The sequence below is a fragment of the Chiloscyllium plagiosum genome, unplaced genomic scaffold, assembly GCF_037043375.1.
Source record: "Chiloscyllium plagiosum isolate Xiang-an unplaced genomic scaffold, Cpla_swu_hap1 HiC_scaffold_48, whole genome shotgun sequence".
Lineage (NCBI taxonomy): Eukaryota > Metazoa > Chordata > Chondrichthyes > Orectolobiformes > Hemiscylliidae > Chiloscyllium > Chiloscyllium plagiosum.
The window spans coordinates 10,256,210-10,371,218 of record NW_028270186.1 but is presented as its reverse complement, the minus strand read 5'-3'; the positions used below and the strand labels follow the sequence as shown (position 1 = coordinate 10,371,218).

The 115,009-nt window shown below is 42.2% G+C and overlaps 5 protein-coding genes and 1 non-coding gene across 8 annotated transcripts; 2 read left to right on the top strand and 4 right to left on the bottom strand.

Moving 5' to 3' along the window:
• The first annotated feature begins 12,137 nt into the window (after window positions 1-12,137).
• Window positions 12,138-18,080, top strand: tti2 (TELO2 interacting protein 2). The gene is made up of 8 exons (XM_043681347.2): window positions 12,138-12,152; window positions 13,583-14,317; window positions 14,691-14,877; window positions 15,638-15,730; window positions 16,362-16,543; window positions 17,145-17,288; window positions 17,387-17,549; window positions 17,940-18,080. The coding sequence occupies exons 2-8, from the start codon at window positions 13,632-13,634 to the stop codon at window positions 18,018-18,020; spliced, it is 1,536 nt and encodes a 511-aa protein (XP_043537282.1). The 5' UTR covers window positions 12,138-12,152; window positions 13,583-13,631; the 3' UTR covers window positions 18,021-18,080.
• Window positions 18,081-18,949: 869 nt separating this feature from the next.
• mak16 (MAK16 homolog (S. cerevisiae)) lies at window positions 18,950-38,115 on the bottom strand. The gene is made up of 10 exons (XM_043681348.2): window positions 37,995-38,115; window positions 35,194-35,243; window positions 31,748-31,857; window positions 29,292-29,356; window positions 25,560-25,711; window positions 24,966-25,020; window positions 23,512-23,586; window positions 22,870-22,971; window positions 21,589-21,654; window positions 18,950-19,418 (listed from the first exon to the last, which is right to left on the bottom strand). Exons 1-10 carry the CDS (start codon window positions 38,007-38,009, stop codon window positions 19,227-19,229), a joined length of 882 nt encoding a protein of 293 aa, XP_043537283.2. The 5' UTR covers window positions 38,010-38,115; the 3' UTR covers window positions 18,950-19,226.
• A 5,240-nt stretch (window positions 38,116-43,355) lies between these two features.
• LOC122543247 (small nucleolar RNA U13) lies at window positions 43,356-43,457 on the bottom strand. The gene has a single exon (XR_006309972.1). It is a non-coding gene; the product is annotated as a small nucleolar RNA U13 (small nucleolar RNA).
• A 3,372-nt stretch (window positions 43,458-46,829) lies between these two features.
• Window positions 46,830-73,294, bottom strand: rnf122 (ring finger protein 122). 3 transcript variants are annotated; one of them, XM_043681343.2, is made up of 6 exons: window positions 73,150-73,294; window positions 65,202-65,358; window positions 50,966-51,011; window positions 49,362-49,403; window positions 49,136-49,218; window positions 46,830-48,382 (listed from the first exon to the last, which is right to left on the bottom strand). In XM_043681343.2, the coding sequence occupies exons 2-6, from the start codon at window positions 65,309-65,311 to the stop codon at window positions 48,268-48,270; spliced, it is 396 nt and encodes a 131-aa protein (XP_043537278.1). In that variant the 5' UTR covers window positions 65,312-65,358; window positions 73,150-73,294; the 3' UTR covers window positions 46,830-48,267. The 3 variants fall into 3 exon arrangements, with proteins under 3 accessions (XP_043537278.1, XP_043537277.1, XP_043537276.1); XM_043681342.2 differs by lacking the exon at window positions 73,150-73,294 and adding an exon at window positions 67,816-69,426 and having other exon boundaries at window positions 49,136-49,215; XM_043681341.2 differs by lacking the exon at window positions 73,150-73,294 and adding an exon at window positions 67,816-68,517.
• A 280-nt stretch (window positions 73,295-73,574) lies between these two features.
• On the bottom strand, window positions 73,575-95,739 carry LOC122543091 (gamma-glutamyl hydrolase-like). Its single transcript, XM_043681339.2, has 9 exons — window positions 95,487-95,739; window positions 89,912-90,026; window positions 88,864-88,914; window positions 87,622-87,706; window positions 83,675-83,813; window positions 82,652-82,758; window positions 82,357-82,450; window positions 75,646-75,783; window positions 73,575-74,152 (listed from the first exon to the last, which is right to left on the bottom strand). The coding sequence occupies exons 1-9, from the start codon at window positions 95,575-95,577 to the stop codon at window positions 74,037-74,039; spliced, it is 936 nt and encodes a 311-aa protein (XP_043537274.1). The 5' UTR covers window positions 95,578-95,739; the 3' UTR covers window positions 73,575-74,036.
• Window positions 95,740-95,746: 7 nt separating this feature from the next.
• LOC122543090 (inositol 1,4,5-trisphosphate receptor-interacting protein-like) lies at window positions 95,747-106,979 on the top strand. Its single transcript, XM_043681338.2, has 2 exons — window positions 95,747-95,915; window positions 103,901-106,979. The coding sequence occupies exon 2, from the start codon at window positions 103,902-103,904 to the stop codon at window positions 105,516-105,518; it is 1,617 nt and encodes a 538-aa protein (XP_043537273.1). The 5' UTR covers window positions 95,747-95,915; window position 103,901; the 3' UTR covers window positions 105,519-106,979.
• The last annotated feature ends 8,030 nt before the right edge of the window (window positions 106,980-115,009 follow it).

Here is a 115,009-nt window from a genome sequence, read left to right as displayed (position 1 = left end):
TCCTTTCAGTGTCAGATTGTTAACCAGTCAAAACTTCATGTAACCTGCTATCTTAAGTTACTTTGTAATAAATGCTTCTTGTTACTCAAACATGTGCTACTTCTGGTGAAAACTTATTGTGGTTGTTGTTCCTTCAGCACTCCATTGGAGTCAGCCCAACAGGTAAATATTTTGAGGATCGGGGCAGCATATTATTCCAAAACAGATCCAAGCAGAGCCAATTGTGGCGATATAACAGTGAAAACAATTTCTTAAATTTACTTCTATTCTTACAAACCCTTTCAGAATCTGAAAGATTTTGATCCAGTCACCTTCACCCTTCTCTTTTCTAATCTGTTCAGCCATTTGTGATATTCTCAAAATTCTGGAATCATCATTGTGGATCTTTCCTTGGCACTTTCTGCACTGCATCTCCATCCTTCGTATTGGCTTGGACCAGAAATAAGTGCATGGCTCCACAGTGTGGTTCAACCAAAGTTTGATATAAGTTTACCATCACTTCTGGACTGCCTTTCAATTCAACTATGACTCAGTGGTTGTATGTAAACCGTGTTGCTACTTGCAGTGATTTCTTTATTTGTACCATCGATCATTTGGACCTTTACAATACAAACGATTTGTGGCTTCTCCTTATTCTCACGACCAAACTGCAACATCCCAAACTTACGTGCAGTAAAATTGATTTGCCAAGTACATGTCCATTCATTTCGTCTCTTGATAGCTTCTTTTTTGAAACTTTTCCTTGATTGCAGACCGAACACTGTGGACGACCATTTCCTGTCTTTTGATTGGCTGAGTCACTCCCCTTAACCTTTGACAGTTTGTATTGTAGTCAACTTTCTACCCATTTTGTCACATTAACTGTGATGTCATCTCCAATGCCCTTGGTCAATGGTCAATCAAACAAATGAAAACTGTGCTGACTCTTCTGTACTTGAATTTTAAGATTTTATATATTTTTCTGTTCCATGAAAAGTTCCGTTATCTTTTCAACCATGAAATAAGCTCATTGGTTTCAAGATCAGGTGTCCCAGTACACCAGCTCTTGAACAAAGGTGTACCAGTATAATGTGTTTGAATGTGGGTGTACAGTACAGCAGTCCTTGAACGTAGGTGTACCATTACATGAGTGTAGGTGTAACAGTACAGGAGTATTCTCACATAGATGTATCTTACAGCAGCACTTGAATGTAGGTGTGTAGCAGGATTGGCTGATTAAAAGCAGAACTAAATACATTTTTGATACACAAAGGAATCATAAAGTTGATTTGATACCACAACCGAATCGGCCATAATCTGATTGAATGCTGGAGCCAGGAAGAAGTGCCAAATGGCTTCTTACTGCGCCCAAGATCTTTGTTCCCATGTTACTCATCCAGAGTTTACACCATTCTATTGCTTTTGCTGTCAGGAATTGAGCTTGCCAAGTCTGTGTGCAATGACTTCGTGTGTGACAGTGCACAGCGGTTCCCCTGGCATGGGATTAAAAATACTCAGCAGGAGAGACACGGGAGTAAGTGCTGACCAGAAGATGCCAAGTACATCCATGAGTTGCCATTTGTGTGAAGCGCTGAGGCTGAGCTGAGGTCAGTTCAATTGTGAGATCAATGTGGCTGCAGGAGACACTATGTGATGTTGTTTGCAAAGAAGCGGAACAGAGCCCAGTGCAATAAATATTAGAATTTCCACAAAGGTAACCAAAGAGAAGGGCATATTCTGCACCTGTTCCCCTTCCCATGGCCAAACAATTAAGAACAAGCCAGATTAAAATCGCTGGAATTAATGATGTCAAACAAAGGACCGGCTCACAAAGACAACATTTGATTAAAATTCGACTCCACTTCCTTTCACGAACAGCTTGTCGGCGCATTCACCGCATGGCGTTGCTGACATGTTTTATACTGTTTCATTCAGTCACAAATAGCTGCTTCAAATTGCAGGGGTGAACAAATGTCTTTGGAGCTGCAGAAAGAACAGACCCCAGGGCACCGTGCCTGTGCAATCTCATTTCCCTCTGATTTGTCTCGCAGGAGAATTGAAGTCTAGAATGAGAGCATGTCAAAATAAGGTCTTAATTCCAAGATGAGGAGAAATAATTTTACTCAGAGGGTGGTCAGGCTGAAATTCTTTACCCCAGATGGCAACAGGAGCTCAACCTTTGAGCACTTTTTAAGTAGACATCAAATGATTCCTGATTAGACCATAAGACCATGACACAAAGTGGCATACAGGGTTATGAGCCAAGAGTGTGGTGCTGGAAAAGCACAGCAGGTCAGGCAGCATCCGAGGAGCAGGAGAACTGACGTTTCGGGCATAAGCCCTTCATCAGGACTGAAATGTTGATTCTCCTGCTCCTCAGATGCTGCCTGACCTGCTGTGCTTTTCCAGCACCACACTCTCGACTCTGATTTCAGCATCTGCAGTCCTCACTTTCTCCTACAGGGTTATGAGGATGGGATGAATAAAAAGTATTGAAGTGTTTGCTAAATCATAACAATATTGAATAGGCGGGCAAGTTTGACTGACTGACTGGCCAACTCCTTTTCTGATGTTCCAATAAATAGACTACTTTGAGTTAACAAGGTAAAGTCACCATTGTGACGAGGCTGCTCCATGAACAAGATTGTGTTGTCCTTCGTTTTTTTTCAAAAGTGTTGTACGAGGCAAAGTTGCCGAGATGTCTGGTTTGGAGCAAGCAGAGTTGTGAAGCTGCTGGATCCAAAGAAGCAGGTCCATACTGATCTTCCCTCTTTCTGACATCTCTCCTGTTAGAACCTTTTTTGCCAAGGGGTGTTTGTGCAGGAATTTGAAACAGCATCATCAAGTTGGGATAGAGTTGGTTGGGTTTTCAGATCGGTTAAGTTATTCTGCATTCTGTTCTCTTTTGTTTGTGTTTCATTCGGTAATCTTGCAAATAAATTCCCGGTTTGTTTAAAACTAAGTGGTTGGGCCGGCTGCATCCCTCCTGGAATATCAAGTCTACATCTGCTTAAAACAACTAGCAAAGTTAGGGTCTGAGCTACTTTCTTGAAATGTTTTAAGGGGGTCTGGCCTGGTCCATAACACCATATTCTGACTTGACTATAGGGTGGTGGGGTTGAGCTATGCCAAACCCTGCCTAATTTAGTGCTCTTCCTGCCTCCAACTTCACCACTAGAAGATTCCATCCAATATGTCCAAATCTGGGCAGTGCACTTTAAGAAGGGTGCCCAGACCTGGGAGAAGGTGCAGAATCGATTTATCAGAATGGCAAAATGAATGAGGGGCCTCGGCTTAATGTTGAGGCACAAAGGTCATAAAGATATTGCAACAGAAATTGAGGTGCTGTTCCTCCAACTAGTGTTGGGCTTCACTGGAATAATGCTGCAGGCCATAGATGAATATGTTTGCATGTGACCAATGGAGTACATGCAGAAATCAGTCCTGTGGTTTCAACTACTTGCAATGACTTGGATGAATAATTTTGTCATGACAGAAAGAAAGATAGGAAAGCTTGTGAGGAGGACAAGCAAAACTACAAAGGGTCATGAGTAAGTAGAGTGGACAAAAAATTGGCAGATGGAGAAAATGTGGAAATTTTGATTTTGTGCACTTTTGCAGGGAGAATGGGAAAGCAGAATTAGGAATACAAATGGAGCATTGTTTTTAATCACAAGGGAGATGCAACACGAAAGCTGCTACAACCCGTGCTGGACATTGGTGAAACTGTACTGAGTACACTGTGTACTGCTTCATTCACAATACTTCAGGAGAGACATATGTGCATTGCAAACAGTTCTGACAAGGTTTATTAGGCTAGGTCCTGGGGTGAAGGATGATTGATTTGTGGACTTGGGACCAGTTATCAAAGGTCCTCTGCCTCTAAGCATCTTGCAATTGGTTGGCAGTCGGCTGAACAATATGGGCAGTAAACAAGACACAAAGTGTTTTTTTTTCAGACCATAAGAAAACCAGCAGAACTGCAGCAGCCAAAAAACTCTCTCTCAGTTCTCTTCAGTTGACCACTTGAAACCTGAAGCAAACCTGCTTCTTCTCTCAGCAATTAATGCAAGCTGTGGCTTTGAATTGGATAAATCCGTGACCTTTTACAAGTGAACCAGTCACATTGTGCCTCTTGCAAGCCAGTGGAAGTATTCAGGAAAAGAAAGGTCAAGGAGAAACCTTCTCATCAACAAGGTCCAACCCAACAGATCTTATGAATTAAGATTTGAATAGTCAAGGTAGTTTCCTCAGGATAGAGGAGTCCAAAACTAGAGGGCATAGGTTTAAGTTGAGAGGAGAAAGATTTAAAAGGGACAACCTTTGCATGCAGAGAGTGGTGCACAGAGAGTGTATGAAATGAGCTGCCAGAGGAAGTGGTGGAGGCTGGTACAATTCAATAGTTATCAGGCACGTGGATGGGGATATGAATAGGATGGGTTTGGAGGGATATGGGCTGGGTGTTGGCAAGTGGGACAAGATTAGGTGAGGCTATCTGGTCGGCATGGACAAGTCGGCAAGGATCTGTTTTCTTGACTCTATTACTATGGAATTATTTTCCCAGTTTTCCTTGCGCCCACACGTGTTTTTTTTCCCCTGTTTACATCTGTCTATCTGGTGTGTTTATAATGGACTTCAGGGATTTAATTTGTTGTATTGTATGTCAATGGTTTATAATTGTTTACTTGTGGGCAAGAATCTAATGACCTGTAATAAACAGTGATTTCTTGTTATGGAAGTCAGGACTGTGTGTTCTATCAATCTGATAATCAAGTTGCTTGTGGATTTTTAAAAAAGCTTGAACTTTGCAATGATTCCAGGAATCATTAGGCTTAATTTGAAGCACACTATTACAGTGAGTTGTGATGTGAGCAGGCAGTTTAAAAATATGGGGTCCCTGACTTAAGATCGGGATGAGTTGGAATTTCTTCTCCAAAAGAGTTGTGAGCCTTTGGCAATCTCTTCCAAAGAGAACAGTGGAAGCTGAGTATATATATTCTGCATACACATTCTTGATCTGAATGGAAGTCAAGGATTATGGAGGGGGCTCACAAGGAAAATGGAGTTGAAGCCAAATCAGATCAGGCGTGATCTTACTGAATGGCACAGCAGGGTAGGTCAGTGACATACCCAGCTTCTATTTCCTGTGATCAGAGGTTCATGAGGAGCTTCAAATGTTACAAATTCATATGTCACAAATTAAGAAGTTCAGATACTCAGGGAATCAACTGGAATCCGATAACCCAAAGGGTCATAGATTAACTGACAGGATAAGATTGAGATGGATGGCATAGTTATGATCCCAACTGATGGTCAAACTGAACCAGGCAGATGCCAAAATGAAACCTGCCTCAGAAGACTGCATATTTCATATTTGCAGAGAGTTAATGGTGCTTAGATGCTGAGTATTTTGTATTGCACGATGAATAAGACAGTCTTTTTTTTTATCAATTCCTGTCAGAGCTGGTATCCCCAAGCTGAGGGACTGGAGTTTACTGATTACAGTTTACTGACGCACACTTCCCATAAATAAGAGGAAATATGAAACCCTTTATCTTTCATTGAATGAACAGTCAGCTGCCAGGTTTGCAGGTGAGCAAATATCATACTGAGTGAACAAATCAAATCCACTTTGTTTGATTAATCAATTACGGGACTGACCTTTTCTCTTACGGGCTTTAAAATCTGCCTCCGTCAGAATAATTTGATAGAGGCCATGTTTCAGGATTTGTTTGAGAAGGAGCACTTTTCTGTCCCTGGTTACAACGTGTTGAGTGCTGTCTGAGTGAGCTTGGTGAATAATCCCAGCTTATTACATTTCCAAGTATTTCATCAGCTGGGCTGTGATAATTATAGACTTCCTGACAGATTGACAAGTTGACGGCAAGAGATTTCAGCAGTTTCATTTGCAGGCAGTACAACAAGAACATGCACATTTACAGTGTCTTTCATGGCCTCAATACAGAATAAGTGTTTTACTGCTAAGCATTTTTGTAGTGTGGTTGCTGTTGTAATACTGGGGAAAAATACAGCATCCAGTTTCCACACAGCCAGGTCTCACTAATAGAAATGGGGTAATAACTGTATAATCGATTTATTTAGTGACCTTAGTTCAAGGATAAACAGGACAGATGAGAAAATGCTCCTGCTCATTTTCAAAGGGTACTGTGGAACCTGAGAGGCCGAGGTTTCACATCTCGTTCAAAGGATTCCCTCAGTATTACAATGAAGTGTCAAGCTAGATTTTGTATTCAAGAGTCTGGAGTGGGCCTTAAACGTAGAAGCTGAAAAGTGAGAATACTGTTCCCTAAACAATTGCCAACATCAGAATTGAATCACAGGCCATAAGACAGAGGATCAGAAACAGACAGTCCTTCTTAGATCAGCCCCTCCATTCAATGATCTAATCTGAAAATTGTCAACGCCATGTTCCTGCCTTCTCCCTAATACCCCAATTCACGGGCTGATTAAAAATCTGTCTGTCTCAGCCTTGAATATAATTGATGATCCTGCCTTTACAGCTCTCTGTGGTAAAGAATTCAAGATTCACTGCCCTCTGAAAGAAGATATTCCTCCACATCTCTGCTTTAAGTGGGTCATCCCTTCCACTGAGATCGTAAACTGTGGTCCTATACAGTTCCCCAAGGGGAAACAACCTCTCCACATCAACACTGTGTACAGTGATTGTGACAAGGTCAGCCAGATGGATCTCATGGAATCTGAGATCCCTGATTGGAGCTGTTAACCTGGTCTAATCAGGGAACCCTGGCTGACAGACAGAAATAGTAGTGTCAAGGGTTCTCCTTGGTCTGAGAGCTGGCTCTGCAGGACCTGGATCAGTGTCAAGGACGCTCCTTATGTAAATAAAGGATGACTAGACCTTGGGACATCAGCCTCTGTGGAATTATTTGATGCTCTTGAAGAATCTTGTATATTTCAATAATTGCCCCTCAGTCTTAACAAGGTGCAAAGATTTTGCAAGATCCCTGAGGTTATACACATTCTCTTAATTCAGGGATGTGGAGTTGCTTGCTGGCCAGCATTTATTGCCTGTTCCTAGTTGCTCTTGAGAAGGTGGTGGTGAGCTGCCTTCAGGAATCACTGTAGTCCACGTGCTATCAGTAGACCCACAAGTCCCTTAGGGAGGGAATTCCAGGATTTTGACCCAGCGACAGTGAAGGAATGGCAGTATATTTTCAAATCAGGACGGAGGGTGGCTTGGAGGTGAACTTGCAGGGGGTAATGTATCTGCTGCCTTTGTCCTTCTAGATGGAAGTGGTTATGGGTTTGGAAGGTGCTGTTTTAACAAGCTTTGATGAATTTTTACAATGCATCTTGTAGATAGTACACACTGCTGTTACTGAACGTCAGTGGTGGAGGGAGTGGATGCTTGTGAATACAATGCCAATAAAATGGACTGTTTTATCCTGGATGGTGTCAAGCTTCTTGAGTGTTGTTGGAGCTGCACTGCAACAGGAAAATGGTGAACATTGCATCACACTCCTGACTTGTGTCTTCCTTTCTATGTTGCAGAAGAACATGAGAAATAGGAGCAGGAGTAGGCATTTGGTCCCTCAAGCCTGTTTCACCATTCAATAAACTGATGGTTTTGCTGATTGTGCTGTCAACTCCAATTCCCTCCCCCCCACCTACAGTCTTGAATATTTCCAATGGTCCAGCCTTCACTGCTCTCTGTAAAAGAGAATTCCAATGATTAACAACAGCTAGGAGAGTAAAATTCACTTTACTTCACCTTTTGGACCCTTTATTTTAAATTCTGTCTGCTCGTTTGTGATTCTGCCACAAGAGGAAATATCCTCGCAACATCTACTCATTTCCAAAATTTTTCTGTTTCAACAAGATCACCTCTTATTTTTCACAATGTCAATGAGTACCAGACAACCTGTTTGACAGGAGAAAGTGAGGACTGCAGATGCTGGAGATCAGAGCTGAAAATGTGTTGCTGGAAAAGCGCAGCAGGTCAGGCAGCATCCAAGGAACAGGAGAATCGACGTTTCGGGCATAAGCCCTTCTTCAGGAAGAAGGGCTTATGCCCGAAACGTCGATTCTCCTGTTCCTTGGATGCTGCCTGACCTGCTGCGCTTTTCCAGCAACACATTTTCAACCTGTTTGACGGTTCCACATAAGATAATCCTTCCATCCCAGGAATCAGCCTCTGAAATTCTTGCAAAGCAAGTCAAGCTCCACTTAAGGGTGTTTTTGTGGTGCAGTGGTAGAGTACCCATCTCTGAAGCAGATAACCAAAATTCAAGCCCAACCTACCCTTGACTGCGTCAGAGTCAAGTGATTAACATCGCTTTTCGGTGTTGAGTAAGGAAATGAAAACTACACAGTACTCCATGTATGTAGTCACCAAAGCCCTGTAGGAGTAGCAAAACTTCCTACTTTTAGATTTGATTCCATAACAATAAAGGCCAACAATCTATTTGCTTGTCTAATTACTTGCTGGACAGTGTGTTGATGTTAACTTTCTATTATTCAGATTCAGAGATAAACAGATCCCTCTGTACTGCAGCATTCTGCGCCCTCCTGTGGCCATTTGTCTATGTTTGTTTTCATCTGGGAACAAACAAGATCATGTTGGGAATTTGACTTGTCTGCAAAAACATCACAATCTTGCACTGTCCTCAATGGCAAAACAGCATCAGAGATTGGGTTTGCCGTGGGACACAACAGCCTGTAAACTCCTTGAATCAATTTTTTAAATCACTGCAATTATTAGAAATTGGTGCACTATCTCATTCACAGTTTGACAACACTGCGACATTTGAGCCTTTCATCATCAATGGAGGGGCAAGAGGATATAGAGTTTTACACGACAGGAGATGTCCATTCAAAGCATCATGCCTGTATTAGCTAGTCAGATTCTCCAGACTTCTCTCTGTAATCCTCTAATTTGACAGTTTTAAATGTATATCCAGCTCTCTTTTAATAGCTTCTGTGGAAATCACCTCCATCGTTCTGCCAGGCTGCACATTCCAAACCCTAACAACTCTGTGAGTAAAGAAGTACCTTCTCATTTGGGTCATAGCTTTCTTGCTGACAATCTTGAAATTATGACTCTTACTTCTTGACACAGTGAAACAGAATATCCTTCCTTCCCCTTTCAAAAATGTTCATAATTTTGAACACCTCAATAAAGTCACCTCTTAATCTTCCCTGCTCCAAAGAGAAGAAGCCCAATTTCTCTAATCTTTCCTTGTATCTGAACTCCTACGTTCCTGGTATAATTCCAGTAAATTTCCTTTGTACTCTCTTCAAAGTTTTAATGTCCTTCCCTAAATAATTAGCCAAGAACTTAACATAAAACTCCTAATGTGGTTTGACCAATGACTTATGAAGGTGCAGCATTATCTCATTGCTTTTATACTCTTCCTTGCTTTTTTCTCTGTGCCTCTATGTTTCAACCTCAGGGTCTTCTCAGCCTTCTTAACAACTGCTTTAACTTGCCTAGCCACCTTCAGAGAATTATGCACTTGAACCTTGACGTTCCTCTGCTCTGTACTCTCCTTATACCATTTTGTACCATTGAATCTGTACTTTGTCTCCATGTTTCTGCCAAAATGCACTACCGCTTATTTCTCTGTCTTAAAAAGGAATCTGTCAGGTGTTCTGCCTATTTGGCCAACTTGCCAATGTCCCTCTGAAATCACTCAGCATCATCCTCACAATCCATTGTTCTCCCTCGCTTAATATCATCTGCAAGTTTAGACATCTTGCCCTCAACATCCAAATCCCAATTGTTTATATAAATCAGAAAAACCAAGGGCCCCTGGGGAACACCAGTCTGAGAAATACCCATCTATACCTAGCATTTAGCCAACTTCTAGTCCATGCTGCCAAGGACCCATCAATCCCAAATTTGAGAACCAACCTGCCATGGAGCACAGCATCAAATGCTTTCTGAAAGTTGAAATGTGCAACATTGACACCAGCATCCTCAGCCAGTGCTTGTGTCACCCTGTCAAAGAATTCAATTCAATTTGTCAGACATGACTTGCCATTGACAAACCAAGTTGATTAGGTAGGTAAAAACAATGAGTGCAGATGCTGGAAACCAGATTCTGGATTAGTGGTGCTGGAAGAGCACATCAGTTCAGGCAGCATCCAAGGAGCAGCGATATCGACGTTTCGGGCAAAAGCCCTTCATCATCAACTGCTGTGCTCTTCCAGCACCACTAATCCAGAAACCAAGTTGATTGCCTGGTATGATGTTATTTTTCTCTCAGTGTGTATTCATCTTATCCTGCATTATGGCCTCCATCAATTTTATTACGATTAAAGTCAAGTTGACAGATCTGCAGTTTCCAAGTTGACAGATGTGCAGTTTCTTAGGTTATCCATTGCACTTTTCTCAACCAATAGTGTCACAATTACAATCGTCCACTCCCCCGGAACTTTTTCTGTGTTCAGAGAAGGTTGGAAAATTTCTGTTAACAGTTTTACAATGTGCTCCCTTTTTGTTCAGCAATCTCAGATACATCCCATCTAATGGACCAGGCCAGACCCCCTCAAAACATTTCAAGAAAGTAGCCCAGACCATAACTTTGCTAGTTGTTTAAGGAGGAGTAAAGTGGATATTCCAGGAAAAAATCAGCTAGTCAAACCACTTAGTTGTAAACAAAACAGAAGTTATTTACAAGATTATTGAATGGAACACAAGCAAATAGAAAACAGAATACCGAATAACAACCTATCCAAAAAACCAACAGATCATCCCAACTTAATGATGCTGTTCCAAATACTTGAAACAATCCCCATGAACACCCCTTGGCACAAAAGGTAAAATCAAACACAAGGTAAAATCAAACAGAAAGAGAGCGTACCAGCCTGGACCTGCTTCTTTGGATCTGGCCGCTTTTTCATATTACTGCTGAAAACCAAACCAGAGAAAAGCTGAGCTGGGAGAACTGACCTATTCCCTTTCATTGCACAATGAAAACTTGAAAGCCTTCTTCCTGAGGCTGTATCCGTTAGCTTTTATCAAATTGGCCCTCAAACCCTCCAACCCCAGACTTTTTGGAGTCTGTGTCCTTTACGACTGCCGTGAATAAAAAGCCAAGGACAGCATAACCTTGTTAAGGAGCAGTTTTGTCACACCCATCAGGACCTGGCAACTTTGCTACCTGGAGTGTTGTTCATCTTTTTAGTATCTCTTCTTTGTCTATCACTCTGTTGCTCAACACCCACTTTTTCAGCTGGGCCATTGTCACCACTTTCTAATTTATTAAAGACAGAATAAAATAAATTAATTTAGTTACCTATGCTGTACTCTTTGTTTCATTGAACAGGTTACCCTGCTTGTTCCTTCTGACATTACTCCATCCTTCACAAATCTTTTACTAAATTTGAAGAATATTTCACCGTTTGGTTTCGCACAGTCTGCCATCCTTTCCTTGTGCTTCCACTTGGCCTTCCTCATTCCAGCCTTAGCTTCTCTCCTGCATTTGAGATCCTCTTCCTGAATTTTTCTGCAATTATTATTTCACTATTGAAACAATACAAATCATATTATAATTCATTTTATGTAGAATTTTGACTGACCACAAGTGTGTGTGTGTGTGTGCGCATTGGGGAGAAAGAGTTCAACTCAAATTATTTTGACTCTGAGCAATCAGAAGAGGTCAGTCCCAGACTGCAGGCTGTGGAAGTAGTCATTGCACTGGACTGCTGGTTTCTCTTACACGGTTACAAATGCACCAGTTTGTCAACTTGCTTTGCCACCTGCCAGCAGTGAGCATCTTCAGGAGTGAGGATGCAGCTTTGCCCCAAAGCCCTTCCCTGACAAAGAACATATCAATTTAAACTTGTAAGTTTCCTTTGTAATTCTAACCCATTCCTTTTGTTGCCTTTCGCAGGTGGGGTCGCAAGGCCCGGTTTGTGTTTGGATTTTAAAGGAGGGCTGGGTCCACTGAGCTGGGGCTGGGAGTGGAGGCGGAACTAAAGTGCGGGGCTCGCGTTTCCCAGGGGGGTGGGAGAGTCGGTGACGACCAGTGCTGTGACGCGGTCCGCGGCCTATCCACTCCGTGTGGAAAGAGCGGTGGGTGATGTTTTTTTTCCCTCTCCGTCGGTTGCACACGGCAAGAAACTCCCCTTTTGGATGGAGGGAGGCGGGGAGTTTCTGACCGGAAACGGGCTGGGCCGACAGGAAGGTCAGCGCCAGTAGCGAGGAGGAGGAGGAGGAGGGGGAGGAGGAGGAGGAGGGGGAGGAGGAGGAGGAGGGGGAGGAGGAGGAGGAGGGGGGCGGCCTTCGGGAGCTGGGCCCCAGGGCCTTCACTCTCTGTCTCTGTGTCTGGGCCTTGGCTCCTTCCCTTTGATCCAGACTCTCTGCCCTTTGGCCCGACCAGGAGGAGCTGGTGAAAAAAAAACCAGAGCTTTCTCCAACCCTCGCTGAAGATGGACAACAGGAAAAGGGATTTGATTGTAGAGAATGTGATTTAACCGTCAACCCCCCCCCCCCCCCCCCCAATGCTGGGGCTGGGGCCGGGGCCATCCAAACTGCTCCAATGTACAACAGCCCTGCACTGATCCCACAGAGACAGAGAGCCTTCCCCTCCTCACGGATTGCTGGCTGAGGCTGCTGCCCCACTCCGTTCCCTGCATTTCATTTATTTTTGCCTGAGTGGATCATTTCCCACACAAGCAACTCTCCATCTTCGTTCCCTTCCCCCCCCCCACCCCAAATAAAATTAGTTTTCGGCCCACTGTGTGGGCGAACTAGAGGTGTTTATTGGAACGTGAGCTGAGGGGTGGCTGGGAAGTAAAACTTCCCGCGGTGATCCTGTTATTCGAGGAGGGTGGTGGATCAGTCGGGGGTTGTGTAAAAAAAAAGCAACTTCTGGGAAATCACTGAATTTGGGATGCACCCCCAGGACAGGCCATTGGATTGGTGAACTGTGATGGTCTCATGCGTAATGATCTTGATGTGGAGGTGCCAGTGTTGGACTGGATGGACAAAGTTAAAAGTCACACAATGCCAGGTTATCGTCCCAACAGGTTTATCTGGTAGCTCCTGAAGAGGGAGCAGCACTCTGAAAGCTTGTACTTTCAAATAAACCTGTTGGTCTATAACCTGGTGCTGTGTGATTGTTAATGTAATGTTCTTGGTATCCCTTCGCAGAACATGGTCATGCAAAGGAATCGGATCAGATACGCAGATTACTGCACTCTGATAAGCGTGTTCTTCAAATTTTAAAACATCTCACTCATACTTTATTACATGAGGGTTTCAGTTACAAATCTAGGTTGCTGTCACTGTCATGCATCATTACCTGGTATGGCTCCAGTGTGGTTGACTTTTAACCGCCTTCTGGTAATTGAGGTTGGGCAATAAGTGCTGGCTGAGCTAGCTTGTGAACGAATTTTAAAAATTATGCAAAATCAATAGCAAAATAAATCAGGTGGTTTCTGTTTGAAGATTCTCAAAGCAGATTGAGAACCCGCTCAGTCATTGATAATGAGTAATAATCTGCAAACAGAAATGTTTAGCAGCTCAGTTTGCTTGGGTATTTCTTGCCTGGTACATGTGCTCTTGGATGACTAATGTTGCCTTTGGTCAAAAAGAATGCCTTCTTTTTCCCAGATTAAAGTATGAATTTCTGATAGTGGACCAAGCCAAAGAAAAAAATACCATGGAAGATCCTTCAGAAATTATTCAGAAATTGCGCCTCGCAGGCAAAAGCAGGACTGTGGAAGAGGATTCTCATCAAAGAATACAAGTCCCAGCAGTCGAGCATGTTCTCAGGAAAATTTTAGGGGACTTGTCAAATGAGAAACTGATAAGACACAAAGGATCAGTTTTGGATGATGCAAGAGAATTGTTTCTACAGGCTGACCCTGCCTGGCTTCTTGACTGCTTCCAGAATGACATGTCAGACATTGTTCAAATCTATGTCAATTTCACAGCTGCCCTGATAGAGTACTCAGGATTGCCCAGATGTGAGACCGATAGTGGCGAATTACCTGACGATGCATATAACCTGACACCTGAGAGAGCCTGCAACGTGGCCCAAACCTTGAAAGCTCTCCTCTGGAAACTGCAGGCAAGGCCAGAGCAAATGACGCCTCACGTCACAACAGTTTTGCCAGACTCTGTTCTGAGAGCCATTTTGCCACATCTGGTTATTTTTTGTGCTACACACTGCGAAGAGAAGCCGTGGACCAATGCAGCATCTCGGCTGGCTGCAGACGAGCTGTTGGCAGCTGCAGTGCACGCTGTGGGGTGCAAGACTGTCATAGAACTCCTGTGTGGTGCAGAGGAGGAAGGCAGGGGAGCTCTGGGAGCTGTGCTGCACCTGATGAAACCACATATGAACAAGTGAGTCTGTTTGTTGGCACTGCTGCCTGTTTCGCCAGATGGTCTCTACTCTTTGATGGACCATGTAATTCACTTTGTTTGTCAGAGGGGTGGGGAAAGGTCAATGAATGGGCAATTCATCCCACTGCAGGTGACTTCTACACTGTGTGATTGTGCTGAGCTTTGTTGAGTATCTGTGCTGGTGCTCCAGCTGGAACTTACTGAGCATCCATCTCCTGCTCCAGGAAGAAAAAATGCAGTCTGTGTCCCTATCCTCCAGTAAGCATGCTTTCTCAAAACTGGATGTGACGAGTCACTACACAACTTGTAATTTTTTTTTGCTCCCAATTTTGAACAGAATACCACTAACTGATTTGTGTGTAAATTTCTACAGAAACACCTGGAAGTCAAATCCAGCCACAAAACATGTATTTCGGTGGCTCCTGCAGAAGGTGAGGAGGCCATGGCTGGCTGAGCACCTGGATGTAGTGCTGCCCCCATCCCTCCTCTTCTCTGATGACTACAGGACAGAAAATAAGATACTGGGCGTGAGGTGCCTCCAGCACATCATTGACAATGTGGTACGTGGAGGCTGGAGATTGGGAAGTGTGGAGTGGGATGGATCTAGTGGAGGCCTGTGCATGACAAATTGCAGAGAAGAAATTCTGCTGGAGGTGTTTCTGACCAAATGCAAAACAAGGCTGACTTAGCGCAGGACCGAGAGCCCCACACTGTCGGAGCTGCTGACTATAAGATCAGATGTTAAACACAGTTTCATGTTTGCCCATTCCAAAGCTTTCCATGGAGGTGGAAGATTTAAAGGTACAGGACAAAGAATAGGGATTGTCCCATATCCCAGCTATCGTTTGTCGAGTTTAGTATTTATGGGAGCTTGCTGTTTGAAAATAATCTGTTGCATTCAGTGCAGAACAGCAACAACACATCAGAAATAATTAAGTGAATGTAAAACACCTTCATATGTTTAAGATGCTGTATACATTAGTTCTTTCCTTTCTCAACTGAAGGGATGTTCTTTCCACTCCTGCAGTGCAGCACAAACAACCTATTACAACAGTAGTGCGTTGTGTGCACATGTCATGTTAGGGTTTGGGACAGGGAATTGTTCCAATGGATTCTAACAGTGAGCTCAGGAGACCATTGTCTTTCCTGTGGGAGAGTGAAGGTGTGGAGGACAATCATGGGGCGGTTGGTGTTCGTAACAAGTACTTTTTTTGACTCAGTCATCCTCCTGTTCCTGAACCCTGACTGTTCTGTTGGTCTCGTGGACAGGAAGAGATTGCAAGTATCCCTGTGTTGACAGCTTTCTGCTTTGCGTTTCAGCCTGCTGCAGAGCTCCTGCAGTATAACCGGGCGCAGGTGGTATACCACGCTCTCTACAATCACTTGTATACTCCTGAGGCTTCGCTCATCCAGGTAAGTGTGTATCCTCACCTTATCTCCATTTATCTGAACATGCCACCTTAATCCCTGGGCCAGTAGTTACAGGCACCCAGCCTTCAAATCTTATCAAGTGTCTGTTTATTTGTACAGAACAGAAACGGAAGAGTGATAGATTAGTTGTGCAGCTAATGAACTGTATGTGACCACACAGATTGTGGAAAGACTGAAATGTTTTATCACTCCATATTAATGGTTCTGTTCTTGGTACACACTTAATCCAATTTCCATTAGACCATGAGTTTGGGAAGGCTGACATTGCTTCCTTCACCTTTGACTGGAATTACCAAGCCACGACTGGTCATCTCTTCACCTGTCAGTTCAAGGCCTGCTTCAGCAATTAACTTCTAAACTGTACTTTAATCTGAGTGGCAGTGTTTACTTTTCTATTTCAGTAGACATAATTCCAGTGGACATAATTCCAGTATCACACATGGGACCAGTTCTGACTGAAGGTCATCAGTCTGAGTTATGCCTTAGGTCTTTGTGGATGCTGCCTGATCTGCCAAAAAGTTCTTAGTTTTGGTTTTAGACATCTGTACAATTTTGGACCTGCACGACAAATGGCAGTGTGACTGACCCATAACTGGTTCCTTGTCTGTTTCAGAATGTGCTGTCCTGCTTACTTGACCTCCTTCCACTTCTTGAGAAATCACATGTCATTCGTGGGCAGCAGAGAGCCAATCGCTATGACAAAGTGTTCTGCCTCATTCTTACCCACATGGAGGTTGAAGACAAGATCCCTCTACGTCGAGTGTATGCCCAACATCTGCCCATTTTCACGGAGAGGTGAGAACTACTGTATTTTATTGACAAGATCACTGTTCGATCATGCTGGTTCGTGTGGTGCCCGTTGAGGGAAGCAGTACATTCCTGCCACATTCCCCATGTGTCTCACACAGTCTCTCTCTATTCCTCAGTGGTTCTGAGCACAGCCCAGTCATGAAATGGAATCAGAGAGAGCCAGGGGCCGACCATTTGATTGTTCAAGGTCAGGTGAATAGCTCACTGCAATTAGTCTCTGGGTGTCCTCAAGATAAGGCTAGGGTGGGTGGAAATTGGACAGGGTTCCTGCGTATCACCAAGTAATCTGGTTGCAAAAATGTGTTCCAACATGTTAGATGAGGACAGAATAGGAACAGAATAATAACAGCTGACTGTGCTGATCTTTCACCACTTATTATACATTCTTATGCTGACTGAACTGTGGCCGAACCGACAAGTTAGTCATTCTGAAGGAGGGCAGGAAAACAAGGACAGCAGACACGAAAAATGCTGACCTCTCTTCCTCAATCTCTCTGAACAGTGAAGTTAAGGTTGTGTCTTTCACGTCCACTTGTCCTCCAACATCCAGAATACTGGTCACTCAGCACTCTGTCTATGTTGCCAGGTTGGGCATTATGGTCGTTCGCCACTTGAAGCGTTTGCAGAGAGTGATTCTGGGATACCTGGAGGTGTATGATGGACCAGAAGAAGCGGCCAGGCTCTGTGTTCTCCAAGCATTCCAGAGTATGATTCAACAGGCCTGGCCCAGGTACCAGCAAAACCAAAATGAACATTTGAGATTTTCATGCCTTATTCAGCCAGTTAAACCTCAACCGTAAACATTCTTTTTTTTTGTTTTTGAAACAGAATGTCCATGAGGCTGGAGGTTTTGCTCAAGTCTTTACTGAAATTCATATATGATATGGCTACTGACCAAGGTCCAACACCACCACGTGTGAAGGAAGAGCTGTTACAAGATGCCACCCACTGCCTGATCCTACTTAATCGCTGCTGCGAACGCAAAGTAACAGTAAGTTAATTTCTGGTGATCTCTTGTGGTGGGGGTAGGGTAGGCGTGGGGGAAAATTGCAAACGTTAGGGAAGAGAAACAAGCTCATTTTCAGAGAAGCTCCCTCAGTTAAAGCCAAAACACAGATTAACCATTATCTCATCCAACATGGCCTACAGACTGACAAATTGAACTTGAACTAACTCCTGTTCATCCATCAATGAAATTCAAAATGTACACATTTTATTTGAACAGAATGTCCACTATTTATTGTGGTTTGTTTAGCAAAGAATTTTGAATATTGAAACATTGTACCACTTGTGGGAACATTGCTTTGGAAATGCACTGACCTAAATCAGCCAACACACTCACTGCAGCAGGGGGTGGTTTAATCTGTTTTTGCTCTTTTAGGTTCTCCTGGAAGGAGTGCGCCAGAGCTGTGAGAATGCAACAGTACTGGACTGCCTGCAAAGGGTGCAGCAAGATGTGTAATAAGTCACCACCAGAACAGTAAATGTATAAAACCTTAATAAACAAAAGCAGAAAACATCACCAGTCTTTGTGTCTACCCTCATTGCAAATGCAGCTATTCAGGATAAACAATGCAAACTGGATCCGGGCATGGGGAATAATCTACCAAGTCACTACAGCCACATTAACATGTTTATTCATTACTGCTCAAGCTCAAATGTGTTGGTGCCAGATTGGGGCCAGACTTGGTTCGATGCCAGCACATTGTGAATCGTGCCATTTAAGAGAACAGCACAAAGCTGGCAACAATGTACTCCAGTGGCCTGTCACTTGAAGTCTCAACCTTGCTCTCCACACTGACTAATGAACAACTGCAACCTTACAGTGATGTGTTCAATGGCAATCCCCTTCCGTACTCTGAAGCTGATGTAAGCTCAGAGAAGGCACAACATGTGTGCTTGATGTCAATGCACAGGAAAAAGCCTTGAACTCTGAATCTAACTGTACCTAATCTGACCTAGGAGAGCTTGGTCACTACAATGAAAAACAGCCAAGTTTCCAAAACTTATCACGGCACCTCCCAAGCGTGGCAATTCCTTAGTCTCTGTTAAAATTATAATTCCATTTCCAGTGAGAGTTAGGAAATGTCAGAACCTGATGCTGCCCTGTGCAATTAATCACCCCCCCAATAGTAATGCATCGACCAGGAAGATTCAGATTTACGTGTGTTACCATTTACTCTCCAATCCAATGAGAACGCCACTCCAAAAGGATTTCAAAGAATCCAAGAATTCTCTGAACCTTTTGCATATCCTTTTAACTGCACGCAAGAGACCGAAATCTGATGAAAATACAACGTAGTTAGTTGAATCACAATTTCAAGGAGCTTTTGTCAAGCAGTTCAGGTTGGACAGATTTCCGCTGGCATCTAAGTAGATAATTGTCCAAACGACATTTTTTGGAACTATACAAAGATCAGTCCCATCTTTTATTCATAGTTTTATAGAAATGAGAACAATTAAAACAAATGGAGAAAATATAAATGAACAGATGACACAAAGAATCTTGAAGAATAGTTCTTGCTTTGTGCAATCAAGGCCATGATAACTGGAAGCAGCAATGAAACCCGTCCACAGTGGAGACCAGGAAGCTGCTTTGCTTTACAACGTCTTTACAATGGAGTTAACACAATTCCTCACCTTCAGTACAAGCAGCACGACAAAGTGGTCACGAGCTCGTCACTTTGGCTGCTGGTTCTGTTTCCTGTTCATATTCAATTTCCACATATGGTCGCTTCTTATGGGCTGGGCCCTTGACCGGTGTTTTGCCTTTGGATGTGGAGGGTTCTTTCTCCAGTTCCTCTGCATCACTGGATTGCTCCTGCTCCTCCTCTTCCTCCTCCTCTCCTTCCAGGTTGTCCTGTGTATGTGTCAAAAATCAATTTCAGTCAGCCAGTTGCCGCTTCTCAACAACGGATTGCATGACAATAGTACATCCACCATTGCACAAAGCAAAGAAAGGGCCAAGCTGCTCAAAAACTGCCTGGATTTTCCTGTTTGTTTCTGTCACACACACATTCCTTCAATCGGGAAAGCTCCAAGTGGGACAGTTCCAAGGACAGTTTGTTTCCTCAGCCACATGGTTAGCTGTGACTTGTCAGCTGGAATCAGGAATTGCAAGTAGGCTGCTGAAGCAGCAATGTATCACAGCTGACTTCATCCATGCCCACACAAACATGCCACCGATGGTGAGCAGAAGCAGGAATGCAGGCAAACTTTAATCAAATTAATTTCAAAGCACGGCAAAATTTTTACAGCACCACTGAAGGAGGTTAATCATCACAGTGTGTCTATGTTGGGTAAAGACGAGGTCTTTGTGTTTTTTCTAAAATGCCAAAGAACCATGTTAAAACCTGAGGATTCACAAGGATGCCTGAATGTTTTGAAAGCAAAGAATGTGATATCTACTGCGAACCCTGTTTGTGTAGCTGTGGGTTCTAGCAATGTGCAGGTGAATTGGAGTCAAGGTTTGTGGACAAGGGACTGATTATGAATGACAAAGATACCCTGTCTGCCAACAACTGGATGACTGCTCATCAGTTAGTTAAAAAGTTTGGGCTGTGAACAGGACAGAGTGAAGCTCAGACTAGATGAGAAACCTGCAGGTCTGAAGCAGTCAGAAATTTTCAACTCTCCGCAGTAAATCACTTGAAACCTCAAGAAAACAAGCTTATCTTTCCTCTGGCGGTTAATACAAGCTGTGACTTTGAATTGGTTAAGTCAGAGACTCTTTTACAAGTGAACCAGCCACACTGTGCCTCTTGCAAAGCAGTAGAAACATTCAGAAAAAGGTTTCAGAGAAATGTTCTCATCAGCAAGATCCAACCCAAAAGATCACGTGGACAAAGGCGATGGAACTGCTTTTCCCATTTTCCCACAATACCTGTACTTATTCTTATCTCTGTTTATGTCTGTAAGGGGGAATTTATAGGGTGTTGCAAGTTTTAATTTGTAGTCTTCACTTCATTTAGCTTAATTGTTACCTATGGCTGGAATCTAATGACCTGTAATAAAGTGATATCTTGTCAAGTTCCTTGTATTTTATCAATCTGGATCTGAACATTGTAGGGATTTTGGATATTTCTTTTAAAAACCTCAACTTCTGTGACAACTCCAGGAATCATGGGGTTTAACTTGCATTGCAAGACCCCAGTGAGTCATGGCTTTGTAAAGTAGCAATTTACCATATGCCATTTCTCCAGGACTTAGTCATGACTTTGCATGTTTTCACATTTAAAATAATCATCTAATTCTCTTTTAAATAACTCAATTGAACCCGCATCCACTACATACTCAGGCAATGCATTCAGATCATAACCACTCACTGTGTCATGAGGATGTTCCTCCCGTCTTAAATGCATCTTCCACCAATTACTTCTAATCTATGTGTTCTTGTTCTTGCTTTCCAAACTTCATAAATCTTAGTACATTACCTCAGTTCCTCATCCTGAAACAATTCATCTCAATCTTTTCTGCACTATCTCGAGTGTCTTCACATTAATCCATTAGTATGGCACCCAGGACTGGATGCAATATTCCAACCGAGCCCAATTAAGTATTTTAACGTAACTTCCTTAATCCTATAGATTGTCCCTAAAATTAAAACCAGACAGTTAATAGAGTATCAAGGCAGACCCAAAATCTACAACTGACAGGGCAGTGTGTTACACATATCATGAACATGTTTCTTTCTGAAGAGATTTTTCATTATAGAAAAGACCTGACTCATGAATAGGGTGGGTTTGCTGCAGAGATTAGCCTTAAATTGGTACCTGGAACAAATTCTCATGCAGACAATTGTATTAAAACTCTCTGCAGTTAAACAGTTCAAAGGGATGTCGTACCTCAGCTGAGATGGCTGACAATTTCCAACAGAAGACAGCATTTTTCATTCAATTACTCAGGAATCAACTAAAAATGGGTGCATGCTCTATTCCACTCTCACCACTGACACCCCATCCTTTGTAATACAACAATCATATGCCCCTCCCCCAAAATGAGAAGAATTCAGGCACAACTGAGCCAAATACCTCCAAGTCACTCAGGTCACTCTCGTCTATTTCATCACCCTCCACATATTCCACTTGACCAACATCCTGTTGAGAGAAAGAAAGACACGTTACAAGGAGCTTGCTGATTTTGAGACTGACAGTAACTCCAACATGTCACCTACCTGTCCAATCTCAAATTTCTGGACAGTATATGGCACTGGAGAAGTAAAATCATTGGCCCATTGTGGTGCAAGCAACAGTAACATGGTTTCAGCTACAAACATGGATTTTTGTGGAAATGGCTTGGGAACAATTGAGGTGAATGCAATTCACGTAATCAGTGACTCAAGAGTGTCATTAAGTATGAAACTCAATCTTTCCCCAAATTTTGCTCAGAGTTATATCAAAGTCAATCCATCTAACTGCAGCTCTGACTTCAGCAGAGAAAATGCGGTCAATATTTTCAATATGAAAGACACCCAAACCATCGCTGCCCAAAGTCTCCTTCGCACCCTCTCTTCTGACCCACAACCTTTCCCTTTCTCTTTCTCTTTCAAGAGACATAAGGTCACTCTACAGCCAAATGCACTCACTCTCCCTCTAGACCCTTCCCTGTCTCTAGACCCACAACAGTCCAAATCTTCCCCTGCCTTTCTTACAGTCTTGTTTTCCAACCACATCCCCCAGCAAATACCACTCCTCCTCTATGACCTAGACTCTCAAATTCCCTTCAGAAATTCATCTACCCTGACTCCAAGACAGGTACATTCTGAATTAAGACATGGAATACAGATAGTGCCACCATACTCCCTGTTGGAAATGTTCATTAATGCTTCAGGTTTGTGTTGTTGACTCAGACTGGTGAACCTGACAACGAGGCGAGCTTCTTAATCCGGACAATCAAGGCTGCTGTTTCCATGGTGCCAAGTCTGGAATTTCACCCTTGTTTTCCACACGTCTAATATATAAATACTAACCCGGGAGCTAAAACCACAAATGAAAATCAAAAATCCTCATCCATCCTGCTCACATGCAAAATAGTACAAATCATGCCGATATGAACACCGGAGACCACTGCCTAGGACGGTGCCTATTTCAGAGTTTTCATTTTCTGATGAGCAAAAATGATCAACAACAGATTTCCCAATTTGCCCATAAGTTTGACAACAATGCACCAAACCAGTTGTGTTCAAGGAGGCAGAACTGAGGAACCTAGGTTTCCAGTATTAAAGTAATCCCAATAAAACTGTAACAGAATCCAAGAGATCAAATGTAAGGTTGGACAGCTTTGTTTTCCTTTCAACTTCGACCACCACTTACTTCATCATCTTCTTCTTCCGAAGAGTCGGTCTCACTCTCTTCATCCTGCTTTTCCAGCGCTTTATCAAAAGTATGAATAGGGAAGTTGTAGATATCTTCATACTGATGGGACACAAGAGAAAGCTGTTACAAACTCAGATCATCAGGGCTGCACTCTCAATCACAGCAGCAACATTCATCCCACTCTTCAGGCTTTCTTATCAGAACCAGTTATGAGACCACCCATGAGTCGAGTTAGCATTTCCAATCCCTGCAGCACACTATTCCTCAACACATGCAAGGAATTAACCATGTAACCATCATTCCAATGGTTCATCAATTGTTGGAGAAAGTGAGGACTGCAGATGCTGGAGATCAGAGCTTAAAAATGTGTTGCTGGAAAAGCGCAGCAGGTCAGGCAGCATCAAAGGAACAGGAGAATCGATGTTTTGGGCATAAGCCCTTCTTCAGGATTCCTTGAGGAGGGCTTATGCCCGAAACGTCGATTCTCCTGTTCCTTTGATGCCACCTGACCTGCTGCGCTTTTCCAGCAACACATTTTTAAGTTCATCAATTGTTGTCATTTTCTGATACAACTCTCAGTTAGTTCCATAAAAACTTGTTGTGAGTTCAGATCTCTGCTAATGAAGCTCAGCAACTCACCGTCCCTTGCTTGAGTCGCTCCAGCAGTTCCTTCTCGATGGCATTGTCCAGCTGAGCTGCAATCAGAGCCTTTTCCTGAAAGAAAACAACAATTACGCTGCAGCCTCATACTCCTCCAGCACAGAACCTAATTGCCCTTGCCAAATTCACCCCAGAAGAATTACCACAAACTAAAAAAGTGCAGCTCCTTCAATTCAGATCACATAAGGATAGACAGAGTGCAAGATTTTCTTCAAGGATGGGGGACTTCAGTTACCTGTGTAATGATGTTGCTCCTTTAACAAGGTTATGCTGACCTTTTTCATTCCAGAGAGGTCGTAAAATCAGAGATTCCGGGAGGTCTCCGTTTGAAGGGTTTTAGGGCCAGTTTGATTTCAGCTAACATACACTGCCTCAAGCAAAAAGCTTTCAAGTTTTAAAAAGGCACGAGTACAATGAAAGGGGAGCAGCCAGTTCTCTCAGCTCAGCTTTACTCTGGTTTGGTTTGGTTTTAGCAAGCAGAATTGTGAAGGTTCTGAACCCAAAGAAGCAGGTCCATGCTGATCCTCCCACTCTGACATCTCTCCTGTAAGAGGCTGTGTTTAAATTTACCTTTCATGCCAAGGAGCATTTGTTGCAAGTATTTGGAACAGCATCATTATTTTGAGATAGTCAGTTGGGTATTCGGATAGATTAATTTATTCTTTATTCTGTTCTCTTTTTGTTTGTGTTTCAGTCGGTAATCTTGCAAAAAAATTCTGTTTTGTTTAAAATTAGGTGTTTGGGCCAGCTGCATCCCTCCTGGAATATCCATGTTACACCTGCTTAAAACAACGAGAAAGGTTAGAGTCCAAGCCACTTTCCTGAAATGTTTTGAGGGGGTCTGGCCTGGTCCATTACATCTGGATAGACTGGAATTGTTCTTAGAGAAAAGAAGATTCCAGTGTGATTTATTACAATTCAAGTGTTTAAAATTATGCTGTGTTTTAACAGTGGCATAGCCAGTGTCAGGAAGGTTGTGAGCCAGAGTGCACTGGTTCATGATGACAGGAAAAAAGGAGAGTTTCTTTCACAGAGCAGGCTCCCACAATTTAGAACAAAAACAGACTTGATAGTGACGTTCAAAGGGGAACTGGATCAGTGCTTGAAGTGAAAAAAATTGGAGAGCTACAGGGAATTAAAAAGGTTTATGTTCTTGGAAAAGGCAAGGCTGACAGGATGAATTAAAGAAGTTGCTCCAGTGCTCTAGGATTGTCCAGCTGCATTGGATGAAGTCTGACAGAAATCACATGACAGTGATGGTTCCCAGCGACTGGATCAGGTCAGCAGGTGAACACACATTGAGAAGAGTCAGGGAGACCTTGACAGTCTCAAACAAATCCCCACCAAGCAATAAGATTTCACTCAGCAACAATCCAAGTCACAGACCCAGGTCCATCGCAAACACCACACGTAGGGTGCAGGAATACTCTTACCTCTCTCCGTTTCTCTCTCCGTTCAACCTTCTTGTTTAAAGGTACCAGCTTCCTCCTAAAGAGAAACACAAGTGAAAGGAACAGGGTTAAAATTACACAAGTCGAAGTCAGTGAGTGAGAAATCAGCAGCAGGCTGTGTCTCTGCTTTAACACAAGTTGGTTTTGTCACACTAAGTCGAGAGTCAGAAAGTGATGATCCTTTTGCATGGTCCAGTTGGTAATGCTACCTCGCTCAAAGCCATCAACTACCTTGGAGGGAGCTTGCCAATGTTACACCAGAATTGAAATGTTATTACATTCCTTGCCTGAGTAATGTTTTTCAGACCCTTAAGAGCCAGGAAATATTCAAATTAACCAGGTAACCATAGTTGGCTGAGAGACAAATGGACCCAACGTCAGTATATCTTTTTCACCTCCACAATTATGTGCCCCTCTCTGATCAGCACTTACAAAGATGACCCTTGCACCTTGGATGACTGTCTTCCTCAAGCTCCATCTCACTGGCAGTAATAGCCCAAATCCCAACCAACAGCTTGTTTGTAACTCCAAACAAACCAAGACCAAAGCTCATACCACATTCCAGAACAAACTTACTGTCTCTTTAGGATGAGCTTGCGGATACGGATCAGGTATTGGGTGATCTTTGTGAAACGCTGTTTACACTTGTGTCTGATAAAGCGAGGCCAGTAGATAAGATGCTCATCAATCTGTTCCAGAGCTCTCTCATAATTCTTACTTAACTTGACCTGCAATATATTGAGCAAGGAAGGCGTTGAGCTGAACAAACTTGCATTTAAAGGCAATTGCTGAAATGGAAGTACTTTTTGGAAACAGATAAATAAGTAGCAATTCTATCAGCAAAACATGAAACACTGCACGAGGCACAAGTGGATAATGGCAGAACAGCTTCCAAAATGCAGTGATCATCTGAGGGTTTAACTTATACGATGTATAATGTTTAGTCCTAACTGCACCCACAGTAACTCATGAATCCATCAAGGTTCAGAAATATTATCCCTCATAAACCTATTGCTTACACACTGTGCATGACATTTATCACAAAGCTGGTCCCTTTTTTCCAAAAGCTGTTCCTTTTCTCAAGGATACTGTCGGAGGAATGTGCCCAATACGTTAGAGATCACAAAACACAGCTCAAAGTGAATTGACAGTTTACTGCAAGCAATATCGCTGGGAGAGAAAACAAACCAGCTAACACAGGACTGACAGGTAGATCAGATTTCTCTTCCCAGAGCTGAGGATGAGACCAGTTTTAGAGTAAGGCTGCACAATGACACTGATTAAGAAATGGGAAACTACAATGAATCTGGAAATGGAGTAATTTAGTTACAAGGTTGCTAATTGGTAAACAAATATCAGATGAATCCCCTGTTCCTTCACACAATGCAACATCCTGACAGTACCAACTGTCCATTCCTCTTCACAGGTAGGTCTCTTCTGAAGTGGTGAGGTGCTTCCATTGTCCTGTGTCTGGAGCATGTCCATGCTGGTGCTTCTGTGTGTGTCCTGCTCTTTGTGTGGTTTTGCTATTGCTGGGTTGTGAAACTGCCCTTGGGGCTTCGAGATATCTGTGGTGATCTATCATTGTCCATGGGAGCTTAAAGTATATTCCCTTGTCTGCGGGGAGTCTGATTCGGCTTGTGAGTTGCTTGGGAATTCTGGGTGTTCTGGTACAGTTGGGCCAATTTGGCTTTTGTGGGCCTATCGTGGGTTAGCAAATCTTTTCCCACAGATACTGCGTCCTTGGTTTTTTTCAGAGGGGTAATAAAACACTTCCGGTTCTGATTAGACTGGCTTGATACAGAGATTAAAAGGTATTAAGAAGTCTTTTTGTTGCTATGTAAACAGATGAGACTTCAAGCCAAAATTGTCATGTTTTAGAAGTTACCTGTAAAATGAGAGGGGAGTGGTCAGCTCTCCAGCTGAGTAGTTCAGTCCAGAACCAGTCAGGAGTTCAACAGTGAGCTGTGTGGAAACTCTCTCTCTCTCTGGCCTTCTAACTTCAACATGTAAGCATCTGTTCCTTTTTTTTAAAACTGTTCTTTAAAGGGGTTTGCTTATTGGGACTGTTGTGTATATTCGGAACAGCATAATTAAGTCTAGTTTGGATAGACTGAGCTCTGTAGGGGTTCTTTATTCTGTTATTTGTGTTTCATTGTGTAATTTTGTGAATAAATGTGTCTGTTTTAAAACCGAGTAGTCAACTTAGCTAACTTACTCCAGTTAATTTTCACTGTACACTGACAAACAAATTGTAAAGTTATGGTCTGGGTTGCCTGGCCTAGTCCATAGCACATTCCTCATTTAACTGATGAGCTGTTCCCTTATTTTATTCCTATATCCCATGCATACACCTCATCCATCCAAGATGTTCTCAATGTATATCACATGCACCTTATTCCTTGCTCATCACGTGTTTTGTTTATTTCGCACCTCAAGTGCATGGACTTATTTTTATTCTTACTCTTGTAAAAGAGGATTCACGGTGTTCAGTATCCCCTGAGTGCAGTTATGTCAGTGAGCCAAGTGACTAAATGTCACAGGATCAGTTACACTAAGCAAGGAAAATATTTCACCAAGATCTATTTCTCTGACAGATATCCTGATAGGTCAGAACATATCACATTACAGCGCAGTACAGGCCCTTCGACCCTCGACGTGTGAAACCAATCTGAAGCCCATCTAACCTACACTATTCCATTATCATCCATATGTCTATTCAATGGCTATTTAAATGCCCTTAAATTTGGTCAGTCTACTACTGTTGCAGACAGGGTGTTCCACACCACTATTACTCTGAGGAAAGAACCTATCTCTGACATCTGTCCTCTATCACCCTCCAATTTAAAGCTGCGTCCCCTCATGCTCGCCATCACCATCCGAGGAAAGAGGCTCTCACTGTCCACCCTATCTAATCCTCTGGTCATCTATTAAATCACCTCTCAACCTTCTTCTCTCTATCGAAAACAGCCTCAAGTCCCTCAACTTTGCCTCATAAGACCTTCCCTCCATTCCAACATCCTGGTAAATCTCCTCTGCACTCTTTCCAAAGCTTCCACATCCTTCCTAGTATGCGGTGACCAGAAGAGTAAACAATACACCAAGTGCGGCTGCACTAGAGTTTTGTACAGCTGCGGCATGACCTCATGGCTCCAAAACTCAATCCCTTTACCAACAAAGGCTAACACCGTATGCCTTCTTAAGAACCCTATCAATCTGGGTAGTAACTTTCAGGGATCTAAGCACGTGGACACCAAGAGTTCTCTGCTCATCCACACTACCAAGAATCTTAACATTAGCCCAGTACTCTGTATTGTCGTTGTTCCTTCCAAAGTGAATCACCTCACACTTTTCTGCATTAAACTCCATTTGCCACCTCTCAGCCCAGCTCTGCAGCTTATCTATATCCCTTCTGTAATCTGCAACCTCCTTTGGCACTGTCCACAATTCCACCAACCTGACTGCCAGCTGCAATTTACGAACCCATCCTTTTACACCCTCATCCAGGTTGTTTTCAAAATGACAAACAGCAGTGGACCCAAAACAGATCCTTGCAGAACACCACAATCTTTGCCTTCTTTCAGCTAACCAATTTCTGATCCAAACCATTAAATCACCCTCAATCCCATTCCTCCGCATTTTGTGCAATAGCCTACCATGAGGAACATTATCAAACGCCTCACTGAAATCCATATCCAACACATCAACCACTTTACCATCAACCACCTATTTGGTCACCTTCTCAAAGAACTCATTAAGGTTTGAGAGGCACGACCTATCCTTCACAAAACCGTGTTAACTATCCCTAATCAAATTATTCCCTTCTGGATGATTATAAATCCTCTCTCTTGTAATCCTTTCCAACACTTTACCCACAACCGGAGTAAGGCTCACTGGTCTATAATTACCAGGGTTGCTATCCTGCAGTCTTCTGGCACTGTTCCTGTAGATAATGACAACATAAAGATCAAAGCCAAAAGTTCTACAATCTCCTCCCTAGCTTCCCAGAGAATCCCAGGATCAATCCCATCTGGCCCAGGGGGCTTATCTATTTTCACACGTTCCAGAATTGCTAACACCTCCTCCTTATGAACCTCAATTCCGTCTAGTCTAATAGCCTGTATCTCAATATTCTCCTTGACAAAATTGTCTTTTTCCTGTGTAAATACGGACGAAAAATATTCATTTAGCACCTCTTCTGTTGTGTTCTCTTCTCATTATGTTGTGAGCATACAACATTTCATTCTCACTGCGAACAAGATGATCACACCAAAGGTAACTTCCCCAGCTCAGACAGACTGTGCTTACCCGCTCCCATAATCGAAATGGAAAAGCAGCTCGTTCTATTGTCTTCATGTACAGGAAACACTGACCTGCAGGATACAACATATCAAGTTTATCTTATGGAAAACCTGCGAGGGAGGAGATATATACCCTGCATGCATTCCAACAAAAACAGGCATACAAAATACTCCAAAAGTCAGCTGAAACAGTTTCACACCTTATAAATGCTGGAAATATCAAGAGCATTGCAGTAGTACTAAGGAACTTCAGACTGTTAGCTATCTGAAGAAATTTGAACTTTTTTTTCACTTTCTGCAATGTTTCACAAACATTATGAACAAAATATTTTCTTTTTTTTTGACAAATCACTCATGGAATGTGGGTGTCTCTGGCTTGCCCAACATTTGTTGCCCATCTCAAATTGCCTACAGGGCAGTTAAAAGTCAACCACATGGCTGTAGATCTGTCGGCCAGGTGAGGTAAGGTTGACAGATTGCTTTCCGTGAAGGACAATAGAGAATCAGATGGGTTTTTCTGATCATTGACAATGGTTTTATATTCATTAGACCCTCAATTCCAAACTCTTTATTAAATTCCAATTTCAACATCTGCCATGGCAGGATTTGAACTCAGGTCCCTAGAATTTCAGATGAGTTTCTAGATTAATAACCTGGTAATAATACCATTCGACACCTGCCCCAACAGCATGTGGGTTTCGGTCCGTATGCCATGCCATTTACAGCATCGAACACCAGAAGTCATAACACAACTTGTCGTGTTCCAGGTCCTTGCAGAAGAAATTTAGTGGGAACACTGATTATGAGTGATGAGGAGGATGTTTCAAAGACATTTCAGTGCAATTCAGACAAATTGAGGAGTGATACATGGATAAGTCTAATTTGATTAGAAATATTTCTAATTTGGATTTTAATAACATGGCATGTGGGTTTTGGTCTGCGCATATAATGACTAACTTGTCAGCATTTCCGGAACCATACTTTTTTTTTCAAACCAGGGAGTGAGAGCGTGTCTGTGGGGTGATAATGACAATTTCTTTATGTTGGGAGAGTTTTATGAGCAGACAGAGTAAACTCTGATGAGCTTGAGCTTGCTTTCAGTTCAGAAGGATCAGGATTTTTTTTCCCGTTGGCCAAAAACTCAGTTTGAAAGGGCGAACTGGAACGAAAAGCACAGGTCCTGACAGAAATTAGATGGATGAAACAGCTTCTTCAGGAGAAAGGGGTCAGTTCAGCCAAGTTAGGAAACAGGTCACCTCAGTCTAAGAATCTTGGTTTGAAAATTCTACACAGGTAGCGTTTGCCTTGAGTTCTGAAGGGGTTATCTGGAAAAAACAGTCAAGTCAATCCAAAAGACAGAGATGAGAATGCTGTCGCGTATTTGAGTACTGTCATGCAGCAACATGGGATAGATAGGTGGGATCATATTTTTACTGCATCTTGAAATATTTTGTGTTGTATTGTTTATAAATAGCTTGGTTTATTCTATTTCACCTTCTCTTCTGTGTAATAAACTTCCGGCTTTATTGTTAAAACCAAATATGTAGCACTGCATGCTTTTGTTCAGCGAAATACAAACTGATAAAATTTAAAAAGAAATCAGTTGTCAAGCCAGATTTCAGACTTGTCCAGTAACATCAGCTGGGGTTATTGCTTAAGTATGAAATTATTCACTTCAGTATGATCAAAAGAATGCTTATTATGTAAATTGTGACAGCATGGGAAATGTTGGCACACAAGGTATCTAGATGTCTTTGGATACCAGTCACTGAAACTGAGCAATAAGGTAAGCATTTAGGAAGGGAAATAGTATGTTGGTCTTGACTGCAAGATACTTGGAGTAAAGGAGCTAGGTTGTCTTCCTGGACCAACAGGGCTTTGGTGATACCAGACCTGGATTAGTGTGTGTTTTTGGTCTCCTCACCGAAGGAAGGATATACTTGCCAGAGAGGCAGTGCAGGAAAGGTTCACTCCATTGAATCCTGGGACAAGAAGATTATAGGCTTCAGAAAAATAGGAGGGATTCTCACTGAATTTTGAAATTTTGATAGGCCTAGATAGCCTGGATACAGGGATGACATCCCTCTTGTCAGTGGGAGGGGGGGTTCAAGAACAGTGGCTCACAGCATCTGGACACTAGGTAGACCACTGAGGACTGAGACTTGGCGAAATTTCTTCATTAAGAGGATGGTGAACATGTCGAGTTCTCGACCAAAGAAGGCAGTGGAGAATCAGTGAACATCTTTAAAAAAATAAATAAAAAGGTTTCTGGAGACTTAACGAGTTCAAGGTGTTATAATGGGGAGAACATGGAAGGAACACACTGAACAGATGATAAACTATGATCATACTGAACAGAACAGCAGGCTCAATGGGTTCCTGCTCCTAGTTTATATGTTAATACGGGTTAAAGTTTGACACAACAGTAGAAAGATGATATGAATCACAGGTCAGGCTGCTTACCTCTCTCCTCTTTGATGGTTGCATACTGACTGTTGGCCAAAGGACAGGACGACCGATTACACAGGCCTGTGATATTGTACTCATTGCGACAGAAGTTCTGCGTTTTCGTTCTGCAGGGGATTGAAAGAGGATCAACATGAAAAGAGTTATGAAGCATTTGTTCTCAAAGAAGCTGTCAAACATCAAACACATTACAGTATAAACTGGTGACGGGTATTGGATGGGAAGCCTCAGCCTAAAATTTTCCAGAAGGTCTCATTCTGGAAAACACAGGAATCTGCAGCAAGATGAAGCAAGGAATCGAACAGGCTTGTACGTGTAGGTTGTTATCTCAGACTGACTGGAAGGAGAGGTTGCATCTTATGCTGTTTGAGGCCAGAGCACTGAGATGGGGACAATGGAAAGCTGACACCATTTAACATGGTAAGGAGACAGTTCATGATGGAAGACAGTTTACAATTTACACTTGATAAACAACATTTTGGTTTGAATACCACAAGTCAGTTGATCAAAACGAAAAAACGACAACCGCAAGGCAAGAGATCGTGTTCCAGCAAAAGAAAAATACCCTGTTTAAAAGTCACCTTCAGCAGATGAAAGGGAGACTTCTTACATGCTCTTTGTTCCTCACTAAAGAAGCCCAACCACAATTTAAATTAAAGGCCAGAGGTTTCCAAACACCATGTGTCTTTGAGAAACCAGAACAGAAATCCTTTAGGTCTGCAACATCTTCAGCCACACTCTCGAAAGACACCTAAGAATTAACCTCTTCTGCTCCACACTTCTCTCAATCTAAGTTCATGCTAATTTTTTGGAAAATACATTTTCCAATGTTTGGAAAGCATTTGCTACGTTTTGCACTTCAAATTTTGTCACGAATAAATATCAATCTGTTATTTCGATGTCTATCTGGGCACGGCAGCACATGGGGGGTGGGGGGGATTTAGCTGTTGCTACCATGTTGCAAGAACTTTATTTTGGAAGACTGAATGAAAAATTATGATTGTTCCCTGGAAGGGAAGCTACTGGATAATGACAGAGTAGATTGAGGCAGTAGTCAAAAGTGAGGTGCTGGAAAAGCACAGAGGGTCAGGCAGCATGTGAGGAGCAGCAGAGTCGACATTTCCAATATAAGTTCTTCATCAGGTGTGTGGGGGAGTGGAGCTGAGAGATGATGGGAGACGGGTGGGTCTGAGGAAGTAGAAGGATTTGAAAGAGAAATTGTTGACGATGAGGACCAGTTCAGCCCATCGAATGAGTGTGTCAGTGGATGGGTACTGGTTGGGTCGGTGGGAGGGGAAGAAACGGATGGCTTGAAGGCCTTCGTCATAGTGGACGGATGTGTACAGGGACTGGATGTCCATGGTGAAGATGAAGTGTTGGGGCCGGATAACTGAAAGTTATGGAGAAGACGGAAAGCGTGGTGGCGTCCTGCATGTACATGGGAAGAGCCTCGACCAAGGGGGACATGATGCTGTCAAGGTATGCGGAGATAAGTTTGGTGGGGTAGGAGCAGGCGGAGACGATGGGTCGACCGGGTCAGTCAGGTTGTGAATTTTGGGTTACCTGCTCCACCGCCAAACTCTAACCTCCTGACGACTGGAGGAATAACACTTCATCTTCTGCCTTGGGACCCTCCAACCACATGGGATCGATTTCACCAGTTTCCTCCCCTCCCCACCTTATCCCTAATCCAACCCTCCAACTTGGCACTGCCCTCTTGAACCGTTCTACCTGTCCATCTTTCTTCCCACCTATCTGGCCCAGCCTCCTCTCTGACCTATCACCATCACCCCCACCTTCATCTACCTTTCACATTCCGAGCTACCTACCCCCTCAGCCCCAGCCACCACACCCCCCTCCCCATTCCTGATGAAGAGCTTATGCTCGAAATGTTGATTGTCCTGCTCCTCGGATGTGCTTTTCCAGCATCACTTTTTTTGACTCTTATCTGCAGTCTTCATTTTCTCAGAGATAGAGGCTGTAACCTTGTTTAAAATTATTCAATGGGCAGCAGCCACAAACATAAAATACTTGGCAAAGGATTGGGGGGGGGGAGAAAAGATAAGGAAAAAGCTTCAAACATTGTTAGGATTGAAAACAAAAAATGCTGGTAATCACAGCTGGTCAGGCAGCATCCATGGAGAGAAAGAAAGCTAACATTTCAATTCTAAATGACTCTTCATAAAACGCTGTTATGACTACAAGCTGGTAGAATCTCCTTTGGTGAACAATTTTAAAATAGACCAGAGAAGTCGTTGAGAATGATGAACATGGATCTGCAGACAGAATGAAGTTGTCAACACGGCCCAAGTGCAACAACCCACCCTCCCCTCCCGCCGCAGGAATTGTAAAACCTGCACCCACACCTCCTCCCTCACCTACATCCAAGGCCCCAAAGGAGTCTTCCACATCCATCAAAGTTTTACCTGTACATCCACCAATATCATTTATTGCATCCGTTGCTTCCGATGCTACATTGGGGAGACTGGATGCCTTCTCGCAGGGAGATTTAGGGAACATCTCCGGGACACCCGGACCAATTAGCCCACCACTGTGACCAAACATTTCAACCTTCCCTCCCACTCTGCCATGGATATGCAGGTCCTGGGCCACCTTTACATCACCACCCGACACCTGGAAGAACGCCTCATCTTCTGCCTTGGAGCACTTCAACCCCAGGGCATCAATGTCGACTTCACCAGTTTCCTCATTCCCCCTCCCCATACCTTACCCCAGTTCCGACCTGCCAGCTCAGAACCATGCTCATGACCAGTCCTACCTGCCAGTCTTCCTTTCCACCTATCCGCTCCACCCTATCATCTTCATACCCACCTCCATCCACCTGTTGTAATCTTGGCTACTTTCTCCCCAGCCCCAGCCCCCTCCCGTTTATTTCTCCATACTGGAGGCTCCCTGCCTCATTCCTGATGAAGGGCTTTTGACGGAAACGTCGATTTTCCTGCTCCTCAGATGCTGCCTGACCTGCTGCACATGTTCCAGCACCACTCTAATCTAGACTCTGATCTCCAGCAGCTGCAGCCCTCACTTTCGCCCTGCTCCTTCAAAAAGCCATCCTGGGTGCAACGGGCTAAATGGCTACAAGTGTCTTCGATCCAACTGAGTTTGCTTTGTTTTACTGACAAGGCACCAATACGAAAGAGGTCCATTAGCTTCCAGATCCTCCCATACACGGAGGAGGGGTGGTGAGAGGATTCAGGGCATTCCTGAGCACAAAGGTGCATATTCAGAAGGGACAGCTGCTTCTCCCTGTTCATGAAATACAAAACACTTAGCTTGAGTCTGACAGAAGGAAATGAGGAAATGAAGAAATGAAGCCAGCTCAACATTCAAAGAGGCCAAATCCCAGCCAGTCGCAGACAATTCAAATAACTTTCCAGAAGAAGACGCATTTCAGATTTATTTTTCTGGGAATCTTTACTCACTTCACTTTGAAGGAACAAAACTGTTTGTTTCCGATAAGATCCCAAAGCACCTAGAAAAGAGAAACATGTTAAATTTTAATCTTGCTGTTTTCTAATGAGCAAATCTAACTTTCAGAGAAAAGTAACTAAATTCAGCAGAAAGTGTCAAGATTATGAAGAACATCCCTGGGAACATGAAATAATTGGTGGATAAGATAATTCTAGCCATTGTGAAACCATTTTTGTTTGAATTAACATATAATGTTGCTGCAAACAAATTGCAGAACAACTGTGCCATTTCCGGACAGGGCTGCAGGGAGTTTTCCAAGTTTCCTTACATCACCCAGCTGATGTAATATACACTTAACTTCTCCAACATATTCTCCTGGTGCACGACATAAAGTCATAGAGATGTACAGCACGGAAAAGACCCTTCGTCCATGCCGACCAGATATTCCAACCCAATCTCGTCCCACCTGCCAGCACCAGGCCCATATCCCTACAAACCCTTCCTATTCATGTACCCATCCAAATGCCTCTTAAATGTTGCAATTGTACCAGCCTTCACCACTTCCTCTGGCAGCTCATTCCATACACGTACCACCCTCTGCGTGATTTCAGAGCCTGAATGTAATCACCTAAAAGCCTCCATCTGTTCCACAGAAAACAAGCACAAAGAACCTCATTTTTCCACCAAAACTAAAGTTCAGACCACCACCTTGTATGGCTCCCCTTGAACTCCTCCAAGGTGATCACATCATTCCAGTGAGGTGATGATTGGAACTGCCTACTTTATTCAAGGAGCATATGCTCAGGGAGGCACTCAAGTCACAAAATCACAATGAGCCAAAGTCAAAGACATTCACACTGTTTTACACTAAAGATTTGCAAATTGGCCTTGAACTGAGGGGCTTGCTAAAAGTCAACATTTCAGGGGCAGCTAAAAGTCAACCACATTGTTGTGGATCAGGAGGCTTATGTAGGCCAAACTGGCAAAAAAAAAAGCAGATTTCTTTCCCTCGAGAACATTTGTGAACCAGATTAGTTTGTGTCACAATGGACACCGTCACCATTACAGAGTACAGTACAGCACAGGAACAGGCTCTTTAGCTGAAAATGTCTTTATCGACCATGATGCTATTCTCAACTTTTTCCAACAGCTTGCACATGGTCAGTCTCCTCTGTTCCCTGCCTGTCGACATGCCTCAAGCTTTGCTATTGTCATCTACTTCTAGCCACCTCCCCTGGCAGCACATTCTAAGCACCAACCACTATTGGGGTAAATAAACTTGCTTTGTACATCTCCTCCCTCTTTGAAACTTTCCCTTGTCACCTTAAATCTATGCCCCCTTGTATTTCACATTTCCATCATGGGAAAGAGACTCCAACCATCCACCCAATGCACACACCTCATAATTTTAGATACTTCTGAGGTTGCTCCTCAGCCTCTCTCTCTCCCCCAACACTTTTCCTGGAGTTCTACATAGGCATGATCCCTAAACCCCTCATCCCCAGGCAATCTCTCCAACATTGTCCTGTACAGGGCAAAAAGTTGCAGTAAAAAGCTGTGTGTGCTTGCATGCACTATTTGGAGACTTACCCCACAAAGGCAGCAGCAATCTTACTACTGGTGTGCAGTTCAGGTGCCAGGGGAGGGGGGCGTGGCTTAGCCGGAAATCGGGGGGCGGTGTTGGATGGGGTTAGGTGCGGGCAGGAGTGGACAGGGTTGGGGCAGGCAGGGGCGGGAGTAAATGAGGTTGGGGCTAGGGGCCAGATGGGGATGGGGTTGGGGAGCAGACAGGGGTGGGGCTCGAGCATGGTGCGCTACTGTTTAGTCTCCCAAACGGGGAGCAGACCTCACAGAAAACCCCGAGCTCCAGAGGAAATCAATTAACCGAATAGCCCATCAAAAGCGCTCGCCCATCTTGTTCGGATAATCGAGGTTCCTCTGCACAGTACACTCTTTCATTTGACCTCCAAAATGCATCGTCTGCACACTTGTCTGGATTAATTACCGCCACTTCTTTGCCCAACTTTCCAGGTGAACTATATCCTGCTGGAATCCACCAGTCCACCAATTCTCATATTGCCTACAAACTTACTGCTCAGTCCACTGACGTTTTCATCCAAATCATTTCTACAAACAACCGTGTTCCCTGCACTGACCCTGAGGGAACACCACTGCTCACAGACCTCCCCTAGTCAGAAAAACACCCTTTCACAAGCACCCTCTCTGCCCACATTCCAAGACTGATGGAGTGAAAGAAGTGAAACTATCATGGTATTCTAACAGATGAAAGGCTTAATCAATTTTTCAGCGTATAATTCCAGTTACATCACACTGTAAATTTTTGCCATAAATTCTGTGTTTTAGGATTGAGCCCTCCACTATCACCTGATGAAGGAGCGACGCTCTGAAAGCTAGTGTGCTTCTAATTAAACCTGTTGGTCTATAACCTGGTGTTGTGTGATTTTTAACTTTGTACACTCCAGTCCAACACCGGCCTCTCCAAATCAGGAGTGAACGTGGGCATTCTTGCTAAGGGTCCTGATGGAGGCGGGACGGGGAAAGCTTTTGACCGAGAGAAAAGGGACAGACCCTGCTGGGAAAGCTCTGGCAGCACCTGCGGAGAGCAATCAGAGTGAAGGTGTGGGGTCCGGTGGCCCTCTGAGGAAGTGCATCTTTTATCAGCAGGAGCCTGGGGCATGAACCCTAACCCTAACCACCCCCACGTGGGACTGGGACCGACTGCATGTCCGTGTTGAACAAGGTCAACACGACAACACGACAACCCGACCCCACCCACCCACCCAAAACTCACATCGTCGTGCTGCATGGCTCCGTCCTGAGCGAGGAGAGCCCTGGGGCCTTGCCGAGCCACACGCCGCCTCACACACCAGCCGCCGCCATCTTGCCCCTCATGGCAACCGGCCGCCAGCAACTTCTCGCGAGACCTGGACGTCCCCGCCCCCCCCCCCCCCCCCCGCGCGGAGATTGATGGGAGGAAGACCTGCAGTCCTCACTCCGACCGCTCGGGGGCCGCTGTCACCCCACATCACACATCACACATCACCGCCGGCTGCAGTTGAGGCCTGGCGGCCACCGGGTGGCGCACGTTCATCGCAAGCCGGGCTGCGGCGCAACCCCTTGGGAAAGTGATACTTCAGCCGGACAGCGTGGCGGTGGCAGAGAAGACATCCTCCAGCTGTTGGGGAGGACCCAAAGGGCTGGGAACTGGAATCTCCCTCACACTGTGTGCCAAACAAATACTAGATGGTGTTCAGCAAAAAAAGATGGGCGAGGGAGTGAGGCACCACAAAGGGAAATTCTTTGCACTGTGTAGAGAACTTTGTCTGGGTGCACTTTTGGTGATTTATCGTTTGAAATGCATACGTGAGGTGGAATGTATTTTCTAAAGATGGAGATAATTGCAATGGTAGTTTGGACTTCTTTGCCAAAGCTTTGTAATGTTCAAATTGGAATGTTTGCACGTTTTTGTTTCCAAATTGTCTGAATGAAACACATTTTGTGGAAAAGATAACAGCAGCAGGCCGCTTAGTCATAGAATACAATCCCTACAGTGTGGAAACAGGCCCTTCAGCCCAACAAAGCCACACCAACCCCCTGAACAGTAACCCATCTGGATGCATTTCTCTACGCTATATTTACCCCTGACCTCACTCTTAACAACTTCTCCTTCCAATCCTCCCACTTCCTCCAAACCAAAGGAGGGCATCCGCATGGGCCCCAGCTATGCCTGCCTCTTCGTCGGATATGTGGAACAGTCCATCTTCCGCAGCTACACGGGCACCATCCCCCACCTTTTCCTCCGCTACATCGATGATTGTATTGGCTCTGCCTCGTGCTTCCACGGGGAGGTTGAACAGTTCATCCACTTTACTAACACCTTCCATCCCGACCTCAAATTTACCTGGACCGTCTCAGACTCCTCCCTCCCCTTCCTAGACCTCCCCATTTCTATCGAAAATCCTCAGCACCCTAATACACGTAACCTACACATCTCTGAACACTGTGGGCAATTTAGCATGTCCAATCCAACCAAGCTGCACATCTTTCAACTGTGGGGAGAAACGGGAGCACTCAGAGGAAACACACACAGAGACGAGGAGAATGTGCAATTATTCACACAGATAGTCGCCCAAGGTTGGAATCAAACCCGGATCCCTAGCACTGTGACGCAGCAGTGCTTACCACTGAGCCACTGTGCTGTACATGGAGATGTACGACACAGAAACAGTCCCGTAATTCCAATTCATCCATTCTGACCAGATATCCTAAATTAATCGAGTCCCATTTGCCAGCATTTGTCCCATATCCCTCCAAACACTTCCTGTTAAAGCAGTTTGGTTCTGTTCATTCCTTGCACATTTAGAACAAACAAACATTGGGGTCTGACTTTATAGTGGGAACAAACCCAAAGTCATTTCTTAATTAGGCAAGGTACTATTTACATATATTTGAAGCACCAGGGAGAATCTGATAATTGAATAGGCTCCCATTGTAATGTCATAGAGATGTACAGAAAGGAAACAGACCCTTGTTCTGAATTGTTCTGGATCCAAAACATTCACTCTGCTATTCTCCACAGGTGCTATCAGATCTGTTGAGTTTCTCCAGTCATTTCTACTTTTGTGCCAAAAGAATCAACTCGTGATAGAAGAATCTTTTTAGTTTTACTCAGTAAGTGGTTTGGATTTGAAATGCGTTGCCTGAGATTCAAATGAAGCATTCCAGAAGGAATGAAAAGGAAGAATGTGCAGGACTCCAGCAAGTAGCTGGGGTCTGGCAGAGGTGAATAGCTCCTTCACACAGCAATTTTATTTTTATTTCAAAAATATACTTTACTCATAAAATATTTTGATGATCTGTACAATTGGCCATGCCATACATACATAAACATTCCATTTCTTTGCATACAGAGATCAGAATTTATCATTTGAACATACAGGTCTGTACGTACACCGGTCATATATCCATTTGTTGAGCTGAGGCATCAGCGGAGCCCACTGACTGCATGGGCCCCCTTCACACAGCAAGAGATTAGCTGAATGGTCTTTATCCATGCTGCAAAAATACAAACATGGTTCAATCTGGTGACAAGAACTGAATACCACATTTCAGTTGAGGCTGAACCAGTGTTTTATGCAGATTTGTCACATCTTCCTTCTTTTTTTTTAGATTAGATTACCTTACAGTGTGGAAACAGGCCCTTTGGCCCAACAAGTCCACGCCGACCCGCCGAAGCACACCCACCCAGACCCATTCCCCTACATTTACCCCTGCACCTAACACTACAGGCAATTTAGCGTGGCCAATTCACCTAATCTGCACATTTTTGGAGTGTGGGAGGAAACCGGAGCACCCGGAGAAAACCCACGCAGACATGGGGAGAACGTGCAAACTCCACACAGTCAGTTGCCTGAGGCGGGAATTGAACCCGGGTCTCTGGCGCTGTGAGGCAGCAGTGCTAACCACTGTGCCACCGTGCCGCCCACTTTTTGTTTTCTGTGCTCCCATTATAAAAGCCCCACAGCCTGCAGACATTTGAAATTGTGGTCTTGTCTGACCCTGCCAGCCTCTCTGATTTGTGAATATTTAGAATGTCCCCTTTATTTTGTGTTGTCTCTCCTTCCAGCAAATTAAATCACTTCACACATCTCTCCATTACATTTCATCTGCCTTTTGTCTGCCCATTCTTTCAATCAATTGGACAATTGTATGTCGATTGGAGTTAAACTCCTTGCTGTTTGCAGTATTTTCCAAGTTTAGTTTAATCCACAAATTTCATGTAATGTGTGTCAATGTCTCAGTCTAGAAATATAGATTTCAAGGGGCAGCACGGTGGCTCAGTGGTTAGCACTGTTGCCTCACAGCACCAGGGTCCCAGGTTCAATTCCAGCCTCAGGCGACGATCTGTGTGGAGTTTGCACATTCTCTCTGTGTCTGCGTAGGTTTCCTCCCACAGTCCAAAGATGTGCAGGTTAGGTGAATTGGCGATGCTAAATTGCCCGTAGTTTTAAGTGCATTAGTCAGGGGTAAATGTTGGGGAATGGGTCTAGGTGGGTTGCTCTTTGAGGGTCGGTGTGGACTTGTTGGGCCAAATGGCCTGTTTCCACACTGTAGGTAATCTAATCAAGAACAGTATGGATCCAAGTGCTAAAGAACCTCACAAAAGAATCTTCCTCCGGTCCAAACAACCATTCACCACTGTACTCAGTTGCTCAGTCAATTTTGTCGCTGTGTTGACATGTCCCTTTATTGTCATAAGAGAAAATGAGACAAGGGAAGTAGACGTGAAAAAAGTGTGCAGATGCACAGTTTTTTGAAAGTGGAGTCGCAGGTAGATAGTGAAGTAGGAGTTGACACGGGCATGCTAACACGGGGCACACAGACACAAGATGACCGCTGAGCCATAAGTTGGTCACTTAGCAGACAAGATGGCCACTGAGCCATTACATGGAAAAGTACAGCGAAGTATACACTGGTACTGCCTGAGGCCAACAGGATACCAGCACAATAGACACAGAACATAGATAAGTTTAAAGCAGGTGGAGGAGAGAATACACATCAGTAATATCTACTGCCCGCCGAAGTCCAGCCACCACCTTCAATAGAAATGTTAACTACCTGAGACTGCTTGTGTACAAGACCTTAGATCTGGAGTAATGAGAAACGATCTTCCGTCTCAGGAAGAACGATCACGACCAGTTACTGCAGCAATGAACTTCTGCGTACCTGCTGAAACTGACAATGACTCTGTAAATTTCCTCTGAAAGTGACAATGATTCTGTAATGTTTTCTGTAAACAAACTATGTTGCACAAACAAAGAGTCCATATCTGGACCATTATCCCATGAGATGTATAAAATATTGTGACATGTGCTCCAAGGGGGAGAGAAGGCTTGCAATTGATAGCCGTCCTGCCGGACATCTCTCTCTCCCCAGAGCTCCAGTTTCATTGAATCCCGATTCTGACTCTGAGACTGGTGTTTTTCTCCCACAATAGGAGAGAGAAGAAGGCATTTGGTCCACTTGCCTTTATTGGTTAATGCATTGAGTATAGGACTGGGAAGGTCATGTTGCAGCTGTACAGGATATATGTTAGACCAGATTTGGAATGCTGCATTCAATTTTTGTTTCCCTGTTTTAGGAAGGACGCTATGAAATTTGGAAGGGTTTAGAAAAGAGTTCCAATGATGTTGCCAGGGTTGAAGTGTTTATGCTATAGGGAGAGGCAAAATAGGTTGGGGTTATTTTCCCTGGAATGTCGGAGGCTGAGAGGTGACCTTAAAACTTTATAAAGTCATGAGGGGCATGAATAGGGCAAACAACCAAGGTCTTTTCTGCAGGGTAGGGGAGTCCAGAATTAGAGGGCATAGGTTTAAGGTGAAAAGACTTAAAAGGGACCTAAATAGTAAGTCTTCCATGCATGGAATGAGCTGCCAGAGGAAGTGGTGGAGGCTGGTACAATTACAATATTTAAAAGGCATCTGGATGAGTATATGAATAAGAAGGGTTGAGAGGGATTTGGGGCAAGTGTTGGCAAATGAGATTAGGTGAGGATTTCTGTCAGCATGGACGAGCTGGACCGAAGGGTCTGTTTCCTTTCTGTACATCTCTATGGCTCTACAATGGGAGCCTATTCAATTATCAGACTCTCCCCGGTGCTTCAAATATATGTAAATAGTACCTTGCCTAATAAAGAAATGAAGAAGGGCTCATGGCCGAAACGTCGATTGATTCCTGAAGAAGGGCTCATGCCCGAAACGTCGATTCTCCTGCTGCGCGGATGCTGCCTGACCTGCTGTGTTTTTCCAGCAACACATTTTCAGCTCTGATAAAGAAATGACTTTGGGTTTGGTCCAACTATAAAGTCAGACCCCAATGTTTGGTCGTTCTAAATGTGCAAGGAATGAACAGAACCAAACTGCTTAAACAACTACGTATGTACATAATGTAGATTTAAAAGATGGTAAAAAACTACAACAGGAGATAAAGATATTGGGTAAAAGTTGGCTGCCTCATGAACAAAACCAAAAACATTGGACAAAACTAAAACAATGACAGTTATAACCAGTAACAATTGAGAGGCTTTACGAACGCGAAACTAAATTACTTAAGATAATATTAACAAGAAACAAAATCCTTCCGCAACAAAAAAAATCAGATGGGTAATGTGTCGGCACGTAACAAAAAGGAGACACATCTCACACAATTAAAGCGTGACAAACCCAATCATCATTTTCATTTGAAAAGAAAGGATCGTCCGTCCTGCTTCGCCGTCAGGACTCTGGCGCTGAACAAACCCGTGTTAGGTCAGGGTGAACCAAACCGCAGCCGACCTTCCTGTGGTAGTTCAGGGGAAGTATGACCACTAATGAAAGCTAACTGTGTGGATTGTTTAATATTTAATTGAGGTGTGTTGTCATTGACAGGTTTATGTCCGAAAACCAGCGCTGTATGTATGTAAATATACGAACCTAAGTCATGACGCACAGCGTGATCTCATCTGACGTATTGCGCCTGTGCGGAAGTGCTCATTGCACTGAAAAAGCTGCAGCAGAGCCCAGGTTATTAACAATGTCCCGTCTTTCAGGAAATGCATTTGATAAAAAGTTGTTATTGAGTTATGTATGGTAATATTTGGATAGACGGCTAAGTTAAAACCTGAGGTTTTAAGGAGCACCTTCAATGACAAAGGAGAATGATGTAGAGAAGTTTGGAGAGGGAATTCCAGAGCCCAGGTAGCAGAATTGGGATTGCATCTGATGCCTCCTTGTTCATCTGCCTGAAACCTGTTGGTCTTCCTGTGCAAAAATCTGTCAACGATTTTAAATGCTGCTGACTTGGACTTGTGAGCACCCAGAGGAAGTGGCAAAGGCACACTGAAGGTTGGGGCAGCTGCCTTGAGACGCCTAGCAGGGAAAATGTCACAATGGCATTTCAGTCAGAGTATACCAAGGGTATGGAAACTGTGCAAAATTCCTCAGCCTGTATGCTGATATGGTCCATAAGATGGCAGTGGCAGGGCAGGCAGCGTCCAGACTCCTGACCCCAAGGCAAATCCACTTTGTCCGCTTTTTCTTTTGTTTTCTTGTTTATTTTCGTTTTAGATTTTGCATCTCCTTACCTACTGTGGAAGAGCTTGGTTATGGCAGCATTGATGTGGAACGTGGTAGGAAGGTAGCTTTGTTAGAATCTGGAGTGTGGCGGCTGGTGAGCCTGGAGTGGAACTCTGGCAGACAGCGATATGGTGGCTGGTGAGGGCAGAAAGAGAGCTCTGGCAGTAATGTCAAGAAGGCAACTGGCAGGGTATCAAGCACAGGACCCAGCATCACCTGTTACATTGGAAGAAGCAACAGTGGCAAGGTAGACCCAGTGGTAAAGACAGTGCCTGAGGAATGGGACGTGGACATTGATTGTATCCAAATGGAAGTGGCAAAGCGGGAGAATAGTTATGGACTCTCTTCAAGCTATATCTTTTTAAAAAAATCCTTCAACTGTCCAAAATGGCACCAGATCACGGTGACAATGGTAACTTCTCACTGTCTTTTACTGCATTGTGACAATAAAATCATTCATTCATCGTTTAACATTTAATGAACATTGTGAATTGAACCTTTCGTAGTGTCAAGCCACGTGCCTCAAAATTCTGTGAATCACTTTTATTTTTGGATTGTGGACTAAAATAGGAAAAGAATATTGATTTAACCAAGGAAACTGTGGAATGAAATGTTCCACATTTAAAACAGGTTCATGGAACTTCAATTGAGTTGTATTTCTCCTGTTGCCTTGTTTGGAATAGCCAGATTTACAGATAATATCAGTTAAGAACTCGATTTCATGGACAGATGGATTAAAGCTGAAAAGACAGATCAAGTTCTTGTGGTTGTCGGCACCCTTGTACCAGACAGTAGCTCAGTTCAAGATCATATAGGACATACAAGTTCTGAATGGTGATTTTCATCTTGAGATCGCAGCAAGGGAGTGCAATGAATATGGGAATGGAGTCTGTTTTAAGGTTAATGATCTTTGATTTCACTGGGAGAGAATGCTTTACCTCCTGAACTGGATGTTGGAAAAGCAATCTGAATCACTCACTGAGGCAGAGGGCGCCCTCGTGTGGTGATATTGCAACATGGTGTTATGACAAATGGGCTCAAGACATAATTAACAGAAAAGAAAGCAGTGTGGCACATCCCACCAAAAACTGTCAATCAAGGGAAGTGGAAGAAACAAAACTTGGTCAAGCCCAATCCTTATTTTCCAGCTAATTTTCACCTGTTTCCCGGACAGAAGTAAAAGGAGAAAGGTCCACGAAGAAGCAATCTCAACACGTGAGAACAGAATTTGGTCCCTACAGGATAAGTGGGATACTACAAAGCTCGTGCAGTCACCCATTCCACCAACAATGACTTTCAGGAATAATACTTGCAATTGGATGTGTAAATAAACATTTGACTTTACATCACAAATGAGACAATAACAACCAGACAGTGAACAATGTGTTTCTTTGTTGTACACCATCTGTCACCCTGACAGAACTCATCATTGTCTGCTGATATTAGCTTCTTGTTAGGACACAGTGACACCGATACCATATGGTATTTCATCCACATAACCACACGTTGATGTGTGAGGCCATGCAATAGGAGCTCTGGCCCTCACATCCTTCAGTTTCTTACTGTTTATTTGATCTCCAATAACCTTGCCAATATTTCATTATTGATTTTCATTTGGATCTGTGAACTTGGACTGTGGGCAGCAGCTTGTATGAAAAATAAAAGAACAGAACAAGCTGTCGTTTGTGAGGCGAAGCCTGAAAGTTAATTGCAGGTTAGATCTTGATGAGAGAGTCTTGGATACAAGGGGAGAGCAGAATTTTTAACCAAATAGCAGATGTTTGGCCCTTGATGATGTCAGTACCTGGAAATTGTTGCCACCCAGTCTGGGATGCTATTTGCTCCAACCTGAACAGGAACTGGGACCTTGCAGGGAGTCCAACAGGGAGAGGCTAGAGTTTGAACTCTTTCTGTGAAAAAGATTTTGGCTATTGGTGCTACAGCATGAAGCTCCCTGCCTCACTGCCCATTATCAGTCCCTGGAAGTTTAGAGAATAGAAACAAAGTTATATGTATCATTGACTTATTCTGAGTGAACTGAAAGGGAGCCCTGATTGACATTTAGAGAAAATGAACCAGGAAGCAATCTCATATGCCTGTGGAACAACATGTTGTGAAAACTGCTTAAGTAAGTTTGTTCTATTTATTCCTAAATGGTATTTGTTTGTCCGTCAGTCTTTTATGTGAATGGGGCTGAAAACAAAGGTTATTGGGTTTGAACACACATCAGTTATATTACTTTGTTGTTTAATTTTGCTGTTAAAGTTATTGGATTATTAATAAATTGCGAAGTCTTTTGTTTCAGCAAAAAACAATGTTGAGAATTGATTATTTGCAGAGTCTGGGATTCAAAAAGTTTGGTAAGGAACCATTGGGGTCAATTTTGAGGGTCTTCAAAGATTTTATTTTGAGTGAGTTGCTCATACAGTAATACTGAAGCTGATTTGCTTTGTCTGTCCGTCTTCCTTCTGTAACACTGTACAGTTCGTCCAAAAAAACACACTCAAGCATGATACGGTGAAGGCATATTTTTATTAAAAGTATTTTACAATAAAAGAAAATCCTTCTTAAAGGAAGGAATGGATTCAAAGCACTTAGTTAAAATCTGTACAAAAACAGTCGTGCCCAGTAAATAACAAAAACGTGCAATATTTAGCACGATAATCAGAGAACCCTCACAGAGTCCCATGTTGCAGTGAACTGCAAAGTGAAACTCTCTGTCAGTTCTATTCTAACAGCATGTTCCCATCCTGAGCCCAGAGTGGCACTTCCAGACACACCAGTATAACAGCTCCATTCCCTGAAACAGTCTTGGACTGAGACCTTTAACTCAATGTCCCTTGTTGCTTGATGGTCAGTTTATTGGAAAAAGTTTAGAGAAGGGAGATACGTCTTTAGTTCAAAGGGTGAGCTGGTGATGGCTTATTTCTGAATCATCAGGCTCCATGTAGTTCTGCAATATTGCATGACTTTTGACAACAGCTCAACACACATGATTAAATTGAGTGAATGGGTAACAAAAATTTTCCTCTGGCCCATCAGAGCTCACAGATATGGGAACCTGTAATGCTGTGACAGTATTCCTGGATAATTATCGTCAGAGAAACACAGATTCGCTGGATCCACAGAGTTTGACTCCATGTGAATGGGTATATTTCAGGTGAATTTCCAATCTGTATGCAGAAGGGTGGATGAATGAGCATCCATGTAGCAGGGTTTTAGAAGTACAGTGCGCCCCAGTGCAAGTCTATCTATATTGATTTTGGCTGGTTTGAGAACAGTTCAGCACTTGGGCCTCTAAGCAAATGTTGCCCATTTCCTCTGAAAACCCAATTCACAATGAGGTTCAATTTCACATGGCTGTTGCATGGTAACTTATGACACATGCAGAGGGCCAGTTCTCCACTTGGAACGAAAATCAGACTTGGCACAATTTCTAGCTCTGGAGGGCATGACAGATCCGCCTGTCCACACTTTCACCAATATCTTTGGGGATGATAGAATACCCATCAAAAAGTGTGAGCCCTCTCATTGGGTGGCAGTGCCCAATTTCAGCAGCCCGAGATTTTGGACCAGATGAGATCTGCCAGGTTACCACAGATCATGAACGGGAGGGGGGAACCATCTGGTTTGTATGACTCAGCAATGCCCTGATCAACCAAGCACAATGCTGTTGAGTATGAAGGAACTCAGACCTGAGTGGCAAGTCTGGAAGTTGCTCTGTTCCTCAGCAGATGTGTTGAAGGGGCTTTCAGAAGACAGGTTTCCCAATCATACACAATGCCAATGTTTACTCCAGCCACATCATTGCTGTGGCACTCTTCAGCTCAGAACCTCTCACACTCTCACTGGCTTCATCAGCAGTCAATCACAATTTAAAAAAAAAATCCAGAAAACTCTTGATTCTTGGCTATTCCGAGATTCTGCTGTCAGTATGAAGTTTAAAATGCATCAAACAAGTTCATCCAGGAGTGTGCCAATTGCTTGCTGTTGCTCAGGTGCTCCAGCAATAGGTTTGTTACACATTGGACAGACACAGCGAATTTCCAGCCATTTCACCAAGCATCTAGAGGACAGGAAAGAAGCAGAAACCAAATATGTAAGTGACACATGTTACAGAGGAATATATTGTGTACAAGCAGTCTCCCATTGCTCCTAGTGAAACATTGCAGAGAAACAGTGCTGTACTGTATTTGACACAATATTGTACACGGTCAAACAACTGTACAGTGTGAAGCACTGGACTTCAGTAGTTCACTGTTAGGCCAGGCAAAATACTGCGTTCAAAAAAGGCTTTTGTTTAGATCATGTCTTCTGGACCTCTCAATGCATTTCACAGTCAATTAACTATTTTTGCAGCATAGTCACTGGGCATGCAGAAGGAACACTGTACAAAATACAACATTGTCTGCAGATAATACAGTGTTGCATTGAATAAAACACTGTTACTAAGTGTGGAACTGAACAAAGAAAGTCAACAAAAACATTATGACAATGTACGGAATGAAACACTGGGTCCAAGCAGTCCAACACTGGAGAGGGGGGAAGCAGTGGAAACAGTGCATTGGTGTCAGCAGTCATTCAGTCATCAGCATAAACATCAGCAATTGACTCAAATTTACTGCATTAATCAGATTTGAAATCAGACTAACTTCTTATGAGCTGCAACATATCATTGCTCTTTCTTGCCTGTAATACATTGCTGTTCTGTCTGGTATCCATCTCTGTGCTGTCGTGATGGCCTGTTTGCTGCTCAGAGCTCACAACAACATTTCACTGGAGAAAAACAGAACTACAGCTTGACTCAAATGTTACTCACTTTCTGTGAAAGGCATGTTGACATGGTAACACTCCCAACTCCTCTTTAATCTTGAAATCCTCAAGGCACACAGCGCATGTCTGCTGTGGAATAAGCAAAACATTGAGGTTTCATTTCACATATGAGAACTCAATGAAAATAGACATGTTCAACATGGTGTCCTGCAATCATCATCCAAATACAGCAGAACTCAGTGTTTGCTTCCAGATAAAGATTTATGACTTACCCCATGTAAATTCAGCTTTTTAGCATCACCTCTTGTTATAACCTGAAGAGATAGTAAAAGAAAAAAAACACGTTCACAGTGAGAAAGCTATTCCAAATACCAGACCACCAATCCATTGAGTCCCAGGTACAAGTCTACAGCTTCTCCTGCATTATAGCATCATACATCCACATATTTAAGTCATGAGCATGACCAGCCACTTATCCCAGGTCATATCAGTCTATGGACACCTGTTTGGGGAGATGATCCCCACATAGCCCTGTGGTTTGCAGAGTTTTCCACAGGGGGCAAGGAGGTTTTCTTGTTGCCACAGAGAGACAGAGTTCTTCCTGTTGTGATTTAATTATCTAAAAGGTTAGTTTTAATCTTTTTTACCAAAAATCAAAATCTACTTTCCTTTAAGGTGATGCAACAAAGGTCACTGGGTTGATTCTGAGATGGAGAGGTTGTCTGAGCAGGACAGAACAAGTAGAGAGGACCAAAATCTTCTGGAGTGAAAGCTGGAGACATCTTGTTAAAAACTAAAAAGAATTCTAGAGAGGACTTCAAAGGGGAGAATTTTCCTCAGACTGTAGACTAACATACGAGAGCAGAGTCTTAGAACAATTGACCAAATGTTTAGGACTTAGAGGATGTGAAATTTGGATTTTTATCCCCGAGTGTTGTGGATGCTCACTCGTGGAATACTTCAGAGCAAAACATGGATACATCTTTGGACACTAAGGAAGAAAGGAATACAGTGACAGGTAGATAGGTGGAGTTGAGGTAAATGACGTTATTGATTCATGGAGCAATCTTCAGGGGCTATATTGCCTCCTCCTCTTCCAAGCTTTTCTGTTGCATCAGTCTGGTTATGACCTGAGTTGAGGTCAATGAAATGCGTGATGTATACTGCACTGGTATACCGTCAAGCACTAAGGAATATTTGCATAGACTCCCTGCCCACTCTTCCTTTTTGAAAGTCACAATCATCAGCAGTGCTAATGAGTTTGAGGCAATCCAGAGGTTCATGTCTCATCAAATGATGTTGATGGTTGTTGGGGGGAAAAAAAAAGGAGTGTAATTTTAGCCTCCGTCTTCCTTTTCCTCGATTTTGGAACATGACAAATATGGATGCAAAACCTCCCAACTGGGAGACAGTCTGAGCTAGATCTGAGGCTCAGGCAATACATTTTGAAGTTTGATGCTATCTTATATTTGTTTTGATTTAGTGCCCGTGAATATCTGAATTTCCTTTCACAACCAATCCTGATTGAACTGAACAGGGAGAATACTTGGAAGGTGTTTCCTGTTCTGGGGGAGACATGAACCACGGAATACAGTTTAAAATAAGATGTAGATGAAGGGAAACATCTTCTCTCAGAGACCAGTCAAGTCTTTGAAATTGTCTTCCACAGAGAAGAGTGGAGGCTGAGTCAGTGAATTTATTAACTTTTTGATTGGCAAGGGAGTTAAGCGTTACAGGGGCAGACAGTTAAGTGGGATTGAGACCACATCCCAGGTAAGCCACAGCCTAATCAAGTAGCAGAGCAGGTTTGAAGGGCCAAACTTCCTCCTCCTTCTCCTTGGTTCCTATGATCGATGTCATTTTTTTTTCTATTTACCTCTTTGTATCCGTATTTCTCATTGTGCGCTTGGTGTCGGAGTTTACTGAAAGGAAACAGGCAGATGATTAGTTACTCAGATCAGAAGAAGCTGAAACACTATTTCGTCAACCAGCAGAAGAACTAACATGACTGCCCCGACAGTTCTGTTGGGAATTGGACACTCTCCACATTGAGGCTGGTTGTGGAGTGATCACATCTTAACACGAGTTGCAATCTCTAAACTGCAGCATCTTTGAGAAATAGGATCCAGTACAAGGGAGTGTCAACATCTACTGCCACATATTCATTCAGATCATGTGAAAACAAATTACAGCCATGGACTTGCAAACACATGGTTGAACACGATGTCTATTTGTGATGAACAAATACATATTCATGTCTTTGCACCTACATTGCAACAGGTTCTTTTACTCAGTTATTTCATTTCAAACAATGTGCTGTGGCATTTTGGTGTCTATGAACTGTGTGTGTAACTTAAACAAAGTAAGTTATTATTTTTCATTGAGGCAGGCAGCACTAGTACAAAATGTATGTAGAAAAAAAATCTGAAACCCAGAATATTATTTTCCACACCTCTAACCAGGACTTGTGCATTTTTACAGCAGCTTAGAAAAACACAACATCTTGTAAACAAGGCCACAGCATGGAACATTATTTGCTCACAGGGCAGAGTCTTCCTGCAGAGGATGGGGATCCTTTACTTGCTGATTCTCATACTGACAAATTCCTGATGCAGGTAGAGAAAAGACAGAATGTACTGTTCAAAGTGGATAAATGGAGGGACCTAAACAGAGCAGATCAGAGGGTCAGTGAAGCCAGGACCAAACAGTGATCCTATACATTATTATACTCTCAAGCAATGATACTATAGGACAAGTCAGATTTCAGAAAAAAATCTGCCTTCATACATAAATTTGAAACTAACAATTTAGTTAACATGGTGGACACTTACTGAAACATTCATATGAGGCTCAAGAGTTCCATTAACAAAAGTTTATTGCAAAAATGGAAGGTGAAAAAAATCAAGCTGAATATAAAACCCTGTTTGAAAGATCTGAAAACACACAGCAAAATCAAATGCCATCCTCTTTCCTGATGCCATGTGTAACCGAGACTCAAACCCTGAGAAATTGCCCTCTCCATCAAATCTTTAAGTTTGACACCAGTGATTCTTTCTCATTCCTTCCAGTAGACTGTGAAATCTTCTGACACGAATGCTTACAAAACTTAGAATGTGGACTTTCTCAAACTGTTGTAATCTGTAGATCTTAAACCAAATATTCCTGATTTTGGAGTCTCACAAACTAAACTTTTATGCTGAGCTAACTGTATGGTTTTTGAACTCCTCTGACTGTCTTTCTCAAAGTGAAAACTGAATTTGCTTCTGACCCATCTAGTCTCCTCCAAACTAGCTAAAACTTTTAATCTCCAGATTTTCGAAGCTAACAGCAATGCTCAATTATGTTCAGCCAAAAGCAGGAAAAGGCCTTCAATGTAGAGTTCACACATCCTGTCATAGAGATAGATTCATAGAAATGCACAGCACGGAAACAGAATCTTCCATCCAACTGATCCATGCCAACCAGATATCCTAAATTAATGTAGTCTCATTTGCCAGCATTTGGTCTTTATTCCTCTAAACCCTTCCTATTCATATACCCATCCAAATGCCTTTGAAATGTTGTAATTGTACCAGCCTCCACCACTTCCTCTGGCACCTCATTCCATACATTTACCACCCTCTGCATGACAAAGTTGTCCCTTAGGTCCCTTTTAAATCTTTCCTCTCTCACCCTAAATCGATGCTGTCTAGTTCTGGGAATGGCCTTGTCTATTTACCCTATCCATGCCACTCATTATTTTAAAAACCTCTCTAAGGTTTTTAACCCCTCAGCCTCTGATGCTCCAGGGAAAACAGCCCCAACCTATTCAGCTTCTCCCGTCAGCTCAAATCCTCCAACTCTGGCAACATCCTTGTAAATCTTTTCTGAACCCCTTCAAGTTTCACAACAGCCTTCCTATAGGAGGGAGACCAGAATTGCACATAATATTCCAAAAGTGGTCTAACCAATGTCCTGTACAGCTGCAACATGACCTCCCAACTCCGATACTCAATGTTCTGACCAATAAAGGAAAGCATACCAAATGCCTTCTTCACTATCCTATGTACCTGAGACTCTACTTTCAAGGAGCGATGAACCTGCACTCCAAGGTCTCTTTGTTCAGCAACACTCCCTAGGTCCTTACCATTAAGTGTATGAGCCCTGTCCTGATTTACCTTTTCAAAATGCAGCACCTCACATTTATCCAAGTTAAACTCCATCTGCCACTTCTCAGCCCATTGGCCCAAGATCCCATGTACTCTGAGGAAACCTTCTTCGTTGTCCACGGTACGTCCAATTTGGGTGTCATCTGCAAACTTACTTCCTATACCTCCTATGTTCACATCCAAATCATTTGTATAAATGACAAATAGCTGTGGACCCAGCAACGATCCTTGTGGCACACCACTGGTCACATACCTTCAGTCTGAAAAACAACCATCCACCACCACCCTCTGTGTTCTACCTTCGAGCCAGTCTGTATTGAAATAGCTAGTTCTCCCTGTATTCTATGTGATCTAATCTATCATAAACCAACATAGTAAAAACAACTTTGCATGAGCACTCCAGGGAGTCCCTGCTTTCTGACACATATTGAATTAGGTCACTTTGAAGACTGCAGAAGGACTGTCTGACCAAGTTATTTTTTTAATCAACCCTGCATAAAAATACCCAACATGTGTGCCACTATTTTAAACTCCGTACTCTAAAAATGATATTGATATGTGTCAGTCTTTCATGACAACACACCTAGTCTCTCAGAGCAGCAAACACCAAGTTGATGACTTGACCAGAACAATGAAACCAAGCAAATCAGTTACATGTACAATGTTCAGTGCCTTTGTGCTTCAAAGCTTCGTGATCAAAGCCCAGAAAATAGCATACATCATCACGTGCAACCTTACAGGCAATTACCCTTAAAAAGCCTCTGAAGGAATACGATTGCATGGTGTATTCAACTCTTTTCCCATTGTTGTTGTCTGCTTAGTACTTTGCCACACCTCATGACACCCAAGAGTCCTTCTTGTACATTTATTCAAAGAGAACGCTATTCACAAAATGCCAGGAGGGAAGGTAACATCAAAAGCAACTCAAATTTCTGGCCCATCAACTTGGTAAAATGTCCTAGGCTCTTGACAGAACGGAAGTCAGCAAATAAGTCAACTTTGAAACAAAACAGATATGGAGGTGGAATGATCAAAAATGATTACGAAGAAGTGAAAGTCGGAAAAGGTGAGGGTTTGGTGATGGGTAATAGGTGAAGATCAGGATGGGCAAAATCCATCAAGATTTGACCAAGAAGTCGAGGTCTTTGGGACTGGGCGGCAGTGTCAGTCAGCGGACATATAGGTATTAAGTAATGATGTGGGGGTGCTGGTGTTGGACTGGGGTGGACAAAGTTAAAAATCACACAACCCCAGGTCATCGTCCAATAAGTTTATTTGAAGTAGAAGCATTAAGTTAGAAAGAAATGGCAACACGGTGGTAATGTTTCTACAGTAGTAATCCAGAGCTCCAGATGAATGCTTTTGGAACAGGGGTTTAAATCCCACCATGGCAGCTGGTAGAATTTTGCCTCAGTAATAGGGACAATGTTAACTAGTGTCAATTTTGATATAAACCAATCTGGTTTATTGATGTTCATCAGGAAAGGAAGTCTGCCATTCTTACCTGGTCTGGCCTCCATGTGATTGCAGACTGGAGAAGGATGTGGTTTGATAATATGGTTAACTTTTAATTGCCTTCTGAAATGGCCTAGCAAGCCACTCAGTTCAAAGTAATTTGGGATAGGCGACAAATACTGTATATATCAATGACATCCACTTTTCATGAAAGATGAAAGGTAAAAAATGGGCTGAATGAGGGACAAGATATAGATAGCATCATTTTGGATGAGCTGAAGTTCATAAAGAATGGAGAATGGGCATGTAGCGAGCAATACTTTGGAATACTTGAAAGTATTGAAGAGGGTTTCAGCAGCAGAACGCAGATGACAATGTTGTAGAACTGTAAGTTGGTTGGTTTTGAGGTGCAGAGTATGAAGAGTTGGAACAGGGTGTCCAAACCTGAGACATCTTTATCACTGTAAGCAAGAAACTCATCAGATTCTGGGGAGAAAAGCCAATAAATGTATTGAAGATAGGCTCAGCATTCATGAGAACATTGCACTTTTTGTCTTTGCACTCATAAGAAGCAAGTCAGTCAAGTGAACACCAAATCAATGAAGATTTTTATGTGCTGTTGATTCCCCTTATCCTCCCTTCCCAACAGAATAATTAAATTTGTTGCAGTACTGAGTTGTTTGCATATTCAGTTGTCATTTTTGCAGTTTACTCCCAGCCACTGTTGTTGCTGTCATATCTATATCTGACGAACCCGAGCAAAACTGAAGTCATCATGAATCAGATAAAACCTTCCATTGGTTGAAGTCATACCAAGACCAAATGAAGATTCTTGTGATTGCAGAAAGCCAATCATCTCAGTTCCAAGATTACTGGAAGAGGTCCTCAAAGTAGTTTTCTTGGCCGAATGATTTCCAACTGCTTGAACAACCTTGTTTTTTTTAGATTAGATTAGATTATTTACAGTGTGGAAACAGGCCGTTCGGCCCAACAAGTCCACACCGACCCGCCGAAGCGTATACCACCTAGACCCATACTCCTACATTTACCCCTTCACCTAACACTACGGGCAATTTAGCATGGCCAATTCACCTAACCTGCACATTTTTGGATTGTGGGAGGAAACCGGAGCACCTGGAGGAAACCCACGCAGACACGGGGAGAATGTGCAAACTCCACACAGAGAGTCGCCTAAGGCGGGAGTTGAACCCGGATCTCTGGCGCTGTGAGGCAGCAGTGCTAACCACTGTGCCACCGTGCCACCCAACATGTTGTCTCCAACATAAGCTGAGAAATGAAAATCTTGATTGGATGATTGAAAAATGCTTAGTATAATTTAAATTGATGTTGAAGCAGTCTGTGTTCCACGCAGCAACACATGGACAACACTGAAGCTTTGGCTGGTAAGTGGCAAGCAACATTACCATGTAATGAGTATCTTTAACAAGAGAGAATTGAAACATCTTTCTTCAACAGCATTACAAGTGTTGAATTTCCTATTGTCAACAAACTCGTTATCAGTGATCAGAAATTCAACTGACCCTGCCACATAAACATGGTGACCAAACAAAGCAAGCACTAGACTGACAATTCTGTGGTAACTAACTCAACTGCTTACTCTGAAAGCCTGTCCAGAAACACAAGTCTTTGGTTTGATGGAATACTCTCCATTTGCTTGGATAGGAACAGGTAACCAATATTGAAGAGGTTTGACACCACACAAAATGAAGCAGCCAGCTTGATCAGCACCCTATTCAACAACTTAAAATATTCATCCTTTCGACCAATGGACAGTGGCTGTAGTGTATGCAATCGACAGTGTGACATTAATGCTGGATTTGAGGTCTCAGACTTCAAATGTTTTGTTCATCAGCACAAGACTCACATTGTACACAACAGCTATAGTCCCGATCTTCCTGCATGAATCAGAAACATGGATTTTGATAAACATAAGGATAGATAAATACTCTGGGCCAGATGGGATATACCCAAGGTTACAGGAAGCGAGGGAAGAGATTGCTGTACCTTTGGCGATGATCTTTGCATCCTCACTGTCCACTGGAGTAGTGCAAGATGATTGGAGGTTGGCAAACGTTATTCCCTTGTTCAAGAAAGGGAATCAGGATAATCCTGGGAATTATAGACTGGTCAGTCTTACGACAGTGGTTGGCAAAGTATTGGAGAGGATTCTGTGAGACAGGATGTATGATTACTTAGAAACCCATAGTTTGAGTAGAGATAGTCAGCATGGTTTTGTGAGGGGCAGGTCATGTCTCACAAACCTTATTGAACTCTTTAAGGATGTGACAAAATGCATTGATGAAGGTAGAGCAGTGGATGTGGTATACATGGATTTTAGCAAGGCGTTTGATAATGTTCCCCACAGTCGGCTCATTCGGAAAATAAGGAGGCATGGGAACTGGGAAATTTGGCTGTCTGGATGCAGAATTGGCTGGTCCACAGAAGACAGAGGGTGGTGTTAGATGGAAAGTATTCAGCCTGGAGCTCGGTGGTATTCTGCAGGGATCTGTTCTGGGACCTCTGCTCTTTGTGATTTTTATAAATGACTTGGATGAGGAAGTGAAAGGGTAAGTTAGTAAGTTTGCTGATGACACAAAGGTTGGTGGAGTTGTGGATAGTGTGGAGAGCTGTTGTAGGTTGCAATGGGACATTATTAGGATGCAGAACTGAACTGATGAGTGGCAGATGGAGTTCAGCTGGAAAAGTGTGAAATCATTCACTTTGGGTGGTCGAATCTGAATGCAGAATACAGGATTAAAGGCAGGATTCTTGCAGTGTGGAGGAACAGCAGGATCTTTGGGTCCATGTCCATACATCCCTCAAAGTTCCCACCCAGCTTGATAGGGTTGCTAAGAAGACGAATGGTGTATTGGCCTTTGTTAGCAGGGGGATTGACTTTAAGAGCCACGAGGTTATGCTGCAGCTCTATAGAATCCTGGTGAGACCACGCTTGGAAGATTGTGTTCAGTTCTGGTTGCCTCATTATAGGAAGGATGTGGAACCTTTAGAGAGGGTGCGGAGCAGATTTACAGGATGCTGCCTGGACTGGGGGGCATGTCTTATGAAGAAAGGTTGAGGGCTTTTCTCTTTGGAGCAAAGAAGGATGAGAGGTGACTAGATAGAGGCATACAATATGTTGAGAGGCATAGATAGAATGGATAGCCAGAGACTTTTTCTCATGATGGAAATGTCTATCACAAGAGGGCGTACTTTTAAGGTGACAGGAGAAAGGTGTAGGGAAGATGTCACTCTCTTTACACAGAGACTGGTGGGTGCGTGGAATGCACTGCCAGCAGTGATAGTAGAGTCAGATATATTAGGGACATTTGAGCGACTCTTGGATAGGCACATAGAGGATAGTACAAGGAAGGGTATGTAGGTCAGACTAATCTTCCACTAGGATAAAAGGGTGGCATAATATCGAGGGCCGAAGGGCATGTACTGCACTGCAATGCTCTATGCCATACTGTTCTATGTTCTTTGAGATTCCTCATGTCCTGGTGTTATCACCAGCACTGCCATTACAAATTCTGGAAATCCACTGGCAGGATAGGTCAATGTGAGTTTCCTTTGCAAGGCCAACATCCCAGTATCAAGGCAGTGATTATACACAACCAGCTGCTATGGGCGAGGCTACATTATTCATAGACACCCTAGCTAAACGCTCTACTCCGAGCTTTGCACTGGCAACATCAAGAAGAGGGCAGAGAAACCACAACAAGTACACCCTGAATGCTTCTCTCAACAAATGCAACAACCCCTCTAATATGTGGGAATCGCTTGCCCAAGAACACACAAACTGGAGATTGACCAGCTATGAAGGCACCAACCACTTCAACCTTCACTGAGTGGAGATCATGGAGGCCAAACAGGAGCAGCAGAAAAGTGTATAGAATCAAGAGCATCCTAATGACCCACCTCATTGAAGACTGCATGCCCCACTGTGGCACATTATGAGGCTCCAGGTTTGGACCATTTCACCACCACAGAACCCACCCTACCCTCAGAAAACAAACAAGTCATCCTTAACAGAAGGACCACCAACAAAGAAGATATACAAGCTGACATTCAGCAATTTCTCAAGGCAACTCTCAAGCATTTTCTACACTTCCCACTGCTTCAGGAAAGCAGCCAACATAATCAAAGATCCCTCCCACTCTGGTTATACTCTCTTCTGCCCTCCTCCATTGGGCAGAAGCTACAAAAATTTCAAAACATACCAATAGATTGAAGAACAACTTCTTCCCCGTGGTTATCAGACTTATGAAAGGACCTTTCGTGTTAGAGTTGATCTTTCTCTGCACTTTCTCTGGAGCTGTAGCAATATATTCTGCATTCTGTTCTATCAGCCTGATGTACTTATGCAAGGTATGATTTGTCTTGGTAGCATGCAAGACATCACTTTTCATTGTATCTCGGTACATGAAACAATAATATTACAAATCCAATCAAATCAAAGGCTCATTTGGCAACTCCTTCTAAGTCTCTGACTTCTACCACCTGCAGAAATAAGGGCAGTGGATGTACGGGAACACTACCATCTACAAGATCCCCTTCAAGTCACACAATGCTGACTTGAAAATATAATCATCATTCCGTCATTGTTGCTGGATCAAAATACTGGAATTTCATCTTCAAAAACAAAACTGCAGGATCGACAAATTAGTTCACAGATTGTGAGGAGAAAATGAGGACTGCAGATGCTGGAGATCAGAGCTGAAAATGTGTTGCTGGAAAAGCACAGCAGGTCAGGCAGCATCCAAGGAACAGGAGAATCGACGTTTCGGGCATATGCCCGAAACGTCGATTCTCCTGTTCCTTGGATGTTGCCTGACCTGCTGCGCTTTTCCAGCAACACATTTTCAGTTCACAGATTGCACCAGGAATGTACAATAAATAGTGACCATGTCAATGACACTAAGATCCCAAGTACATTTTTGAGAAGAAATATAACAAGTGCAACCTCCAGAGAAACATCTCATACAGAAGGAGGCCATCGGGCTTCAGTTGGCTCTGTAAAGGAGCTGTCAATGTGTTCCATCCTTCTGCTCTTTCCATCATGTCCTGTAAATTTGGTCACATCAAATTCTAATGAGTCTACCATTCTGGAGAAGCACAAAAAGCTGCTTTTGCTGAACTAGGCAGACCGGTTTCCGTCCCTCTGCAAATCTCAACATTATCCTTTGATGTGATCAATCAGATTTCAGAACTGTTGCTATGCTGACCCTGTAAGCTTCTGCAGGCCTTTACATTGTACAGAAGGAAGCATGTTCCATTGTCAGTCAGCACGCGCTACCACCCTGAAAAGATCTAAATCTGGAAAATGGGGAAGGTTCAGGCCACCTTAATTCTGAGGGCATGAACAGTAATCCAGCTGGGGATCTTCAACTCAGTATAAAATGCATTTTAGTACAACATACAGGGGTAGGGCCTTGGGTGTGTTGTAGAACAGAAGGACCTCAGGGTTCAGGTACATACTTCTTTGAAGCATGCGTCACATATAGCCAGGGTGGTTAAAAAGGTGTTTGGTATGCTTGCCTTCACTGCTCAGTCTTGTGAGTATAGGAATTGGGAAGCCATGTTGAGGTTGCACAGGGACATAGTAAGGCTTCTTCTGGAAAATTGTGTCCAATTCTGGTTGGCCAATTCTAGGAAGGATATTATTAAGCTGAAGAGGTTTCAGAAGAAATTTATCAGGATACCACCAAGTACGGAAGGTTTAAGTTATAAAGAAAGGCTGGATAGGCTGAGACTTATTTGCTGGAGCATAGGAGTTTGAGAGGTGACCTGATAGAAGTTTATAAAATAATGAGACGTATTGGTAGAGTTTATGGTAGTTGTCTTTTCCCGAGGATGGGAGATTTAAGACAAGGGGACACATTTTTAAGGTGAGAGGAGAAATTTTAAAAAAGACATGAAGGGCAAATGTTTTATACAGAGGGTGGTTCGCATGTGGAATGAACTTCCAGAGCAAGTGGTGGATGTGAGTATCATTCCAACATTTAAAAGACATTTGGCTAAGTACATGAACAGGAAAGGTTTGAAGTGATATGGGCCTGGAGCAGGCAGGTGTGACTACGTTTGGCATGGACTGGTTGGTCCGAAGGGTCTCTTTCTATGCTGTGTGACTCAATGACTATGAAATGGAGAGATCTCATCCTGCTTCGAGATTTCAGATGTGAATTTCACATTGTCTGAAGTCAAAGCTCAGCTTTCAAATGCTGCGGCTGTGTGAAGGGGGTTAAGTGTAAGGTTAAGTGTGAGGTAAACGCATTCGTTCAGCAGCAAGCTGTACCTTCTGCCAAAAATGCTCAAAATAGCCCTGAAAATTTGATAGCTGCCTGCTGCCTTTCGCCCAATTGTTTGCTCCAGGAAGCTGACTATAATTTGCAGGATGTGTTCCAAGTTTCCGGCACCTTGACAGGCCTGTACATCAAGTTCCCAGGCGAGACACAGGAAAAACAATAATCCATGAAGAAAAGATGTGGATTCAGAGGTAAGTGTTTATTTGCAAATGTCAGGAAATGGTGGCACTACCACTACTAGGATTAGAAACACAGTACACAATGGCTACTTTTGGCACTATGATCAAGTGCAATTGGTCACAGCCTGATCCAGTGCTTGCCTCAGAAAAATTATAATGTTTCTCTAGCGCCTGAACTGAGCCCATTCCAATTTGCTTATTTTATCACTCGGGTCTCACTGATTTGATGTTTACATGGTTCACGTACAAAGACACAGAATTAAAACCTCTTAATTACTATCGCCTTCTCCAGCCCAAGCTGTCTTTGAGGTCTCTGTGCTCTTCCAATTCTGGCTTCTCGTACATTTTCAATTTTAGATCAACGCATCACTAGCAGCCTTGGTTCTCTGGTCTGCAATTCCATTCCGAAACCCCTTTGTCTCATGACTTATTTCTGGTCCTTTCAGCCCCTTTTTGAAACCTTCCTTTTTGACTGAGCTTTTGGTCAACTGTCCTTACACCTCAAGCCAATTTTGTTTGCTAACTCTCCCATAAAATTCCTTGAAAAGTTTTTATACAGGAAAAAAAATCACAACATAAAAACGGTTTGTTACTGAGTGTGCCATGAATAATGGAATTTTACTGTACAGAAGATTATTCAGTTCATGGTATCTAACTCTCTACAGCAGTTCTGCACTCTCTCCCATTTCCCTGCTCGATCCATATGCTGTAGCTCCAAACCAACTACTTTTTCTTTTTTGTCGAAGCTATTATGGGTTGTCCTTCCATCACATTTTTGCTAAAGCCCATGCCTTCACAACCATCAGCATGAAAAATAAATTTCTCAACTTTTTCTTTCTTCCTTTTAGCAAGGGTCAAATTTACATTGTCTGGCTGCCACTTAGCAACCAGTTAAATTGTTCATAATTCTTAATAACTTTATCAGATCTATAATACAGAGTTTATAATAAATCCTTATAATTAAACTCTTCAGTCCCTTGTGTCACATCTTGGGAAATGATGTTGGCATCCATTCAACACGTTTAACATCGTTCCCAAAAATAATTAGTCCAAGTCAAGATATTATGAAACATAGTGTGAGATCTTCTCTTCATTGATTTTTTTCCCCAGGATATTCCCACTACCTGCCTCTGCCATGAAAATCAACTGGTGACTGAAAGACCTTACATGGTTCCTAGTCAACCAAGTACTTGCTGAAATGTCCTTTCTATTGTAATGTAGTAAATACAGCAACCAACTTGCATACAACCAACTCCCAAAAGTGACAATGAGATAAATGATGAGAGAAGCAGCCTCGATAATGTTTGTTTAGGGTTAAATATAAGCCAGGAGGCAGGCTGAACTCCTTTTTGCTGGGCAAGTTATCAGTTTAGCCTCTCATCTGTAACTGACACCTCTGACTGTGCAACCAGGGAGGCAATGGCCTAGTGGTATTATTACTGGATGGTTAAACCTGAGACCCAGATAATGTTCTGGGGACTTGGGTTCGATTCTTGCCAAGACAGATGGTGGAATATGAATTCAGTAAATATTTGGAATTAAAAGTCTAATGATGACCATGAATCCATTGTTGATTGGTGGAAAAACCTATCCAGTTCATAAATGTCCTTTTGGGAAGGAAACTGCCATCCTCACCTGGTCTGACCTCCACGTGACTCCAGACCCACAGCACAGCGGTTGACTCTTAACTGCCCTCTGAGCAATTAGAAATGGGCAATAAATGCTGCCGAGCCATGAATGAATAAAGAAAACAAATGTCTGTGGTGTTGCATTGAAATATCAAACTCCGTTTTGCATTCAAGTTTCTGAAGAACTTTTGAACTCAAAAGCTTCTTACTGAGAGATGGGATTGCTACTTTTAAGTTATTGCTGATTATAAATTGTTCACAGCAAGCATTACCTCCAGAGGTCTTGAAGTTCAGTATGCCATTCATAATATGGCTGTACGTGTTAATTGTCAGCCTTTAACGCTTTTCAATATGCCTAACGGCAAATGATCAAAGTGGGGATGTCTTCTGGCCAGCTATTCTGGGAAAGGCAGTGGCAAATCATTGCAGTATTTTGCCCTTAAGCGTGGGCCATTCCAATACAATGGCCCAATCTTCAGAAATGAGGATAGGAGGAAAGACAAATGGTATTTTTTTTTCAGCTGAAAGAATTGTGAATGCTGGAAATCAAAATCAAAAACAGGTGAAGCAGCTCTTTACCTGCACTTCACACAATATAGTCTACTGCATTTGTTGCTCACAACATGGTTTCCTCAACATTGGGCAGACAAAGTGTCGACTCGATGAGCACTCCGCAGAACACCTACATTCTGTCCGCAAAAGAGAACCTGAGATTCCAGTTGCCTGTCCCTTCAACACACCACCTTGTTCCCTGGCCAACATTGGTGTTTCAGGTTTGCTGCAGTCCTCCAGTGAAGCTCAGCCCAAACTGGAAGAACAACACCTCATTTTCTGCTTGGGAACTCGACAGCCTTCTGGACTCAATATCGACTTCAACAATTTTAGGGCTTGAGGCACCTTCTGCCATGCCCTTACCCCAACCGCTACACACCAGGCCTTGTTATCACATGGTCTTCTAATACATGCAACCCATTTTTGGCCATTAATAGTCCCCATTATAAGATGTTCATTCTTCTTGGCTGATTGTTATCGACTCCTTTGTCCAACTGTTCTTCTTTATCCTTGAGTTCTACCTCCACCTATCGTTTACTCCTTACCACCCCTCCAAACCTATTTTCTGCATGAAAAACAACTTTTTCCTCACTACCATCAGTTCTGAGGAAGAGTCACTCGACATTTAAAAGGCATCTGGATGGTATATGAATAGAACGGGTGCTGGCAGGTGGGACTAGATTGGGTTGGGATATCTGGTCGGCATGGACGAGTTGGACCCAAGGGTCTGTTTCCGTACTGTACATCTTTATGTCTCTATGACTCTATGATTCTATGACCCAAAATGTTAACTCTGATTTGTCTGCACAGACACTGCCAGACCTGCTGAGTTTTTCCAGTAATTTCTGTTTTTGTTTGTTTTACTTCTTTCCTCTTGGTATCTTCAACTTTACTTACAAAAGCAAGCAAACCACATGATTCATTTTTTGTACCGTTTATCATGTTGTCATGTACCCAAATTTCAAATTTTGTTCCTGTCAAGCATTGGATGCTTTCTTACACGCAAGGCTCAATTTAGGTTAAGTATTATTGTTGTTGTCCATCAAGCAAGTGATGGAAAGACATTCATCAATCTGTTGATATCTACCCAAGGGAGTCCCAGTTCTACTCTGGTGCACTATGGGCACCGAGAATGTGCATTTACAGCTCACTGTCTAAATTTGAAAGTGAAACATGAAATGATGGAGCAGTGATGCGTTCCTTCCCTTCAATTCTTCCTCTGCATTTTTAGGTTCTGCACCACAGGGAGTTAACAGCAGCTGTCCGAACAGCCTTTTCTTATAAACACAATGGTCGTTTCCTGACCATCTATTTGCTGAGTATTTCTGCTTTGCCTGCCCTCAGAATATAAATACACTTTGTCTCAAGGGAGCTGCATTGTTTTCTATCCTCATGGGGTCAGAATACAACTTTCAGAAGAAGGGCACTGAATCCTAACCAGTAAAGATAACGATCGGCAACACCACACACGCTTACACAGAGTGAGCTCAGGAAAGAACTGCAGGGGAAGCAATACAAATCATAGTTTGGCAGCAATTCAAGAAGCAAGCACTGGCCTCTCACCTCTGGGATGTATAGACAAAACCAGTTACAACTGTTCCTAATTCAGCAATCTCTGGACGGCTGATGCAGGAACTGGAAAATTGTCATTGGTGCAGTAAGAATATTGTTCTGGCGACAAATACATTGAGGCAATGAACCTTAAATGAAGTTTGATACTGAACTCGCTGTTACCCAGCACCAACATTACATACCTTAACAAGTACAAAAATAACTTACAGAAAAAGAAAGAGCAAAAAGCGCAAAGAGTGGGGTGGAAGTTACCTGATAAAATAACAGCAGAATATCAGACTCAGCACGAAGACAAAAATTCCAGTACCGAATATAACCATGTAGATGTTCAATGGAAGATCCTGAAAGGTTATTGGTGGCATTGTGCACGATTTATTCGAGTAAATCAACCCCAAGCCACAGAAACATCCTGGAAAGTGACAGAAACAGAAATGAGAATCACTGGTTAACACAAATTCTTTGGTTCAAAGCTTTTGTTTCCCTACCTTGTCTGTTTGTTGATTTTAGCTGGATTGTATGCCTATTTTGCCCCATAATCCCTCCATGCATATTTTTCCCCCGTTCTCTTGAAGGGACTATTGCTTACTGCCTATTTCATGAATTATGCAGGAAAGTCAACAAGAAAAAACCCAGCCATGTCCACATACTGTACATTTAATTTCCATCAGGGGTATTCAGAAACAGCAGATCTGACTGATATTTCCAACTTTAAGCAAAGTCCAGTGAAGGCAGTTCTGTCCTGCCTCCACTTCAGCGATGAATAGACAATTACGAACAATCCAAAAATCTCAATGAAGAGTCAGGACCTGTGGTGCAGGATACTATTCAACATGAAAAGAGGACGGAGTGAAGTAAGTCATGAACTGATGATGCCGCATTTTGGTTTTTTGAGCCTGCGGACAGAATTAGGAAGGAAGGTAATAACTACTTCAGATCAGTGGGACTTTCTGTTTCTGAGGTGATTGTAGTCCCACTCCAGGAGTCAGAGACAGTTCACTACCTAAGCAATTTAGGATCGATAATAAAAGCTGCTCATGCCAGAAATGCCCACATCCCACAAAAGAAGAAAAAAGGAGCTTGTAATTATTTGCAGGTGAATATGAAAATAATCAACAGGCTTGCAGAGTCAGCAACTAAATGGAAAATGATATTCACTATCGGAAAATGGGAGGTGGTTCTCTTTAATAGGAGGGTGAAGGAAGCCATTTGTTGCTTGAAAGACAATAAACAAAATAGGGATACAGGAAGAAAGATATAGAAGCATGAGAAGATAGGAGGAGGTCTTTCGGCCCTTTGACCTGTTCCACCATTCATCACCACCATTGCTGATAGTCCAACTCAATAGCCTAATCCTGCTTTCTCCCCATAACCTTTGATCCCCTACGCCCCAAGTGCTGTATTGAGCCCCCTATTGAATACATTCAATGTTTTGGCATCAACTATTTCCTGTCAATCAGAAAAATAAATCATAAGTTTTTAAAACCATAGCAGTGCAAATACAGGGCAAATATTCATTTCTTGAAGAATAGATCACATCAGCAACAGAGGCTATGTTAAATTTTCCTCGTTGGATTGCAAGTAATGTGTTGTGTCTAGTTCTGGTCTTCATGCTACACAAGCATCATTGAAGCATTAAAGAAAGTGAGCAAAAATTGACAAGGGCATCACAAGATTTGATAGGATGAAACTATCAGGCAGCATTGATCAGGTTTGGGCTCCCGTCTCAAGGCTCGAGTTCTTCAAAATCGTATCTTTGAACGAGTGTTTCCATTCTGGGTGAACGACAGGTATAAATACAAGAAAGCCTCTCACAAAGAAGTGAGGTTTTCGGAGGAATATCCCTACGTTATTTGCTGAGAGGTGAGAATATGGAATCCAGTGACGCACAGAATGCTTCAAGTCTGTCAGGGGAGCCTTGATGGGTACATAAGACAGAAGGAAATTGAGGGATGTGGGAACAGGACAGGAAGGAGTACAGGAGTAATAAGAGGCCTATGTGTAGTATGAACACTGGCATTCGTCAGATTAGTCGAGAAACCTATTTCTGTGCCGGGATTCAATATGTTTCACTGTACAATCCTCTGAATCATCCCCAGTTTCTGCCCCGGCCCGGCCTCACTCTTCATGTAATGCAATTTTGAGTGAGTGATACTAATGTACAGCATTTTCTTCGGTTTTAAGACACATGTAACACATCAGCAAACATTGCATTGAGATTCTTTTCCCCAATATACATATACATTCTTTCGCAAAATCTTTCTCTGCGCAGTGCCCCTTAAATTGACATTTGCTTCGGTGGTATTTTTAGAAACACTACCCTTCTCTAACTTGCGTTCCCTCTTCTCCAGCCCCTGACCCCAGCGCTCTGTACGCCAGTAATTCGGAACCCCTTCCCCATCCCGCCTGCATTACTGAACCAAAACGACATCCAGTCCACACCTCGCATTGTTCCTTCTCTGAAACAACCCCACTTTCCCACACCTTTAAACCCCGGGAATTATCCGTTCCATTGACCTGAAAGCCTAGTCACCGACCTGTCCCCGAGCCCGGGGACGCTGCAGTGCGGCTGATGAGCTTGAGCGGGAGGCTCCAGACGGGCTGTGTCTCCCTTGACCCGGGGGCCAGGCGGCTGTGGTGTGCGGGAGAGACGGCAGACAAAGCAAGCAGCCTGCCGTCTGGTGATGGCTGACCGCTGGCTCTGCTGCTTCGTTCATCTCATTGTTTTCGGCAGCTCAGGCTTTCTCTTTCCGGATGACCCTCCCAACAGCCCCGAGCTCCGTCGGACCAGAGATCCACAAACCCTGAAATATCAGTCAGAAAAATCGAAATTTAAAAAAGAAAGAGAGACATGTTGGGCGATCCTCACCGTTACACCACTGGAAAGGGTGCATCAATGGTCCCGGATACAGATCTCGGCCGCAGAAATGCAGATGGGACGAGGTGGGGTGTCCAGGGAGCCGGGGGAAAGGCTGAATTTCGGCGGCTTCCCTCCCTTCCAGCAGCAAGTCCGCGCCTTGCACCGTGCAAACTGACACGGATAAACTCCAGGGAGTCCCTCTGCCAGAAACACAAGCACAAGGCCCAGCTGCCTGGATCAGACAGCTCCTGCACGCTTCCTCCCCGTCCCGACCCGAAGCCCGACTTCAAGCGAACGTTCCGAGAAGCCCGGAGTCTTCCTCTTCCTTTCCCACTCAAGGCCAAGTGCGTGAGGAGCCGCAGAGGACACTGGCTTCAGCTCGCTGCACGCCTCTCTGGTTGACAAGTCGGAGAGTCAGAGCAGCGCCTGAAGGGGGCGGGGATCAAACACAGCAGGGAGACCGCAGCAGGATGGCGAGCACACCCACATCCACCCTCACCTCACAGTGCGAGAGAAATCTCCTGTTGGCAGTTCGCTTGTGCCGATGTTCCTCGCATCGAGCGACAAGCAGAACCTTACAGCCGCACTCGGCCGGGGTCCCAACTCACTGCCATCTACCCCAGTCCCGGTTATACCTCAGGATTTGAGGACACAAGGAAAGGCGACAAATACCCATATATTTCCAGCATTACAATATTCCGCTTCCAGTTTGGAACCATCCTTGTCTTGAAGGCACAGAGCTCAACCCAAGCTGCTGAGATTGAATGAGGACATTGGGAACAGGATAAAGACAGAGATGATTACGTCTGACTCACATATTAGGACTAATTTTCTGGATGCACTCTTTGGAGGCATACAATTGCAAACTGCAGGTTTCCTTTGGGTTTCTATCCCACCTGCCCAAGAAAATCGGAAGACGAAAATATGTGACTTGCTGATGGTAGCACTGAGCAAGCAGAAAGGTCAAAGTGAGGGATGCACATTCAGGTAACTGTCCGATTATGTCAAACAACGCTCAAGACCAAGAGGCAATACTGCACATGAAATTGCCTTATAAATTAGTTAAAGTCTTCAACCTTGCTGGTGGGAACAAAATTACAAGGTATGGTTTAGGAAGTTCTGATTAATGGGATCAGACCTCCTGAATCGCTCCAACATTTTCCAGTGCATTTAGTTTTTTGACTTCATTAGTACTGTTGTATTCGATTCAGTGCCACTTCTCTTCCAGTGCCCACTTTGAAATTTTGCACCGCTTTTCCATTTCTCTCTGACCTTTTTTTCACATTCATCTCTTTATTTCTATGTTCACCTGGGGACCTGATGAAATTCTTTTTCACTCCTCAGAGGCTGCCACATTTTCCAGATCATTCAACAAGATCCCGATTGATCTGATTATCCTCAATTCCACTTTCCACCTTTGTCCCTGAAGTCTTTGATTCTATTTCTGATTAAAACCCTTTCCCAGTCTTGAATTTCCTCAACCATCCAGCCTCCACAGCCCTCTGTGTTAAAAACTTTCACGGGTTCACGACCCTCTGAAAGAAGGTTAAAGAAAATCATATGACATCAGGTTATGTCCAACATGTTTATTTGAAAGCACTAGCTTTCGGAGTGCTGTTCCTTCATCAGATGGTTGTCAAAGTCTGAGAGAAGAAATTCCTTCTCATTTTTGTCCTAACTCAATGACCCCTGACTCCAAGATTATGCCCTCTGGTACGAGACTTTCCCACATGGGGAAAAACACACCACATCGACATGATCAAGCCCCATGACAATCTTATATGTTTGGACAGGTCACCTCTCATTCTTCTCAACTCGAATGAATGAGCAAAATTTACCATACCCCTCCTCCTCCTACAGTCCCTCCACTTTTGGGATGAAATTACTGAATTTTCTCTGGACTGCATCCAATGCCAGCATATTTTTCCTTAGATAAGAAGACCACAGTGTTCCAAGTATTCCAGCTGTGGTGTAACCTGTGCCTTGTATAGTTTTGGCCAGACTTGCCTATTTTCATATTTAATTCCCTTTGAAACAAATGTCTTCCCTATTGGCTGCTGAATTTGGATGTTATCTTCTTTGACTCATGGACAAAGACCCCCAAATTCATCTGTGCTACAGCCTTTCTAAATTGAAATAATTTTCAGTTCTCTGCTCTTCTTGCTGAAGTGCATAACATGCCATTTTTTTCCACATTAAATCCACCGGCTGAGTTTTGGCCCAATTACTTGTCTGTGTGGTCTCTTTCTGTCAGCCTCACCACTTGCCTTACCACCACTTCTTTGGTCATTTGTCACTATGACAACAGTACATTAATTTCCCTCATTCAAGCCATTTATATTGGAAGTAATTGTTGCTCCAACGCTGACCTTTGTGACTTACCACCAATTACATGTAGCCATCATGGAAATGTTGTCCTAGCTAATCCATCCATGCTAATATATCACCCAAGTCACGTAGGGTCTAATTTTATTGATTAGCCTAACATGCAGTACTTTATTTGAGGGAACGGTTGCTCTTTTAGGTACCATGAGTGTACATTCTGTCACAGCACTGTCGTGTCCTCTGCTTTTACAGTGTATTGCAGCTTGTGGTTATATCCTGTCGTCACATTGTGATATCAAGTCGAAAGTGTTAACTCACCATAGGGTACATAGTGCTCTCCCCTGCAGTCGTGCAGTGAAACACCTGCATTGCGAGTGCCACCTTTCATATTGGTTCTTTTCACATCAAAAATGATCCCAGACCAGGACTTGCATTTCAGTGGGATAAGAGACCATGTTACAATAAGAAAGTGCAAGTACTTTTACAGAGATGTTGGTCACATCTTTATGTATCTATTGCTCAAGGCAGCAAGGGCATGCACAGTTTACGAGAAACATGTAGAGTATATTTCTATGGGTCCAATTGTGTTCTTAAATGTACAGAACACATTCATGTTACATTTTAAGTATACAGCACAGCTGAACTGGTTCTGTAATTCCATTTTGAGAGGCAATGCTGAAACATATGCAATGTGATAGGATGTATCAATATTTCACTTAACATCTCTGATTGAAGCTAATTTATGAAGCTCCCAGGTGGCTCAAAGACCCATACAATACTCAATGGTCCTGGCTTCCATCTGCAATATGTTGAGTGAACCGATTTCAGTGAGGAAGGCAAAAATTGGATGACAATTTGTCTGAGAAATGTTGGATTAAGTAAGGGCAACTCTTACTTCTGATCATTAGTCAACGGCCTGACTGGAAACTTGAATTCCCACAGTGGATAAAGACAGGATCATGTTCTTCTGCAATCTGTTCCAGGATCAAACAGCATTCCTGCCCAAGATGCTGTCATGAAGATGCTCTATGAGGAGCTTTGGTATATTTCTTCACCACAAGGAGTTTGAAACATGCACAATTGAATTGAAAGAGTCGAACCTACTAATGTCACACTGCAGAAAGCTCAGCATTGAATCAATCGAAGCTGAGCACTGAGCTGAGATACTGGCACATAGGGTTATGTGGAATTAATCAAGACGAAATTTACACCCCGATATCAAGTCTACTACCTTCCAAGTCTTTTCATTAATTTGTGGGATTGTGCTTCACTTCATGGGCCATCACCTATTGTCAATCCCTATTTGTGCTTGAGAAGGTTGGGGGCTGGGGTGGGGGAAGGTGGTGATAAACTGCCTTCTTGAATTGCAGTGCCAAATGGGTAGGAGTATCCAGAATGCTGTTTAAGAGAGAGCTCCAAGATTCTAACATAATGGTAATGGAGCAATGGTGATATATTTCCAAGTCACATTACTGAGTGAGTTTGAAGCAAACTCGGAAGTGATCATGTTCCCACATATCTACTGCTCTTGTCCTCATAGATAGCAGTGGACATGGGGTTTGGAAGGTGCTGCTTAAGAAGCGTCAGTGACTCCATTGCATCTTGAAAATGGTGAACTGCTACCACTGTGCATCAGTGGTGGAGAAAGTGAATGTTTGTGGATATGGTGTTGCTGAGTGGTGATGGTCTCTTCAGAAGCTGCACTCATCCAGATAAGTGGGGACTATTCCAACGCACTCCTGACTTCGCCTTGTAGTTGGTTGTCAGGCTTTGAAACAAATCAATACAAATAAATTGTCATTCCAGGACGTCAACCATCACCAATTTGCAAAAGTCCTGGAAATCTGTCTCACTCAAATATGGAAGTGCAGAGTGTGCCAGAAGGAAATAAAATGAGACTCACTTCCAACATCTGAGTGTCAGGTGCCTCATCTCAACAATGTGAATTCAGTGAGATCCTCTTTACTCCAAATCTGTCTCAAAGAAGACAGTGTAAAGTGATTGAGTGTGAGTGACCTCATATGGTGCACAGAATATACCAGAGCTTCAAGATAGCACACAGGTCAACAATGAAATCCACTTTCATTAATGTACATGCCATTCCACATAATGTGGCAAAACCTCTCCTCACCGATGTGATTTTTGTCTCCCATACCATTTGATGCAGGAATGAAAATGGAGATCAACCTGTATGATTGCACAATGGAATAGCCTGTGATGCAAAGGTTAGATATTGTCCAACTAGCAGACAGAGATAGATGCACTTAACTTATGTCTTAACTGCACTGACAGTGAGAGTACCAGTGTCCATTGTTTCCCTACCCTAGAGTGCAAACCCAAGGCCCATTGCAAGCAATGGCAAGACATTATGGAATTCTAGTTGATGTTTCTTTTCCAGACAAACAGTTGTCCAAATCCCACAATCTCCTTGTCTTCATTCTCCAATGTCTTACATAATCTATTCATAAATGCTCATTTGATCACAAGCTAAATCACTATGCTCAGTCCTACTCAGTCTCTCAAAATCTCTGCACAAAATGTTGTTTTGCTTTTTGTTCTGGATTTATTGCATCAATTTTGTCTCACTTCTTTCTGGAAACATCACTCAATCTCCACTGTGGTGAAATAACCAGAACATGAATTAGTTGCTGCTGAGGTGGTATAATACCATTTTCCCTCAGAATGGGGGAAAGCTTTAAAATTCAATCTCTGGCTTTTGTTCTGGTCCATGGTCATATTTGGACAACAGCAGAATCTACCACAATGTGCACAAAGTTGGCAACTGGAGATTCGTAACCTTTAAATAGTTGTGGCATCTGCTGTCTCAGGAAAAACCTCACAATGTGACCAACTCTGTTGAAAGTTGACCATCTTTTGATACTGACAAAAAGTGCCTACAAGTAGTGCAATAATGATGATGTTCAGATATTTACATCCGCATAGGTTAACTGAGGGAAAATGACCGTAGCTCTATAACACTGTAATCCTGGATAAAAATGTCTTAATATTTATACTTACTCTTTGAATTTTACCTTTCTCTTCCCAGCAACTACTTTTATTCATTCAGTTGGGACCATGAGAAACTAGAATCTTTAAAGACAGCAGAGTGCTGTTTTGGCTTTGTCATCACAAGATCTGATCAAACCTTCCTTCCTGTCTCCTTTCACTTTATTCTGTGCTTTCATTCAGGTTTGTTTGTTTGATTTTTAAAAAATTGGCCTTCTGCCTCTCTTCGCCTGGCGTTTGCCATCTGTGTTGTTCTGATAGATTAGAATTTGGAATCTGTGTTAAAAGGAGAACATTCCTGTTTCAGTATGCCAACAGCTTTTGATCAAGTCATATTTTCACACACAATAACAAATTCCACACAAACATCTGACCTGTGATCACACACGATTTCTGGAGTTTTAAAACCAGAGTATTAAAAGCCATGGAATCCCAACTTGTGGAAAGAATGTTTATTGAAGCGGTTTAGTCAGACATTGTAGAAATGATGCAATCTGCACTGTTGATATAAAATAAGTGCCTCTTTGGTTGTGGTTGTCACAAACACCTTCAATCACTTGACCACCAGTGAAGCAATTTTGATATCATAATATTTTAACTGCAGTAGTATGGAAAATAGAACAAGTTGAATACTTAATCCAGAATAACAGTGTAATGAAAGTTAATCTGAAAATTATACAAAGAACAAGTGGCTAACTTATCAAGTGATTAAATACCAAATTAATATTTTTCCCCCAGTACTTGGGTAATGCAATGAGAGTCCTAACTTTAAACTGTCCTTTTGGTTCCAGTTGATAGTCAGATTGCTTCTTTCTGTCCAAGCAGCTAAGTATGATTGTGAAGTGGGAATATTGGGTTTCCTGCTCAAATTTAATTTGTGGATAATTCATAAAATTTCTTTAAAAAAAATAGACTTGGATGTAGCTGGATGTGGGCACAAAGCGTGGACTGTAGTTATAGATCAGAGCTGCCTCCTCTTCCTTCAGGTTTGAAAAATGATGGAAGTTCTTCCGGGCTGTGAAAAAACAAATGAAAATATTGAAAGGTCAGAATGCCCAGAGTGCAGTATATCAAAACAATGGACTTGTATCCTCAGAGCTGGTTCACATCAAACACCAGGAGTAATGGCATTTTTAGCACACCGTTCATGTTTTTGATTCTCACTGCATGGACAGATAGCATAACACCATCACTTGGCACAATTCATGAGTCATGGCACCTTGTGATCCATTCACAGGAAACATGAACTAAGCACCGTTGCTCACATTCTCTCTCTCTCTCTCTCTCTCCATGAACCTTGATTTATTTTTAAAGCCAAGAAAGCTGCCTTGAGGAGAGGAACTAACTCAGGAAATTGTGAAGAAATCAAGAGATGATGACAATGATATATACGTCCACATTTACACTCTTGGACTGATCTTTTTGCCAGAGGCTTTAACGTGAGAGGCAGATTTTTCTCTCTTTAAACAAAGAGTACTTCCTTCAATCTGAGTTATCCCAATCACAAAGCTGATAAAATTCAAATATTTTGAACAGAGAAAACATTACACTGAGATTCTTCAATGTCTACATGGCAAACTTACTTCCTCCCTGAACTCAGCTACTGGGAATACTGGATAACAATATGGGTCTTTAAGAGGGATTTGTTTTGTCCTGTTTCACTTGAAAAGGGTGTTATTAACCTGGTGTTGAGATGTCTGCCCCATGGAAAGCAGAGCAAATAGCTTTGTGTTTTTTTAAATTAGACAAAACAAGCATGAGGGAATGGAGTCTCACTCAAAGAGATCGAGGGTTTTAGTTTTGCTTTCAGTTGAACAAGTTGGGGTTTTGGATTTGAAGCTGCTAGATACAGCTCTCTCTCTCTCTGCTGCAAGTTTAATTTTCTCCAGGTTCCTTTCTTCTTAACTGGAGATAGCATGTGACTGAATCTGTTTTTTCTCAATTTGCCTTTGCCAAGGGTATGTTTATGGGTTGCTACTATACTGGAAGAGTTGGTATGTAGTTATTAAATAATATATCATTTTATTAAATGTTTCAATTATTAAAGGTTGTGCCAATTCTTTTTTTGTTTGAATTTTAACTGTGGTTTAAGAACAAAGTGTTTTGCTGAAAGCCTTGTAGTTTGTATCATCCAATCATACCTGGAACACAGCACCTTACACTTGCCTTTAAATATGATACAAGTCATGAAGGGTGCAGAATGCAATTCCAATTGGATAACTCACCTGGTTACAAGGATGTAGTATTGAGGATTCCCAGGTTTTGGTGCAGTATCAATGTGTTAATTCTTCTGACATTTGCCTCAAAATTTTCAAGACATCTGCAATTGGGTTTATTTTATTTTTCAACCTGATAACTATCACCCTCTTATAATCAGTCCTGATTAAAGGAGGATTGAGAACCAGAGGACATAAGTTCAATGTGACCAGCTAAAGGACAAAAAGCGAGAAGCAACAAAAGGCAACAAGTGATTGTGCTCCGTTTTTTGCTTTGACCACAAATAAATACCTTCATTCACAAAAAAGTCAGACAGCAGATAGGAGACTTGAACAGCATTCGGAGAATGTGGGAAAGATACATGCTGCTGCCACTGAAATCGATTAACCTCTGGATGCCACTGGACCCCATAGAAAGGATATTGGATACCTGCAGTAGCAAATTAAAGATTCTCATTACAATTGAACAAAATAAACGTGTGAAACTAGATCGAACATACTAATTATTTCCCGCATCCCACGTCTTTACTGAAGGTTGTTCATTATTGGTGATTGATATATTGGTGTTAAACAAAAAATAAATTTTAGAACAAGGAAGCAAAAATCAATTATTTTCTGCAGGAAATCTTGGATCCGGAGAGTAGCCAGAAATGGATAAGTATTTATTCATCGTCAGAAAAAGAATCTTCCTGTTTTAAAGGGGCAACTTGAAAATACAAAACTGTCAAAGGTTCCTGATTTTTTTGTAGGTTTTGGGTGGTCTGTCTTAAAGGGGATGACTCATGAGTGGCCTCTGTCATAATAGAATCATAGAGGTATACAGTACAGAAACATACCCTTCACGCCAACTCGTCCATGCTGGCCAGATATCCAAAATAAATCTAGTCCCATTTGCCAGCATTTGGCCCATATCTCTAGAAACCCATCCTATTCATATACCATCCAGATGCCTTTTAAATGTTGTAATTGTAACAGTCTCCACTGCTTCCTCTGGCAACTTATTCCACACACACATAGACAACCTTCTGCATGAAAAAGGTACCCCTTAGGTCCCATTTATAACTTTCTCCTCTCATCTTAAATCAATGCCCTCTAGTTTGGGACTCCCCCACCCCTTGTCTATTTACCCTATCCGTGCCCCTCACTTCTGGCAAGCTGCTTACACGTGCACATTGGTCTTCAATAGATTTTTAACTGTTTGAATTGAAATGTGAGACAACACTTCTCCCATCCCAACAAGAGCTTCTTTCGCCTTCAGTTGAATTTCGGTTCAAAATTCCTACTTGGTAATACTGCTAAGAAACATTAAATCCTTCACTCAGAAGGTAAATATGTACTGACTTGGTTGCTGAATGAATGACTCAAAATCAAAGGGCTTGCATTGCTGGAATCAGACTGATAGAATTGGTTGACTATTTACATGGATTTAACACTGGGCCAACCTGAGCGCCTGGAATGCCTCCAGGTATTGAATTCATCGGTCACTGCACAGTTTGCCTGTACCTATAGAAATACCATTTGTGTAGATTTCATAGATAAGTGTGTGGAGCCATGGAAAATGGGGGAGATACTAAATGAATATTTTGCATCAGTATTTATTGTGGAAAAGGATATAGAAGATATCGACTGTAGAGAAATAGATGGTGACACCTTGAAAAATGTCCAAATTACAGAGGACGAAGTGCTGGATGTCTTGAAACGGTTAAAGGTGGATAAATCCCCAGGACCTGATCAGGTGTACCCGAGAACTCTGTGGGAAGCTAGAGAAGTGATTGCTGGGCCTCTTGCTGAGATATTTGTATCATCAATAGTCACAGGTGAGGTGTCGGAAGACTGGAGGTTGGCAAATGTGGTGCCACTGTTTAAGAAGGACAGTAAAGACAAGCCGGGAATTATAGACCGGTGAGCCTGACCTCGGTGGTGGACAAGTTGTTGGAGGGAATCCTGAGGGACAGGATGTACATGTATTTGGAAAGGCAAGGACTGATTAGGGATAGTCAACATGGCTTTGTGCGTAGGAAGTCATGTCTCACAAACCTGATTGAGCTTTTTGAAGAAGTAACAAAGGAGATTGATGAGGGCAGACCAGTAGATGTGATCTATATTGACTACAGTAAGGCGTACGACAAGGTTCCCCATGGGAGACTGATTAGCAAGGTTAGATCTCATGGAATAAAGGGAGAACTAGCCATTTGGATACAGAACTGGCTCAAAGGTAGAAGACAGAGGGTGGTGGTGGAGGGTTGTTTTTCAGACTGGAGGCCTGTGACCAGTGGAGTGCCACAAGGATCGGTGCTGGGCCCTCTACGTTTTTGTCATTTACATCAATGATTTGGATGCGAGCATAAGAGGTACAGTTAGTAAGTTTGCAGATGACACCATAATTGGAGGTGTAGTAGACAGCGAAGAGGGTTACCTCAGATTACAACAGGATCTGGCCGAGAAGTGGCAGATGGGGATTATTTCAGATAAATGCGATGTGCTGCATTTTGGGAAAGCAAATCTTAGCAGGACTTATACACTTAATGGTAAAGTGTTGCTGAACAAAGAGACCTTGGTGTGCAGGTTCATAGCTCCTTGAAAGTGGAGTCGCAGGTAGATAGGATAGTGAAGGCGGCGTTTGGTATGCTTTCCTTTATTGGCCAAAGTATTGAGTACAGGGGTTGGGAGGTCATGTTGCGGCTGTACAGGACATTGGTTAGGCCACTGTTGGAATATTGCATGCAATTTTGGTCTCCTTCCTATTGGAAAGATGTTGTAAAACTTGAAAGGGTTCAGAAAAGATTTACAAAGATGTTGCCAGGGTTGGAGGATTTGAGTTATAGGGAGAGGCTGAACAGGCTGGGGCGTTTTTCCCTGGAGCGTCGGAAGCTGAGGGGTGACCTTATAGAGGTTTACAAAATTATGAGGGGCATGGATAGGATAAATAGACAAAGTCTTTCCCTGGGGTGGGGGAGTCCAGAACTAGAGGGCAGAGGTTTAGCGTGAGAAGGGAAAGATATAAAAGAGACCTAAGGGACAACTTTTTCACGCAGAGGGTGGTACGTGTATGAAATGAGCTGCCATGAGATGTGGTGGAGGCTGGTACAATTGCAACATTTAAGAGACATTTGGATGGGTATATGAATAGGAAGGGTTTGGAGAGATATGGGCCGGGTGCTGGCAGGTGGGACTAGATTGGGTTGGGATATCTGGTCGGCATGGACAGGCTGGACTGAAGGGTCTGCTTCCATGCTGTACATCTCTATGACTCTAAGTAAAAAAAATCATCACTCATGGTGGAATTTCTAACTAGTTTTAACGTGGTTTGACAAGAATTAAATATTATTTTGTCCAATAAAACCAAGAAGCATCTTCCAATTCTCAACAAGGCATTTGATTGAAGGCAAACATCTTAAGATTCAAATGCACCGCGAGGAGGTCAACAATGATTTTAATAGTTTGACTGTCACTGCTGTGAACATGAATGCACTGGTGTAACTGCTGGTTAAATCTGATCTGATGGGTATCATGGGAGGCAGTTCTTATGCCTGGCGAGGTCTTCTGGTAAGTTGCTTTCTTCTGACGTGAAGGATTTGTAGCTGTGGTTTGTGGGATTTTTCAATGCAAATCACAGCTGATCCACATTTGTTGCATTGAAGAGCATCTCCAAAACAATCGCAAATACTTGTCAAACCTCCATGATGAATTGACATCAACAATGCTTAGTCACTTTAATCTGGTCCACTTGTGAACTGGAATCAGAACTTTGAAACCAAGAACCTTAGAGTATAGCTGGAAATGTGTTGCTGGAAAAGCGCAGCAGGTCAGGCAGCATCCAGGGAACAGGAGAATCGACGTTTCGGGCATAAGCCCTTCTTCAGGAATGGGGAAAGTTTGTCCAGCAGGCTAAGATAAAAGGTAGGGAGGAGGGACTTGGGAGAGGGGCGTCGGAAATGTGATAGGTGGAAAGAGGTCAAGGTGAGGGTGATAGGTCAGACTGGGGTGGGGGCGGAGAGGTCGGGAAGAAGATCTCAGGTTAGGAAGGCGGTGCTGAATTTGATGGATTTGACTGAGACAGGGTGGGGGGAGGGGAAATGAGGAAACTGGTGAAATCCGAGTTCATCCCTTGTGGTTGGAGGGTTCCTAGCCAGAAGATGAGGCGTTCTTCCTCCAACCGTCGTTTTGTTGTGGTCTGACGATGGAGGAGTCCAAAGACCTGCATATCCTTGGTGGAGTGGGAGGGGGAATTGAAATGTTGAGCTACAGGGTGGTTGGGTTGGTTGGTCCGGGTGTCCCAGAGGTGTTAGAGTATAACCTTAGAGTATAAACTTGGAAAGATGATACAAACACTGAAAAATGATAGCTTGTCTTCGTTGCTCAGTGCATTGTGTATTGGAGTTGGGAGGTCACATTGCAGCTGTATTGGACATTGGTTTGGCCACTTTTGGATCACTGCATTCCTGGTCTCTGCTACAGAAACGATGTTGTGAAACTTGAAAGGGTTCGGAAAGGATTAATAAGGATTTTGCAATGTTTGGAGAGTTTGAGCTACAGGGAGAGAATTGAATTGAATTGAATTTAATTTATTGTTACATGTACCGAGGCACAGTGAAAAGCTTTGTCTTGTGAGCAATACAGGCAGATCACAGAGTTAAGTAGCATAGATAAGTAAATAATAGGTAAACAGCGGCAAAAACACAGGTACAGGCGAATGTTTAAGAGTTTGAGAATCCATTCAGTATTCTAACAATAGCAGGGTAGAAACTGTTCTGAAACCAGCTGATGCATGAGTTCAAGCTTTTGGACCATCTCACTGATGGTCGACGTTGTAGAAAAACATTGCCAGGTTGGGATGGATCTTTGAGAATGCTGGTGGCCTTTCCTTGACAGAGGGCATGGTAGATGGATTCTATAGATGGGTGGTTGGCATTTGGGATTGTCCGGGCGGAGTTCACCACTCTCTATAACTGTCTCCAATCTTGAAGGGTACAGTTGTCATACCAGGTTGTGATACATCCACATGGAATGCTCTCAACGGCGCACCTATAAAAGTTGGCCAAGGGTATTTGCCATCATGCCAAATTTCCTCAGCTGCCTTACGAAGGAGAGACGTTGTTGGGCCTTTGTAACCAGTGTGTCCACATGAAGAGTCCAAGAAAGTTTGTTGTGGATGACCACTCCCAGGAGCTTGATGCTCTCCACTCGTTCCACCTCTGTGCTCTTAATGTGTAGGCAGCATAAGTAACGACCTGCCGAAAGTCAGTAATGAGTTCCTCGGTTTTGCACGCATTGAGGGCTCGGTTGTTCTCAGTGCACCATTTTTTCAGGTCTTCCACCTCCCGTCTGTTGTCTGTTTTGTTGCCATCTGAGATGCGACTGACTATAGTGGTGTCATCAGCCTACTTTAAATGGCATTAGTCCGGTATTTGGCGACGCAGTCATGGATATACAGTGAGTACTGCAGGGGGCTGAATACACAGCCCTGGGAGACTCCAGTGTTGAGTGTTAGTGAGGATTAAATATTGTTCCTAATCTTCACTGATTGTGGCCTGTGGGTCAGGAAACTGAGGATCCAGTTGCACAGAGTCAGGATTAGTCCGAGATCACTAAGTTTAGTAATCAGTCTCAAGTGGATCATAGTGTTGAAGGCTGAACTGCAGTCAATGATTCTTACGTCGCTGTTCTTGGTGTCAAGATGTTCTTGGGATATGGCATCTGACGTGGATCTGTTGGTCTGATAGGCAAATTGGAGTGGGTCAAGGGTAGTGGGGAGGCTGAAGTTGATTCATGCCATGACCAGCCTTTCAAAGCACTTGATGACCACCGAGCCTGAATAGGTTGGGGCTTTTATTCCCTGGAGCGTTGCAGGCGGCGGGGTTACCTTCCAGAGGTTTATAAAATCATGATGGATAGGGTGAATAGTGATGGTCTTTTCAACAGAGTAGGGGAGTCCAAAACTAGGGGGCATAAGTTTAAATTGAGAGGGGAAAGATTTAAAAGGAACCTAAAGGACAACTTTTTCATGCAGGGTGTGGTGTGTGTAAGGAATAAGCAGGCTCAGGAGGTGGTGCAGGCTAGTATAATTACCTTATTTAAAAGGCGTCTGGATGGGTACATGAATAGGAAGGGTTTAGAGGGATATGGGCTAAATGGTGGCAAATGGGACTAGATTAATCAGTACATCTGGTCGGCATGGATGAGTTGGAGTGAAGGATCTGTTTCCGTGCTGTACATCTTTATCACTCATGCGTTATAATTGATGCAGAACTGACCCACGTCCATTTGTATTCATGGCTCCCAACTCAGAACTAGAAAGATGAGCTTGGGGCTATTTTTGTAAACATGAGATGGAATTTTTTTCATTGTGCCAAGAATCAAGACACTCAATAGATTTGGATAATTTGTTATTTTCTAAATTCAAAACCCATGATCATCAACTGCTGACTTGAATAACGGGATGCAATTTTGGAGGGGGAAGAGAGCACTAACTAATACAAAAAAAGTATCTTAGTTCTTGGTTATTGGGAACAAGAATGTAAAATTTGAAACCTGATGTTACCTCTGACGCCAAACAATGAAGTCAATCAGTAAAGTAACAAAAGTTTTAAACAAACAATACAAAACAAGTCATAAGTGTTCCACAGAAGCAGAGGACAATAATGTTTCTAAAACTGAAAGAAACTTGGTATAAAAGAAACAATATCTTGGATGCTTTTATCTTACCAAAGTTTTGCAAAGAACATGCAAAATGAACTTGAAAAGTGTGATTAAATGAAGTGATGAGAAATACGTCAAGCTCGAAGAACCAAAACATGATTGCAGAATGAGCTTGATATTTACACAGAGTAATGGAGAGAAAACATGATTGCCACAATGATCTGAACAGTGTCCTTATGGATACTATGTTTGGATGATATTCATCTAGAAACAGATGTCTAAAGAACAGAAGTGGTACACTTTGTCATGAATGCCCCTGCCAGTTATGTTCATTATATAATAGCAGTTGCACTGTTCAACCTACCCTCCATAGTCGACACAAACTGCACACCCTTTCTGTCATAATTAGTGGACAGAATTGAATAGAATTTCCTCAGTTCTTCATTTTGTAGAAAATCCTGCCAAAACAGAGCAATCAAATCAGTGCAAGTGAAGCGATAAACCGCCCCAGTAGACAAAGTTTCGGGTCTTCATGGATGAATCAAGTGAAGTGGGCTGAATGATCATTATTATCCATAACTACACAAATGGAACAATTTATGGTATTCCATCGAGTTAGTGACACACTCACGTGATTGCATCCTCTTTTCAAATATTACCTTCACAGAAAGAGAAAAATGATGGAAGTTCCCAGTCAGTGCTTCACGGGATAAAGCCCGGAACACGTCTGGAGGAAATTTCTGAAACATTTTACTTGATTCTGCAGCTGGGAGGGAGGTGGAAGTAGAGAAAAACGCAGTTAAATTTTTGGTGAAATTCAAATCAGAAATCCATCTCTGGTGAGAGCAATTTTTGATTCAAGGGAATTGAAAAATAGGCCCACATTTTAACTGTTTCTTTCGATACTCCTGATTCAACATTCCTTTGAATACATGTCCAAAAGGAATAAATTTGCTGAACTCAGCCAGTTGTTGTCTGTGGAAAGGTTCCCATTCTTTCATCCTCTTCAAGTGAACAGCAGGAACAATTCTGATCTATCCTCCATCATCCATGCAGACCCAAGACCTTGAATCTCCTTTGCATGTGAATCTCCATTCACATTCCTAACTCAGTTAACTAACATTTCACTCCCTCTGTTTAACTCAATCTTAAAATCTTAGAACGATAAAGCTTTTTTGGTGCAATATTTTACTGCATATCTCTATCTCAAAGGACATCTCCCAGACAATTATTTTCAAAACGTACTGACTGTTGTTCTGTAGCTAAATGCCTCCATCAGCCAAACCCACAAATAGCCATCAGAAAAGTATGAGTTCACATCTTTGGATATGCAAGTTAAAGAGGGAATATTGTTCTTCTTTGAATAGTGTGTTAACATGTCATCTGAAAGACAGCACCCCCAATTCCTCTCCACTGCTCACACTAGTCAGGCAAGATCATTCAAATCATGAACTGACTCAAAATGTAATCTTCTAACTGACAGTGAGCATCTTACCAAGTGTTCGAAGCTGAAACAGACTCACTCTAACTATTCAACTAATACCTAAGAAACTCAATTGTGATGTACTGGAGTTGTGCACCTTGTGTAAACCTATTTAAACCTGTATTGCAACACATGACTGGGAAATCCTCTTAACATTGTAATCCCCAAGTCATAATACTGTATCACAAAGTACTCCTACCATGAGTCAGGTTAAGTGGGAGAGCAATGTTTTCTGTGTCAGTATTTATTAGTAAGTTCTTCCCAGCAGTAAGCACAGTCAGCAACTGCATTCCAAGGCAGGTTCCCCATATTGGAAAATAATCACCAGCATCAAATGCCTGTAGTAATAACATAGAAACAGCATTAAACAGTTCCATCCATACCACTGTTTGAATATTCACAGACCGCTAAATGGCCGACATAATCAACCCGACAATAACTAAAGTTCATATGAAATTCTGTTGCACCAGTTCTAACGCAACAAATTCCAATCATCTATCATCTCTGTGATCACTTACTTACATTGGATCCCAGTTGAGGAAAGTCATTTTAAAACTCTCATTCATAGTTTCAAACCACTCCATGCCTCACTCTTCCCTCTCTTCAATCTCCTCCATCACTTTAACTCTCCAAGATATCTGCACTTCTCTAACTCTGACCTCCTGGCCATTGCAATTTTAATTGCTCCAACAGTGGTGGCTACACCATCAGATGCCTCGGCCCCAAGCTCTTAATTAAACTTCTCTAAGTTCATAAGATATTGGAGCAGAATTAGGCCATCCGGCCCATCGAATTTGTTCCTCCATTCATTCATAGCTGATATGTTCCTCACACTCATTTTTCTGCCTTCTCTTGATAACCCTTCAACCCATTACCAATTGTAAATCTGTCTAACTCCTCCTGAAAGCTACTTATTGTCTCAGCATTCACCACACTTTGAGGTAATGAATTCCACAGATTCACAACCTTCTGGGAGAAGTAGTTTCTCCTCAACTCAGTTTTAAATGAGCGACCGCTTTATCTCATCGTGGAATGCCCCACAAGAGGAACCATCTGCTTCACGTCTATTTTATCCACTCTTTATATCATCGTGAATGCCTCAATTTCATCTCCCCTTATTCTTCTAAATTCCACAGACCCAAATTGTTCAATATCTCTTCATACGACAAACTCCTCACCTCTGGGTTCAATCTAGTGAACCTCCTCTCAACTGCCTCCAATGCTACATCTTTGCTTAAATAAGGGGACCAAGGGTATGCACAATACTCCAGGTCCAGTCTCACCATACCTTGTATAGTTGCAACAATACTTCCCTACCTTTATATTCTATTCCCTTAGCTATAAAAGCCAACATTCCATTTGCTTCATTAACTTCTGTACCTGCATGCTAGTTTTGTGTGACTGATGAGTGAGTACACCTCGATCCCTCTGTATCATAGCACTCGAAGTCTCTCTCCATTAAAATAATAGGTTGCATTCCCATTTTTTTGACCCAAATGCATCATCTCACACTTATCCACGTTAAACTCCATCTGCCATATTTTGGCCCACTCTCCTAACTTATCTATGTAACCATTTGTAAGGTTCTTATTTCCTCTTTGCAATTTACTGTCCTACCTATTTTGCGTTGTCCGCAAATTTGGCTATAGAGTCTTCATCCCTGTCTTGAAGTTGTTAATGCAGCTTGTAAATAGCTGGGGTCCAAGGACTGAACCCTGTGGCACTCCATTAGTTATATTTTGCCATCCAGAAAAAAAAACCTACTCATTCCGATTCTCTATCTTCTCATAAATTAGTCAAGCATGATATGCCCTTCATGAAACTATGCTGACTCTGATGGATTGCATTTGACTTTCCAAATGTCCTGATATTGCTTCCATGATAGATGATTCTAACACTTTCCCAACAATAGATGTTAAATTAACTGGTCTGTAATTTCCCACATTTTGCCTTCTTCCCTTTTTGAATATTGCTGTTTTTCAAACCACTGGAATCTTTCCTGTGTCCAGGGAATTTTAGAATACTGTTACAAATGGATCTACTATCTCCATTGTCACTTCCTCTAATACTCTCGCATGTAGGCCATCAGGCCCAGGGGACTTGTCTATCTTCAATCCTAATAGTTTGCTTATTACCTTTTTGCTATCACAGTTGATTGTTCTAAATTCTACCTTATCGATTGCCTCTGACTTGCCTGATCCAACACAAATGGTACTATTGTCCTACACCGTGAAAACTGAGGCAAAGTATTGATTCAGCATCTCTGCCACCTCAGTGTTCCACACTATTAACTCTCCGGTTCACCTTCCAAGAGACCAACCTTGATATTAGCAACTCTCTTTCCTTTTAAATAACTATAGAAGCATTTGCTATCCTTTTTGACATTTTGTGCTAGTTTTCTTTCGTAATTTATCTTGGATCTCGTTTTTAGTATCCCTTTGTTTATGTTTGAAAGTTTCCCAATCTTCTCGCCTGCCACTGGCCTTTGCAATCTGGTCTATCTTAGTTTTGGACTTTAATGTTGTCCTTGACTTCCTTGCTGAGCCATGGATGTTTTTACACCCCTTACCATCTTTCTCACTGGGATATATTTCAGTTGCGAGGAATTGAGTAGCTCCTTAAACATCTGCCACTGCTCATCCACTGTCTTACCTGCCAAATCTACTCAGGCCAAATCTGTGGGGCTCCATTTTCTCACCCCCAAGCTGAATTTTGAATTCTATTATACTATGGTCACTACACCAGAGATGATCCTTAACTGTGATGCCATAAATTAATCTCTCCTCATCACACAAAACCAAAACCAGAGTAGCCTGCTCTCTGGTTGGTTCCACAACATACTGCTCCTTGAAACAATCTCGAATACATTCAATGAACTCTGCTTCCAGGCTATACTTGCCGATTTGATTCTTCCAATCTGTGTGCATGTTAAAATCATCCATGATTATTGCCATAACTTTCCTGGTTTATGCAGTGTTCCACTGCAGAACAACAATTTGGGGACCTACTCCGACCAAGTACTTCTTCCCTTTGCTATTTCTTATTTCTACCCAGACTGATTTCTAAGTATGTTATTTCTTATTACAGCCCTGATCCCTTCCTTCACCAGCAAGGCCACACTAGCTCCTTTGCTTTTCTGTCTATCTTTGCAAAATGCTGATTACCCCTGGACATTCAATTCTCAGACCGAGTCTCCTTGTAATCACGTTTCAGTTATCGCTATCAAAACTTACCCTTTTGTTTTTATTTGTGCTATGAACTCATGAATATTGTTTTAAATGCTTCACGCTTTTAAAAAGCGAAGCTTTTAAATTTATTCCACTGTTAAATTTCCAAACCTTTTAATAATTCCTTGGTGCACAAAGATATTCACCTGTTTTCGCCCTTATCTTTACTGTCTGGTAACCATCCACCACAGCACTAACCTGCACTCTTACCTCGTCCTTTAAGTTTGGTTTTCTAATTCCCCCTGTAACTGTCTACAACTTTAATTATGCAAATTGCTAGGACTCTGGTGTCACCAGGATTCAGGTGAAGATTGTCCCATTGCAACTGATCCCTTCTGCCCAGTACCGGTGCCAGTGTCGCATGAATTCAAACCCATTTCTCCCACACCAATCTTTGAGCCACACATTTACATGTTTTATCTTATTGACCCTGCGCCATTAGCTCATCCAGAGATTACTACCTTTTTGGTTCTGCTTTTCAATTTCGCTCCCAACTGTTCATACTCCCTTAGCAGAATCTCTACCCTAGTTTTATCTACGTTGTTGGTACCTTCTCTGTGCTCTATGCCTCGTTCCTCGCTTTGGACATTGTATTATAATGCCTTTATATAATATTTTTGATTTTTTTTCAGATATTAAAGACAACTGATAAGTTGTTCTCAGGACAGCAAATTAAACCTCTCCAATCCTCTAGCAATCATGACCAGATTAAAATGAAGCAACTTACTGCACCTTGCCACACCAAACCAAATCAATCCCCATGACAAGGATGACAGACATAGTCAGCAGTTAAGAGCTTGGGGAAAGCAGAGTGAAGCATATAATAATTCACAACGTGGAAATGTTGGAGCAGTGGACAAATCCCCCTTAATTTGGTGAAGGCTTTAATTCAGTACAAGGATATGTTGTTCAGACCTACCTTTAATGCGAGGTTGTAAAATGTTTTTGCAGCTTTGGCAAAGGCAGATGTCTTCACATCAGATGATCCACCAGGAAAGAGGATGCTGGGAGAAGCCAAAGGGGAAATGGATGATACAATGTTCATTTCCTTTTCCAAAGCTCCTCAACAATTTTCATACCCCATCCCTTATGTGGTACAATTCTATGCATGTATTCAAGAATGGATGTTTTTATTCTTCAAACTAACAAGATTTATAAAATTAAATGGAGATATTCTCAGAAATATTAATTTGAATGTCAGCCATGATTATGAGGCATAACTCTCATGTCTGGAGTCAGAAGCCTGTATTTTTAAAGCCTACTTCACTAGACACTTCTGGTCAAACAGTCCAAACTGCAATGCTAAGAAAATAGTCAATGGATGAGATATGAAACCGAGGTTCGAGGCCTTAACTCAAATCGGTATAAAAGACTCCATGCCATTATTTTAAAGCAGAACCTGTGTCTTCAGGTGTCCCATTCAATATTAATCCCACAATCGATATAGGAAGAATCCATAGTTTAAAGCCACAAATGCTGATAAAGAAAGATAGCTACCAATAAATCTAATTGGGAAAAATGGAGAACTGTCTCCACTCAGTGAATGGTTCAAATGTGGACTTGCACAGATCGTAGTTCAGGCTCCAATCTTGGACAGTTACCAAAAGAAACGAGCTGAGTCAGGAAAGAAAAGAAAGATATATTGAACAGCTCAAGTTAGGGAAATGAAATAGAAGGAGACTTGGATGCAGGAGAAACACGAACACTTGTTGGATCAGCTAGTTCTGTGTTGCATATGTATGTGGGTGTAAGACTTGACAGTGACTACCAGTGAAGTATCTCTGAGGATATATTGCTTTTGCTATCCTTGGGCACAGATGCTATATGAAGCACTCTAACAGCACAGAATTTCTGCTCTATAAATTCAAAGATTTTACTATGCTGATGAGTATCTGTTCAAAAGGAGGAAAGAACACAGAAAATGGCTCAGATTTGTAATGGATGACAATGCAGTTGCAAGCTTTTGTACCAAAACATAGTAGAAGCTGTTAATGACAGACTAATTTACAGAAAAATGAAAGCCCAGGAACTTCTTTGATGGTGATTTAGGTACTGTAGTAACTAACTAATACAATGGTAGGCTGTGTCCTCAACTAAATCTAGCAGCCAGTGTCTCTCAGCCTCAACACTTGGTAACCAGTTCAAATTGTTACTTACTTACCCATTTATTGAAGAAAAAATCTTTTCATATTCGTCGTTTGTCAAATTCAGCCTGTATTCAACCAATAAAAAAAAACACATTTCAGTTTGAATATTTTAAAGCTGGCACTGAAGCACTTACCTCATATCTTCGTCAATTTGATGATGACAGCATCCCAGACTTGCGAAACTAAACATCTGCTAAATCTTTACTTATTGCTAAAATATATAGTTTTGCTTTCTCCCTTTTCTGAAGGCATGAGCTCTTGAGAACATATGGTACTGTGTATGAGCTAAGTACTGGACGAGAGGTCTGGACAAATGAGCCAGAGACAAGTTCATATCCCAGCATGCAAGAGGAGACTTGAATCTCAATTAATCTGGAATCAGGATCAGCAATAATGAACATGAAGCAATACGATTGTCTTAAAAACCTACTTAGATCCTTTTGGGAAGGAATTTTGCTGTTTTTATACAGTCTGGCCAACGTGACATGCAACAAAATGGTTGACTGTTCACTGCCCTCTGAAACAGCCTAGTAGTTCACTCAGTTATACTCAAGTAGGTAGATTTTTGCCTTTTGAAGACAAGCTGGAATGGGCAATAAAGGCTGGCTTTGTCAGCAATGCCCATAACCTGTGAATGGGAAGTGTTAGGCAGCCTTCAGTCTATGGAGTGGCTTTCCAGAAAGCATGGTAATGAATGGCACTTTGAAAACTTACAGGTTTTTAAAATGTTTCATAACTAATGAAACATATATTTAAGTGGAGTCACTGTTGTAATGTAAAGAATGCTGTCTAATTTCTCCTTTATGAGTTTAAGGGAATGGTATACCCTTATTGTTGGTCAGTCTGAGGCAGACATATATACATTAAATATATAATATATAAACCTCAGTTCCACAACATACACATATTAAATATTAAAATGAACATGGTATCTCCAAGGAATCTAAGGTGCCTCTGCAGTGAGTTGGAGCAACGTTAGGTCACTGGGCAATGGTGCATTCAATTCTATCCTGTTCAGACAGTGCTATCATCATTAGAGTTATGAAAGAGTATGAATATTACCTGACTGGTACCACTCTGCAGCCAGCAGACTCCAGATATTTCACATAGGGTGCAGCAATGTAATATTTCCCATATGGAAGGAGATTTGGATCAAATGTTTCCTGGACCAATATGCCTGTGGGACACAGCTAAGATCAAACTTAAGCAAGATACATGTTTGAATGGTGGAGCAGACACGATCGGCTGAGTGGCCTAATTTCTGCTCCTATGTCTTCTGGTGTGAGATTTTGTTCAAATAACGACTGGTGAGTGGCAAAAATAGCCTCTTTTATTCAGCAATCACAGCACAAGCTTGAAGTGACAATAGAATTCCAAAATACACTTCTGATAAAAGTCCCTTTGCACACAGTTCTTACATGTATTAAAATTCCATTACTCTGGTGTTCCATTTTTTTACCTACTGTTTGCCAAGGTTTCACAGGCTTATGTCCTGGGAGACAGGGGATGGGTTAAAACATGTGCGAAGTGCTGGCTGTTACTTCAGATGGGATTAAGAGTGTCTTTCGCTTGCACAATCAAGAGGTGTTAGTTCTTTTGTCTTTTAAGCTAGTAAATGTTAGTAAAAGCACTAGGCCTATAAGGTCTAAGTAGAAATTGTTCCTGTACTTAATAAAGAAATAAAGTATATTAAACTGATTTCTGCAGCTTGGTTGTGAGCTTTGCTTATTATTTACCATTGTGACTTTCATTCATTCATTCATTCATGCAATTTCATGGAAGTGCTGTTTTGGTCAGTTAGTTTCTTGAAGGTATTTCACAGGTACTTCATGCAACTATCCCCCGCTATCTGAAAGTAAAGCCTATGAAACCTTTTGTAAGCTGAAATGACATAAAGCGAAGAAGCATTAATTCACATGGGAAAAAATTCTCCTTTCTTTCTAAAAGTGAAAATCCTCTTCAGATTTCTTTCGGTTAGTGAAAACAGGTACTAATTAGGTCTTTCGTAAAAACGAAGTGACGTAAAGTGAACTTTCAAAAAGCGGGAGATAACTGTAATTGGGGAATCTTTTACGTTCAGGAGATGGTTGGTTAGGACTGATTAATATTATAATGTTTTGTGGAGACTTGATGGGGATAGTATTGTTCTGTATGCTACCCTTATTCAGAGGTAAACACTGCTTGTAGCAAGGACTGATAAGGTGTGAAAAACCAGTAATGGGTTCCAAACGGTTGCTTTGATTACAAAGGGTTGTTTTAAATTTGCATAGTAAAATATATCACAGAACTGGTAATTTCTGAATGAATTAATGAAACCATGTTATACTCAAGGGTTAATAAAGGGTTATGAATGAATATTAATGAATATAGCAAGCTGGTGAGTTAGTCAGGAAAGATACTGTATAACACAATAGCTCAAAACACAACATCTCACATGATCTTATGGCCTTATGTTGTGCACTGAATTACAGAGTTATTAGAGTCAGAGTCACAGAGATGTACAGCATGAAAACAAATGCTTCGGTCCAACCTGTCCATGCCGACCAGATATCCCAAACCAATCTAGTCCCACCTGCCAGCACGCAGCCCATATCCCTCCAAACCCTTCCTCTTCATATACCATCCAAATGCCTCTTAAATGTTGCAATTGTACCAGCCTCCACCACTTCCTCTGGCTGCTCATTCCATACACGTACCACCCTCTCCGTGAAAACGTTGCCCCTTCGGTTTCTTTTATATCTTTCCCCTCTCACCCTAAACCTATGCCATCTCGTTCTGGACTCCCCGAACCCAGGGAAAAGTCTTTGCCTATTTATCCTATCCATGCCCCTCATAATTTTGTAAACCTCTACAAGGTCACCCCTCAGCCTCTGACACTCCAGGGAAAACAGCCCCAGCCTGTTCAGCCTCCCCCTATAGCTCAAATCCTCCAACCCTGGCAACATCCTTGTAAATCTTTTCTGAACCCTTTCAAGTTTCACAACATCTTTCTGATAGGAAGGAGACCAGAATTGCACACAATATTCCAACAGTGGCCTAACCAATGTCCTGTACAGCCGCATCATGACCTCCCAACTCCAGTACTCAATACTCTAACTTATAAAGGAAAGCACATCAAACGCCTTCTTCACTATTCTCTCTCCCTGCGACTCCACTTTCAAGGAGCTATGAACCTGAACTCCAAGGTCTTTTGTTCAGCAACACTACCTAGGACCTAACCATTAAGTGTATAAGTCCTGCTAAGATTTGCTTTCCCAAAATGCAGCACCTCGTATTTATCTGAATTAAACTATCTGCCACTTCTCAGCCCATTGGCCCATCTGGTCCAGATCCTGCTATAATCTGAGGTAACCCTCTTTGCTGTCCACTACACCTCCAATTTTGGTGTCATCTGCAAACTAACCAACTGAAACTCTTATGCTCGCATCCAAATCATTTATATAAATGACAAAAAGTAGAGGTCCCAGCACCGATCCTTGTGGCACTCCACTGGTCACAGGCCTCCAGTCTGAAAAACAACCCTCCACCACCACCCTCTGTCTTCTACCTTTGAGCCAGTTCTGTATCCAAATGGCGAGTTCTCCCTGTATCCAAATGGCGAGTTCTCCCTGTATTCCATGAGATCTAACCTTGCGAATCAGTCTCCCATGGGGAACCTTGTCGAATGCCTTACTGTAGTCCATATAGATCACATCTACTGCTCTGCCCTCATCAATCCTCTTTGTTATTTCTTCAGAAAACTCGATCAAATTTGTGAGACATGATTTCCCACGCACTAAGCCATATTGACTATCCCTAATCAGTCCTTGCCTTTTCAAATACATGTACATCCTGTCCCTCAGGATTCCCTCCAACAACTTGCCCACCACCGAGGTCAGGCTCACCGGTTCTGTAGTTCCATGGCTTGTCTTTACCGCCCTTCTGAAACAGTGGCACCACATTTGCCAACCTCCAGTCTTCCGGCACCTCACCTGTGACTATCGATGATACAAATATCTCAGCAAGAGGCCCAGCAATCACTTCTCTGGCTTCCCACAGAGTTCTCGGGTACACCTGATCAGGGGTTTATCCACCTTTACCCTTTTCAAGACATCCAGCACTTCCTCCTCTGTAATTTGTATATTTTGCAACATGTCACCATCTATTTCCTTAGAGTCTATATCTTCCATATCCTTTTCCACAGTAAATACTGATGCAAAATATTTATCATTTTCTCTTCAAACTTTCTCCCCTCACCTTCATCTGTAAGTTTCTCATTGCAGTTCTGGAGGTAGAATCTGACCCAAAAATATCAGTTAAAATAAATTCCTCACAGTGCAGAAATGTTTATTCAGAGAACACAATGGAAGGAACAAGAGCAGAAGACTTGAGAGTCCCTCATGCCCACTGCACTATTCAGTGCAAACACTGCTGACCCTCTGTCTAAACTTCATTCTCCTGCCAGCTCTATCTCACCATGCTCTGCACTGCGAAAGCAGCTACTTAGTCATAAACATTGCCAAGCCCTTTGTCTGTTTCCCCCAACCAAGAAACCGAGTGAACCTTCAATGAATTACATCCAGTCCAAGTATATCAATTGACCAAAATGGCGCACAGTGCTGGAGGAAGCTATAGAAAAGAGAGTATGATGTGCAGTTTGGTGGCATATTCAGTTTTGTGTTGAGAATTGTGAGCAAAATGTTTTTGAATGAAGGGAACGGCAAAGAAATGGTAAGATTTTGAAGAGTGGAAAACCAACTTCAGTGTGCAGATGTGCAAGTCCTTAAAAGTGGCTCCTCCATGAAATTGTCAAGTATTTGCACTCATAAATCCATTTCCTCCACACCTTTCTGAATCTCTCTATTCAGTTGACAGTTCCATTAATGCTCGTTAACACAAAATAAACCAAGAAAAACATGACTCCAGCCATAACATTTGTAAAAGGCTCCCTGTACTCTCTGCTCATTCCTGAAGAAGGGCCTGTGCCCGAAACGTCGAATCTCCTGTTCCCTGGATGCTGCCTGACCTGCTGTGCTGTTCCAGCAATAAAGTTTCAACTTTGATCTCCAGCATCTGCAGACCTCACTTTCTCCTCCCTGTCAACCAACTCAATTAATACTTTTTAAAAAGCTTACAACAACTTTATTCCTTTACCTATACTTTACCATGTGTAGGTGGTGGAGCAAGATGATGTTTGTGAATGTGGTGCCTGTCAAGTGGGTTGCTTTGTCCTGGACAGTGTCAAGCTTCTTCAGTGTTTTTTGGGGCTGCATTCATAGAGGCCAGTGGGGCATCTTCCATCACACTCCTGGCTTACAGTATGCAGATAAAGGACAGTCTTTAGGGAACCAGTTACTTGTCATAGGACTCCTTACCTCTGACCTTCTCTTGCAGCCGTTCCTGATGAAGGGATTTTGCCCAAAATGTCAACTCTCCTGCTCCTCGGATGCTGCCTGACCTGCTGTGCTTTTCCAGCACCACACACTCAACAGTTTTTATGCTAGTTCATTTCAACTTTTTGATATTAATATTTGATTTGATTTATTGTCATGTTTATTTTGTTACAAAACACAATGAAAAGTGTTGTATGGTGTCATCACTCTGTGATACTATATTTAATCACAGAAAAGTAAACCAAAACATCAAAAGTAAAGGCAGAAAAATGAAGAAAATGTGCTCAACTTCAGAATCCTTCTTAAGTGCTCTGCCATGGACCATAGGCCTGGTAGCCAGGCACAAGTTTCCTGCGCTGTGCCATTGCTGGAACCAAAGTCTCCACTCTTCTGCGCCACAATGATTCTTTGCTGGACCTTGCCAATGCAGATGCCACTGAGTCTCGTACAGGGTTCAAGCTCGCCTCCATGAAGCTGCAGATGCCACCGGGAACCCAAACCTGCCTCCGCTGCAGCAGCCATACCGGCGCTAGGACTGCCTCATCGATTCAGAAGCCACCAGGAACCCAAACTCCAACGCCACCACAAGTCCACACTGGGCTCACTCACTGCCACCGATGCCGTTGCTGCAAACAAACTCTTCAACAAGAGGAAAGCAACAAGAGAAAAAGAAAAAAGAAACCCCAAAAAAGAAAAAGAAAAACAGACAGACTCTTTGCTCACAAACCTGAGTCCACCGCCATCTTAGCAAAAGTGAGGTAAAGGAGCATTGAATGTCAAGGAGCAATGACAAGTCTCTTTTGTTGGAGATGGTGATTTCCTGGCATTTATGTGGCACAAATGTTACAGCCAAAGCCCGAATGTAGTCCACATTTTGAAGAGTTTGGGTGTGGACTACATCAGTTTCTGAGGAAATGGTGGTGCTGATCATTGAGCAATCATTTCTGATCTTGCAAACTCTGAGTTTAAGCGGACCATTAGCGTTTTTCAGTCGTACTTCCTCTTCAGCGACGGGACACAAAGCGAGAACCGTCTTGGTGACGCTCACTAGTCAAATAAAACAATCCATGTAAAAAGAGGATGTTCCGGCTGTCTCGGAGAGAGAAAACTAGCACAAACCAAAAATACTGGTCCTATCAGGAGCAAATCAAAATAGTTCTTAACAAGAAGGGAGAAGATGTGAGAAAGAGGAATTTAACAAGAAATACTAAAAATCTGAAGAGGGAAGGTGTCAGCTGAATGTCGCCTGAATAATCAAGACTCACCGATAATGGGTCTCTGGTTTAGGTCGAATGAGTGCAGTCCGGACAAAACGCAGCAAGCGAACAGGAGCTGTCCCAGCACAGTCTGAGCCATGGTGAGCTTGCTGACTTTGAAACCCGGAAGTGGCTCACATTCTGCAGGAGGTGACTGATGCGAATAAGGGAAGTGAGTGGCCGGTCACCCTGCCTTGCAGGCCGTATTGTTGCTGCTTGCAGGGGACAGGTTAAACCGATGATCTCTGAGCTTGTCTGGGGAGCAAGCTGGCCGGCTTGGCTAGTGGCGTCACAGGGGAAGGTATTGTCCCGCCTCAGCGTTATGAGGACAGGCAGAGGAGGCGCTTCCTAGACATGGCAGCCTAAACTAAGCAGCGCCGCCCGTGCAGCGAGGCCCCAGCGCCATGTGAAGCGGGCTCGGGGGCCATAAGTGACCAGGTAAGGGCTGGCCTGGCTTCCACCGGTTCAACAGCAATTGCATCCGACCAAATTGCAAACATTTAGTTCCAAAGTAGCGCCGCTTCTGCTTGCAGTCAGCCTGAAAGTTTGTCCTACTTTCATTTTCCTCTGAACCATCCTATCCTCACATTCCAGACACACGAACCTTTGAGCAACTATTATGTGCGACCTGGCCCACAGCCAATGGAATTTGGGTTGGGGGCTTCATCTCTTTCACGCCCAGTTTAAGTCCCAGGTTCACTCTTCACCACTTTTCCACGTTTCGAATTCTGGGATCTGGAGATAAACAGCAGTTTTCATTGTGTATTTCATTAACGTCCATTCGTCACATCCCAGCCAATTGCGAATCCAGATTTACCTACTCAATTTTAATCCACAGACTTTTTTTTTGTTTTGCGCATAGAATCCCAATGACCATTTGCACAACATTTTTTCATCTTGTGTTTTGGTAAACTGGTGAGAAGCAAAACAGAGTATGAGTGTAATTTCATTATATTTTTCTTTTAAGCTAACTTAATAGTTGGACATTTCAATTCATGTATTTGGGATGTACGTGCAGTCGAATCACGATTGTACGTACTGTTTTAAGATTGCAGCCTGTGGCTAAAATCATGTTGGAGCGATCGTGTGACCAGGAATTTCACTAATATGCTATGTGCTTCTGGTTGAGAATCTGAGCAAGGATTAGAAAAAGTTGCGGATGATGCTTGCAGACGTTCCCATTCCAATCATTACAGTCTCTTCACGAGTTTATTTCCCACCAACTTTTCAGCTTTTTGCTCCTGGTGTTGCAAAATGTTTTGTAAATTTTGGACTGTTTGGAAGACGACCTGAAAATATGTCCCTCATTTTGGCTTGTACTTAAGCTTTTTTTGAAATTTATTTTTTCATCAATGTCCATCCATTTAGAAATACAAAGCTGACATCTTAATTGTTGAACAGTATATTTTCCTGACTATTAAATGATTCCAAGTCTTGTGCTCCAAAGCCCCGAGATGTTCAGAGTTGGGATTCAGCTAATTGCGTTGCCATTCAATGTCCAAAGGCAATTTCTCTTGTTGGAGATGGAAATCAACTAACTGGAACATGATGTGCAAAACTGGCGGGGGAGGGAGAGGAGGAGGAGGGATGGAGAAGACCCCAGCACAAGTGCAAAAGATTATGTTGAGACATTTGCAGTGATCATCTTCCAGATGTACCAAATGGATGACCTATCTTGGCCCCAGGTGGAGGTCCCCAGCATCACAGTGACCAGTTTTAAGCCAATTCAATTCACTCCATGTCACATGAAGAAATGGCTGAAGGTATGGGATACTGCAAAGGCCATGGGCCCTGTCAATAATTGTACATGTGATTCAGAACTTGCCACATCCCGAGCCTAGCTAATTCATGAGATGGCATCAACCTGGGGATGTGGAAAATTATCTGGGTATGTCCTGTATATATACAAGCCAAATATAAACTGCCCTGCCAGCCTATGTTAGATTGACAGTGAAGTGATAGAAGGGAGCATCAATAGCAATATCAAGCAGCACCTGCTTTGTAATAACTGGCTCACTGATTCTCAGTTTGGGTTCTGCAAGGACCACTCAATTCCTGACCTTGTTACAGCCTTGATTAAAATCTGGACCAAAGAGCTGAATTCCAGACATGAGGCAACAGTGACATCAAGTTGACATTCGACTGTATGGCATTAGAGTCAATGGGAATCTGGGAGGATACTCGTCACTGCTTCTAGTCATGCCTCGCACAAAGCAAGATGGTTGTGGTAGGTGCAGGTCAGTCATCTCAGCTCCAAGACATCTCTGCAGGGTAATGTCCATCTTCAGCTGCTTCATCAATGATCTTCAGGCAATCATCAAGTCAGAAGTTGGGATGTTCGCAAATGATTGCACAAAGTTCAGCTTCATTTGTAGCTCCTTCGATACTGAAGCATATCCAAGGACATCAAGACCTGGACAATATCCAGACTTGGGTTGACATGTGACAAGTAACATTTGCACCACTCTGGAGCCAGCCAATGACCATCTGCACTAGGGAATCCAAACATTGCTTCTTGACTGGTACTGACATTCACCTACAACTTAGCATTTCTTTGAAAGATTGAATGTCTTTCTCATTTGAAAGCAGCATTGGTAGTGGTGAACACCATTTCTGTTGGCTGTTATATTTTTGTATTTTTTTATATATTCCTGAAAATCATAAAGTAGAGCTTTCCTCAGAAATCTGTCCTAAGCTGAAATGGCATAAAGTGAAGAAGCATTAATTTCTTTATATGGGAAAAATTTCACCTTTATTCATAAAAGTAAAAATCCTCATTGGATTTCTTTTGCTGAGCAAAAACAGGTACTAATGTAGGTATTTCGTAAAAGCGAAGTGGCATAAAGCGAACTCTCAAAGTGGGGGATACCTGAAGTGTGAAATGAATTTCACATGCTGCTCAAACTTGTAGCAGTATATGATGCTTGCCTGCACTGGAGTGTACATGCTGTAATACACAGGGTCCTGTTCCAGGCAACAGAAGGAACATGGACACACACTGTGTCTATTTCAACTGAACAAAATAGATGATGAACATTCCCTCGTTCATTTTTCAGGATAATGCCTTGATCAATCAGAATCAACCTGACTGGTTTCAAATGTAAACTAAGCTTCGATGTTAATCTTCATCATCACAAACTTGTGCATTCTCCATTGTAATGCATCTACCAATCAATCAGAACTCCCTTTCATACAGTATAAACAACATTTTCCTTTTATGTTATATTTCTCATAAATTATCCTAATGAATGTGGGATAATAAATTTTGACAATGTCTTTCTCCAGCAATGCTAAATTTCTCTAGTACCAAAAAACTAGAGATAAACATCAGAACAAAAGAAGAACTCTGGATGCTGGAGTTCTGAAAAAAATGAGACGTTTCTCGAGAAACTCAGCAGGTCTGACAGTATCTCTGGAGAGAAAGCAAAGTTAATTATTTGAGTCCAGCTTTGAAGATGGGCCACTGGACTCTGGTAAAACTGCTTCCCTCCACAAATACTGCCAAACTTGCTGAGTTTCTCCAGCAATTTCTGTTTCAGTTCATGATGAACATATTGTTTTTAAATGGAATTAGCAGCCTTGAATGAACAGTATCCGAATTGAACATTTTCCACTCAGAAGTTTTTGGGAAGCTAAGACAAATTTTATGCAAGTCCCTTTCCTGATTCTTTCATATTTTGTTGGTCAACTGTAAGGAGGTGAATGTAGTCTCAAGATTGTAAAAGAAGATGGTTGCAGCTATTGGCTAATTTGTTTTGTGTCAGGAAGGATGCTGGAAACCATCAAAATATGACCATTGGACAGGGGGAATATGAGGGATTGCCAATTTAGCTTCAAAAATAAACAGTTCCATTTTATAAATGTGATTTTGTACTTTGACAAGTCACCAAGCTAATACATATTGTCTGTGGAAGTTTCTAAAAATCTTTTGACTGAAAAAGAGCATTTTTACAAGGCAAAAGTCTTTGGTATTCATACCAATCTTTTGCACGAGATTGAGTGAATTTGCTTGGAATTCACTGTCTTGTACTGAGGTGCAGGATTGCCTTGACACTGTTGTTGTTCACTATTTTTAATGATCTAGATGTATGTGATGGGTAGATATTTAAATTTGGTAAAGTTATTGGAAGAGCAAAGGCTACTTAAGGCAAAACAATAAATGCTGGATTTTGAGCTCGTGACATTTGCAAATGATGCTCAGCTTGGCAAGGCTATGAATATTGATTAGGTAAATCCTGTACTGTACATTTGATCTTCAGAGAAAAGTAATGAAACTGGTGGTAACAGAGAAAGATCTGGCTGTTCTCTGGCACTCAACACTGAAGTTAAAACTAAGGCAAGAATATTGAGGGTGCTGGGATATATTTTTATTGGTCATTTCACTCTGAGATAACACAGATGGAGGACAGAGGGAGTGCTGTCCAATTCATTTCGCTCTCTTGGAAAAACTCAGTAGAACTGCTTGTCCTGAAAAAAAGTCATATCAGTCCTGAAGTGTTAACTGTTTCTCTCTCTACAGATTTTGCCAGACCTTCTGAGTGTGTCCAACATTTCAGATTTCCAGCATCTGCAGATTGCTTTTAATTCCTTTTTTTTGTTGTTTGTGTGTCATCTATATTTTTGCCATTCCAAATTTTTCTCACCTTTCAATGTTGCTCATGACTCTGCTCTTACCATCTGTGCAGGCAGTGCAATCCCAAGTACAGTATCTGTGTCAAAGAAAAAGTTTTATCACGTGACCTTAGATTTATTTTTGCCCGTCTCCTTATATCAGTGTATCCTGGTTCCTGATCTTTTTACCGTTAAAGATGATTATTTACTTGCAAAATGATCAATTTTGAAACCCAAAAGAAATCACCTCTTCACCTTTCTGCCCCAAGGCGATCAACTTCAGCTTCTCTCATCTGTCCACATAACTGAAATCCCCCATCCCTGATACTGCTGTTACAACATGGAGACAGACAGCCAAATCAAATCAGCCTTCCTATCTCTATATTCACAACACAGTAAACTTAAAACTTTCAAAGACCCTCAAAATTGACCCCAAAGGTTTCAATCAACACCTATTGCTTTTGAATAACCAATTTGAGATTCTGAATAATTATAGACATCAGGTTTGTACGGTAAACAAAAGGCTTAAGTATTTATTACTCATACTTTAGCAGAGCAAAATTAAGCAACAAAATAATTTAATTCATATCTCTGATTTAAATCCAAAAATCTTTGCTTTCAGTCTCACACAAAAAAATAGATGAATCAAATATAATTAAGGAATAAATAAAATAACAAAACTGGTCAAATTACGTCACTGGTTTTCACAATGCATTGTTGTTGAGGCATATGTGATTGTTTCTTGATTGGTTTTAAGGTGATGTCGATCAGGGTGACATTTTGAGTTCACTCTGAGGAAGTCAGTAATACTTTGTTTCTGTTCTCTGAATGTGCAACAGTTGATAAGGGGAAGTTAGGCAGGGAGTTTTTTGATTTTTATCCTGTAACATCAAGAGCCAAACTTCACACAAAAGTCGGTTCAAACTATTGCCCTTACTTCTGTTACCATCATGTTCCTTTGCACACTTGGTAGCACTAATTTCCAGGTAATGACCTTATTAATGGCCACACATTTGCTATCTAGTTGTCTGTCCCTGGTGTTGTGAAGAATCTGCAGAATACTTTTTATGAAGAACCAACCTGCAATTAACTTTCAGGCCTGGCCTTAGAAACAAACAATAGCTTGTTTGTTTTGTTCTTTTGTTTTTGGCTTCTCACAGTCCAAAGGATATCTTCACCTCAGTTCACAGCTCCAAACCAAAACTGAAAAAAAATGAAAATAACAAAAAAATCAGTGAGGATTCTAACATTCTGTTCTTATGTCTCTTCTGCACCCTCTTAGGCCCTTGACGTCTTTCCTAAAGTTTGGTGCTCAGACTGAGCATGATACTGCAGATTTGGTTGTACTGAACCTTATGAAATTTCATAATTTCTTTCTTTTGTGTTCGATTCATCCGTGAATAGAACCAGATCGCTATTTTTATATCAGCTTGGTGAAATTTTGTTGTCATCTTGAGATTTATCTGTGGGTATCCTCAGATCTCAGTGTTCGTGCATCCCCATTAAAATTGTACCTATCACTTCATTCGTGCAATAGATGCTGAATTTACTGAGGTTTCTAAGATTTGATGAGAACATGTTGTGCTTGTCCAATCATTTTGTTTCAAATAAATACATTACTGGAGTTAAAGTGTTAAATTACAAAAGGACAGAACTATGATGGGTGTTGAGGTAGTTTCTTTTTCCCCATGTCATATTGAGGTTATACAGGACATTGGTGAGGCCTTTTTGTGAGTACTTTGTCCAGTTCTGGTCACCCAGACTTGGAAGGATGTTATTAAGCCAGAGAGAGTTCAGAAAAGATTTCCCAGGATGTTGCCAGGTAAGGAAGGTTTAAGTTATTAAGAAAGACTGGGGCTGGTTGGACATTTTTCACGGGAGTGTAGGAGTTTGAGAAGTGATCTTGCAGAAGTTAATAAAATTATGAGGGGTACAGACAGGATTAATAGTAGTTGCCTTTTCTCTAGAATGCGGGACTTCAAGTTAGGGGGCAAATTTTAAAGATGAGAGGAGAAAGATTTAAAGAAGAAATGAGGGGCAATTTAAACATAGAAGATGGTTGGCGTGTGGAATATACTTCCTGAGGAAGGAGTGGATGTGGGTAAACGTGCAATGTTTAAAAGACATTTGGATAAGGATAATAATAGCAAAGGTATGGGCCAGGAGCAGACAGGTGGGAATAATTTAGTTTGGGATTATGGTGCTGGAAAAGCATGGCAGCTCAGGCAACATCCGAGGAGAGGGAAAATTAACAATTTGGGCAAGAGCACTTCCAGATGAAGGGCTTTTGTCCAAATTGTCAATTTTCCTGCTCCTCGGATGCTGCCTGACCTGCTGTGCTTTTCCAGCACCACATTCTTGACTCTAATCTCCATCTGCAGTCCTCACTTTTGCCAAGTATGGGATTATGGTTGTCATGGATTGGTTGAATTGCAAGATCTGTTTCCATGCAATATGACTCTATAACTCTTTCTGGGATTGTTGAATCTTTCCAGCTGGGACAATTTTTATTTCATAGGAAGTCACTGCAATATTAATTAGAGTAGAATGGTTTCCTAGATTTGTTGTGATAACTTAGTGATGAAGGGGTCAAAACAGAGGAGTGGAGGAATTTCAGATTTTCCCAATAATAGCTTTTTCTGAGGATTCCTATGGCCTTTATTGCAGAGGGAGTGCATTGCTGTTATTTGGGGCACACTGGACAGACCACTGTTCATATACCTGCTGCCTGAGTGGTGATACTTCTTGTCGAGTTCTGCCTCCTGCTTCCTTGATCTTCAGTACAACATTTATTGTCTATTTTATTCATGTTTCCATTGTCAGGTCTCTCCCCTTTGCTGTCTTGTTCCTAGATATCCTGTCCTCGACTTGTTTTCTCCAAGCTACATAATCCTGCTTTGTAAATCAACGTTCACATACCAATTCTCGCCCATCTTGTCCCTTCCCCAAAATTCACAATTGTGGAGCTCCAAACCACCAAAAATGCTTAATTCCTATCTCAGCTGTTTGCATCAAAGCTTGCCATTTTCTCATGACAACTACTTATCTTTGCAAAACTTTACAACATGAATGTCTTGCACTTCCATTTGATTTGATGTATTGTTACATGGACCTAAGTACCATGAAAAGCTTTCTTTACAAACAGTTCAGATAAATCATAGTAAGCGAGGACATACAGATCAGAGGGTGAAAACAAAACTTGGACCGAGTGAGGCATGGAGGTTACATTGCCTGATGTCAAATTGTTCGAGTCCCCAGTATTCAATTAAAAACCAGCAGTCCAGAACAGAAGTTACTCAGACTCACAACATATACCAAACCTGAAGTCACATTGCTCCAGATTAATTCAGATATGCTGAAATATGAAAATGGACTTGTAAATATTTGTGTGTTTCTGTGAACGGTGTATTTTCACACTGGGTGTTGCATATTTTTACATTCCCAGCCTTTTATGCCTAATTTTCCTACCTTTGTCACTCCACTCCATATCAAAAATTTGCATGGGCCATCTGTGGCTTTCAAGCAGTTAATTTTTAATGCAAGGCTATGTGCTGTCAACATTGGTGGATAAGAATTTAAACGTTTGGTGCAAGCTCTTAAAATGACACCATCAGTACACCGCATTATTAATTGCTTGAGGCAGTTATAGGATAGGAAAGGAAGCTGGTGCATATCATGAAATAGTGAAGAGGAGGAATTATTTGCATTACCGACAAGATCTCTCAATGGGGCCTCAGCTTCTTATAGATGTACAAATCTAATTCGTGCTGTACATATCCTCTGAAAATCTTTTCTCTGCTTATTGTTTGTAGGATGCCAGCACTACTCGGGCTTTTCAGTGTGTGCCTCCTGGTGATCACGGGAAGTTTGTACCACCCCCGCCTCCTGAGTGATGAAGTTGAGAATGAAGAGGTTCAGTCAAGAATAAAGGAGCAGGAGAGCAAGTATAAGCTGGAAATGGAGCGGCTCCAGAAAGAAGTGGATGAGAAGAATGATCCTGAACAGGAAATGAAGGTCAGTACACTCGTAAAAGCAGAAAACTCAACACCGATCGATTGGAATACCTGGAATATTCTCTTGATGGTCACAATTCTGTTCTTGGAACTGTGGAGACAGGACACGTGGCCACATACACCACAGGACTACAACAGTGAAGAGGAGGAGGAAGGAGAGAAGGAAAATGAATTTCCTCAAAGAATATACAGCAACATTTTGAATATTCCTGACAAATGTGTTCTGGACCAGTTTTACAATGTATGTATTCAGAACGTGAGCCAAGAGCCAATGCAGACGTGTGAATTTGTCGAGAGCTTTGTCGACAACCTGTTGGAAGCCTGCAGGAATATTTGCCAATGGGATTCTGAGCTGATCCTTGAAGATTGTGTTGGCATCGGTAGTCAGTTTGAGAAATGGGGCTGCAAGACACCATCTGTGTATGATATTTTGGTTCCAATCTTTCTTCAGGATGGGTATTGCTTTAAACCAGAGATCTGCTGCTGTGACCTCCCACCTGATAAGCAAAGTTATGGCCGGATTGTTATGGTAACACCTGGCAGCGCTGACTTGGGCTGCCTGTGTAAGAGTACTGAACTTGAAGGTGATGTTCTTTGTCTTATTCACAGTAAAAGGTTTGAAGCTGATGATCGTGCAAATTGCCTGGCTTCTATTGTGTGTTCCGAGTGGTATTTGGACTACAAGAAAGTACTAAAATGGTTCAGGGTCGCACTAGCAAAATCCTGGAACAATGTTTGTCATAAGTATGACTTTGATCTTTCCTTCCACAATATTACTGGTTGCTGTGGTTTAAAAGTCCAGTATCAATCGGGACGAAACATCTACATTAAAGCCTTCCCTGCTGTGAGGCTGAAGGATTCAGATGTCTATCTCGTATCGAGCTTTCCTGATTACACCAAGAATACAGTGCCATCCACTACCTACTGGCACATATCCTGTGCTGTCTGCGAGTACAGGTTTCTGAAAATCATGGCAAAAAGCGTTCCCAAAAACAGTTGTCACCTCAAGTGCCTTCAAATATTGATCTTTCTAACTGAAAAGCTGCGCAGCACTCCAGATCAGCGAAACATTCTTGGGTCCTACTTTTTTAAGACTGTCCTTATGCATCTGTTGTTAAGTCAGCCATATTCAAACTGGCATGAGTGTCACCTGGAATATCGGCTCAGAGACATTTTGAAGTATCTCGGAAAATGCTTGGATGAGAAACGGCTCTCCCGATTTATGATCGGAAATCAAACATTTCCTAAACAAATGGGAATTCCAGAAATGCTTCTGTATGCAGAGCCTATAAACCTCTTCCGGTCCTTTGTAACAGAGCGTGACACTTACGGTCAAGCATTAATGGAATATCAGAAAATATTAAGGGACATGGGTCCATTAATGATGGAATGCATTAAAGATAATACAGTCAGCTGACTGAAAACAGAGCCTTTGCTCCTAGGTTGGGAGCAGAATTATTTAACAGATATGTAATATTTACATTTCCACTCAGAGTCCATTCGAATAGATGTTATTTACATGGCACTCATTTCTCTTTTTTAATACATGGACAATTTTCTAATGCCATTTTATCGTTAAGTGTTCTCCCCAGGTCAAAATGGTTGTTTTTTGCTGGCAGATACTTCAACTCTCCACTTGGACTTCCTATCCTGATCATGCATTCGGAATGTGTATGTGGACATCTTGAAATTGTAAATATGTTGCAAGTAGCTGTACACTCTGGATTTCCACAATTTCTCAGATATCTGCTTATGATTTCTCCTTTCTGTTCACATTGTGATAGTGGACAACTTAACTGACAGTGTCATTGTGAATGGGATGAGTAGGCAGTGGGCAGTCCAGTCATTGCAAAAGGATTTGGAACTGGATAAATTGAGAGAGTACACCGTGACTGAGTCCTCAGTCAGTGGTGAGGGGAGAGGATATGTCCAAAATTTAAACCAAACCAACAACTGACCTCAAGTCATTACTGAGCAACATTAGCAATCCATACTTGTTCAGTAACCATGTTGAAATACAAATGCAGTGATTAAGGATTTATCATGTATGTGTTGTACAATCCTCACATTAGTCTCATTAATCAAGTCCTTCATTTGGTGCTAGGCTCTTATCACACACCTCATGAAACCTTAAAGATATGAACAAAATGATTCATGTTTATTCCCAATAGCCAAGTCTTACTGTTCTTGATAATAGCAGAGCTTGACAGCTTGTTTTTTCTCATTGGTTTTCCACATTTGTTCACCCTGTTTTTTTCAGGTGTGAGGATAATGGTGCATTTCTAAGCAAAAGTGCTATTTGTGCAAGGGTGTTACAAGGAATTAAAAATGATCTTTTCAACAATTACTTAATCATTCTTTAAAACATGAATGTTCAATGAATGTGTCCCTTGTGGCATGGTGATGTGTTGAGAACTCATACCTGCAGTGCAACTTCTTATTTGAAGAAATGGTAGTGGACTCTCTTTAACTGACACCTCAAGTTCCATCTAGCAGGTGAACATTACTGCACATTTGAGCAAGCTCTGCTGAACCTCCAATTCCTGGAAGGAAATATGAAAGAGTTGTAATTATGACTATTGATTCCTGTCACCTCCAGCCTTTTGCCATCTTGATAGTTCCCTCGCTATGCTCCTGAATTTGCTTTTGTAACTAAAACATGTTTCCTCAATGCATTTAATGAAAGCTCACCATAATCTTTGAAAAACTTGAAACATTGTGGATTTTTAAAAACCTTGCTATTCCTTTTACAATCTAGCAATGTTTAAACATTAATAAATTAATCAACATCTTAGATTCTCTTTTCAACTGTGATCTTTTGTATGAAAGGCTTTGGACATTTATTCATGGTCATTTATTAAAATGCAGTGTTCCAGCCGACATGTATAATAGGGTGCTTTCTCGTCTACTATACACTATATTTTATAATGAATAAATCTGTTATATCTTCGAACAGAGTTCATAATTCATGATGGAATTCGGGAATGCATCAGTTCCCACAATATAATGCAGTCTATCGCCAGAGGATTGAAGCAATTAATCTGAAGTCAGTTACACGTTTTTGAAATAATAGTCATCTGTTACTCATTGCAGGTGTGGTTGACACACGTAATCAATACATTTGATTGTATTTGATACTGAATAATTGAGAACGTTAGACAGGTTTGAGCAGAGAAAGCTATTTATTCAAATATATCCCAGCGAAAGTTAGCATAATAGGGTATATACCCCAAACTTCACCTGCAGACCTAATTCTTCTTTGGTCATTGACTTGTGAGAGTTGTACTTTTCTCAAAAAAACCACTCATGACATGTCTAAAAAAAGAAAGTAACTTCACCATGTACTACTGACAGCATAACATGTATATCTGAATTTTAGTACATTGTGTTCACATAGATGATTATAGAGTCAGAGTCATTCGGCAGAGAAACAGACTCTTTGGTTTAACTTGTCTATGTGGACCAGATTTCCTAAATTGAACTAGTTCCACTTGTCTGTGTTTGGCCTCTATCCCGATGTGAACCCAAAACGTTAAGTCTGATTTCTCTCCATAGATGCTGAAAGACCTGCTGAGCTTTCCCAGCAATTTCTGCTTTTGTGTCTGATTACCAGCATCTGCACTTGGTTCGGTTTTTATTGTGTTTAAATCTTGGCTATTCACATATGTGTCCAAACTTGTTTTGAATGTGGTAATTGTACTCTCCTCTAGTTAAGGACCCCAAATGATTGTCCACTTATCCAGATGACATTCAAATGTTTGGGAGATGGGTTAGAAATGGCCTGAGTGCTAGTTATGATTTGCAATACCTAATGATCTTATCAAATGTGTGGTTTAAAAAGGACAAAAATTTTGATTATTCCAATAGGGATACTGTTCCGTTACAAAGTGGCAGAGCAAGAATGGAGGGCACAAAAGGCAAAACAGGTAGTGGATTCTGCATTGCAGTTAAATTGGAAGTAAATTCAAATAAATTGAATGGACTCAGGCAGAGTTTCAAAGCAGCAGTTAGACATTTTGACCATAAAGTGACACATCTGCATCGAAAGAGCAATTGTGAATTGTTCGGTATCCAACTTAACTTGAGTCAAAGCTGACATAAAGGAAGATGATCATGTTTGTTGGAAGTCTGCCATGCTGGAGGTTGAGCATAAGAGGAAGCCATGTCTTGCGGCTACAAGACACTGCTTCAGGAATTCCTCAGGGTAGGTATTTTACATGACCTTGTTCAGCCATGTTCTGAAACAGGTCTGAAGCAGATAGCTTGAACCTGGGCCTTTTGGCTCAGAGGTAGGGATACGAGTGAGAATTTAAAACCTGAATACAGGCTGAGGTAACTAGTTGTTGTCAAAGACAACCACTCAATACATATTCTTACTAATTTAGCTGTAAATACAAGGCTTCTTTATGCAAAAACATAAAATGGCTTCTAGGCTACAAATTGACAATTCTGCTTAAAGCTGCATAAAATGGCTTTTAACACTGCTATAGCTGCATAATTGACTTGACCACACAGTCTGTCTCAACAAAGAACAGCAGACAATGCTTCCTTTACAGCATGTCAAGAACTAGTCTAGTTAAGACACTACTGGCCCTCCTAACTGATCTTCAAGCGCAGGTGCAAAAACTCGGTTCATGAGATCAGAATGGCTTAAGTTTTGGAAAACAAAGTTGGTCCCCAGAAATATCATTGGGTTGGGTTGCTGTCAATAAAACCATTTTGTTAATTAATTGGTAATTATGTACAATTATGGCCTATACCTCTCTTTAAGAAAAGTATTAAAATGTCTTTGTTTTAAGCCATGTACGCAGTTCCTCTGAGAAACATGGAAGTGTGTGATCTGTGATGATCTGTGCCCGGCTGGGAGTAATAAACTGTGAAGTCTTTAAGACCAGACAGATTGCTAGTGTTTATTGACTGATCGCGAAACAGACAGATCTTCACTATCACTGCAGCATAATAACTAATTCATCAGCATTGTCTTTGTTCCAATCATCTTCAGTTGCCTCATCACGGACCTTCCTTCTATCGTAACATGCGATGTGGGGATTTTCCATTGACGGTTGTATAACTTTTAGCACCATATACCAGAACACTCATACTGAAACAGTCCATGATCCAATGCAGCAAGAGCAAGACAAGCAGCAAGTCACAGTCCTGCCACTTGAAGGCCAAGCAATGCCCATCTCTCTCAAAAAGAATCTAGCTATCACTCCTTGACATTGGCATTGTCATAATCTCACCTCTATGATCAACATCGTGAATTTGTCAGTGATTGTAGCTACAATAGCAGATCAAAAGCTTGGAATCTAGCAGCATCTACACGGCACAAGTCACGACTGTGAAGACTTCCCACTGTCCTGCGCTGACCGCAGCTCCAACAACACTCACTCAGCTTGACACAAGCTCACTGACACCACAGCCACAAAACCTCTCCACTGATATGACTTTACAGTGTATCATCTACAAGATATGCTGTTAAAAATAATTGAGGCTGTTGAAACAACACCTTCCAATCTATGAGCACTACTAAGGAGGGCAAGGGCTCAGCACCACTCGTTCCCTACTCGGCCATTAACTATTTTGACATAGAAACATATTGCAGTTCCCTTCATGCCACTGGTTCAAAGATATGTCATTACATAATAGTATTGTGGGTGCACCTGCAGCAAATGGAGAGCAGCAGCTCAAGCAGGCAATTCACCATCATCTTCAGGGCAACTTAGGATGGGCAATAAATACTGGCCCAGCTACGTGAAGCCCACATACCATGAATGAATAAAGAAAACAAATTTGTGACACACCTTGTCATCTTTGTACAAATATCAATGGTAAGAAAAGATTCATTCACTGTGACTGATTTTTGACAAAGAAAGATAGGAAGATTGATCTGGAAGGCTTCTTGTCACAAAAGATCTGCCAGTTGACAAACGCACAAACTGGGTGAATGCATTTCTGCTGCAACTCACTTTCCCACTCCATTATGACCTTGTGACAACCAGCCTTGAATCCCTCGGTCCAGTCTGTGGCTAACTGTCTTGAGCAATATCTAGCATCACTAGCCATTGGATCAAAGAAATAGGAAACACAAGATGTCATTAACTTTCTTGTGACAAACATTGACTGACGAAAGGCAGACTTTAAATGGTCATGATGTGAATGCTCCTCGTTAAACAGGTTCAGGTCAAACAGGGAACATGTAGCCAACCTCCACTTAAACAGGTTCAGGTCAAACAGGGAACATGTAGCCAACCTCCACTGAGGTGGTCATCATACACAATACAACACAAATAATGCTGCATGGAACAAAGAAGTGTTTCTTCAATGTGGCAGATGAATTACTTTAGACTCAAAGTGAGACGATTGCTTGGCCTTGAAGATTTGCATTTGCGAAGTAAAAGACCAATCCAGTCACACATTGGTAATGTGTGAACTATTTTGTAACACACACACACACACACACAATCTGCTTTCTCCACAACCTTCATTTCTACATCTTATGCTTGAAATTATCAGTTATATTCAAAGCTCTCATATTTCAATGCTTTCTGCCTTTTGCTTTGCTTCTCAGATGACAAGCAGCATCTGATTGTTGCTCCACAAATGCAAACAGAAAGTAACATGCAAAAACTATCACCCTTTTGCATTGTGCCTGTTCACCCTTTCGACAACTTCTGTTGTAATGTGCATTTGCATCTTTTGTGAGACTGAGTGCATTTTCTTAATAATAAGGATGATAGCTTAGTGGTATTGTTGCTAGACAGGTAATCCAGAGACAGAGGTCATGTCTTGAGAACATGGGTTCAAATCCCATCATGGCATTTGGTAGAACTTGAATGCATTAAAAATCTGCAATTAAGATTCCAATGATGACCAAGAAAACATGGATGATTGTCAGAAAGAACCCTTCTAATGCCATTCAGAGAAGGAAATCTGCCATCCTTACTGGTCTGGCCATTGTTCACAGCAATACAATTGACAATTAATTGCCCACTGGGCAGTTAGGGATGGACAATAAATACTGGCCCAACCAGTGACATCCACATCCTCTGAATGATTTTAAAAAGACATGAAGTTGTCTCAGTCAGCAAAAAAAAAGTTTTAAAATGGACAAAACTGAAAGAAATTGACTAATCTTTGATTACATTTCCATTCTTTTGCATAGATGCTGTGGGATGTTGCCTGAAGCATTTCACCTGATGGGCAGAGGTCCTCAATCTTGTGCACAGCCTCTGCACCAAGCTACATTTTCAAAATCCACCACCAGAAAATGCCAGTGTAAAACAGATACACACTGCAGCACTGTGTAAATTGCTCATTTTTAATTCCATGTTTCACATTACACACCAGAAATTAACTTGTAGCATACAGTCAATTCAGAATAATTCATGTAAAACAGCACTCATTGCAGAATAAAAATGTTATTTTCTACACTTTGACACTTTTTACCATGCAAGACACTATCAATACAAGGATCATTTTGTGGTGATAACAATTTTTAAAAAGCCTTTTGATTCCTGGGTAGGCTATGTTTGAAACCAAACAATAATTTGTGTCAAGTCCACTGCTCATTTCAACTTGACCCTGTTTGTCGGGACATGGGTAATAATGTCCCATGGGGATGTTTCCAGGCATTTGGAACAGTGTGGTACCAGCATAATGTTGTCTCTGGTGGACCTCACTGTGATTAATCATGATCACATCTGTGGTAACTGTTGGTTGTTTTAGAAAATCTGCCTCAGAGTCCATGAGGTGGAGCCTGAGCTTCAAACAGAGTGACACAGCAGGGAGGAGTTCGCTGGATCCTGTGTGTGAGGAGGCAGTCAGACACTCAGATTACTGACTCAAATTCGGTCAATGATCTCGGACAGGAGGCTGTGAGCAAGGCAGAGAGAGGGATTCAGGAGGTAGTGGTGCAGGACCCTGCACTTTTGTGCTTGTCTAACAGGCTGAGATTTCTGCTCTCTACGTGCATGAGAGTGGGACTGAAGGGAAGATGAACAAACTGATGACAGTGCCACTGTATCAGGAGTCATTCAAGAGGTGTGAGAAAAAAGCCCAATATGGTTGTAATTGACAAGGGCGAGCCAGGGGAAATAAACATTGTTCTCTGTGGCCATGGTCAAAAATCCCAAAAGCTGTGTTATCTGCCGAGTGCCCGGCTTGAAGCTATCTCAGCTGGCCTGCAGAAGAACTTGGAATGGGAGGGGAAAGACTCAGTTGTGATCCATTTGCTTTACTATCAGTACATGTTCCTTTCATATTTTAGCTCATGTCCTGGCACCTTTGAACCACATCCCTACTATCATCGGTTTGTCTCACATGATGGGGCAAGAGCTAAAAAAAACCAAACAGCCTCTAGCTAAAGAATATGATATCACTGAGATCTGTTGAAACTGGTTGTGGATGCACAGTAGGCTGTGCACCAACTACAGATCCAAACAGAAGACGATAATTTCCATGTGAAGGAAGCCTTTACCAGAGTGTCTTTACTGGCTAGAACTGTCCTCTCCTTTTTGCCTATATTATTCTGTTGAACTCTTCAAAAGGCTTGATACAACTTACGATTAACTGCATTGGAAATGATTGGAACTGCAGTAGTGATATTTATGTCAGCCAATGCCCAATTGAGATATTCTCTCTGAACCCAAAATTTTGAGAGCCCATTCATTATATAAGTATGCAATATTCTGTCAAAGACATCTCCTGATCCATTACCCTGTCCTGCACATGGAAAATCAAATACTGGAGTGGTATTTCTACTGGCGACATCCCACATTTAGTCACAATGGGGCACCAACTCCAGAACAGATTTGACACTATTGGTAATTAGCCTGGTCAGTCTTTTGTTATCCACAATCAAAAATAAAATGGGTCACCATTTCTACTTCCACTTGTATATGAGGGTCATAATCTCTTTTCTATGGATTCTGAGCTTCTAATGGGCATTCACTGTATACTTCCAGTAGGTCTGGACTGATCCATTTCCAGAATCAAACACAACTCGGAGAAAATTAACAAACAGTGAAATTCAGAACTAATCTTGGAGGAACTGTTGGGCGAAGTTCACAGCACAGAATCAGATAAGTTAATTGTTGTTTTAAGTCTGTCCAAGAGAAAGGCTGCAGTAGTGAGTATAGTGGATTCTTTCTTGATTATGTGTTTTTGGAGATAAGTCTCTTGATTAAACTTAAAATATAAGCCATAGCTATTAATTTAACCTGGGGCAGTGTTTGTAGAGGAATAAGGTGTGTTATTTTCTGGATCTGTACATTGTGAAGGAGTAAAAATGGCCTTTGTAGAGTTATGTACTTCTTGTCAGATGTGGGAGTTTAAAGAGAGTTGAAGGATAAATGCTGTCGGATGTGAATCTTATCAGATCGAGTGGATCGGTTGGACAGACAGCTAGAAGCGATGAGAAATTTGCAACACCAACAGTATGTGATGGATGGCAGTTATAAGAAGGTGGGGGGGGGGGGGGGAGGAAAGAGAGAAAAGGGGGGAAGGAGTCTCAGACACAGTCACATAGATGGGTTAACTCCAGGAAGAGTAAGAGAGGAGGCAGCTAGAGCAGGAGTCTTTTTTGGATATACCCATTTCAAACAGGTATGCTGTTTTGGAAAATGTAGAGGGTGATGGATTCTCAGGGGAACGTAGCATGAACAGCCAAATTTCTGGTATTGAGACTGGCTCTAATGCAACGAGGGGTACGTCAGCTTCCAAGAGATCAATTGTGTTAGGGGATTCCGTAGTCAGAGGTACAGACAGACGTTTCTGTGGCCAGCAGAGAAAAAGCAGAATGGTGTGTTGTTTCCCTGGTGCCAGGGTCAAGGATGTCTCAGAGAGGGTGCAGAATGTTCTCACGGGGGAGAGGGACCAGCAGGAGGTCATTGTCCACATTGGAACCAACGACATTGGAAGGGAAAAGGTTGAGATTCTGAAGGGAGATTACAGAGAGTTAGGCAGAAATTTAAAAAGGAGGTCCTCAAGAGTAGGAATATCTGGATTACTCCAGTGCTACGAGCTAGTGAGGGCAGGAATAGGAGGATAGAGCAGATGAATGCATGGCTGAGGAGCCGGTGTATGGAGAAGGATCCACATTTTTGGATCATTGGAATCTCTTTTGGGGTAGAAGTGATCTGTACACGAAGGATGGATTGCACCTAATTTGGAAGGAGACTCATATACTAGCAGGGAAATTTGCTAGAACTACTTGGGAGGATTTAAACTAGGGGTGGGACCCAGGGAGATAGTGAGGAAAGAGATCGATCTGAAACAGGTACAGCTGGGAACAAAAGTGTGTCAAACAGTCAGGGCAGGCAGGGACAAGCTAAGACTAATAAATTAAACTGCATTTATTTCAATGCAAGGGGCCTAACAGGGAAGGCAGGTAAACTCAGGGCACGGTTAGGAACATGGGACTAGGAAATCATAGCAATTACAGAAACATGGCTCAGGGATGGGCAGGACTGGCAGCTTAATGTTCCAGGATACAAATGCTACAGGAAGGATAGAAAGGGAGGCAAGAAAGGAGGGGGAGTGGCATTTTTGATAAGGGGTAGCATTACAGCTGTGCTGAGGGAGGATATTCCTGGAAATACATCCGGGGAAGTTACTTGGGTGGAACTGAGAAATAAGAAAGGGATGATCACCTTATTGGGATTGTATTATAGACCCCCCAATAGTCAGAGGGAAATTGAGAAACAAACTTGTAAGGAGATCTCAGCTATCTGTACGAATAATAGGGTAGTTATGGTAGGGGATTTTAAACTTTCCAAACATCGACCTGGACTGCCATAGTGTTAAAGTTTTGAGAGGAATTTCTTAAGTGTGTACAAGACAATTTTCTGATTCAGTATGTGGATGTACCTACTAGAGAAGGTGCAAAACTTGACCTATTCTTGGGAA

What these genes read in the sequence shown, in the direction of transcription:
- rnf122 (XM_043681341.2), bottom strand. Translation starts at nt 67,840, where the DNA reads ATGCACCCTTTCCAGTGGTGTAACG. An exon ending in CCCTTTCCAGTGGTGTAACG is followed by an intron (nt 65,359 to 67,815) that starts GTGAGGATCGCC and finishes GTCACTTTCCAG; the next exon opens with GATGTTTCTGTGGCTTGGGG. An exon ending in AGAAATACGGATACAAAGAG is followed by an intron (nt 49,404 to 50,965) that starts GTAAATAGAAAA and finishes CTATCTCTTCAG; the next exon opens with GTTATAACAAGAGGTGATGC.
- LOC122543091 (XM_043681339.2), bottom strand. Translation starts at nt 95,577, where the DNA reads ATGGCTCAGACTGTGCTGGGACAGCTCCTGTTCGCTTGCTGCGTTTTG. An exon ending in TTTACAACCTCGCATTAAAG is followed by an intron (nt 83,814 to 87,621) that starts GTAGGTCTGAAC and finishes TTATTACTACAG; the next exon opens with GCATTTGATGCTGGTGATTA. An exon ending in CCCACTTAACCTGACTCATG is followed by an intron (nt 82,759 to 83,674) that starts GTAGGAGTACTT and finishes CCTCCCTCCCAG; the next exon opens with CTGCAGAATCAAGTAAAATG.
- tti2 (XM_043681347.2), top strand. Translation starts at nt 13,632, where the DNA reads ATGGAAGATCCTTCAGAAATTATTCAGAAATTGCGCCTCGCAGGCAAA. An exon ending in ATGAAACCACATATGAACAA is followed by an intron (nt 14,318 to 14,690) that starts GTGAGTCTGTTT and finishes AAATTTCTACAG; the next exon opens with AAACACCTGGAAGTCAAATC. An exon ending in CTGAGGCTTCGCTCATCCAG is followed by an intron (nt 15,731 to 16,361) that starts GTAAGTGTGTAT and finishes TGTCTGTTTCAG; the next exon opens with AATGTGCTGTCCTGCTTACT.
- LOC122543090 (XM_043681338.2), top strand. Translation starts at nt 103,902, where the DNA reads ATGCCAGCACTACTCGGGCTTTTCAGTGTGTGCCTCCTGGTGATCACG.
- mak16 (XM_043681348.2), bottom strand. An exon ending in AACCATCAAAGAGGAGAGAG is followed by an intron (nt 29,357 to 31,747) that starts GTAAGCAGCCTG and finishes TGTATCCTGCAG; the next exon opens with GTCAGTGTTTCCTGTACATG. An exon ending in GTGACCTGAGTGACTTGGAG is followed by an intron (nt 19,419 to 21,588) that starts GTATTTGGCTCA and finishes ACACATACACAG; the next exon opens with GACAACCTGGAAGGAGAGGA.